The sequence below is a fragment of the Calidris pugnax genome, unplaced genomic scaffold (assembly GCF_001431845.1).
Source record: "Calidris pugnax isolate Ruff unplaced genomic scaffold, ASM143184v1 scaffold316, whole genome shotgun sequence".
Taxonomy (NCBI): Eukaryota; Metazoa; Chordata; class Aves; order Charadriiformes; family Scolopacidae; genus Calidris; species Calidris pugnax.
The window spans coordinates 1-129,661 of record NW_015091194.1 but is presented as its reverse complement, the minus strand read 5'-3'; the positions used below and the strand labels follow the sequence as shown (position 1 = coordinate 129,661).

Sequence of the window (129,661 nt, the reverse complement as noted above, 5' to 3'; positions counted from 1 at the left end):
ACCACACTGCACGGTAGGAGGGGGGGGGGGGGGGGAAATAAAAAAAAAATCAGTCTCCATCCATATCATACTTTCTCAAAGGAAAAAAAAGATAGAATAAGCACGCCAAACAAAAGAATCTATATTATTATATAGTGGTGCCTATAGCACCACTATTAAAAGGACTGTCTGCTGTTGTTTTCAAGTTGTCACCTTTTATTATTTTATCCAGTTAAAGAAGAGGAAGCACCTTACCTGGATATCACTCAGCTTATTCAGGAAACGGGATGTTATCTGAGGTCCATTCTCCATAGTTGGAATGTGCAAATGCTGACATTGAATAAAGAAGGAGGCAAGGGGGAAGACAGAGAGGTTCACTAAGAATTTTAATAAATATTTATCAAGCTTTCTAGCTCTCCTTACAAGTAGGCAAGTATTGTTGAAATGTTTTCTATAGGAGGGCATGCTGAGCCAGCAAAAAGTAGGATTAGTTGAATTGTTATGCTGTTTTCAAACAAAGGCTAATCTAAGATCTGTCCAAATCTTCGGAAAGATCTGTCCAAAATGGAGAGCATATTGTACAGGCAAGAGTAGAAACATTACATACAGCATTTCATTTCAAAGTATATAATGCAGAAGCACAACAGGTACATTTATAGTACTTATTATCTCTCAGCATCTTGATGTCTCTCATGTTATCTCATGAGATGTTAGCATCTCATCAGATGTTAGCATCTGATAATACCAGTATATTTATTCCATCTTATTAATTCAAGAAATATCACTTTACAGGCGTTTACTGTACTTGTCATATTTAATGGAACAAAGCACATCAAGATAGGCAGCTGCAATAACGAGCCTTCTGAATTAACTTTGTGCTGGCTAAATAGCACCAAGTCAGCTTATCAGACTGTGGAATTCCAACTGTGTAGGAGAAATCTCCCATACAGTGGATTTCTGCTCAGAAATTTGATTCCTTGCAAAAATCCTTCCTGTCCTCACCTTTCCCAGGTGCCTTCAAATTTGGAAAAAATGTTCAATAAAGGAAACGGGGGAGAAGATATTTTTCTGTATTTTTAAAGAGGCTGGGAACTTTTATTTTTTCCTTGTGCTAGGATTTGAAATGTTATGATTTCAGCTATTAAAAAACCACAGAAGATGAGAGGGAAAATTATCTTCTGACAACATACTAGTAACACACTTGAGAAACAACATAGTGACACTGTTAATCTTTCCAGGAGCCTCTGGCAGCACTCCTTTTTTCTATCTAACTTGTTTTTTGCTTCAGCTGCAATTAATTATGATAAAATTCTAAAGAAAGAAAAAAGGGAAGGGGGGAAGATACATTTTCTTACCTTGCCCTTATATAAAATTTTAGAGATGGGACACACAATACAAGCTGTTCCAGCACCAAACATCTCCTTTACTCTGTTCTCTTCCAAGGCAGTTGTCAGGTCACTCATGGTGATGTATCGCTCAGACACTTTAAATTCTCCCTGCACAGGAAGAATCAACCATAAAAATTGTAAAAAGCTTAAAAATGGTCTGTATTCCTGTTTTCCATGTTGAAACATCTCTAAGAACTATTAGCCTAGTGGCAACAAGTCAAGTTTTGGCTGGGATCTTGTGGTCTTTTCAAACCTCCCAGTATCCCAGGAGATAGTCTCTAATCAAAAGAATGACTTTCAAGGAAGCCAGTGGTTCATCAGATACGATGCTGATGGTTAAATGGCACTTTCTTCTGATTTGGTACGAATATCAATGTTGCATTAGGGAATAACACAGCAGAATTTGTCATGGGGTTATGTGACACAGGATCTGACTACTCATGATCTCAAACATGCTACAGTTTGTACAAAAATTACTCAATTATGTCAACAGAGCTTTGCATCCTACTCAGACGATTCCTAAACAAAATACATTCTGCTAATTCCACCTGCAATGGCATAACAGCAACTAGATGTGATATAATTCTTTAATTCCTGATGAAATTTCACACTGTAGCCTGCACACAGCTGTCACCTACAGAAATTAACTGTACTGCAGGTATGAGTAAAGCAATTCACATTGGACAGTCTTAAGAGGAAGTGTTTTACCTTCTACAAGTGTTGAAGAATGCATAGCAACTGATGGAATGCATAGCAACCGATTGAGCGGACATGTTTAAAGAACAAAAATAAACATCAAACTTTGAAAATTTTCTTTCATGGATTTATGTGGACTTTATTGTCACAGAATCGCCTAGGTTGGAAGGGACCTTTAAGATCATCCAGTCCAATCATTAGGAAAAAAAACAAAACAAAACAAAAAAAATCCCAACCAAACACACCCACAATAAACCATATTCCCAAGCACCATGTCAATTCGTTGTTTGAGTATCTCCAGGGATGGTGCCTCAACCACTTCCCTGGGCAGCCCATTCCAATGCCTGATACCACTTTAAGTGAAGAAATTCTTACTAATATCCAACATGAACTTCCCCTGGTGCAACTTAAGGCCATTTCCTCTTGTCCTATCGCCTGTAACTTGTCCAATCAGACCAAACTAAAGCTTAGCCTTTGTTTTATATATAAGCTCTTCAACATGAAACAGAGATAGCAGAAAACATGATTAGCTCTGGACAGGATAGTATTTGGAGAGAGAGGCAGGGAACACCGTGTAAGCAGAGTTTCAGGCAGGTTAGGGAATGGAGGTCAGGAAGAAGTGAACAACCTTTGTGAGAGTAGAAGACACGTAATTATTCAAGAGGACCCAGGTGAGAGTCTGGTATCTCACATACAAGACCTATCAACTGGCAATATCTCTCTGTCTTGTAAAAGAGACTGGACTGAGAATTGTGCATGCACATCTGCACTAGGGGAGTACCAATATGAATAAAGATGCACAAGAGTTCAGTGCAGGTCCACAAATGGCACACATTTGCCACAAAGTGCATGCCCAGCTCCCTTCACTACAAGTTAGATTTAAGTGATATAACTGCAAACTGTATTTCAGGAAGTCTTTCGGCTACAGGTGGTTGGAAGCTGAACGAAGGAGAAAGTACCACACAGGCCTGTGTTACTCCTGTTGCTCCTCCCTAAAGATAAGCCTGGTGAGAACCAGGAGATGGGATACTGGGCTTGATGGACCTTTGGCTGTATAGTACTCTTATCCAAGCCACAATAAAACCTTGGAGTATGGTACAGGGAGAGCGAACAATCTGCGCATTTCAAGCCATAAGGTAGTCCCAAATGTCCAAATGAGTATTTGGATGGATACACTTACAGAACTGGAGTCTGGAAGCAGACAGATGACTTCAAGACTGATTTTAGGCTGCATGCTACTTATTAAAAATAAGGGTGGAACCATGAGAACTAAGTGGAGAAATAGTGTGCTGATAACTGAAGGATAGCTGTGGTCATGCACGGTAATTGTCCGTTTCCTTGCTTTAAGTTGCTGGTACCAGTGGATTTAATGAGAATTTTCATGTTGTATACTACATGGAGCTGCTTTAACAAGCTTGGTATTGTTCTGTGTGACAGGTGTGGGTATTCTGATGATGTTGCTAAGAAACTATGAATTAGCATGCCCATAGTTCCTATTTAGGTTAAGAGATTTGACCAGATCAGCTGAACTTCAAGATACTGAGCACCAGGAATGCTTTCTTTTGTCAATATTATAACATGATAGTTGAAACCATTACTGCCAAGGTCAAAACACTCACCCAGTTGCGTGCCAGATCCAAAATGCTTTGTCTTGTCACTCCTGGAAGGATGATGCCATCTAAGGGTGGGGTTGCTAGTTCATTTTCTGTCAAACACAAAAGAAATAGAAACACTGGTTGAAAAACAAAGAAATGAAAAAAAAAAAGTGTTTACTGATATTCCACCAAATATGAAAATTAAAAAGATTAATCATATCACAAACCCAGTAAGATGCAATATTTATCAGAGTTTTATAAGAACACAAGTTACACAAATTCAATTCCAGTAAGTTGTCTTTGAGTGTTTGAAACCTTTTAAGTACCCTTCAGTGGGTGGGGAAGATTGTAATAGATTAATAAATACAGGGCTAACACCTAGTAGTAAGTTTTATTCCTCAGTGTGTTATGGATTAGCTGTATAACTACTGGGAACCCATGAAAGGCTTAGTCTTCAAACTCAGAATAGAGAGGCACAAGGGAAAGCAATGCCTAATAATCCCAGGGCAGATCATGACTTTTCCTGAAGCGCTTTACTTAATTTAAGAATATAGGGTTCACTATACCTACTTCCTAGCATTAATATGAAACATCTATCAGAAATTTTGAGGCTCATTTACTGAACAAGCAAAGCATCGGAAACCTTTCCAAATGCACCTTGAGGGGACACTTTTGTCTTAGTGTAGACATCTTTTTTTCCCCTAATTTTCTCTTTGCAAAAAAGAGAAACCCTAATAAAATTCCAAAAGCACTAACTATTCAAATGGTTCAATTAGTTTGTTAGCTTGCTTTTCATAAAAAATGAAATGGTAGATAAATGGTAATTCATACTTGGTAAATACCTAAATAACAATACAGAAGCTTGTATGTAGTCTTTGTTCCTCCATCTGACTTTTTCAGCAAATCAGAGCTAATCTTTTTCATTTTAAACCATCACTTTTATTTGAAACCATCACATAGCATACTTGGTGGTTTCTATTATCAGAGAATACTGAGCATTTACTCTTTCAGCCAGCCAGCCTTTTTTAAGGCAGTCTCAGATTTGCACTGAGAAGTGAAGACATCCACAGTCTTTCAGTAACACTCTTAATATCTTTTTCTAACCATTTTCTCTTCCCAGTGAGAATTCATTATATTTCTTGATCTTATAAGGATACTACCCTACTCATTAAATCCACAAACCATTAAGGGTTTTGATTCATTTTTACCTAGATCACATAAAAGAACAAGATATGTATCTGCATGTTTTTATTTTGCCCCCTTCTCCCTACCCATAAAAGATCACTCAATCCAGGTCTGTTTGAAGCAGTCTCGAAGGAGAAGCTGTCCTAAAAATGTTTCTACAGGTCCTGTGAAAACTTGGAGCTGGGTAGAAGAGAAAAACACACTGTATCCTTGGACTAAGAGCGCAGGTTGAGCTCAGGTGTTTAATACTCTGTTTTCAACAGTCAGCTAGATAATTCTGTGTACAAACACCACCTGCCAGCCAGTGCATCCACAGGGTCCAGACTGACTACAGCATGGGCTCTCTTCTGCTCTTCAAGAGGGGGTTTGGGAGCTGCTGGGGTGGGACAGGGGAAATGGAGGATAAATAAATGGAATCGTTCACTGAATCTGCTACTCACTGTCCATTCTCTCAGGAAATGTCTGTTACTTTTTAACGCAGCCACCCCTGCATTTATTAATTTGGACTAGAAGTTTTTCCTACCTATGGTTCCATGTTCCTCTTATGAGGATACACACACACGTAAGTAATAGATATAAACTACCATACCAAAATGTATAAAAATGCTGCGCTACAATAGGCTATGTATTCTGCTCTGGTTTGAATAACCAACAGTGCTATTCCCCAACCTATCCCAGACTCCTAAGCACAGGAGTGGTCTCTTCTTATTCCTATAGTTAGTAACAATAGCTTTCCATTTTTAAGAGTCTGTCTATAGCACCACTACAACTTGTGATTCTGGCACAATTATCAAAAGAAGAGGACTTAAAAACTTTCCATGAGCCATATGGCTCACCTGATTCTGAACATTGAAAATCTGATGTTCTGCATCTGTGACCCAGCCATAAACAAGTTCTCTCCTTTCTCTAACAGAAAACTTCAAATAATGTGGACCTTAATACCAAAGACTGTGACTACACACCAAATAATGTTCTCTACTCGGTGAATGTTGCGACAGACCTTGGCCAGGACCTGTTTAAGCTCAGCAACATATATTAATTGATTTGAGCTGGTTTGAAAAGGTGCCAGGCCAAACCAGCCGCCAAACAGCACTGAGCAGACAGGACATGGGAGTCTCAAAATGTTTCAAACAGCCTGCTCTGCAGAATTTTGTCAAGTACACATATGATGCCTACCAGCCTGGGGCCACCCAAGGAACATCTGCTCCCCTGGTATCCGGCAGAGATGATAACGCTATACAACACAGCATGCCAAAAACCCTCATCCTCTCTGTGAATGGATGCCAAACCAGGCTGCCTATGGCATCAGTTTGTCCATCTCCAAAAAAAACCTGACTGTGAGCTCACAGACTCCATTTGGCTTCTGAATATTTTGAAGGGTTAGAAGCCTTCAAACATATAGTAGCAAAAAGGGGGAGAAAGGCATTTGAAGGAAAATTTCAGGGTTTCTCTTCCATTGACTACTGTTACTGTTATAGTAGTAGCACTACCAGTCCAGTGCCCCATCACACCAGTCACAGTCTAGGCATGCTGTAACAATGGAACTCCATCAGAGTGTTTAAAAGGACTTTTAAAATGAGTTCTTGCATATTACACAGCTTCAATCTTTACACATGTGTATTTATGAACACATAGGAGATAAGATTCCAAACGTGGGATGCCTCCAGTAGTAGTCACACAATAATAACGCTGAGAAATTCACCAAAATATATTGTACCAAAATCATAATGGATGCCAAGTGAACTTCAGGGTCAAGGAGAACCCAGGAAACCCCGATTTCACTATTATTAACAGCTGACTTCCTCTAACAGGTTTTTTCTGCACCCTTCTATTTCTTCCTATTTCCTTCAGGCTTTTCTTCTACTCTCCCCTCATGCAATCACTCTGTCTTCTCATCTCTGTCGATTTATTTTCCTCACTTATTTTCCCCTCCTTTTCTTTGTCTGCCATCTCATTCATCTCCTGCTCTCCACTCCATGCTATTGCTATGGCTTTCTACTAAAGCAGAAGGTATGATCCTTATTCTGTAGGTAATCTACTTGTACAAGAAACTTCTGCAGCACAAAGAATCCTCCACCTACAGAAGACTAAGCAAATTTGCCTGATGTTTCACTTGACTGTTCCAGAGAATCTTTTAACATATTTATTTTTTAATTTATGTAAGCTATTTTGAAGTAGGCACTATTAATCCCCATTTTAATATCAGCACAAAAATATTAAGTAATGCCTGCATGCTATTCACAATGCCTTAACATTAAAGCTAGAAGTAGAGGCCAGATGGTTCCAAATCATTCTGAAGACATTTAATTTTTGGAAAGTGCAGACAGATTTCATAGTTAGCAACCTTCAGGTGGGACATATGTTTCAATTTTAAGGTTTTCCATAAAGTCAAGCCTATATTCTAGGCAGAAAACCAGACACTATTAAAGAAAACAAGTTTCAGTGTTAACAGCTTCTTGGGATTGTTATGTGCTCTGAAGATGCAGGTGGAAGGAACTGTAGGGTGACCAAAATTTTCACTTTGCGAACATAAACTGTAAACAGTATTTGATGAATGAAATATCACACTCCTGTATTTATGCAACAGCAGGGATCCAGATTTGGTCCTATTATAAGCCTCGGCCAGAGCCGCAGTGGGCATATGAAAGCAGCATAGAGCATGTCATGTTATTTTACCAGAAATTGAGTGGCTTCCTCCCCTACTCCCTCCTTGATGTTACAAATAAAACATTTTTCCAGGCTCCTCCTGCTGTCATGTTTAGTCACAATGCTGTAACTGAAAATATATAGCAAAGGCTTGCAAGAAAAGCCTACTCTCGTTGGAAGCATAAATGTCCTTTAGTCTGGGCTTTACTGGGCTGGATCTTTGATTTGTTATAAACCAAGGAGAGCAGCCCAGACTACTCCGTGGTGACCTCTGAAAACAAAAAGAGAGGCATTTTCTTTTTGATGTTGATCTGCAATTTCTGCCTCACTATTTTTATGTTAGATCCCTCTCTCAGATGCAGAATTTGCATAACAAAACCAAACCAAAGCCTTGGTGGACAGAACATAATGGCAAACATTTTTTCAGTCACAATGTAAAGCCATAGACAGGTATACGGTGACATACACTGACAGCAAGAGGGATTCTCAACCAAAAATATCATAAATTAAGCATTAATCAACACACCGGGAGACAGCAAAATGCTCCAATGATGCTAATGACCACGTCGTGTGAAATGGCAGGTCTGCCAGTATACAGTTAGCTTGGGTGGCATGAATTACAAGTTGTTTGCTACGGCCACCTCACAATAGCACTATTCACTAGTGCACTGGTAACGCGGTGATTGGCAGATCTTTGGAACAGCACGGTGCTGCAGCTGGATAATTCCAGCATATTCCTGGTTTAAGTACAATGAGAACATTGAATTCTAATTATGTCCTCCCTTCAGTGTCCTTTCCCTGGGCAGAATGAGCCAAAATCTATTTTTGTGTCTCTCCAGTGAAGTTACACAAAGCATGAATTTGGCTATTTAGCGACCCTGACAAATCTACTGCTGGTATAACAACAACAATAAGATTTCTCATATTTATAGTTTCATTCACAAGTCTTCACAGACTCATTCAACACTGGGGGAGCATCATCCCTCTTCTTACAAAAGTGGTAAAGATTTTGCAGAACAAGTAGTGAAACTGGAGCTGGGAGTCAGGTAGTTGGATTCCCATTACCCTACACTATCCAAAGCACACTGCTGTCCCCACAGAATGCCGTCTCTGTACTGCTGCTGAGCACCATCAGAAAAATGTCCATTTTCAAGGGTCCCCATGGCACTAATACAAAATCAGAGTCTGAACCCTGTATCTGCTGCCATGCAAAATTTCAGTAACAATTTTCCTGGAGGGCCTGCACTCATGGAAGTTAGAAGCTGTCCTTCTATTCACTTGCCTAGACATTGGCTCAATCCTTTAAGGACTCAGAGTCACGTAGTCTTCCCAACCAGTTCTCAGGCGCAGCTATCACTTCTCAAGCACTGAATACTTGCATGCCTAATGGGTGTTTTTGAGATGCCTAAATAGTTGGCTGCTCATTAACTAGATAGTTTTCTAATCAGAATTTACATTGCTCAGAGGTGACTGCGTGTACAGAGGTAAAAATGGCTTCAAGAATGATGGTGTATCTTAAAAGCATCATTTGACCATTAGTGATGTGAAATGGTGACTGACATGTTTCTCTCCACCTCCATGGACAGAACTTCAAATTCTTCAAAGAAAGAGCCAAGTTCTTCATCAGTTGCATACTGAAATTCTTTTGGCTATGCTTCAGGAACATTTGACTTGCCAGAAAGTGATAATGGGAACCACTCAATCCCAAAGCCACAGAGTCTGAGGAGTTACACAGCCCTAAGGTGTCTTTAGCATTGTTTCTGACCCAACACCTCCTTCAAGATCAAGCACGCTGCTAGAGTTGACATCAAGCCTGCAATGTGACCTTGTGCCTGGCAAGACTCTATCCTTCTGAACACTTGGACTGGTCCAACAGCTTAGTATGTTATCAGTAGGCAGTACTCACAGCTGCTCCAGAATCTCCTCTTTCTCAATGGTATAACTAACAGTCACCTATCAGTTTTCAGAAGAGAACAGACATTTGCTTTGTGAAATCATCTTCATTAAAAAGTTTATGATCTGCACTCGAATAATAATTTTGTGGATTATTATCCCAATTGTCTACTCTGTTAAAGTTTTCACGTTGTGTGTTATCATACCTCCATCTTCATTTATCCAGTAGAGAAACAGATTCATTGTTCCAACTTCAGTTATTTGGTGATCTTCTCCATAGAGCCACAAAACCTGCTGGCAACCTAACTCCATGGCTTCTTGCTGGGCATAAATAGAGGAACCATAATTCCTTCCAGAAGAAAAAAAAAAAAAAAAAAAAAAATAATTTTGTGGATTATTATCCCAATTGTCTACTCTGTTAAAGTTTTCACGTTGTGTGTTATCATACCTCCATCTTCATTTATCCAGTAGAGAAACAGATTCATTGTTCCAACTTCAGTTATTTGGTGATCTTCTCCATAGAGCCACAAAACCTGCTGGCAACCTAACTCCATGGCTTCTTGCTGGGCATAAATAGAGGAACCATAATTCCTTCCAGAAGAAAAAAAAAAAAAAAAAAAAAAAGAATGAGCAAAAAGTTAGGAGTACCTGGTTGGGTATTTTCTCATTTCTATGCAAAGTTATGTGCACACCTACTAGTACTTTACTAGATCATTTGTATCTACAACCAAAGAAATTTAAAGGGCTGAGCAGCATCAACAGTTCCTACATATCAGCCAAACTGTCTTAAAAATACCTCTTGATATATTTTCTGGACATCCTAATCATTGCAATTAGACACCTTAGGAAAGCATTTCTATTTATTTAGCAGTTGGCATCCTGGATAGAAAGCAACAATTCCCATCCAGTTCATGTTTTTTAAAAAAAGCAAAACAAAACCATCTACCTCATCTATGTCAGATGAACAGATGGGTCATATATGTCAGATGAGCCTCTTCAAACATAAAAATCACCAGAGGCGAGTTATTTCTTTTCTAGTAAAAGACGTTCACAGAATTAGTAGCTTCAGGAGCTGCAGATGGGTCTTGATGAATTTCATATCCTTGAGGAGCAACTGCTTTCCTAAAATGCCGCCTACAGCCTGTACCTGACTGATTAATGTGTATTTACTCTGTAGCTGCTCTGAGGGGGGAAAAAAAACCCAGCCCTTTCACTTCTGGTGTTCCAACAACCATCAAGACCCTGAGTCAGCAGCTCCACAGTTCTGTCAGTAGTGACTCCAGACTATTCCTTTTTTCATAGCTGATGTGTGAAGGATGCAGAGGAAACAATAAATATATTTTAAAACTAACCAAAACCCCACAAAGTGTAAAGGTCTCAGAACATCAGACCAGATGAGGAAAGCTGTTTTCTAGTTTCTTGTTTGATTATTCTAGTACCTCAGCTGAGCAGCACTTGGCAACTACTAACTTCCTGCTTAGAAGAGAAACTCCCAGGTAGAGACAATAAGCTTCACTTAAATCAAAGACCAAGGACGCATAATCGAGTCACTTATTTAGCCACATCCAAGTTGCTTGCTCCAGTCAAGTCCTAAGCAGCTTCACTCTACAAGTCAAGTACTTTGACATAAACAATTATATTACTTAACTGTTCTGCTAGACTATGGTGAAGTCAATGCAGATAATGGTCTCATGCTTTCCCTTACACACCCCCATTCCCCTAACTAGCTGCAGATGGCTTGTCAGGACGGTTTGTGAAGGAAGGGGGTCAGCAGTCAGTGCTGTTCACTGCCACGTTGGCAGCAAGCTGCTGTACTGAACACTGCACCAGAGAACCGATATCTTCAGTGTCAACTTCTGCAAGGGGAACAGCCAAAGTATTACATGGACACCTTCCAGGTCCAGTCCCTCAGCTTGAGATGCTGAAAAATTGCCTCTGCAAGTAGTCCACTTGGCTGTAATATCCAAACAACAATATGCAACTGAATTGTATAAATAATACTTGCAAAGTACAATTTTGAAATCTTTGCTATAGTACATTGTTTGTATAACTGCTACATTTAATACCTCTACTTCTGCTGGATTAGATACTTCCCTAAAAACCAAATCTCCTTTGAGAGCTACATAGAAGACGCAGAATTATGTTTTCTTACCCTCCCAGTTTGCAGTCTCCTGTTCCTCCTTTCCAGGCTCTTACATATTTTGGATCTGCCCATAAGGATATTGGATTAAAGCTTCCACTTGCAAAGTAAGGGCCCACAGGGCTCATTATGACATACAGCAGGGCTTTAGTTGGCTTCTTCACTCCAAGGGAGGGCTGAAAAAAGGGATTGGGTAGAGTTGAGTAGTGGCTCTGTGAATGGCTGCATGACAAGCTAAAATGATTTGCCCACTGGAAATGGTTCACACAACAGCAGAGGAAATAACCTGGAATGTATCATTTGGGCTTTTACCCTCATCTCTGAGAGATGACTTCTCACTTCAAGTCATCACTATCAAGTATCAATACTTGAAGGTGGACGTGGAAAGTCTGACACTGGTCAAAGTCTGAAACCTGCAGTAGGAAACTCAGCTTAACTATATGATTCTTTGCAAAACTCAGGACTGACCACAGAATGACTGAAGTTGGAATGCACCTCTGGAGATCACCTTGTCCAACCCTCGGGCTACATACAGCTGGTTGCCTGTGATTCTTGGGATCTTCTATGCAACTGAATGTGTTACTATTTTCGCTCCGCTCAGAGAAACCAAAGTCATAAAAAGAACAAGATCATCCTTGGTTTCTAAGATTAGGTCTACATTGAAAATTAGTTATTGGATTTAAATCTTTAGGACCAAAAGTCTAAGCAAAACACTGTGCACAATGCACTTGAAGCTAATTTGGGAGGTGGGAGGGAAAATAATAGAGTAATAATAGAACTACTGAAAAGCTCAAATAAGCCTTCATCAGGTGCTAAGAGGGTTCTTTTGATTTCTGTTTACATTACTCCTTCAGCAAAACTTCTAATAAGATTAACTAACCGATATCTTGATATTTTTCCTGATTCTTACACTACCATTCAAAAGATCGTGCTGACTAGGTTTCTTAATTGCACTGATTCATAAAAGATTAGCAAGAGATGCAACCTGGAAACAATATATGACATTGTGTAAAGGCCAGGTATGTCGGCTAATCTGGAACAAAGCTCAACACCAAAAGAATTCCAAAAACAAAAATGGGGGGATTTTTTCATATATATATATAAATACTTCACAATCACTGAGTAGAGATCCTTCCACCTGAAAATCTGCAACTAGTTTACAAGCATTAAATTAACGGAGTCACATGTGAAAGGTATAATGCTCATGTATAATAACTACTTACAGATGTGACTAAGTTGCCTAGTTGGGAACTATACGTTCTTTAGCTTCCTTTTCCTATGTTCTACCATTAGAGGTTTAAAGCTTCCATTAAAATAAACTCCCTGTTTCTAATTCCCTTTATAAATACTATAGGCTAGACTTACATCCACATGAAACTCACAGAGTACACACCGATACCTCGTTGCTAAGGAGCCTTTTGTAAGGTCAGGTTTATCCATGTTTAAGAATAAACTGACATAAGAACTTGTTCTTAGTTCTGTTAAAAGTCTGTCTCAGAAAAGCCATCTTAATTTACTGGGTAGAATCTTCCAAAATCTCCTTACTAACTTCAGGATAGAGATAAAAGATGAAATCACAAAATCTACGCAGAAGATTTATTTTCCCTCACATTTTCTCCGGACTATTAGCATTTTAAAGGCATGCATTCAAATTTCACGAACAACTATGGTTTTAGTACAAAACCGAAGGTAATTTAAATTTTGCCATTACTGCTCAGAACAGTTTAAGTTTACTTTCTGTGATCTTAATCAATGTGTCCACTAGGTGGTGGTGTGGTCAACCTAAATTTGTGAACTAGAGCCACAGGTGACTTACTCAGAAGTAAAGACATAAAAACACATTGCCCCTGCACTGTAATACTGTTGTCTAGTGACTGCTGTGTATTTCCCTTTATGGTCGGAGGCTTTTGCCTCGTGTTTAAATACACAAAAGTTCAGAGAGGGGGGAAAAAAAAAATGCTTCACACCTCAGTTCCAATTAGGGTAGGACGGATATACAGGCTGGCAGCGGTTGAGTATGGGACCCATTCCTTTTCCACTTCCACGAGCTTCCGGATGCACTCTAACAGCTCATTCTGGTCAAAACGCTGGGAAGGAAAAGCAAAGAGAGAAAAGAAAATGGAGAAGTGTAGCCTGGACACTCTTTGGTCTTTATAGATCCATATGTTAAGGGGAACACTTCATCAGGATGTGTAACAGTGATGGTCTGTAGAGCTTCATAGGACTGCATCAGCTTCCTTCAGTTAATTTCTTACAGAACTTAGGATCCCATGGTCCTTGCCCGGTGCCTTTTAATACAGTACCCTGAATGCCCTCCTGCTGCTACAAAATATCCTCCTGAGATAGTAAAAAAGGAGCCAGTGACCCTTCTTGCCTCCAAAGCACATGGCAAGAACTCCCTGTGCAGCCAACACCTTCACTTTGGCAAGCTATGGCACCACCTCTTCTGCAGAAGGGTGCTTTGGGTTATAACTCCAAGGGGTCCACCAAGCCTCCCAGCTTTATTAAGTTGCAAAGTTCTTACAGTAATAAAGCTAATAAGCATGGGAGGAAATTCACAGGCCAATACACTACTGCTAAAAGCAGCCTGAAGTTGCTAGCATGACCAAAAATGAAGGCACCCCGAGGCTGAAGGACTTAACTGGAGTGGAACGAAGAAAAGGGAGAACGTTAGCACCAGAACAATTTCACCAGCTGTCTGTGTGCAAATACCTGCAGGTCAGCACCCATCCCTCAGAAGTAGACTGTGTACATCTGAGGCGGTAGGGAGACAACAAAGAAAGCAAAACACTGTTGTGATTTAAAAGAAAAATGAATTTCAAAGAGTTCACTTAAAGTTTTAACGGAACTGTTCGAGAGTTAGAGCGTTTGACAAATGTTACACTACTGTAGAATTTCAGAGATTTGCACTCTGAAAATGAAAATATGCTCGGACTTAAAGAGAATAAAATGCCTTGGCTACATACTGGCAGAGCTGCTCGTATTGCTGACCGTGCCATCCTGTCCATGTTGAGAGTTGGCCGGAACAGGCGGATTTTGCCATCCACTCCTCGGTAAGCCTTCATGCCTTCAAACAACTACCAAGCCAAAAAGAAGGGAAAAGGAATTAAATAACAATTGAGATATGTTATCACATGATGATCTATGCAAAAGCAGGACACACCCTTTGGAAATAAACGAATTTCACTTTCCTGCTCGCAGCACTCAAAGTATAAATGCTAACTAGTTAATCCTTGCAACACACTCCTGTGAGGTACTATTATGAAATTTATATCACAACGACAACCTGCCTGTGCGTCAGATATATTTTTCTTTCAAGGAACTTAATTATAACCATTTTTGTTCATAATTTGGTTACAACAATTAAAATTTGTAGCATGTGTTCGATTTAACTATTTCCTCCCATCCTGACTGATACCTAAGACTGAGCCAAAACAGTATTCTCCCTTAAAGAAAAGATCTACAGGAAGTAATTATATAAGTTAAGAATTTTTAGAGCTCTGTCCCAAATGCATTTTGGTAGGAAACATAGCATAAGGTAATCAGAGGAACTCTGTTGCAGTTCTTGCTGTAGCAAAATCTTTGTCACTTATTTTCCCCTATGCTGTAGAAGGGGGTTTAACTAGCATGAGAGACAGAGGCATCAGCCTTATACTGGAGGAAGAATGCATGAAAATGTTTTGTCTATAGTTTACAGGAAACTTAAATTAATCATAATTATCCCATCAAACCACAAAATGCGGATGACTGGTGTTGACAATCAATTTACCAGAAACCTTTATCCCACCAGTACCCTCCCAGCAGAATGCTCTACAGCACCTCCTAACCACAGCAGAAAACATAGGCCCACAAAATATCTACTGCTATTTTCAGGTACAGATTGATAATTTCCATTTAGAGGCAGAAAACACATATATTATATCAGGTCACAATAATATATACATATATAGAGGTATTATTTAGATTAAGTATTAAAGGATCATTTATGCTTATAGGAAAGGGTTCAGATTTTTAGAATTTATTTTCTAAAGCATTTCTTTATACATTGAATTTCAGTGTAAGTTCTATGAATTTAACTGCATCACTACTGTCAGTCTCCTCATACTTCTCCTCCTGACTATTCCACAAAAAATGGCTGTAAACACATTCTGTGTGGCTGGAAGTCTACAAATGCAGGTGTTTTATTTGGACAAAAGAATCCTGTATTTGTATATAAGTAATTTAATAGAATACTCACAGTTTCATTATTAAATTCTGTAAGATTTTCCCAGTGAAATGCAATGTTTAGAAAGCTTTTGTGCAGCCCCATGACAGAGCTACGTCCTTCCACATGACAAATTTTAATTGGGTTGTAACTGGGTTGTGGGAATCCCTGCAATTTTCCTTAGGCTACATGCCAACTATGTAGCAGAACCTAGAACTTTTTGCTTCCACCGTTTATCTTCCTCCTGTGGCAATGCCAACCTTATTAAAAGTTTTGTACTCAGTTTGGAAAAAGAAACTGCTCCTAGGATAGACATTGTAGCTACAAGAAAAACATTCTGTCTTTAATCAAGGATGGCATAGCTGGTGATAGGGTTGATACTTTGGTAGAATTTTTATTGGGCCAGTGACTAACACCATAATTCTGTATTGCTAGTTTCTTACCACAGAACGGTTGTTTCCCCCCACCCTTCTCCCAAACACATTCACAGAACTTTTAATGAGAGGGAAGAGGAAGGAATGTTACTACTAAGATTTGACCAATGGTTTGAGAAATGTAAGAACCACATAATTGCTGAAACACAAAGCCTTCTCAAGCTGTTAAATCTTTTTCTTCAAAAAGAAATGCCTTTAACCTACCAGAGCTCAGTAAAACCTTTCACCCATTAAAAAGGGAGACAGTGATGTGTTCCAGAAATGCTCAACTTGAATAAAAGCAACTGCTGTGGTTGCTTGATGGTTGCTTGCTACTGTGGTGTGCAAACAATATTAACTAACATCTTTACATCACAGGAGCTGGATCTGGAGTTCAGCAGATCCAGATTATCACACTGCATCATGGAGGGCAAGGAAAAAGGGGAGGGAATGCCAAATTCATCATTTTTGTTATACCCACTGTGTATTCATTGAGCCACAGCATTGGCACCAGATTCTCCTCTGTCTGTCCTCTTGGCTAGAGGAAACGTGATGCAATAAGGTAAAAGAATAACAAATGGGAAAAAAAAATAAGAGCATATTCATGTTAGCAATGATTTCAGACTGGGCCAGAGGCCGAGCATTAAAGCAATATGCTACTAAGAGTGAAATACAGATTTGGGACTCCAGCGTGGTTTCTTACTTCGTGGGCAGATCAAGAGCTGCAGCCTTAGTCACAGGGGCCTGTTGTAATTTGCACAGGACCTTTGGAGGCTTGGTGACTAGATGGGGAAAAATCAGTGACAACAAAAAATGGTGAAGGCAGGGGCTCAGGGACAACAAGCAGGGAAAAGCTTGATTATTCCCTTACACCAGTGGTTAAAAAAAAAAAAGAAAAGAAAAGAAAAGAAAAGTAAAAGAAGCTCAAGCAATTCCACTATCTTCAGTGGAGACACTCGCACCCACCCAGAAGTGGGAGGAGAAGCAAGCTTCCATTTCAGCATAGGTGCCCTACTGAGGCCCTCACACAGATGTGAGTATAGCCAAAGCTGCTCTGGAGACACAAAAAGCGGCTTTAGACAGTAAGCAGCTAAGCACGGAAACTGTTAACCACGCTGGTTTCCGACTTAACATTTCACTTTCCGAAGTTCCTTGCTGTATATTCTCTGCTTCTCAATAGACTTGTATATTCTGAATGCGTCAGATCTATGTCGGAGACCACTTAAAGCATCTTTCACAAAGTGCTTGTTCAGTCCCCAAATTAAAGCTATTCATGGAATCTCACACGGTCTTATCCAGTGCTTCATTAAGCTACATCAGAGACAGTAATTGGACTGATCCACTGTCAGCGAACTAGAATTCTTTCTCAAATGAACTTGTCACCACACAAGAATGGGCTCACCTTCAGTAGGCTAGAAAGTGAACTGGAATCCACAGGCCAGAGTCGCTTCGGAGTTATACTAACATAAACATAACCCTGTTGTCTGGAAGGACATCAGTTAACAAAACAAAGCTCAATACTAATACACTTAAGATGGCAGTAGTCCTTGTATTACAAAGCTATGGCTTCAAGTGCTAATGAAATAAAAATAGCAGTTTCCAAATCTATTCAGTACTCACTTCTATAGCATAGTGCAGAGACGAGGAGGCTGGATGCAATGAAAGGTTCCCAAGAGGCTTAATATAAGGTTTCTCCCATCCTGAAGCCAAGGACCATTCAATTGTCAGCATATTATCAGTGAACACAGTTCCAAATACCAAACCATTGGGGTCTGGTTTTTCCTTGAAAGTTGTAGCTGGGGTGATAATCAAGTCTGAAGCCTGAAGGAACATAAAAACAAAAATTAAGTGTATAAAAACAATTAAGTCAGACCGATTCAAAAATTACTCTGCATCAGTGAATATGGACAAATGAAATATTTTATTTGTGGGGACATTTAATGGCAGAACAGTTACAGGTGGCTAACCTCTAAGAAGCTGGCAAAGTATCCATACTGTGTATGCATACATATATGCAGTGCTGTTTATACCAGAAGTAATTAGCTTATTTCGAAACCCTGTTAAGTGGAGGAAGCAACACAAGGGGTAAAACCAGAAAATTAGCAGATGAAAATTCCTTGGACATTTAGATTAACACATCTGTACAAGTTCCAGAAACACCAAATTGCTGTACCTCAGAACATAAGCTGATCATCAGAAATTAATCCCCCTCACAACTAAGTAGATACGTTACGCCGATTTTCCTTTAATGCATAAAACCAATGTGAGAGATCAGAGCCAGCAGTCAGCAGATTACTTGGGTCACACTAGCTTATTTAATCACGTTCATATTTTCCTAGAAAGATCCCATTAGCAAAGAAGGCTAAACGTTTCCCTGCATCATTAACTCCAGAGACTTTCCCTAACAAGTCATGACTAGCTGCAGGAATGCAGCATCGTTTTTTGTACTGGTTTTAGCTGGGAGAGAGTTAATTTTCCTTATAGTAGCTTGTATGGTGTGAATCATCCTAAAGAACAGCAAGAAGGAAAGCAGGATCTCTGGCACGTCACTCCCCTTTTATACACAGATAGGGGCTAAACAACTAGAGAGGGCTATGAAGTGTGCAGCCTTCTCCATACTCTTTCTATGTCATCTGAGGATTTAACGTGTGCTGGTCAGACAGGCAAGGAAGGATTCAACAAAGAATTGTATTTGAAGCTCCATTGTCCTTCCTAACGTGACTCAGAAAGCATGGACCCTTATTACAGACCCCCAAGGGAAATCTTACTGCTCAGTGCTGGGCACATACAGGATAGACTGGGACACTAGTAGCGTAGTTCAGGTAGTTCAGATTATTGCTCAAATGATTTGCACGTGCACTAAAAAGGCGGTTCTGCAAAAGATATCACCGATTTGATTTTTCAAGATCAAGCACACATTTTGCAAAATGAGAAAGAATCAGTCCAAAGCTTTTGAAAAAGAACACACCCCCATCTTTGTAAACAACCTAATTTTCCACATGTCTTTAATCAACAATGGCTTAGTTTTTGTTGATTAGTTGGTTTTGGTTTAGGGGTTTTTTTGATTTACTTTTTTCCTTGCTTAATGACTTAGATGTGAAATTAACTTAGAGCTGGAGCACACGCACAGCTAAAAGCTTGTTTCAAACTATCTCCAATTATAGGGCTTGTCTAGATATTGCAGTGCATTAGTCTGGTTGAACTAATAGATAATCTGATGAAACAACAATTTCTCTTCTGAAGTCTTTAGAGCACCCTTTATCCTGCTGACAGTAGATGTGCCAATGAGAAAAGCACTACTTAGTGATGTCCTGAAAATAGAAATGAATTTTACCTGACAATCTCTTATCATGCACTTTGGAAAAAAAGATATCACAGAAAAGCCTGGATCAAAACAAAAGCCACAAAGGAGTGTTTGCAATTAGTCACAATGCAAGACTCGGCTCAGGAAAACACTTATGCAGGAGCAGGATGTCAATGGGGCATACGCAGGGATGTAGAACACACTTAAACTCTTCCTTTATCTCTGGACAGAATCACAGCTTTCAAAGAACTCCCACTGCCAGCGGGCAGCCGCTGGGTCAGCCAGTCAAGGCTTCTTTCTCATCTCAGCTCATTTTCATTAAGGTCATCATCATCTCCACAATAAACTGGCCTGGGGACCAGCATTATCTCATGGAGGCTCATCCCCTAGAACTCCCATCAATGTGCTGAGTTTTGCTTTTATGCCTCAATGTCCCACTTCCTCAGTTGTGGTAGCACAACTAGTTGAAAGGTAGCACTACAAAACAGCCTGCTAAGCTTATTTGGGCGAACAAACAGCATTTACTTTACAGATGGGGAAAGACTTTGATGTGGCTCATCTCACAGACCCACAAGCATATGTAGGTGGAGCAGCAAGCTGCAGCCGCAAGTGAAGAAACATGCTCACTTTGGAGCATTTGGGCTTTCTTTGACCCAGTTTTGCCACCAAAGATATTTCTCCAGCTTTGGAGACCTTGGTGGCTTGAGAGAGCCTCGGACGGAGTCTCTCTCATGTGAGCCATAATTCAATAAAATTATGCTGATCAAATACAAGCACACTGTTACACTCTAATGGTTAATGCAAAGAAGGTCCCAGATCCTGAGTCCTTCCTATGCTGGCTCATTAGAAATAAGAGGTGGGCCAAGTGCTCGCTCCTGCGAGTTCAACAGAGCGGGCACCACTGTGTGATAGCGGTCACGCAGCAGTGCCCGTGGCTCAGAACAGTAGCCCACACTGCTTAGCCCTCAGCCCCCACGACTGGGGACTTTCTGCAGTCACACACAGAAATCCCCGGACTGGATTTTGGGTTGAGTCACTTGAAGGCAGAAAGACTAGAGAAGTAGGTAGCTATGATGCTTATCCGGGAATGTAGCAAATAACTTCTGGATCACAGAGCTTGCTGGAGCTGCACACTCTGAGCAAGGAGCCCGCCTGCTGTTTCTCACTTATTTCAGCATTTATTCAGGCGTTTCGCAAACACCTGACTCAACAATATCAGGTACAACTTGACCCATAACAACTTCCTTCAAACAACAGTAGGAATACCCTGCAAAAGACCACAAATATAAGCTAAACACCACAGACCAGTACGGCAACAATGAGGAAACTGGCAAGAAGACAATTTTCCTGATCCTTATAATCCCGTTAGGCTTACGGGAGATGCATTTAAGATTTATGGTTTTTGACCATTATATTATTAAGATCCTTTCTTAAGGCTCTTCCCCCTTATTCATTCTGCTGTATTTTTTCTCCCTCTTTTACCAAGCAGTGAGTAACAGCATGCAAAATCACCTGAATCTTTCAGAATCCTAATGCTTTTTATGTCAAGACACCACCAAGAGCTGCAATACATTCCATCTTTTTTTCCCATGGAGGGGTATGAGGGTGGGGGAGCTGGAGAACCCTCCCTTGGAGTACTCTCTCCCACAGTGTGGTCTGAGGCATGAAGTACTGCCTGCACCCTCAACCTCTTCTGGGTCCCTGAGTGGCAAGACCCCCTACATAACATCTTGCTTGGCCCACAGACCCTTTTGTCTCAACTTGCCCCAGCATTTTGTGGTGCTGCTCAAGCAGCGCTAGCAGGTGGGAAACCAAACACTCAGAAGAACCCGCACAGAGAGCGGAGCAAGGCCAGGTGACTAATACCAGGGGAACTGATTAAGTATCAATGCCTATTTCTTTAATATCATTTATTAAAAAAACGTTATCACAGTGTTACCATGGTATCACCTATGACCTTTATAAACAGCGATTTATTTCTTTCCTTTGTCAACAGCCCTGAAAGCAGCACTAAGGATGCATTAACACCCATCCAGATCTCTGCTGTTTGTACTGCCAATACAAAGGGCAATTTTCAAGCAGGTTTGTTTTGCTTGCTTGGTTTACACATGTGCTCTCAAGCACCTTCTAATGCTGCTGCCTAATAAAACCATTACACTGGAAGGAGAACCGGTAAACGCAGGGACAAAAATGATAAGGGAGATAAAGAAAGAAACAGATGTGGCACACAGTCTATTGAGTGCAGCTATTTGGCCCGTTGCCTAAAGTAAAATGACAAAGACGTAGTTCCAGCCCTGCAAACTTTGCACGTCAGCAGTACAGTACATACAAGATATAAATGCCTAGGTGCCAGCCCAGGGCACTCCAGTATAAGTAAAAGGAAGATCGCCCAGATTGCCCTGCCTATGGTAGGCAAAAGGGGACGGTGGGGAAGCCAGTTGGATACTGTTGATTTTCAGGGCTTATATAGCAATGCTACACCTACAAACAGCCGCTGTCTTGACCAGACACACCTTTTTGAACAGCCCCTCATCTGAAAAGTGCCTGCTGCTTCCGACGTAACTACTTCCAGAGGGAAGCTTTATCCAGCCCAAGCAAAGAAGATATATTGTGACCTCCTGAAACTAAAATTCATCATTTGATCAAAACAGATCTTGTCAATTACAAGCTAGGTCAAATCAAAAATGACATGCTGGTCAGTGTCAATTTTAGCCAAAGCTGAGACATTCTGGTGCCTCTAGCTAAAATGTCAGTTGAATGCTTATTCTACCCAGCCTTTGCAATAGCCTCAAGTGGATTTGGAGCTGACAGAAGCCTTTGGCCAGAACTGTTACTCTCATTACTACAATCCTACCTTTCTTACCCTAGAGAGCTGTCTTGGGTAGGTGCAGATGGCAAGTAAATATTCTACTCTTTCCATCAAATTTTGCCAACAGCTTCCCAAATGATCCCTGGCTGCAGTTATTTTCACTGTGCCGAAACTGCTAGACTACAAGCAGCTGTAACAGGTGTAATTCATTTGACATACCCAAACTTTTCTAAACACTGCACTGGGCCAAGCATTTCTATCATGAGTAAAACCAGAACTGGCAGCCTCAGCTGTAAAATAACTTACGAGTTACCGAACTGTAACAGCAAGTTTCAGCAGAGATCCTCAAGACGTGAACATCAACTCAGTGAGACTGACTGTAACTTATTCAGATCAAACAAGCAACCGCCCTGACTTGTAGTCAAGGTGATTCATTCAAGATCACAAAGCAACTGCAATTATTATTTTTTATTACTTATGCAGAGTTTGTAAGCATATCCTAGGAAAGATCAGGGCCTTCTGATGCAATAGCGGACACGGAAGCGTAGGCGAATTTGAGTATCTTGGTTTTGCCCTTGCACTTGTGAACACTGAAATGTGGTTGCAGTAGCAGAGCAAATTTTGAGAAGGATAGAGATTACAACGAGCGTAAGGAATTACTATAAAGGGGAAATGTAACAAAGCGTAGCCTGGGGGAGTTGAAGAGAAAGAGGCCTGGAGTAGACAGAATGGTTTTGGGGAGGGCTCCAGGAATGGGGAAGATGTTTTCATGCAGTTCAGTCCTTACGGCTGTTGTACCTTCTTCATTGCTTTTAGCCTTTCCCCACCCACACATCTTTATCCCAGGAAGTCATTATTTCTGCTGGAGCAGCTACTTTCGCCCCACAGTGTCTTCTGCCTGGCCTCCTGAACCTGAGGTTCCTCCTATATGACAGACTGAGAAGAGGTCTGTGCTGCCAAAGAGAAGCAGTGGTGGGCAACTAGGCTGAGGATGCTAATGAGGCTGAAGAAAGTGTATTGTTCACCTCTGAAGTGTCTTGTCATAAACAAGTTGGGGTTTTTTTGCCCTGCAGCCACTGAGCCAGCTACCACCTTTCTCCTGCAACTCATTCAGCTCTATAACTATCCAGATGTTGAGCTGCAGGTGGCAGAGGATTGCTCATCTCTTCTTGCTGACCTGAGCAGTGATCCCAGCTGGCTGGAGAAGCTCATCCATTAGATATCCCAGCCCAGCACCCTCATAAAACAGGGTTCAACCTACTTACTATATGTTGCACATAATTGGTCCTGTAGAGCAGCTACTATGAGCAGCCCACAGGGGAACTGCAACCCGATGCAGGAAGAGCCTTCATCACACAGGCGTGCTTTCTGTCGGCAGACATCATGAATCATGCTTAACAGCTAATACTGCACACAGAACAAAAGGCTTGTGCCAAACTATTGCCAAACTCCCTGAGGAATCAGGGATGACATACCAACTCCTCCATCAGATACACCACAGCAGATAGCAGCAGTGCTAGGCGATGCAACTAGGAAGCAGGAAAATGCTATGGAGGCCATGGGTGGTGTTAGGGCAACTAGTACCTTCCTCCTCCATTGGGATGAAATAAGCAATCACTTATTCTGCCTATTCCTAAACCCTTTCTTAGAAATAGAAATATTGAGTCCTGCTCCAGTAGATGAAACCAACTGCAACCTCTTCTAGCTGGTATTTTGTCTAGTTTGTCTGACTTACTACCTCTTAGCTCTATCCACTAATCACTAGCTGACAAAACAGCAGCAGCTACTTGAGTTTAAAAAGAAATTCATGTCCTACAGGCCTCGGGTAAACCAAGGTCTGTGGTTTTTTCTTTCTTTTCCCATCCTACCTTCTTTGGAAAAGACTGCTGGTTTTCCAGGGCAGACAATACCGCTTTCTGTACAGGGCTAAGCCCTGTATAGCTCTGATCACAATAATAAAGTCTGAAGTAGAAGCAATGTGAACAATAATAATTCTGTGAACTCAAAGCAGAATAAGATTGAGTTAAATACATTCTTAGAAATCTGTCACTAGCTTGTAAGTATAAAAAGTAATATTAATGTAAGCTACCTTATAATCCCTTTACCATCATTACTATTTTAAATTTACAGCAGAGCCTGAGGCTTGAGAATGGAAAGTGTGCCAAGACATAATAAGATTTGAGCAGGAAGAAAGCCATCTTCCTACTACAAAAAAATAAAGAGAAACAAAATATAACAAAATATCTTTTGCAACCCCAGGGAAAATACCCAGAAATCTTTCAACATAAAGCTTCCCTGAGACTTCATCTGACAATATGTAATTGGACTGGGGCCTGGAATCATTGCATCAGGTTGACTGTACGCTGGGTAACAAACCACAGAACAAATGACAAAGCAAAAGGGAGTCCAAGGCTCTGAATCAGTTGTGAGTCAATCACAGAAGTTACAGAAAACATGGCTGGAAGGACTTTGTCTAGCCCTTCCTCTGCAAGGCATCTTCCTAGACTATTCATAACAGATATTTATTAAATATTTGTCTAACCAAAGAATGAGCTTCTGCTACGCTCTGCAAGCAAAGGGAAGAAAAGCAGAAGGGCATAGCATTACTGTTGGCTTCTTCAATCTTTTCCTTGACCTGATGGATGCTCCAGCTCTCATTCAGGAATGTTTGATTTGAAGCAGTAGGCAGGGAAGTAAACCTGCTCTCACAAGAGAACAGAGAAGGGGTTGGAATTGACATAAACTTCTTGCCTTGGAGAATGAAAATAGCACCTAGGGCAGCAGCATAGCTCAAAATGTAGTCTGAAGCTCCTAAGATGTCCCAGAAGGGAAATAAAGATCTTGGAAAGCCACAGTTCAGCTAGATTGTAGAGAAACCATTGCAGGAACAAGTCTTGGCCTACTTTTTGTAGGTGTCAACAAAACACTCAAGCACATGGATAATGCATAGTATCATTGATTTCAACACCAGCAATTAAATTTTAAGATTTTTTTTCCATATGTTGCTGAAATATTGCCCTATACCAACTCCCACTGATTTGACCCAAAGCCCATTTAAGTTAATCAAGACCCTTTCCTCAATCTTTGTAGGAATTTGGATCATAAGAGAGGCAAAACTACCTGAATCTCACCCCTTTGTACTGCTTCAGGAAAATTAAATGGACTAGTAATGTTTTGGGGTTGGTTTTTTTCATCCCTTACTTATTAGTCCATTCTCCATTGACACGTTTCAGAAGATACATATTTTTACAGTTAAGAAAGATGAAGATGGGGTTCCTACAGATCTTAAGGAAACTTTCTACCTGATATTAAGGAAATCTTAAGGAAAGCATCTATATGATTTTAATGGGCTCTATCTCCTCTACTCTAGCAAATGGCATTGTCAGATCTACAGAAAACAGCTATCTTGTATCTCATCTATTGAAGAATTATATAAAGCATTTCAAATATGACTACCTAATTAAAATATAAACCACCAAGATGCTGGGAAGACTATTAAACATAGGAACAGAAACTGGACACATTATTACATTTTAGCCATATAAACTGTTTCTGTTTGCTAACAGCTATTCCAGTTGATTAAGTGGGATGATCAGAAAAGTGCGAAGAGGCAGGAAGCACGAGCAAGCTTTAAGGCAGTCATTGCACTGGACTGAAAAACACATTGCTGTAGCTCACTGTTCATGCTGGTCAGGTTAGCTATATAAAAATCCTCTTTGGCCATGCAACTGCACTTCATGTCTGCAATGTAGACGTACCTGAGCTTTTAATTAGAAAGAAGCAATTCCATAGATTGAAAAGGGAAATCACAGACTGCAGTTCAGTAATAGCCCAATTCCTTACACAGAAAGTCCTCTCATAGACTCACACTCAAACATTTCCATAAATACAAAACTAGGAGCATTTTTCACTAACAGAACACATTGATTAATTACACTACTAATATTATTCACTACTAGTATATACTGCTTCTTCTCAAAAGATCTGGCAGCTTGTTAATGCAATTCCTGATGCTGAGCTGCTCCTTGCCTCACAACCACTGTATTTCTTTATTGTAGCATAAACACAATGTTCCATTTTTAGAAAGAGTTTGCCTGGGAGAAGGTTTGAGCTTAACACAAGCTGAGGGCTCACACTGGCCTGCGACACAGAACTGGAATAGAGAGATCTGCGACATTTCACCAATACCACATTTCTGTACAACAGCACTGTGTTTCAGATGTTCAAATAATGCTCTATAAAAACAAAACTTATCAATTCGGTCCACAAAGATTTAAGACACTATTGTGTCCTGGTTCAGGAAAAACTGTAACTTCTATTCTACACAAAAAAAAAAAAACAAACAAAGAATGAGATATTTACATCTAAGCTTTTCTTAAAATGTAGCCATATTGAAGGAAGAAATGAATTGCAAACTAAATTTCAGACAAACAAGCTGGAAATATTTTGCCTAAGTAGCCTGGCCAGTCACAAACCTGTTATGTGGAATAGCCGAGAATAGAATCATAATCTCACTCGTCCAAATCCAGAGCAGTTGCAATTAAATCTTCTTACCCTGATTTTAATAAGCTTGCAGACATGCAGGGAACTGGATTCATGGAATGAAGGCATTCGGAATTTACCACTTCATATAGAATTTCAGAAACTTTTGGGAATATAAAAAGCTTTTATGCTACAGTTTCTTACATAGAAGTTGCAGGAACAGTTCAAACATTCAGTTAACCTCATTTGCCCTTTCCTCTTATCCCATCTCCCTCTCACACCGGTAGACAGAAGGCAAACTTACAAATTGCCATGAATTTCAGCGTTTGATCTGCCACTGAAACTGCCACATTTTGCCAATTCATTTCATTCAGTACTTTTCTAGAAAAGGGAACTAAGTATGGGATTAAGATAAAACTCTTCCAGCTCTCAAGACTGTTAGTTCATGAGAGTTAGGGTAGAAAGATAATTTCAATAGCAAACAGAAAGGCTAAATTGTAGCCTTCCTAAATTGTAGCCTTCCTAAATTGTAGCTCCTATTCATGTGTGTTCAGCATAAAAACCATTTAATATCAAATCCGTGGACCTGATATCACAATGACATTAAAATTGAAGAATTCCTGGAAATAGGTATGGACACCGTGGACTTTGTAAGTTTTGGAGTCAGATACTTTTCCTTGGGAATGATTGTATGGTACTAAAGCCCTGCATTTTAAAAGCAATTCTTCATCTTGGGAAAAATAAATCCAGAAAAAGATACAAGTCAATGGAAGTTCCATAATTGTGGTACAATTTCAGTGCTATTACAGACACCAACTATATCTTAAGCTCCTAGTTAAAAAGCAGATAAGGTATTGCTTTCTTTATGCTATAAAACAGCTCTGCCAAACTGTCCCCCGGCTGTTTTTTCTATCATCTTCTTTTTATCTTGGCTAAAAGGTCCTGTTATTTGCTGAAGATAATTAGCTTTATTTGCAAATCCTACAGCTTCAGATAACAGGACCATCAGTTTCTCTACTACAGCTAAAAAAACTTATTTGCTAAAAGCCTGCCAACTATTTGAAGGATATTACCCATCTGAAGAGAAACACTGAACTACGTGCCACTAATCTAAAATTAACAGAGCTGCCACAGATCTCAAGTGCCACATTATGGATGGGCTCCCGATGGCATGAGAAGCCTAACTGCAGACTGATGGGAAACCATCCCTTAATGTACCATGGAAGAATCATGGTGAATTTTTTTCACAGTACTGTCATAGAATCATAGAATCGTCTAGGTTGGAAGAGACCCTTGGGATCATCGAGTCCAACCATCTACCCTACTCTACAAAGTTCTCCCCTACACCATATCCCCCAACACCACATCTAAACGACTCTTAAACACATCCAGGGATGGTGGTGACTCAACCCCCTCCCTGGGCAGCCTATTCCAATGTCTGACCACTCTTTCTGAGAAAAATTCTTTCCCAATATTCAGTCTAAACCTACCCTGTTGGAGCTTGAAGCCATTCCCTCTAGTTCTGTCATTAATTACCTGTGAGAAGAGACCAGCACCAACTTCTCCACAGTGTCCTTTCAAGTAGTTGTAGAGAGTGATGAGGTCTCCCCTCAGCCTCCTCTTCCTCAAACTAAACAGTCCCAGCTCCTTCAACTGCCCCTCATATGATTTGCTTTCCAGGCCCTTCACCAGCTTCGTTGCCCTCCTCTGCACTCGCTCCAGCACCTCGATATCTCTCTTGGATTGAGGTGCCCAAAACTGGACACAATACTCGAGGTGTGGCCTCACCAGTGCTGAGTACAGGGGCACAACCACCTCCCTACTTCTGCTGGTCATGGTATTTCTAATACAAGCCAGGATGCCGTTGGCTTTCTTGCCCCCCTGGGCACACGCTGGCTCATATTCAGCCACTTGTCAATGAGAACCCCCAGGTCTCTTTCCTCCAGGCAGCTCCAGCCACACTTCCCCCAGCCTGTAGCGCTGCAGGGGGTTATTGTGGCCCAAGCGCAGGACCTGGCACTTGGCCTTGTTGAAACTCATACCATTGATGTTGGCCCAATGATCCAATCTATCTAAGTCTCTCTGGAGAGCTTCCCCATCCTCCTGGGAATCAACACTCCTGCTTAACTTGGTGTCATCTGCGAACTTGCTGATGATACACCCTATGTCCTTATCGAGATCATCAATAAAGACGTTAAACAGAAATGGTCCTAACACTGAGCCCTGAGGCACACCACTTGTCACCGGCCACCAGCTGGATTTGAATCCATTGAGCACCACTCTTTCGTTGCTCAGTAGCATTTCTTGGCTACTACACTCCTGAATCAGTGATGCTACTCCTGCTACTCTGTGATAACAAGCTTGATTGAGAACCATGGATGTGCCAAGCAGAGCTATGAGCAATACTAAGCTGCATTAGTTTACCCTCCACCACCTGCGCTTGCAACTTGCGTGGTCTCCTTCAGGAAAGCCACTTTCTCCTGGCAACAACCAACCACTGAGACATTCATTAACACATACTGGGCTTTGTTTCTTCTCTCTCTCACCAAAACAGGACGCTCAACTGTAAGTGCACTGGGTGTCGACCATTACTGTGACCTAGACCCATACTAACTGGAATGAAAGCAGCAGATATGGCAGTCAGTCTTGCCCAGCTATTATTAGTAATATTCAAAAGAGTCTGTGCAATGCCTGCGTGGATGCAGAATACCACAGAAACCACTCAGCGCTCAATCTTCTCTGTGCTGTAGCTCTTTTCCCTCTTGGCAGATGACGATAAGGGAATGAATTTGATTGTAAATCACCTGAATTAATTCTGCAGTATATACATACCCTGCTAGGAGGCGTAATCAAGTAATATGAAGGCACTGAGATCTAATAATATTATTACTCGCCAATCTTTGTTGATTCAACACATGACAAAACCCACATAATTTTATTGCCCTTGATAAAAAAGTAGAGTGAATAGATTCAGCTGAAATCAAGATAAAAATCAGAATGACCTTTTCTAAAGCAACGCCCACCTATGTCCACAAATGCTAAGCACTGTTATCACAGCCACAGAATTGGCCTCTAGCTTGGCCTCTTGATCTAACAGGGGATACAGCTATGTACTTCCATGGAAATTATACAGAAATGACCTACCAAGTGGCAACTGACGAAGTTTTAGCTTAGGACATCAGAAAAATACATTTTCTTAAAGACAGCAGTGCTGCCAAGTACTCGACAAAGCCACAGCTGACCTGATCTGGTGCTGATGAGAGTCCTGTTTTCAGTGGGAGGATGGACTAAGATAGCCTGTGGTTCTAAAACACAAAATATCCGGGGATGCCTTATTGTGTGATGTTATACATACACACACATAGATACCCAACTGATCATCTTTCTTTTACTGCTTCAAGACAGTTTATATAAAAGCAGCTTTCCTCTATACACACTTTGGGGAGCTACTGCTCATTACAGCATCAAATATTGGTAAATTTCTGTAATAAATTTTTCTTCATACAACTTAACATAAACATAATGTCCTGATCAATCAAAATTTAAAGTGGGGTCTAATGCAGAATTTAAAAAGGAAATGCAGGGCATTCTCCTAATAACTCCCCCCCAGCCCCACCTCCACCCCCCACCTCAAAACCACACAAGAATCAACAGCTGCAACACGACAGAAGCCTCACTGAGCGCCCATATGCTTTGGGAGGTAAATAAATCATTGATGTCAGTAGAAAATGACAAATTGAGAACAAGCTGGAGAGGAATAGATGTGAAAAACATATAAACCATGTAAACTGCTTTATATTTGTTAGCTTTGTACATAATGTGGTAACTACAATGCATACATGTCCATGTTCCAAAAAGATTTCACCCTTCCCTTGATCCATATGCTTTGAGCATCTCAGAAGCTTTACCTACTGCTCATATAAAATGAAAACACAAGAGAAGTTGTGTTTCCTAAAGTCTTCAAGGAAATTTCTCTGTGTAACTCTAACAATGTGCCAATGTGATACAGACAATTAGTTCAGATTTTACAAATATATTTAAAAAAAAAAAAATCAGACTATTCTGTATTTTATACATATTTAATCTTTGCATTGGAGGGGAAGAAAGAAAATTTGGTGAACAAACAATTTTCATTTTTAAAAAAACAGGGTTGGAGAATTGTTTATTCTTTATCTCTTTCATAAACTTTTCCACATATATAATGTTTTTCTAAAATAAACCTTAAAACTGTCTAATATCTCAAAATGAATTAGTCCCTCTCCCAGTTCCCAGAGCAAAGAATCCAATATCCCACTATATCTGGCACAAATTATAGATGCACTTGAGTTTCATTAGTATAAACATGATAATGAATCACAGTAATGTGGTTTCTTCATTAATGTAAACACAAAAATGCAATAATTTATCAGGTTTTCCTTTGACAGGCTGTTTTGAAAACAGGCATATCTTTCTCCACAGAAAAAAGGAATTTTTCCAACTCTAGTGTACACTATAAAACAAGAAACGTTGCATACTGCAATAACATTTAACCTGCATCTTAACCGCATAGATTGCTCCTGTAATACTAACTTATTTATAATTTTAATGTTTCCAGGGTAAGACCTGTTCTTTATTTTTAATGTTATTGCATCATTTGTCAAGAATGTGAAAACAAGGCAGAGAATCAGAATCAGCAGAGTATGTCTTGCATAGAGCCAACCAAGTTCACAGTCATTTCATGCAAAGACTACATGTTTTAAAACATGCAACTAAAGGTCCTATTGTAAGGAACAACTGTATTTCTGTGAAGAGACCTCCAAGAACAAGATCAACGTCTCTAAAACTTTCACTGGCAATCTCTCGATTTGAACCACAAATGCCTGCACTGGAAATAAATATTAAATTTCTTCATACTTCGTCTAGAGGGAAGATACACTACAGCTTTAGATTATGTGGAAAAACTGTCGGAGATTTTGGTTGTTTATTTGTAGGTTCTACCTATAGCATGGAAATTATGTTCTAATTTGTACAATACCTAGCACAATGTCAGCTAGGTCACAGCTTGGGCTCTAAAATGTTATAGCAATGCAAAAAAGAAAATACTAAAACATACACCATTACTGAAAATTCACTATATTCAGCATCTCACAAAGCTAGACGTGAGCTAGCTTCAAACTGGAAGCCATGCAAGCATATTAGCATAGCACTGCATTCAGTCTAATGAGTCCAAGGTCTCGCTGGGGATTATTAGTTTGAACACCGCACTGCACTAACCTGCCTCTATCCCGTCCAGCCTGCCATGGGCTCACATCCCACTGGCTCAGAGCCTGGGAAGAGTGGGTCTGTCTGCAGAAGACTGCGAGGGAACACTCAGTTATTTAGAGTGACACAAGGAGCCACTCAGATACAGAAGCTCCACTTAAGCATTTTTCATTCCACTACCACAAGTCTTCATATTAGCAAGTCAATCCAGATCCAACCCACTTGTAAACTCCAGTTACTTTATTCTGCTTTGGCGTAGCAGACTAGCCAGTATGCCCTAGAAGGCCTGCATCATTTTGGTACACTAAATAGGCCCTTAAAAATTGAAACAAAAGAAGTGAACTTTGCGCCATGAAGATGCTCGACTAATTCTACACTGCTTCAGATCATTAAAACACAGAGAAACATAATAGGAGTAGGTAATACCTTCTTAAAGTGTTCCATGTATCAGTCTCTCAAAGAGAAAACATATAGCATGACAAAAGATTACCTAAAAACTAAAATCATCTTTCTTGATATGGATTGATAACATGAGGAAAAGTAAAGGCAATTACAGGTGCCTTTAGTTTCCTGAGACCAAGTATTATAAATTCAAAGTCAGAGCTAATACATACATTAAAAGAAGCTAAATTAGATACGTATGGAAATAGACCACTACATTATCCAAACAACATTTGTTCTGTCTTGTGACAGTACAATAAGCAACATGAATGCATTAAAGAAATTACCAGATTTTTAATCATAAACAGTAAGTCCCTTAGACATAAGTGTGCTATTTGCTGGTTTACAGAATGCAAAAAAAAAAAAAAAAAAGTGTAAGAGCAAAACCAGAAATGCGCATTCCTTGATTCAACATCCCAAAATGCATTCAGTGGTACAGAGGATGACTGCACTTTCCATTACTGGTTTCATACTCCCCTCCTAGAGGTCCAATGCTGACAATAGGCAAAAAACTGTAAGTATAACTTCTTAAGTTATGGTCACAAACCACAGCCAATTATTTAAATAAGTATGTGCATACAACCTGGGGAGGGAGGAAGATTTCACTCTAGTGGAAGGAGCTGAGGAGATAAATCCTAGAGATTTGACAGTTTCTGCAATACAGGAAATTCTAGCATAATCACTGTTTCCTTCGACGTTTTTTATCAGTTCCAAGATCACTGGTCCTGTGTCAACTCTAAATGCCATACATTAAGTATCTTGCAAATCATAGGCCTGTCAGGAGGAGATTTTTAACTGCAGAAGTGAGTCAAATTAAGGTAATTCAGTAGCAGTTAAAACTAACAAAGTGCCAATTCTGATCTATTGACTTCAGAGAAGCCTATGAGAATGAAAACAGTGAGCAGATAGCAGAGGTGCTCACTGTAGGTAGCCTTCATTCCTTCCCTCCCAGTGTGAATAAGGAGTCTCCAAGTCTCCACCTTTCCAAGTCAGGTAGAAATTGCAGTAAAATTTGCAGGAGCTCACCGCACCTAAAAAGCACAGCACTGCGTTCTAAAAAGAAATGTCTTCAGAGGGCTAATCTGGCGTTCAAATGTTGGGCAGCATCCACTTTAACAATATGTTTTGTGTAAGCATAAAACAAAACCATACCCTGTTTTCTACATTCCCACAATCTTGGATTACTTAGGCTACTGGCACAAAATTGCAGTTTTCTTCAGCTCAGTCAGCCTCATGGGTCAGCTTGATTCCTTTGAAATATTATTAGCTATAGTTTCTGAAATTGTAACTGTAACTGTCTTCCACAGAAGTGTTTGTGAACTTCCCTAGAATGAATCCAGGTTCTTTTATTTGTCATTGTCTTGTGTTGTGTTTTCCTTCATTTATAAAGTTTCTCTTTTTAATTCAGCAATGAAGTTAAAGAGACTGCAAATAATTATTATAATACATGACACTGCAGTCAGTACCTGTGCTCCCATCATAACTTTCATACACACGCCTAGCAGAGTACAATATTTTCTAAAAAACTGTACCCCTTTCTGGTGACTGCAGCTAATCTTCAGAAACAGAGCCATAAGGCAGGAACAGAATTACAAATTAGGCTTCAGTCTGAGCCAGCTGTTTTTTCTAGTATTATTCCCTTTATGACCATCTGTCCCACCTGCTAATATATTTTTCCCCTCACACAGACTCTCCACTACAATGGTTTGCCATTCTGGCTGACAAAAGTATTGATGGAAAGGAAACTGGATTGAATCCAACTTTGTGCTGCTCCACGTTGGAGCTTTGGTAAAGCACCTGCTTGACTGCTGGTATAATTAAATATGGCTTAAATCTGCTTTAGTTTATGCCCAGTTCACCTACGACCCAAACACTATCAGAATTTGTTGCCACTCTATCTTTCTTCTGGGCTATGTCAATGAGTGGAAAGAAATAGCACAGTGTGGTTACACAAGAGTCTCCTCTCTGTAAAGCAATTTTTATTTTTAAATACACTAGCACACTCTACTGAATTAATCTACTCGGATCTATCCTGCCTATTTATTAAAGGTGAAATCACGAAACAACTCTGTATTGGATAATTGTGAGTTCTTGGGGTTTCAAAACTGGTTGGCCTAGTTTTGCCAACGTTTTCCAAATCAGACCTTCTGGCTGAAAAGTCATCCTAAATCTTCTTTCTTGGGCAGAACTGCCAGAGAGACACAATGCAAAAAAAGAGGAAGAGAAGAACTGGGAAGGGCCGAGAATGAGGAAGAAGAAATTAAATGGCATGTTGCTACATGTAGTCATGGAGTCTCAAAAATTCTTTGCTGTTTGCAACAAGAACAGCATCAGAATAACACTTAACACATTTTCTGCAGCATTTATTTTCCATATCTGGATACAGCCTGGCAACTAAAAGTGAAATAACTACTTAGGCATGATTCAGAAGACTGCCCAGCAGGGACACTGCCCAAAAAAATCAGGAAGAACATGACAGTTACAAAGTGTACCATTATAATTTCATCTCATGTACTGCTGACAATAGTCAGCAATAACAGGAAGGGAACTGCTGAAAAAGCACTAAGTAAGGTCACTTTTTCTCTGGGTACTATTTTTAAACACCTGCAAAATATAGATGAGACTTTGTAAAGATTATAAAGCAGGGAAAGAGAGAGGGAGAAAGAATTATAGACGTGTGACATTAGGAATAAAGGCAAAAGAAGTCTAAAGGAGGCAGAAAAAAAGGAATTGAAAGAAACACATGGTGATGGGCTTTACATTTCCAACAAAAAATTAAAAGTTGACATCTGTGCCCATACAGTGTTTAAAATGAGCTCTGAGTTACTAGCACTGCTTTCAGGAAGGAGGCAAAGAGTGATATCTTCACTGAGCTCAGTTCTAAGCATAAGATTAAAGAAAAAGAAGAAAAAAAAGAAACCAAAACAAAAAATCAGAGATTCAAATTCATGTCAGTTCCTGGCAGCTGCTCAGCATTGCTTATTATCATAGCCCTGTTTGCTTGTTGAGTGCTGATAATGTGCCAGAGCTGTGGTGTGCTTTGGAGTCCTTCTGAGATCCTTAGCTCTGCAACTTTGAGACCAGATGGAAAAACCTACTTTTGAACACCATTCATAATGCCGAAGTTTAACAAAAAAATAGAGCATTACACAGACTTTGTTTGGGAAAAAAACCTTAATGGGGGGAATCAATCTTTACTTCTATTGCTTTTGAAGTTGGTAAGAGTTAAAAATAAAATCACCTATACCATTTTAATTTTTGCTTAATGACTACTAGCCTTTTAGCTAGTACCTGAAATTCTATTGAAGTTTTTCTTGTAACATTGTTAATTTCTATATTGAAAATATTTTCAGCAAATGCAACTTACATAATTATTTACATAATTATGATGTTCAAGCATGTCAGTAGCTATGAATGCCTGCACAACAATCACTGCCATGCTACAGATGCTGTCTGGCACTATCTACTGAAATGCTTCAGACACTCATCTTCTAACAAACATACCTTGAAAGATTCGGTCACATGCTTTGCTGTTTCTCCCAAACATCCTCCAGCTGTGCACTCCTCCTGACAGCCCTAGATGAAATAAAAATGGAGGAAATCAAATTCAATGCACACCGCAGAAAAGTTGATAGACGTTGAGTTAATTCTTTTTAGGGACAGATTGTATTGAATAACCACTCAGACTTTGTCATCAGTAAATATATTAGAAAGAACATTTTGGTAGTTTCCCAGCATAATTTTGCATCTTCTAGGTTTTTAGTTTTACTTCAGTTGAATTATTTTGTGCAACTGTATTTCAGGGCCTTATAGGAAAGACAATGGCTTAGATTATTGCTCTAAAGTGAGGAAGGGTATGGACAACACAACAAGTCTTTCATTCAAAGCTGAATAAATTGTGTTTTTACATAATTCCATCACATCCCACTTTCTCTAATAAAGCATCCACCTAACAGATCTGCTTTGGCCTTTTCTCAGAGAATCTTGACTCAGCAGGATGGAAGGAAACAGGAAATAATAGTTTTTGTTAAATTCTTCATTAAACGAAGGCAGTGATAAGGAATGCCCATCTATATAAATACATAATCCGAGTATTTTGAATTACCTACTATGTTGAACTTTGCCACTGAACATACTAGAAAAAAACTGAAAGAAAAGGAGTTATAGTTCTAGGCACCCTTCTGTTCAGCAACAGAAGGATAACTCAGATGCAAGCCGTCCACCTAAAAGCAAGAACCTCAGTTTCCACAGCACCAGGCTACCATCTTTGTGGACCTTCCTGCACCAGCTAGACCTTCCCAGTGGCCAGTAAATACATATTACACCCAACAGAATGGAGAGAAGGAGACAAAGCCCTGACAGCACTTCTTGTTTCCCAGAAGTGTTTAAGGAAGAGCTTGAAAGTCAAAGTGAGGGCAGAGGTTTGGGAGAGGGAGGAAGGTCCCAGGAGGAAGACTGCCTGGGGGATGGGCCATGAAGGGATGGCTAGGAGGATGCCTTAAGGGAAGCACAACTGGCAAGATGGAGGGGATGGCAGAAGACATGGTTAGATGATGACCAGCGATGGGTTGGCATGGGGAAAGAGTCAGGCTGGTCAGAGAGGCTATCTAAGGGGGTAAAGGAATGGCAGAAACACTAAGGGATGTTGTTGCTAGGGCTGACAGGCAAGGGGCTTTGCACCCTACAAAGGAAAAGCCCTAGCAGGAGCCTGCACTGGCTCCTCACCACTTGGCCCCTCCTGCCACCCCTCAGCCTTGCTCCATCTCGGATGGGAAGTCCCAGCCCAGGTGGGAAAGCCCCAGGTCAAAAGTGTAATCCCCTGAAGGAAAGAGGTGCACAGGAGACCCGTCACGGTCAGCCTGCGAGACCCCTGCCCCGAGCTCTTCAGGAGGGAGCAGCCCTCACCCTAAGACTAAATATGGCAGTGCCAGGGAGACACCAGCCACCAAAGCCCTGCAGCAGCCACCAAACTGTGGGGCCAGGAAAGGGGCCACATGGCTCACGGGCTGTGAAGCATGACATGCACAAGGCCAATAGCATGACTTTTTTCCCTTTTTGCAGATCTTAGGGATGTGTTAGACTGGAAAATAAAAAGATACAAGCAGTGTCTTCAGCGGGCATTTAACAGACAGGGGGCTTGCTACCAACACAAGAAAAAGCAAACTCCCAGCCACAGCAGATCTCACTTCCTCTTCCCTCCCCCCAGCGCCCCAAGGAGGCCATAACATCCCTCCTGCCTCTTCTCACAGTCAGCTTTAACCCTTCTGTTCCTCTATTGTATTAACCCTTTACAGTAAGACATGCAATCACAGCTACAGGCTCCTTCCTGTCAAACAAAGGAGGAGCTGCTGAGAGAAATCAGAAATCCCTTTACAGTGTACCAATCCGTTTTACCTTAAAACCTTATTAAAAATGTGTTTTACTTCCCTTAATCTTAGTTTGTTGGTTTTTTTCTCCAGAAATAAAAATCTTTTTGAAAGAGTCTGTTCAATGGCATTCAGTGCCAGACCCTACAGAACTAAAGCATCACCTAAACTGAGGGAGATTCTGAACTAAGCGCTGTATAACAGGTCCTTGCTTTCCATGTGATTCTTCAAATGCTTCCAACTTCAGTGGTAAAATCCCTGAAGGCCTCCAGTTTAAAATAAAATAGTTACGTGTTCTGCAGATGAATTAAACCGACTGATTTTAGTTTGCACTGCAGTGAATTTGGGTGGAGAGCATGCTGGTTACCAGCTAACAGGATGGTAACTGCCAGCTGTGGAGCAAGAATCTCTCAAGAAGCTTCAGCTCCGCTGCTGGCTTTTGTCTAATATCTAGTAGGCAAAGTTGGATTTTCTAATAATAATTACTGTTGACAGCAAATACTGACAAATACTCAACCCTTATGCTTCAATTTCTTCCCATCTCTGCTTTATGAAGTTGCCCTAAAGCAAGCGTTGGCATCAACACAGAGGGGTCTGAAGCTGGATACAGTTTAATAATCTCTTTCATGATCTTTAAAAAGATACAGAACTTGTATGTGAATTCCTGTGGACCACCTACAGGAACAGCCCTGAGGAGCTTCATCATGTTGCCGTTCAGTTCAAGGTTTCCCCCAAACTCAATGAAGTCAACAGCCCATTTTTGAGGCATCTGCTGTGGAGCCAATCCTGTTCTCCATGAAGTCATGTTTTACAGATTTAACTCACATTTAAAGCAAGTAGCTAACTGCCTTTGTTAACCACACCGAGATTAAAGTGAGTTAATCCCTCCGCCCCAGAAAGACATACCACAATTACTTTCTAATTGATGGAGTCATATTTTAATGGCTCCACAGCTTTTAAATCTGAAACATGTTGTTAAATGCAATAGGGGAAATTACTCCCTGTTTTAATGCCAACATTGCCCAAGGGAGTTATGCCGAGCAGAAATTTGCCCTCTGTGTTTAATAGCGTAGTAGATTCAAAACTGCACTGAAATACTGATGTTATCCTAAAGACACATTTGAGCCACTGGGTCAATGTCTCCTCAAAAGTTGCTCAAGTCTGTATCAAGTTGCTACACAATTACATAAGCACAATAGTATTTCCTATCTTGTAGCATAGAGCTAACAATATTTTCTTTATGGTATACACAACTGCTTTTTCTAAATTGGAAGCAGGACAGTACGTCAGTTTTCCTTCAAAAATAATGAAATTTCACATTGATTTTGTCATTACTGTAAAGCCTGTACAAGAAAAAAACCGGAAGGCATTACACTAGATTAAATTTTCTTTCAAAACGGGTTTTATATGTCATTGTATCACTGAGAAACACTACTAAAATAAAGACCTGGTGATGAGTAATTCTGTCTTCATTTTTATAGAAGATCTCAATGCTATACCAATCATTGCAAATCCATTAGCATTTGCAAACATAATCACAATATACTCAGTTGGATAATAGTGTTCCCTCACTTACTACCAATTTAACTCTTACATAAAGAAGAGGTAAGCCTTTAGGGGGTTTCTTCATCTTCTTCTCCAAACATATGAAGAACCACCGTGTAACACCAGCACTTTCGGAAATTTTGTATTTGACAGCTGTCACCTGTACTTTGGCTAGAGCTTTCCCAAGCCTGAACATTCAACTCCTGCATTTGGTCCTCAGAATGCATTAGACATATATTTTCAACATCTTTTAGCATCAGGATGCTCTAATCAATTCCTCTTGGCTTTCCCTGATGTCTCTGGCACACCTTCTCTAACTGCTGTTCTGTTATGGGCATGAGACCTTGTAGCCAAAGAATTGACCTGTAAGAGCACCCAATCAACTTCACTATTACCATTTTGCCATGCTTCTAGTTATGCTCATCTTTTAGGGTATCCCCCTGCATCTCACAGCTTCTTCAAAACTGTGAATGTATGTGTTTTACACCGTCAGACCAGTTGCCCTTCATCTGAAAGGACCTTCTGCTGCCCTTCTCCTCCCCAGACTAGATGGGTCCAAATTCCCTAGACTACATGAATCTGTCTTTCTGTACCCCCACATTTGGTGCCTTTTGACCCAGTGGCAGCACCAATGTCTTAGTTCTTGTCTGGGGTTCTCTCTTCTATAAACTGTGATTCTACCAGATCCTTTGTCAAACTGCTGCTCTTAGGTTTTAGCTACCCCATTATCCCATAGGCTCACCCTCAGTTATGAAATAGGAGCTGAAGATTATCAGAAGCTTCTGATAATCTTCAGCACTCTAAGCGTAAGCTGCAAGCAGCACTTCTTTAGTCTATGGCATGTGACAGTATTTAATAAAAAAAAATGGCACCTTTTCTCAAAAAAAAAAAAATAATTTGAATACGTTGCTGTTACATCTATATGCCATGTACTTTGTCACCCTTTTTTCAAATAAATCTATTTCTTTAATCAGTTCTGTGCTCACTTAACTCTTCTCTCCACTGGGGAACAGAAAGCTTTCCCTAGTGGAAGGTAGTAGGGTAAGAAATAAATTGCTAATAATTTCTGCAGGGTTCCCACTTTCAGCTAGGAAATCAAAACTCAAGATCCACAGTTTCACAAATTCCTTAGTCATCTTTTTGGTTTCAATGGTGCATGCTTATCCAAGTCAGCCCACGGACAGCTCTGATGTCTTCACTTTGAGTGAGAATTTCATCAACAGCACCAGTGCCTTGGTTAGAGTACTAACAGCGTCAGGGAACATCAGAAAACCCAGTTTCGTGCCCACAAAAGAATTGTAGACAGTGCTTTGTTGGCAGGCATTGGCTATTCACGGAGGATAAGAACCTGAAGAAGCAAACAAGGCACAGGTACACAGCTACGGCTGCATGTATTTGCTTCTACTCAGGCCGTCTTCTGGTATGCAAAGAAATGTCAACCCAAGACTATCTTTGTGGCAGTCATCAGGCCCCAAGAAAGATGGAGTGGGAGTTCCCCCTCAGTCAAAAGTCATATGAAAAACAGTTTTCAAACAAGAGATTCCTTTCTGAGACATTTCTCTGAGCTAAAACAGTGTCTTCCTGCTTTTTTCCTGTGCTTGCTTCTGGGTACTAAGTATCTAAGAAATATTTCATTCTCTAATTTACACTGGAAGGATAATGAAATTAGAATACTTACTAAATTCCAGGAATCTAGCAGATCAATAAATTCAATACATGACTTATACTACGGTACTGCCTACAGGTGAGCCAAATCAGGTGCGTGATGACATGTACTTAGGCTTACAAAGCCATACAAATCAAAGTTGTCTTTCTATTCCAAGTATAAAATATAGTCCAACATGCACAAATGTCACATCTTCTGTGTATTGCTACAGTCATATAAAAGACTTCCATGACTTCAAAACAGTTTTCATCTGCCCCTAGGAAATGTTAATATAATTTGGCAGCCACATCACATAAAAGATGAATTTGCAGAAAAAAAAACAGTAACGATGTTCATAGCTTTAAAAAAAAAAAAATCCACTCTCTGTCAGACTGAGAGAGAAATTCTGAATATTGCTGTAGGGCCATGTCATATAGTACTATTTTTAATATCAACTAAAAAGATATCTACTTAACAACATTTATTAAAGACTTCCAGATCTCGGGAAGCTCATTTATGGAATGTTATAGCAAGGCATGCTTACCTCAGCTGTCATGGGATATAAAAATATCTTAATACTGTCTTTATGTTATATGTATGTGAATATGAACATAGACATATGTATGTGTTACCATGCAAGTGTCACCAAGGGTGGTTAAACCAACACCAATGTTGATTAAACAGTGAGGCAGTGTAATAACAGTATACAGTAAATAACAGGCAACTAGCAGAGAAGAAAATGAAAGTTTCCACATTATTTAATGATAATTTTGCTTCAGAGTGAAAGCATGGGGGCTTAGAACATAGCTGAGTTTCTTTATCTAAGAAAGCTGCATTGCATAAAGTAAAGTTGAATTTAAATAGATTATCATTAAATTAGTCCAAAAGACTGTGCAGGCACTTGTCTTCTACCTTGAGCAGTTTATTTAGTTTAATTTAAAGCAATTTAAGTAGTTTGAGTAAAACTGAAATATGCTCCTCTTAAAACAAGTATCACTGTTTTTATTATGTTTAAATAAAAGACAATTCAGGTCATATAAACATAACATTGGTTAGAAAAACCTTAAAGCAGAGAACATAAAGAAATGTAAATAGTCAGCTAGTTCATCAAGATTCATATTTGGTAATATTTATAGTTATATCACAACTGTGAAAACAGACCAAGTTCATTTTTAGAAGATTAGATAAATGCAAGACAATGTTGCCAGAGTAAATTCATTGCAGTCAGCGCTCAGGTGAGAAACCTCTCTAGGAAATAATGCCAATTTCTTGACTCAGTGCTTAAATTAATATTTGAATGAGTTCAGTAATGTCTAACCTGTTGTACAAGAAAACTTGGATAAGTTCACCTGAAAAGTAGCAAGGCTAGGCAAGGTGAAGGATAACTACTTGTGAAATTCAAAAAGAACATGTGCTTGGCAAACTGGATTATCAAGAAGGCTAAAGGGACGTGTTCACCAGAAACAGAAAATAGATTAATTTATTGTAACTAACTCTAAAGAGAGCCTGACCAGGGATCTATTCAGGTTAAAATTCTTTTGCCAGAATAACACAATTCTTTTTCTATTATTTCAGAAAATTTACAACATGAGCTGTGAATTGCACTCATGCAAAATGGATTCCAAAGTATGATCCTTCCCATTCAAAAATATTGATAACCTACCACCAGCCCCATCCAGTACAGGACACACAGCAGCTGTCCATCTCTGCATGGTGCCCCTTCATTCAACAGTTAGTTTTGTCTTCATACGTTTCCTGCACAACCAGAAATAGGCAAGTACTCTAAAGAAACTTCGTGAATGACCTCTAAATGAAACGTGCTTTAACCTTGATTTCTAAGCCCGCTGCTTGTACTGTTCTTGTTTGTTTTCCTTCCTATGACCCTCTTGTTGCTCTTGTCACTCCCCAGTGCCATTTCCTCTGCCTTTATCCTCTTGCTCAGTTCACCAACTCTTCCCCTCTGATTGAGGAAAACAGCCTCGTACTATTAGGGGAATAGGCAGATGACCTAATGGAGCTCTTCCATCTCTAACTCCTATGAACAGTGCCTCTGAGTGCCTCTTTTGTTGGTTTGTTTGTCTGCTCTAGCATTAATTAGGTTTTTAACAAGTGCATTGTGTGCTAGAATGGCATAAATAAAAGCATGTTAAAGCAACCAGCTGGATCTAGTTGTCCTATAAATTCATCTGCCTGTTTTCTAACTGGATAGAGTCTTATGGCCATGTGTTACAGTTATTACTCAAACAAAATAAATGAAAATGCTAAAAGTCACCGTGGTTTTACTGTGTTTAGGCCCAGTTCTCATTGATCTTTTACATCAAACTGGCAATAAGAAAGGGTATAAATGCTATTAGATACTTTCCCTTCCACTGTAAAAGGGCTTTGCTGTTAACCGTGAGGAAGCTTGCGTTTTATCTAACATTTCTTTTTACTCAAGTATTCTATAATGACAGGCACTAAATTAGCATTTTAAGATTTTATAGTGAACTTAAGCAGAGCTACAGAATGCATTTTTAACTGCACTGTTATACAAACAAGGATAAGCCGCAGTAAAAATTATGCTGCTTATTTTCCTCAGGGATTCAGTTAGACTACCTATATTTTTTATCCTGAGATAGCTGTACAAGAAAAGTACAGATCTGATTTAAAGATGCATAAAATATAGCTTACAATTTATTTGTGAAATTCCCTGATGGTGGAAACTACACACACATCCTGCAGCTGATGACCAAGGCAAGTGGCTTGATGCAATTACCAAACGATAATGTGAATAACATGAATGCATACACAGCAGAAACAAATGAAATCATTGTCTGAAGAGTTACTGAGGGTTTAGAACTGGAAGCAGACAATTTAGTGTGGGAGACCAAAGCTTCTGCAGTTCACAAATAAATCATCATAGACTCCTAGGGAAAGAAAAAAAAAAAACAACAAAAAACCAAAAAACCACCAGCAAACCACAGCAGATGCAGCGATGGATTCCAAAATGAGAACTGACACGCTTGGAGAAAAGAGCTAGCAGACGAAAACCTGTACTTAAGGATATACTCATCTTTATAAGCTCCCTCATAACTACAGCGGAACCAGAAGAAACATGGGGTCAGGCCTGAATCACTGGCCTGTAGAAGGGGTCATTTCTAGCTATTCTCAGAGTGCTTAGACCGTGTCCCATTTAAGTCCATTTTGCACTGGAATAAAGGTTTACATAAGGCGCTGAGCAATGATGAATCACATGCTGAAAACAAAAGCTCTGAGGGACAAAAAAAAAGCTTTTGGAGGAGGCAGAAGTTACTTTTTTCACCACAAGTCCTGTACACAGTTCAACTAGACATAATAAAACAGTAACTTACACAGCTGGCTCCCGAATAACACTAAGTACAATAAAACATTATGCAACTGTGCATGTGGTTGCTGGTCTGTAAAGGGCAGACGTATTCCAGCTTGATATCCCACCTAGTCCTGATAACTTTGCATGGCCTATTTAATTCATCACCGAGTATCAAATGCCATTGGTGCCAGAGCATAAGAAGCACGGCTTTCTGTATTGCACAGGGCTGTTAGCGCAGTTATTGCCTGTTCCTTGCTCCCCAAGAGGTTTGTTTAGCTCTTAAGTGTCCAACAGATGAAGCTGATAAGGCACAGCAGCAGCGAGCAAACCTGGGGAGCTGAATGGGAGCATTCCTTATACACCTGCCTCTCTGCTACGTCGGTTTTTCCAAACGGCCGAGCACAACCCCTGGTTTGCTCTTGCTGGCAGAACCTGTACAGGTGGATTGATATTTGTTCTGACTGGATGTTGGGCCACAATGTTGTGGGAGGACCCAGACTCGAGCTTTCAAAGCTTGCAGTGGACTGAGTAGGGCTCCTGAAATGGGCGATGCAAGCCAGAGCAGAAAAAATGAAACAGAAAGACAGCAGGCTTTGGCTACAGGAGTTGCAAATCCTGTGCCTTCTCTTGAATCCTGATGGTGGGCTAGTTTCTATGATGTTTGCGGTTATTTTACTGCTTGCTCCCGATAAAGAACTGAGACCTTCATTATTTAAAAACTTTAAATGAATCTTCTCACTGTAATACCTGGAAGCCTTAAAAATTAACACTGGCTCTGCAGTCACAACGCCTAAGTGAAGGAAGGTAGAATCATAGAATCATCTGGGTCAGAAGGGACCTCCAAAGGCCATCTAGTCCGACCCCCCGCAGTCAGCAGGGACACCCCCAACTAGACCAGGTTGCCCAGGGCCTCATCGAGCCTCACCTTGAATATCTCCAGGGATGGGGCCTCAACCACCTCCCTGGGCAACCTGTTCCAGTGCTCCACAACCCTCATAGTAAAGAACTTATTCCTAATGTCTAATCTAAATCTGCTTTTCTCCAGTTTAAAGCCATTACCCCTTGTTCTGTCATTGACAGCCTTTGTAAACAGGTTCTCCCCAGCCTTCCTGTAGCCCCCTTCAGGTACTGGAAGGCAGCTATGAGGTGTCCCCGGAGCCTCCTCTTCTTCAGGCTGAACAACCCCAGCTCCCTCAGCCTGTCCTCGTAGCAGAGGGGCTCCAACCCCCCCCCCGATCTTTGTGGCCCTCCTCTGGACCCCCTCCAACAGGTCCATATCCTTCTTATATTGAGGGCTCATATTGAGAAATATCTGTCTCTTCTACAGGCAGGAAATTCAGGCATAGATTGTCCCACCAGCATACCTCACACTGTCTGGCAGTTATCATAGAATCATAGAATGGTTAGAGTTGGAAGGGACCATAAAGATCATCAAGTTCCAACCCCCCTGCCAGTTGCTTCAGAGAATTCAGTGGGAGGTAGACCGCCTGAACAGGGTGTGCTCAGCTCCCCAGGAACCAAACCTACAGCTCCTCTGCCTTATAGAGACATACCCACCAGATCCATTACAGTTCTTCTCAAGGAGGAAGAACAAGTGTAAACGACTGATGTGGTTTTGGCCGTGCTCTCTGTGCATGGCTGTGCCCTATGTGAGCTCCTTGCACAACAGCACGCAGGTGCTGGCTGCAGAAGACCTGCTCCAGTGGGGTTTTAAACCTGGCATAATTGGTTTGAAGTAATGGGAGATCTCTCCTTGGCTTTTAGCAAAGCCTGGGTTATATCCTTGTGACGTGCCCTTCGCTGTGTGTTCAAACACTGCCTTAATTTAATTTAACTGGACACAATTCAAAGTAGAAAGGAAGCTGAAGCTTTCCTCTTGATGTACAGGGCACCAGGAACAGAGCTACCCAGCAGGGAAAACCCTTGGAACCTGTTTGAAGACAGCACCTAAAATGATGTTTGTGTTCTTGTTTAAATTAACAACAGGCTACAGAGATGGAACATATTTGCATTATGGACGTCCAGCTCAGAATACGCTAGGGACTTCTCTTGCTTTTCGGTCTTTATGAGTTTCAGTGGCTGCAACAAAAGGTAGTAAGCATAATCCACTATACCAAGCAAATATAAATAATCCCAGGGAAGCTTACTAACAGGCCAAGAAATGCAGATCACAACTACAGTGTCACTGTACAGTGTCACACATTACTCCCTTGAATGTGGAAAAACATCAAGATAACAACCACAAGAAGGTGCTTTTCTTGATGATGTCTGCACTAGTTTAAAAAAATATTTTAAACTAGTGACAAAGCCCAGATACTCCACCTAGTTATTTTATATTCAACTGTGTAATAACTCTAAGACAGGGAAAAAATCATTCATTGTAACACTCCGAAATTTTGGATGTACATTAAAGTTACCCTATGTGTCCTTTCTAAATACTTTGTGAGCAAGCACTTCATCTGAAACCCCCTATCAGTTGTTGACAGTGCCCAGAGCAAACTGGATTCTGCCTTGGGAAACTAAGAGCAAAATAACACTCAACACATTAAAAGTGACCTTGAAAAAGTATGGTCACAGATGAGGTATTTGTAGAGGTGTCAGCATTAAGCACACAAAGCAAACAGAAGCCCTTTGCCAAAATTATAGCATGGTAAAAGGTCATCACGAATCAAGAGCGACACAGTCTCTATTAGAAAAATGATAACTTTGAAATACTAAGAAAAGGCACTAGTAATCAAGATAATAAACAGGCCTATGACGAGTAACGTAGGCTTGTCCTCTTACAGTTCAACATCTGTATAAGTGATCAGCCAGCCTTGCACAGCTCAACAGACCTAAATTGACAAACGACTTACTTGTAGCACATCTGTGAACTGAGGGTTTTGCCCAGCTTCAATGCGCATGAATATCAATGCTTTTGACTAGAATGTCATTTCTGAATTTATGAAGCTAATCTTAAGCACCTTAAAACAGTTTAGAATTAGATCGGATTTGTCCACTGTTGAAATCCAGTTCACTTGGAAATGGCAGGACAGAACATTAATTTCATATGGATGTCGCAATAAATATTTTGCTCACTTGACATGATGAAAACTTTGCTGGTTACAGCAAAACCATTTAAAAGAAGATCCAAAAGGAAACAATTGTAAATGCAGCGTATTCATCTCAAAGGAGAACCAGGGAGGAATGCTGAACTTCTGTCTCCAGGTGTCAAGAGAACTAAGCTGTAAACACCAAAAATCACCACTGGAAAGGTGTTGAAAGGCAAAGGATAATATTAGAAAATGAAGTGATTCTAGTGGTACAAACTCTTGGCAATAGACTACAGAACTTGTCTTTGTATTCTATAAAGCACTGTGTAAAATTGAGGACGAAGCCTGGGCCATGGACTGGGCCACAGCAGAGGATCAGACTTAGAAAAAAAGCACATCAGTTTTTCTTCTATGTCCCTCTAACACGGAACTGAACCAACTACAGCCCAACAACCCAATGGACTTCCTTTACGGTTGCAGAAACAAAATACTTCCCAGCATGGGAAACTTCATTTCATTTGCCTCCCAAACTGCCCTTCTGTTTCTAAAGACAGTTAATCCAGTTTAAGGCAGAGTCTGTTCCCATGCACATATAAATAGGTTACGGCATATCTAACCACCACGCTTGCTTCAAAACCAGATGATAATACTCACGATGGATAAATGCCTCAAATACATGAGCACGTGAATACAATATGATAGATTTTATGTTTTGTTCTGCGTGCATTCATGTATATATGTAGCCATACAGCTGTGGCAAAAAAATGTGGCTGTGTAGCCAATGTATGCAATAATACCCTATGCTACAACTACCACTTCAGGTCATGTAAGGAATAATCTTGGCTCACACTACAGTAGTACACAATTATTAATTTTTTATGGCTTTCACCCTCTATACTTCAGGCATTACTTTCTAGCAATTAGGAGTTTTTTCAAGTCTGTAAGTAGGCACTGCCACAGTATAGGGCAGGAGTCAGAAGGACTTAGAGTTTTGAGTCCTAACACTAGCACTGACTGTGACCTTGCTAATTTTATGATCTTAATAAATCTTGATGTTCTGTTCTCAAAAATTATTAGGGTACATCTGAAAGTTTTAAAACTATGGATCCTATTAAAAAAATAACTTATGTTTGTATTCATCCAGGATCAAAAACTCCATCTCTCCATCTTAGTTTCCTCAAACTTTAAAGTCAGAGAAATAATAATTTCCTTGATCCCATCATGCATCTGGTAAGAAACTTAATTAACAACTAGCCTGCTAAATAATTTGAGGATACTGCAATTATTAAAATTTGCTATAAAATTTTCTTCCTCATATTGCTTTGAGTTTGAATTTCTGTTACTTTACTGGATGGTGAGAAACTCCAAGCATCAACATAAATTATATTATTACTGCTCATTTTTAGTGGGCATTATTTGATTTTTAATGAACTGCATGATGATATGCAGTTATAAAATAGCTTGTGAATTAATAATTTTGTTGTAAAAATAGAATTTGCAATTTTGTATGGTATATTTATATATTATATTTAAGATACAGCAATTTGAAGTTCACATTCCAGCAAACCAAAAATGTCTCCTTTTTTTTCAGTGGTTCATATAGTTTTGCCAGTGTTTTATTTTCCACATATTAAGGGAAAAATTACACAATTTAGAAAATCTAGCATCAAATATTACAGAAGTGAAAGCTACTAGAGAGAACCTTTTCAAAAGTTGTAAGAAATTTAACAGTGCACTGAACTTTACTTGCAGCTAGTTGCACTGAAAATAAATAACAAGAAGACCTTCTGAATTCATTTCAAAACCAACAAGAAGCTGTTATTTTTTTAAACCCCAGCAGTATTATAAAGACCTCAGCCTTAAGAAAAAGATGTTTGAATTCCTGAGATATTCCCTTAACTTTTCCTTGACATTAGTAACTTCCCTAGGAGTTTTGACATACCTCTTCCCCTTCCCATGGCGAGTGCCTACTGATACAATTATTCTTGTTTAAAGAATTACTCTTAAAATACATGGTAAGGAAAAAAAAAAAAGTCTAGCAAAAGCTGGATGTATTATGATTATGAGAAAAAAGTACTAGCTTGGCTCTCTGATGTGGATGGGGAAAGAAAGTACAGTACTTAGAGGGAAGGTGTTGAGAGTGTAGGAAGGAGGTACTGTCCTCTTTCCTGGCTCAGTGGTAGGCTCATGGATGGAGTATTTATAAACCTTTCCATGGATCCTAATGAGGTAATGAAAGCAATAATGCTCCCAGGGAAAAATGCCCTCACCCCTCCCAAAATCCCCAACAAACAAACTCCAAAGGGTCCAAATAAAGTAGTGTTCTTGTGAAAAGACTTGCACCAACATTACTGTTCAACTTTTGCGTTAAGCACTTGGAGTCCCTCGAGACAACAGAGAAAAACAAAATATTACTACTGTACTGACATGTTTAAGAAATTTGCTTCTGCAAAGAAATTTGCCTATACTGGTGACTTTATACTGTGCAAAGACCATCTTTGCAGAGAGTATTGTTGTACTGTTAAAAGCCCAGCTAGCAGACCTACGTACTGATCCACGCTAGTGTGTCAAAGACTGACTTTATACTGTGCAAAGACCATCTTTGCAGAGAGTATTGTTGTACTGTTAAAAGCCCAGCTAGCAGACCTACGTACTGATCCACGCTAGTGTGGATCAAAAAGACTGGATTAAAAAAAATGAAAATCTTAATTCATAAGCTTTTTTCCAGGACCATAGGAAAATCGAGGGTGGAAGGGGCCTCAGGACATCTCTAGTCCAACCTGCTGCTCCAAGTGGGGTATGCTCTGAGCTCAGACCAAGTTTCTCAAGGCTTTAATCCAGTTGAGAGGTCCCATGGATGGAGACTGCACAGCCTCCCTTGGTAACCTGTTCCACTGCCTGACTGTCCTTGTGGGGGGATTTTTTTCCTTCTATCCAGTCCGAACCTTTTTAATTTCAATTTATGCCATTGTCTCTTGTCCTCTTACCATAGGTCATTGTTGAGACTGGTCCTATCTCCTCGATTTTCCTCTCAATTTTGTAAGGCTGCTATTACATCACCCAAAAGCTGCCTCTTCTCCAGACTGAACAAGCCCAGTTCCCACAGCCTCTCAGTGTCAAAGTTTGAAAAAAGTTAATTCTCAGTATGGGTAATGCAAATTCAAGCATTTATTAGAGAAGACATGACCCCTCATACAACAGTCTAAATAAAATTAAACACGCGGACATGACTTGTATGGCAATGATCTCTCTGAAAGCTGGTGGAGATTAATACAATCAGAACCTTGTGGAATTAAACCCTATTTGTGTCCCAGGAAAACCAATATATTTTCTGTGCTTACTAAAAGTGTTTTTATCAAATACTGTGTGAAATGCTCTAATAGGCAAACTGAATTAGCAGCAGCTGTGTACCTACTGAGAAGTCATATGCTACACTTCATTAATGCACCAGGTATACTCTAAAATAAAACTTGGAACAAACTGCAGACCTCAAGGGAAGAAAGTAAATGAGTAACTCTTTTGGAAGGGTATTATGACATTAGTTTGGAAAAAAAAGTAATAAACTATGGGCCAAGATGCAAAAAAGACAGATGGGTAAAAATTCTTGATCATTTTAATGATAGTTTCAATTATTTAGTTCATGTTAACTCTTTTAGATCATTTGATATGCACACCATTAGTGTGGTAACATTAGGCCTTTCTATAAGCATAACACTGGATTTTCATCTGCAATAGCATATGGTGATATTTGCTAAATTGCCCTTCTACAACAGGTGCTGGATTTTATGAGGTAATATTACCTGTCCCTTTAATGTCTAAAGCCATAAAGTAATTAAATTGTTTCCAAGGTAAATGGGACCACCTAGTCACTTCATCCTATGTAAGAACTGCAGGTATCAAGTTGCAAGTTTGTGACTACGAATAACAAATTAGAGTCACTACTACTGTGATTTAGATGTAAATATCATCAGCATTCAGATATTCAAGATGAAGGTTGTGCATTTAATGTCTACATCATAGCCTTTGTGGCAATTAGATAGCCTCAATTTATTATCAAAAGCCACAATCAGTATTGAGAGGCTTGAGCTCATAGAAGTTGAGCTTATCTAACACTGTGGAGTACATGTCACTGTAGTGACATGAAGATGCCAGTCCTCATGCCTGTGGTCTAAGAGGGCTAATTATGCAAATTTTCCAAACAGAATTTACCTCTTAAGTCCTTTATTCTAACAATGAAGGTCCTGGCTTCATACCTGCCAATAATCTGCAGTTTGCTATATGTTCAGCTATGATTATTCATGTAAGAAAATGGCACAACAATAAGGAAGTAATGAAAGTAATGTCCACTCTGATCCTTTAGCGTGCTCACACCAAAGAAACGGTTTTAAAATGGCTGAACAAATTCAGAGTATCTGAGCGCTTACACAATTAATGAGCTGATTTACCTCCTTTCCTAACATGCCTTCCCAGGGACAAACTCGTCACTAGTGAATTCCATTTGAATAATTTTCATCTACCAAATTAAACCAAGGATACGGGCTATGGACTGATTTAGCAAGACATCAGCTGTGTTAAAGCTACCTAATGATTTTGCAACCTCCTTGTTTACCTATGACTTTGCAGCAGATTTCAATACTCAGTTTCCATGGGGAAAATGAGGATATCCACTGGATCACACAATGCTAGGAGTGCTCAGCTGTCACTAACAATCAGTGCAATAGGTGGACAAGGCAGAACTGCAAAAACCAGAGGCATAATTCATTTCTTATACATAACATTCCTTTAAGCAGGCCAGAAAGAGAAGGTTGAGGTTGGGCTGGAGGTGGTTCAAGGAGAAATGGAGGGTTATGACTAAAAGCATGAAATTATGAAGGGGGAGATGAAAGGATAAGAAGCTGTAAAAATGCTGTTGCTTACTGACACCTTTATGAATTTATTGGGTTTTGCATAAGCGAAATGATAATCAAATGGTCATTTTCTGCATCTTTGATACATGCTCTGCAAATACACAGTGACAGCTATAACCCTGAAGAGCTTCCAGTCTGAACAGATGAGGCAAATAAAGGGTAAAGGGCTCAGACAGAGCTGACTTGCCCAAGGCTACACCACTTGCAAGTGACAAGAGTGTTAGCTATTGCTTCATGCTGTCTTTTCTATAATAAAAATACACAGCAAAATCAGGTTTTGTGCAGGTGAGAAGAACCCAAGGAGATGTCAACACTGCTTTGAGCAAACAGGGAGGCAGGTCTATGGCTTGCCTGCCACTTGTTTTTGGCATGGGCACGCCAGAGTATTACTGCCAGGTGCTGGATAATACCCCAGAGACTTGGATCATGCCCTCTTTCCTAGACACACAACAGGTACATCAAAAGTGATATAAAACACGACAGTCTGTCTCACTCCTTGACATGCCTGCATTCTGCCCCTAAGCGTTCTGGCTTGGGGCAGCTGCTTGGGTATTTTCCCTGAGCGGTTTCAGATCCGTTTTCTGCCATGGCTGGTCTGCCACTCTCCAGTCACAGAAAGCACAAATGGGTCTAATCAGAGCCTCCTGAGGCTCCTCCAGAGCACTCATCCACTCCAGCCCCGCCATCATCACTAGCACCTGCACCACTGCTCTCTCCTGGGCAGGTCTAGCAATGCTGATGAGAGTAACACTTGTCACCAGAAGCAGAGAGGAGCTGCCAGTCACATACCTGTTGTGCCTATATTCCATCTGTTATAGTTACCCAACGAGAGCAAATAACTCAGTCTTGTTTTTCCTCAGCTGTTAACTTTGGCATCAGGCTGTGGCTGTGAAGTTTACAGGCAGCCCAGCACAGACCTTCTTCAAAACCCAAGAATTACCCTTAGTGCAGCTGTTCCACAGGGTATAAAGTTGCTGTGATGTTCCCTCAATCTAACTGAAAAGCACCCGTGCTATCTCCACGCCCTTTGTCTTGACAAGGAAGACTTCTTTTTAATCCCCAGATCAGCCTCACTAAGCAGAGGAACATAAACGTGACATTTATAAAAGGATAGTTCCCACAGATGATCATCTCTCACGTTAGGGTTCACCACCACCAGCTCCTCTTTCATTAGTTAAAGTTACTCCTGAAATTACTCAAAACCTCTAAATACACGTCACTGGGTTTTACCCATAGTCTATTTTAGTACAATGGCAGACATAAGACCTATAATAAATGCATAAGCATAAAAAGGCATGATGCCTGCCAGGATACCATATCCTTCGCAGTTTTCTTTTCCTTTTTAATCATTAAGAGTCTCATGTTACAAATAAAACAGTAAGAAATCCCACAGCCCCCCACCCCCCAAAGGAAATTATACACCTTCCCTTCCCCCTCTTCTCCCTCCCGACACATGCTGCCTGCAATGAAAGAACACGGAAAGAGGTAGAATCACACACATCCTGCTTCTGAATCTCAAACAGCAAATCTCCTAGGGACAGAAATCCCCTTCGCAAAGCATAAATTCAAAATAAAATAAAATAGAGCGTTAAAATCTGTAAATACAAATCCCTGAACTACCGCTGTCCTCATTTGCCGAAGGAAAAACTCCCTCTGCGACGCCGCATCCCCCGAAGGATGGACGAGGGGATTTCTGGGCAGGAAAGCCGCCCCGCTTACCTTCATCATGCTGGCAAACGCCGGGTATTTCCCCGGCGGCGGAGCGGGCTCCCCCCCGACGGGCCGCCGCTGGTGGCGGGCAGCGCTGCTGCTGCCGGAGCCCTCTCCTCCGGCTCCCCGGTTCCCCGGCGGCGGCGGGGCGCTGGGCGGACTCCCGGCCGGCCGATCCGCTGCCGTTTGCCGCCGTGGCCGTTGCCGCCGCTCGCGGGCTCCGATTGCATCAGCGGCGGGAGGGCGGCGCGCAGGCCGGTCCGCCGCCTGGAGAGAGCCGGCGAGGGGCTGCGGGTCGCCCCGCCCGGCTCCTCCCGGCGGCCACGCACACCTCCCCCGCCGCTCCCGCCCCGCCCCGGGGGAGCACCGGCAGCCCCGCGACCGGCGGGGGACCTGACATACCCACCACCCCCGCACCTATCCGGGGGGGCAGGTTGGCTTGCGGGGGGTCAGCCGTGGCCCGTGGTTTGCCCCACCAGGCTGAGACGATTAAATGCTCTCGCTGTCGGTTATAGCGAGGGTAACGCGTTCTTAGCCCCCTCCCTAAACAAGTATTAAGAAACTCATCATTTTCAGCTTCTGAGTCATTTCCTCCTCCTCCTTGCGTCCAAGTTGCCTGACACACCAAACACCTCGCCCGTTTATCCCTTCCATCACTAGGCAAGCCTTGGGCTCCCTCGTTTCAAGGCAGGTTAGCCCCCAGCCCTCCCTCTTCCATCGCTACCTGCACAATCCGCCCTGAAGTCCTCCAGCACCCACAGGGGCCCATACAACCCCTTGGAGATGGACCTAGCAGGGGTTGCATTGCCAGGTGTTTCACCATGGTCCTTCCCCACCACTAACTAGCGCCTAGTCGCCACTGAAGTCTACGTGGCTACACCCTCACAGCTCACGGCTGGCCACCCGACAGCCACCCGGTGGTGTGTGCTACCGCGCCACTGATTCCTGTGCCTAGGCACCCCCGCAGGCAGCACCTGCAGAGAAGAGAATGTCTTGTCATCAGACACCGGTCTATTCTGTTATTTCTACCAGTCAAACCCTGCAGCAATAGTGCTACAAACCCACGATTTTTAAGAAAAAAAGTCCCAGTGTTACCGCAGCGTAATGTTCCCAATGTGCTTACTTTCATCTTTACTGATTTTACCGTTAATTCTCTTCTTCCTTTACTACTGCTTTGGTAAATGCTTTCCCCCTCTGATCTGCTTGAGAGTGGTTGTAAAATGCTGTTTCATCTCAAAGCTGCTGTCAAAAGTGTCAGGTTCTGCTTTGCGTGATGTATGTGAATTATTCTCTCCTATGCAGCGCCAGAGACCGGTTACATAAACAGAAGTAGATCTCTGTTCCTGCCACTCTTCAGTCAGGTAAGAAAGTGCCATGTAATGGAATTACAAAAATTTGGACTCCAAAGAAAGACGGGTAAACAACGCTACCCAAAATGAAAGTTCATGTGAACAGTGATGTTTTAGTGACTATTTAGAAGAGAAGAAAGATGGAGCAAAAACCACGAGGCAGAGAAGGCAGGAAAGAAGCATCGGACAGATACAAACCATCATCATTGAACCACTTCTCAGCACTCAGGAGAGCAATTCTACGATGAATTATCTTCAGATTACAACCACAGCATAGGGACAACCATCAAGCCAAAGGTCCATTTAATTCAATATCCGGTCTCTGACAGCCAACAACAAAGATACCTACAGAAGAGTTACAAGAACAGAATAAGCACCTAAGGGCACTCTCCTCATACGCTCTTTTAGCCTCAAGGGGTTTGCATCACAGCAGTTTCCTGAAAGATGGATTCTTTAGGCTTAACAGTTCTTCATGGACTTTTGTTCTGTTAATTGTTCCTTGAACCCATGCAAAATTTGGCATCTATAAGATGTGCAAACGAGTTCCACAATTTACCCCTGCTCTGTGGAAAAATACTTGCCACTTGAAAATTCCACATCATGCTCCCATTTTCTGATATCATGACACTGTAAACACAAAGATCAAAATATTCATCCCCTCTATGTCATTTGTGATTTTACAGACTACTCTTACATCCTCTGTCAGTCATCTCCTTTTCCCAGATGAAGAGTCCTAACCTTTTTAGTCTTAATATAAAACCAGTTCCATACCCTTGATCATCCTTGATATGGGATGGGGACATGAACTCCACACAACTCTCAAAATGCAGGTCAATATATTTACCTTTAATTCACTTTTCCCCCTCTGTTTCTTTTCCTAACAATGCCTGGTGTTCGGTTTCGTAGTTTGACTGTGCCTGACTACTAAACTGAACTGATATTTTTACGAACTATTTAATTCCACCAAGATTTCTTTCCTGAAAGGTGACAGGTCATTCATAACCCATCACTGTTTACATAAATTTAGTGATTTTTTTTTTTTTGCCATATGCATAATTTAATACTTGCAGGTATTACTATATGCTATTTTGGCAACCATGTACTCAATTCCCTAAGGTCCTTCTGCAACCCTTTGCAGATAGCTCTGGTTTGGCTGAATTAACACCATCACAGGGAAGGGTTTATCTCATCAGCAAACTTTGTCCTTTCTCTATTTGCCTCCATTTCCCTACCATTTTCTCAATTGCAGAGACTCTCTCTTTCTTCTGTTTCTTATCTTTTAACCAATTAGTGAGACCAACCAATAAAGCACCTTCCTTATGGGAGCTTATCTTTTAAGAGCCTTTAGTAAAGGACCTTGTCAAGTCTTTTGGAAATCCAAGTAGATCCTATCAACAGGACCTCTACTATCTGCATGTTCATTGACTCCTTCGAAGAAGTTTCTAGATAGGCAGGGCAGGATTTCCTTTCAGAAGAGTCCTTCTGAATCTGCCCCTCAACTTGATATTTATTCATGTATCTTTTTTGCATTCCTTATTGCAGGTTCTACAGTTTCTGCAGGCTTAATTCAGTGTCCTGAATCCGTCTAGAACAACAGCTGTTTGAGTGCAGCTTTGCTGCTTCCAGACCCCAGTTTGCCTGTCTGGACAGTATTGTGCTGGGAGCCCTTTTTCTTTCTAAGTTCTCTGCATCATGCTCCACCATACAGATATATTTCAAGTTATCCTCAAACTACTGCCAACTATTGAGGTACAGAGCAGATTCCATGGCCTGGGCATAACTAAGAAATAGGAAAAGGAAAGGCAAGGGGAAGGAGAAATGTTATCTGAACTACAGAGGATTTGTGCAAAGCCAAAGCACCTAGTTATTTATGATATATGTTAAAAAGAGATCTTTTTATTGATAGTCAAGCTGGCCCTGAATTTGCAAATAAAAATCAGAAAAAGGAGATCAAAACTCAGAGAAGCTACAGAACTTACCTCGAAATGTGCATCTGGCTGCAACACCCCAAAAACTGAGACTGACATTAATAAATGTGTCATACAGACATATATTTACAGTCTTGGCTTGCATTGCCTCAATCTAGTTACACTTCCTTATGTGACACACCAGAAGTAAAAATGCAAGGGACATTGACTTTACCTGTAGGGATTCAATCAGTTGTATTGATCTATCAATAGTAACATAAATTTTCTACATTCTGAATATTTTGTTTCATAAACCAGGCCATTATTCATTTCTACACTGGATTTTCCATTAATGCAAAGCATTCTGTGAACGCTTGACAGCACTGTTAAACTTTAGAAGTTTTAATGAGTAAGTTTTTCACAGATATGAGAGAATTAGGTAATTTATATGCTTTGAGTCCAAAGTGTTTGCACAAGTTCTAGAGATTCACAAGGTGAATAGGAGATGTGATAGCTGGGGCCTTAGGGGCAGATTATGTTTGTAGAGCGAGCCCCAAAACCTGTGATTAGTGTGTTCCATTCGTTTTGCTGGTCTGCACAGAAGCCGCGCAGAAGAGCGCAGCATTCCTTCTGCTTCCCCATGGCTCATGAGTGGAATTTTTGCGGAAGACCAAAGCGGTTTCAATCGTGCATGTTATCCAAACCAGGACTGAACAAACTCACAATTTAGCCACAGAAGTATGAGGAACTACTGTTGGGAAAATGAAAAGGTTCTATGATATGAAGCCAAATGGGAAATTTTGAAAGAGGCAGCTTGAAGAATTCCATAATTCGACAAGGAATGAAGGGCAGAAGCCCATAGTTTGGTACACTTTCAAAGGTTTATAAACCTCTTATAACCCTGATCTGTTTAAAGAATATAGGGTGAAGGTGGGTTTTCCATTTAAGAGAAAGCTGGGATTCTGAGATATTATTTCCTTCTGAAATGGAATGAAAACTTCCTGGAGTAAAATGTGGGGAAAGCAATTTTTATTCAATCATATTTGGACAAAATTTGTGTTTCAGTTTGATTTTGATCTTTTAAAATTTTCAAAGCTTTTTGTAATATAAGCCCGTTTGAAATGCATTCCAAAGCTATTAAAAAAAAAACCAACCAGCTTCTTTTTCAAAAATTTCAGAATGGTATGTTTTGATCTGTCTGAAATACTTTGCTTCTACTTAGCTTTTGTACTAAAACTCAGTCATGCTTAGTTTCTTGGTACAAATATTTAAAATAAGGAAACATCAACTTTCGTCTAAAATATTCTTCAGGGAAAACCTGTGACTGATTTCAGTCCCGAAACTAGAACTCTTCAGAACAAATAGGAGGGTAACTGCAGGAAACAATTTCCATATAGCTGCCTTTCAGAAATGAGAATACAGTTGTGGGAAGTTTTTAAAGTCTTGAAGTAAGGGAGGGAAAGAGAAATCTTTGGATGAGAATCAGGTTGGCATAATAGAAATTTCCTAACAGGAAAAAAAAAAAAAGAAGTATTATATAAATATTATATGTATATATGAGTTCATATATGTACAAAATATTAGGGTAAGATCCTTTGTTAAATTATTTTTATTTCAGAGAAGGACAGGTCATTTAGAGTCTTGTCATTTTGGCCTACAACAGGATGACAGGAGAAGCTGAAACAATAAGCCTTACACAGAGAAAGTGCTGGTTGCAATTACTACTCTCCATTTTGGAAAAGGAGAAGCAACAGTTCTGATTCTTCGTAGAAACAGAAAGATAAAGGCACAGCGGCCTCTCTCCTAGCCACAGGCACACGTCACCTCACAGCAGGGCTCAAGTGAGACGCGAGGTTTCGGTGAGCGTCATTTCCAGAGAAGCAAGACCTTTCTGTGGCAGCACCTCCTCCTGGTGCTCGTTTCCACCCTCATTTTCAACCTCCTGGGACAGGCCAACTCCGCTGTGTGCGGGCTCTGCTGGACACTGGATTCATAGAGTGATCGGGGTTTAAAAAACCCAGATAAAAAGCACAGGATGAGGAAGTAATTGTTGTAAGGGGCTGGGGGGGGAAGCGTCTAAGCTGGCATCCTCACAAAGAAATACGACTGCATAATTGCAGTCTCTGAAAGAAAGAGTGAAAAATGAGAGTCGTGAGAGAAGACGAAGGGGAAAGCAGCCACAGAACACCTGTCAACCACGAAAGCACTAAGAAAATGGCTGAAAGGGAAAGGCCTCCATGTGTGAGGGTAATTGGAACTAAATAAACACAAGGTCTCCTGCCCTTTCGTTCCCACCCACTCGGGGAAACAACATTTTACGCATTCTTCCCAAATAAGCACTTTGTGAATGTGTCACTTATTTTTTGCCCTGAGAGGCAAGAAAAACATTGTGCTCTGGGAATTAACCAAGAACAGGGTTTGTTTCCAACATTTTTCTCACCTTCTGTTTCCTAGCTCCTCCTCTCCTCCTCACAGCCTCCTCAGGGACCTCGGGATGGGGCCCTCCCCCTCCACAGGCCCCTTTCCAGAAGGTTCCAGGCCACCGGCCACCCCCTCGCCTCAGCGCCGCCCACCCTGCAGCCCTGCCAGAATCAGGTCAGCTTCCTTCGGGTCACAGCAACTAAAGTGCTGGTCACGCTCAGAAGGGCATTTAAAAAGAGTTTGGGTGGGCCAGAGGAGGGAATGGGGACGCAGGGAGGTGCGGCTGGAGACTGAGGCAGCTGTGGAGCCCCCCTCAGCGGGCTCCATCTGAGGCTTTAGAGCCTGGGTCCTGTGAATCCTGATCTCTTATCACAGAATCACACGGGGTTGGAAGGGACCTCTGGAGATCATGGAGTCCAAACCCCCTGCCAAAGCAGGTCCACACAGAGCAGGTTGCACAGGAACGTGTCCAGGTGGGTTTTTGAGTGTGCCCAGAGAAGGAGACTCCCCTGCCCCCCTGGGCAGCCTCTGCCAGGGCTCTGCCACCCTCACAGGAAAGAAGTTCCTCCTCATGTTTAGGTGGAACTTTTATATTCAAATTTGTGCCCATTTCCTCTTGTCCTGTCCCTGGGCACCACTGAAAAAAGACCAGCCCCATCTTCTTGCCACCTACCCTTTAAGTAATTATAAGCATCGATCAGATCCCCCCTCAGCCTTCTCTTCTCCAGACTAAAAAGACCCAAGTCCCTCAGTCTCTCCTCGTAACAGAGATGCTCCAGGCCCCTCATCATCTTTGTAGCCCTCTGCTGTCCCCTCTCCAGCAGTTCCCTGTCCTTATGGAACTGGACCCAGTGCTCCAGATGGGGCCTCCCCAGGGCAGAGCAGAGGGGCAGGATGACCTCTCTCCACCTGCTGGTCGCACTTCTTGATGCCCCCCAGGATGCCATTGGCCTTCTTGGCCACAAGGGCACATTGTCAGTTTATGGTCATCCTATTGTCCACCAGGACTCCCAGGTCTTTCTCCTCAGAGCTGCTCTCCAGCAGGTCACCCCCAACCTGTCCTGGTGCAGGGGGTTATTTCTCCCCAGGTGCAGCACCCTAAACTTACCTTTATTGAAGTTCATCAGGTTCCTCTCTGCCCAGCTCTCCAGCCTGTCCAGGTCTCTCTGGATGGCAGCACAGCCCTCCAGGGTGTCAACGACCCCTCCCAGTTTTGTATCATCAGCAAACTTGCTGAGGGTACACTCCATCCCCTTGTCCAGGTCACTGATGAATATATTGAAGTGGATCAGAATCAGCCCACTCCCCCTTTTAAGGGAAGTGCCATGATTCCTTGCCAGCCCATTTTCCCCATCCAAAGTAACTCCCAAGATTTCATAACCACTAAGTCACTTCTTTCTCCCCTAGTCAGGCATGCTTAAAAACTGGCAGAAAAGTAAAAGAGGGGAAACACTTGAGGTTTTGTGCTGTTATGGTTTTTTCTGGCGGGGTAAGGAAATTGAGGATAATGCTCCACATAAGTTCATAGAAACATAAAATTGTTTAGGTTGGAAAAGGCCTTTAAGATCATCAAGTCCAACCGGTCACGTAGCACTGCAAGTCCACCATTTAACCATGTCCCTCAGCACCACATCTACACGTCTTTTAAACACCTCCAGGGATGGTGACTCAACCACCTCCCTGGGCAGCCTGTTCCAATGCTTGACAACCCTTTTTTTGAAGACATTTTTTCCTAGTATCCAATCTAAACCTTCCCTGGCACAACTTGAGGCTGTTTCCTCTTGTCCTATCGCCTGTGGGAGAAGAGACCAACCCCCCACCTCGCTTCAACCTCCTAGAGAGCGACAAGGTTTCTCCCCTCAGCCTCCTTTTCTCCAGACTGAACAACTCCAGTTCCCTCAGCTACTCCTCATAAGACTTGTGCTTTAGACCCTTCCCCAGCTTTGCTGCCTTTCTCTTGACATGCAAAGTTAGAGGGTTAATGATAAAAGCCACTTAGCAGGGACACCTGGAAGACTCGCTACTGAACTGCTTGGTTTCAATACTAAATCAATATTTAAAGACTGATCTAATGTGATTTTTTTTTTCCTGTGGTGTTAAACATTTGGGACCAAAAATGCCTTTTATTTAGATCATAGAAACCAACATGAAATCTTGCTTTCTCTGTTGTTACTGGAAGAGCTTTGGAGAGCCTGGAGAAAAGGTGGCAGTGAGGCAGTTGGGCAGTGGTAAGGGGAAAGTCTGCTTTTCCCCACCTCCAAATCACAACCGGACTGTTTCAAATCCTGCCAGCCCAGAGAGGGGCTGACGCAAGGCGTTTCAGCACGAACGGCTCTCTATAGAATCATAGAATCATATGGGGTTGGAAGGGACCTCTGGAGATTATCAAGTCCAACCCCCCCACCGGAGTGGGTCTACCTAGAACACAGGATCTACCTAGCACAGGATCTTCTCCAGACGGTTTTTGAATGTCTCCAGAGAAGGAGACTCCACCACCTCCCTGGGCAGCCTCTTCCAGTGCTCTACCACTCTCACAGTAAAGAAGTTCCTCCTCATGTTTAGGTGGAACTTCTTATACTCAAGTTTGTGCCCATTTCCTCTTGTCCTGTCCCTGGGCACCACTGAAAAAAGACCAGCCCCGTCCTCCTGACACCCACCTTTTAAGTATGTATAAGCATTGATCAGATCCCCCCTCAGCCTTTGCTTCTCTAGACTAAAAAGCCCCCAGTTCCTCAGCCTCTCTTCATAAGAGAGATGCTCCAGGCCCTTAATCATCTCTGTAGCCCTCTGCTGTCCCCCCTCCAGCAGTTCCCTGTCCTTCTGGAACTGAGGGGCCCAGAACTGGACACAGTATTCCAGATGGGGCCTCACCAGGGCACCTCTATAAAGAGTTCAAGATCCGCTTGGTGTTTTAAAGCCGTGTGGCGGTGCCCCAGTCTAAACTAAATCAAGCTTAAAAAGACTCCAGAAATACACACAACAAGCCGGCCAGAAATTTTCAAGATGTTTTTCGGGTCCCACTTCCCGGCTATCAGACCCCAAACTGTCGGCATGGCTGATTTGAAAAAAAAAAAAGACAATAAAAGGCATCTTTTGGCCTCGACCGCATGAGGTATCACCCCTCGGTCTCCAGGATGTCCCAGCCGGTGGATCCCCCGGGACCTTCCCGGTGGTCACCGAACCTTCCTCTTCCTCGCGGCTCCCCCTGGTGGCTGCAGGCAGCTCTGCAGAAGGGCCGGTGCGAACCCGAACTGAGGTTCAGAGCCAGGCACTGGAAAAAAAAACAACAAAAAAAAGGAAAATAAAGAGGTTGCGGGTCACCTACCGTTTTGCCCGTGGTCAGCCACGCTGTCACTGCGGTGGTGCAGGAAGCCAGCTCTGGGTCGGAAACATCTTAGGTCCTGGATCTCAAAGAGATCTACATCCCTCTACCTAACAGAGGGTTAAACACTGCTGCCCTTTCAGCGGAGAAACTCCTGTAGGTGGTAAGTCACAGGCGCCAGGACTAGAGGAAATGGCCTCAAGTTACGCCAGGGGAGGTTCAGGCTGGATATTAGGAAAAAATGTTTCGCCAAAAGGGTTATCAGACACTGGAATGGGCTGCCCAGGGAGGGGGTTGAGGCACCATCCCTGGAGGTGTTCAAAAGACGAGTTGATGTGGAGCTGGGAGATATGGTTTAGTGATGGTGATGCTTTTTGTTTGTTGTGTGGGTGTTTATTTTTGTCAAAATTAGGTTAATGGTTGGACAAGATGATCTTTAAGGTCCCTTCCAACCTAGAAGATTCTGTGATTCTGTAAAACCAGCTAGGAATCCAATCCCTTTAAGAGCTTTTATATGCAATTTGAAGTATCTTAGATACTTCAAAGCTACATATTTTTATAGGGGATCCATTACATTCCCCAGCAAAGCGGTACTGCTGCTTCAATGAAAAATGGTTATCTGCTAGAAAGTATACAGGAACACGAATACTTTTCAGCAAGTATACCTCCAGACATCTGCTACTTCAGCATGTAAACTAGACACATTAATGAGTGCTAAAAAACACATAAATGCATTTCTATAAATAGATCTTGAGCCATATCCCAAATTATCAGTCATAACACTTAGTTTGAGATAATGAATTCCAAATCAAATTACTCCACATCAATCCTGTCATTTTTTCTGTAAATTGTTACATATTTGAGGAGGAAGCTTCTGCATATAATAATTGCGTTGAAATTAGACTTGGCGAGGGATTGCAGCAGCTGCAGAATCTCTAAGCATGGACTAAGCATGGGATCCAAGTCTTCTGAAAGATGCTTTGATTTGCCAAGACCGATACTAGTGGAACATGCTAGTGGAATAAAGGTTAGAACAAGTGGGCCACAGAGGCCAAATTCTGCTGGGTAAGTTAGTCTGGTGGTGGCTCACTGGTGCTATCACGGGTGGTAACGGCAATCTGAAGGGTAGAAGCAAGCCAGGACGTGGCAGGCAGAGAAACAGACATGAGTCGGAGGTTTGGCAGCGACCTCTGACGAGGCAGCAGGGAGACACACATTCTACACTTGGCTTAGGGATGTGAGCTCTGCTTTCCAGCCTCATAATCAAGCAAACCAGAAAGGCAACAACTAGATGAGTACGTACCTTCTGGTGAGGAAAGAACTTTAAAGTAATCTAATGAAACCTCGCCTTTGACGTCCAATAACTTCCTTTCCAATGTTTTGGACACAGACTGTAAGCGACAGCAGTGCCATGTTGTGAGCAATAACAAAGTCAAAGCATTCCTGGTAAATAAATTGCAACCATTCACTGAAAGTACCTGGCCAGGAGCTATATACAGATTAACATCACAAAGGCATGGCAGAGCAAGGCAGGGTAAAGCAAGGCAGGGCAGAGCAGGGCAGAGGAAGGCAGGGAAGGGGAAGGCAGGGCAAGGACAGGCAAGGCAGGACAAGGTAAGGCAATGGCAAGGCAAGGCTGGGCAAGGGAAGGCAGGGCAGGGCAAAGCAAGGCAGGGCAGGTCAAGACAAGGCAAGGCAAGGCAGGGCAAGGACAGGCAAGGCAGGGCAAGGCTGGGCAGAGAAAGGAAAGGCAGTGGAAGTCAAGGACAAGGCGAAGAAAGGCAGGGCAGGGCAAGGCAAGGCAGGGCAATACAAGGCAAGGCAAGGCAAGACAGTGTAAAGAAAGGCAAGGCAGGGCAGGGCAAGGCAAGGCAAGGAGAAGGCAAGGCACTACCCTGCCTTGCCTTGACTTGCCCTTCCCTGCCCTGACTAGTCTTTCCCTGCCCTGCCATCCCTGACTCTGCCCAGCCTTGCCTTGAATTTCCCTGCCTTGCCCTGCCCTTCTTTGTGAGGCAGGACAGGGCAAAAGGCATTGCAGGGAAGGGCAGTGCCTCTCAGAGTTATCACAAGATATAGCTGTGGGGTTTTTTTTCTTTCCCCTTTAAATTAGGAAGCGCCAAATGTTTTGAATTCTTAGGACAGAAACAACTTTGGTAGAAGTTGAGAGGCTGGAACTTTTGAATAAAGTTTTTAGGGCATCAGCTAGCACGTGGCACCAACGCATGACACCTCAACAACCGAATAAAATCCCTGCTTCACTGTCCTGCTTGGAGCCCGACAGAGCACTAAACCTGCATATCAGGCCAGTCTCCGGGCTATAGAGAACTCGTGCTCACATCCTTGTGCCAAACTGAAAGCACAGGGACTAGGAATTGCCCTAAGTTCTAGACATGTGCCCTTTTTCTCCTGAATTTCCACACTTATTTCCTCAGATAGGAAAGGAGGTGGTTTAACAAAGACACTACTTCCTGCGTAACTGATTTCCATATTTCGTTGTGATGCATTTGAAACTGGAACCTGCATAACTAGGGGGACATTTATGTTAAAAGGTTTATTGTAAGAAAATGAGGAAACCTTTACATTTAAGATTCATTGAAGACACCAATGCTATGGAAGTCACAACAGTGTGAGAGCCAAGCAGTAACAGCATGCACTTCCTAACCTTTGGAAAGGAAAACTTGCCAAAACACTTTCTTAAGATGTGCATGTAAAGAGTCACACAATGACAAGTTATAGAAAAAGGTACCCATTTATTCAAGGTATGACAAGGATATTTACAGTATTCTTTTGCTCAGAATAAGATCCATCCTTACGATTTTTAAAGCAGCAATTATAAATTACATTTAAAAGGGGAAACGTTCCAAGCATGTTTCTGTTAAGAGATATTTTTACAATAGAAACACCTTAAGGCTAAGTCATATTGACCTTTGCTGCCACCCACATTTATCTTGGCAAAACTGCCTCAAAGACAACATTACCTTGATGGATAAAGACTATGCTAAATCCAACATACAATTTTGTTCCCTCAGATGCTTTTCACAACAGTTCACATGTGACAAACTGACTTTCAATTTAAAACAATGAATTAAATAGAAGCAAGATGAACTGCCTACACCCCAGTGTTTCAGAGGGCCAAAAGATCATAGACAAGCAATACGTTTGTTACCTCTGAAAGATCTCATGGGCTCTCTTGTTGGTGAAGGTACTCGACCTTACCAAGCAACGTGCTTCTAGTCGGAGCTCCGGAGCCACCGGCGCAGTCCGCCTTTCCCATCACGTTACTTCTCAAAAGCCAAGGACAAAAATCTTCAGGTAGGTGACTTCTAATGTACATCATGAGCACCGCCTGCCTTAGCCAGTACTTGATTCCCACAGCAGGGACTAGTGTTCTAACCAAAGCAAACAAGATTGGGCTGCTAAACCGCTGTAGTGCTATTGTCTAAAGTCATTTTAACACACAACAGATCTACCCGAACAGTTAAAATTGGTTTATCTCTTGAGGTAGAAGCCACAAATCATATTTACTCCCATCTGTAAACTATAACACACATGCCATCAGGCAAATATAGCCATTTTTTTTGTTTGTTTGTAAAATAAACAGATGCTCTTCATTGCAAATATAACGGCATTTTTTACTGAATTATTTTGTGTCGGTTTGAGAAGGAAGCAAATTAAACATTGGGAATAGTAGATTGCGGCTATTTATACAGTTGTAATGAAAATAAAACATGTCTTATACAAACAAACTTCATAGCAATTTCCAAATGGGCTGGTATATGAGGATTCTTCTTAAAAGTTATTTTGGAAAATACCAATTTTAACTGCGTAATAAAGAAAAAAACACCAAAAAAACATCCATTAGACATTTAAGACAACATAGCTACTTGAAATACTACCATTGCATTTTGGTAATTTTTTTTTTAGGGTTACAGTTAAGGGAAAAGAAAGTTAAACGCAATAGAAACCCCCAAAACCTGCACAAGTACAATTTCCTTAATGATCATGTTTTGTTAGGTGAGGACACTATGTAAAACTAAATCTATTGAAAGTGCACAATGTTTAACATTCCAATAGAAGGAGAAATGGGACCCTTGCATTAGTAGGGGACATTCATTCCAGGTTAGCTAAGAATCTCTGTAACAAAGGTGTTGCTGTAACTGACAGAAGTTTTAAGTTATTTGAAGACAACCCAAGCAACAAGATACAAAATTTATGGAGATTGGCACTTGATCTTTAGTTAGCCCCGTTAGCTCCGTGTTCTCCCCAGAGACTCACATACACACAACTTTAATTTTTCATTTTATTACTGTAAAAAATAAAAGTCAATTTGTAGTTCCAGAGTAAACAAAGAAACCTTAGCTTCAAACTATTTAAAAACAAAGGTTCAAATTTTGATAAGATACATTTCACAGGGTTCATGTCAGCACCTTAACCAAATGCAATTTTTTTTTTTTTGTGAACTAAGCATATTTCACAAAGTTTTCATGTTAGCGACAAGGGGCTACATTCTCATCTGGATGCACAGGTAACATCACTCGAGGAGAACAAACTGGAAGGAGTGCAAGTCATTTTCCAGAGTTCCCTGTTGAGCTCTACATGTTCAGAACCCAAATTTAAGACTGAAGTTATTAAAGATTGACCTTTTGCATATTCCAAAATGGAAGGCAAATACAATCAACTTACATTTGGCTTTGAAACATTAAGATAACAATGTTTTATTTCAGCCACATATTTACAAAAATGTTTACAACAGAACCGTGTAGGGTTTCCTTTTTCTTTGTCATAATACACCTAAAGATGAATAGTCATCTTAACCTTCATGCAAAGATGCATCTCTTGTTACACAAGAAGCTTTCTGTTTGGTTGGTTTGGTTTTTTTCCCCCCTCTGAGGATAGCAACCAGATGGTTGGGTAAGTTTGGGTCACCCTTAAAAACGTAGGCCTGTTTGCTCTACTGCACCTTCAAAATAAGGAGGTAAATTACAGGCACCGTTAATTCCACAAGGGTTCATTGCCTTTAGCGTGTTTTCCAAAAACAACAAAAAGTAGTCTTGAACAGCTGTAACATGGGTTATTCCATGACTTTCACCTCTTCAGTTTACTTCCTGAACTCTGGAGTTACTTTCCTAGAAGCATACTTGCTGAGCTTCTTGTCTAATGTATATTGTTGACTATACATTTTAAATTAAACTGTTATGTAAAGAATGTAACAAGCTTTTCCTTTGTACACAACTTAATCTTTGTGCTGAGTATTCTTCAAAAGGATTTTATAAATAATACAGTAAGTTTAGAATCAGTCTTCTGCTCTCTTGTCATTATACCATGTTGTTGCTTTCTCCAACTTTATCTACAAGCTGTAAAAAAAGGGAGACAAAAAGGTTTTAAACTGCATGACATTTATACACAGTGAAGTTACTCTCAAATATTATTTGCTACTTGCACAGTTAGTATGCAACTGAAAATGAGAGAAAAATAGTACTCACCAAGGTCTCATGATTTAAGTTTGTGAAAATTAAAAAATCTTACATTGCAATTGTGTTTCTGCATGACATGTTTTTCTCATATAGACATTAACAGTGCAACATGAAGATGCAACAGAATGAAAAAGGAAATAGAAGAATGCAGATAACACTGCTAGCTTAATGATTAAAACAAAACGATACAGTATCAGCCACACATGCATTAGTAGACCAAGTAAGATATTTCAACTGACCATTACTGTGGATTCTCTTCTGAGCCTACGTAGGCTTTGAATAAAACATTAACAATTATCTTTTTAAAACAAGATTTAACCCCATTATGATCAAATTAAATATGACTAAGATCGATCAATTGAAAAATTAAACATTCAATTGATCATGAATTATGAGCCGGAAATTGACCTAACTGTAAGATTGGAACAGATGATCTTGAACGCTATTTTTTTTTAAAAAACAGCCTGTATACATCTAAATTATACCCCCTATTTATTTTTTAGTAGTAGCTATTAAAACTGTTACTTTCAAAACTAGGGTTGATAACGGTTGTGTTAAAATACATACAGAAATTAGCACAGTAAAAGTAGTTGACTGAAACACCCTAGATTACCATCTTTCTGGCACCTGTTAATGTCTTCAAATCTCTGGCTACTTGGTCAAGAAAATGGAAAACTGCATTTAAAAAAATACAAATCTCAGTAAATAGCAAGACGTAGCCTGGTGCAGTGGACCTTAATAAATATACCTGATGAATGACACTGTGTTACAAGAGTTTCGGGACTCACCATACAAGCTTCAACTTAACATTGAACTAAAACCATTTGCTTTTACAGGCCACTTTTCATAAACATATCCCAGTACTACATAAAGAACAGCGTCCTCCTCATCATACGGACAGGAGAAGAGGCACTGAACAGTGGCACGATTCATCTATCCGGTCACCTAGGGCCAGGAGTGAAGCAGGAGTTCCAAGTCATAATCCAGGGCTCTTTCCACCTGACAACACGTAAGTGGAAGCAACTTCTGCAAAGGTGTCCTTTTGTTCCTTTTACATCTAGAAGTCTCTCACTGGGATTGAAGGTGATCTGTATGGTGCAAGAACTATACAGGAATACACTCAAAGTCACTGCTCTAAACTTACACTTGCTTTATTTTTGATGCATTGCTACTATGGCTATAACAATGGAATAAAAAACACTACAAGCTTCAAATTTTGCATGAAGTACCAAACACTTACCGAGCTTATACCAGGTAAATTCAAGAGATATCCAAGAACTGGAACTCTTCTAATAAAGCCAACCACCACAGGAAAGAACCCCCTTTAGGTAAGAATATCAGAAGACTGTATTAGTTTTTATAATTAAACTATTCTCTATCTGCTATAAAATGAAGAAATAGTAGGTATTTTTTTAAATCAAGTTTACATAAAATCTTGTAGCTTGTTAGCATCACATTAATTTTACCAAATACATCAACATACACTCAGCAGAGACGAGTGAAAACCAAGAAAGGAACACCTAATTTTTAAATGGAGTTAATTGTCTTCATAGCTGGCAACCTTCAGTCAGCTCTTCAAAAAATAACTAAAGAAAAAATACCCAGCTTAGTCAACAGAACTGATGTTCCCAACGAATTTCTCAAAATTACCATACATATTTTGAGATGATTTCTTATTACATTATAGGAAATACAGTCTTGCAATACTCAGCGTAAGAACAACTGAAGTTAATTCTGAGTAATCCCCTTTGAAACTGTATGTGGTAGTCTACGTTAACTAAAGAAAATTAAGCATAACATAGTTATGTATTCACTTGTTTCACAAATCTGTGTAAAGTCTGAGATTTGAATCATGACCCAGGGGATGTTGCCTGGCATAGCTGCCATGGTGTAGCCCCCTGCACTGTCCACTTCATCTCTGCAGCAGGAAAAGGAATTTTCCATGGCAGTATCTCTGCTGTTTGCAATCACCTGCTGCAATTCAGCTGGTGGTAGCAATCTGAGTTATCTCTTGTTGAGCTACACGTCCCCTGTGTAGAATAAGGATTGATGTGTAATGAAATCTCAGCCACAGTAAAACAGTGAAGTTTCACAAGTCATCATCATCTTCACTACACTGGTAAAAACTATTTGCTGGATAATAACAATGCCAGCACGTTTTTCCTACAGATTTTTTTTTCTTCTTCTTCTTTTTTCCCTCCCAAAGACTAGACCATTTCAGTGGTCCAGTAAATTGTGACGGAGGACACACAAACCACTTCTAACAGATTAAAAGAGCTGGTGTAGTCAAGAATAAGGAACAGTCAGTATAGCAGGATAATATTGGTAGCCATAGCTATGGATGCCTTTAATGTAAACAAGGTTCCAAAAGCAGATTAGAGTACAACAGGAGATACTATCCCATAATAGCCTTCTCCAACTGCATGTAACCTGGGCATGTGAAACCATGGCAGAAGATAAGCGTCTGATGGGAAACATATTAAAGACAAGAAAGGAAAGACATTCTAGATTTAAAACAGAGTAGAATAATAATTGTCTCTCTCTATTTAGTCAGATGCATCTTTAAATGATAATAATCTTTGGAATCCTGGCTCTTTTTTAATTGTTCTGGGTCACCAGTACCTAACTGCTGCTTTGTGGACAACAAGCACTCTGCAACCACTACTACAGGGCATACAAAAGGTGACTGTGTAAAAGTAGCTGAAACATGCAAGGCAACAGCCTACAAGTAAAGGTTCTAGAGGGATCTGAACACCTACTAGAACAGGTTTAGTGGTCGAAAAATCAAAAGACTGAAAAGAGTACAACACAGTGGTTTCTACTTGTATTATCTTAGTCCGAGTTGAAGCAAAGTTACTAGAACTGCTAAATTGCTTTTGATAAATATAAAGGTTGTCCATATAAAAGTCCCAATAATCCACATGACTAGAATCATTAGGAAACACAGAAATGCCCGTCCTCACAACATAATGCCCTAAGAAATCCAAAGGTGCATGATCTGGTGTTCCTTGGGCCTGGAGAAAATGATCTAATTCAGTGGCCACTGATAGCCAGGGAAGTTTTCTGTTCTGCAGCCAAACAGCTGGATCCTGAGGAATCATATGAAATGGTGCTTAAGGAAAGGCTCCGTTTTTAACTTCAGAAAGGAACAAGTTGCCAAAAACATGATAATGGTTGAAGTAGTAACTAGCTTTGTTTGCAGTAGTAACTAGCTAGCAGTGGAACAAGAGATTTATACTCTAAGAACTATTAAGCACCAGAAAAGATGGTCTAGAGATGCTTTAAATTAAAACAGATCAGATAAACATTCAAACCTGGAATTATCTAGCCCTTGTTGATACTCTTCTGGCTAAGGGATAGTCCTAGTGACCTGTGGGTAACTACTGACCTCCTATAATCCCATCAACATTATTTTATCCTGCTAGCCCCAATAGATAATCCATAACCATACCTGCTCTGACATAGTTATTTATAATTCTTTCAAGAACTTTTAAGAGGAGGGGTGTTTGCTTGAAAACCCACTCTACTCGCTTTGTGCTGGCTGATTAAACTCAAATGCTACATGCATGAAGTGACAATGTATTCGGTGATATACTGTGATTTTCCAAACAGTTGGAGTGATAGAGTTCTGAGTAATACAGAGCAGAACAATAAGTATCATATATTAAAAGCTAATTCAAGATTTTTTTTTCAAAAATATTTAAAAATTTTACCTAAACTAAATATAAGATTAACATACAATTTTACTGAGTGGGGGAAAAAAAAGGGCCATGAGAACAGCAGTTTGATTTTGACTAACAGGAACTGTATTATTTAGCTAGCAGTTGGACATTTCAAAAACATTTCAGAGGTCTGTTATTAGATTAATAAGCATTAATAGAACAGTCTTCATCTGAACAAAAGACCAAGAACAACTAAAAGCCTTCCTTCTTACTTATTAGCATATTTTGTACTTTGTTCTACACTGAAATACGGAAATTCAACCATGGAAATAAAGATAAAATATAGATATACAGGTTGTAATAAGTCAATTTTTTCCACCATTAAATTGCATTTATGGAGAAGTCAAATGATACATTGTGAAAGCTATGTTTTTTCAACAGCAATCTTGATACATGTTATGAGTTTTCATGTTTCCTTAACTCAGTCGGTTCAGTATATGCCTCAAACATAAGTAGTTCTCCAAGATTCAAATCTGCTAATCAACTTTCCATCCCTTGCAAATGTAACTCAACAACTTTATATATAAACTAGCAAAAGCAAACATTTAACTTGTTCCTTTCTGATGACGCCGCTTTGCCAGCTGTAACGCAGGAACACTAAACAAATACACTTATTCCCAGATACATCAATACAGAAAGGTATGTTGAAACAAGTCTTACCTGAATAGTAGGAAGAACCCATAAATTTCAAGGATCATTCCTATTAAAGGCCAACCAATAAGAACTATGAGCACACCACCCAGGAAAAAACCTGTTGCTTTCATTTTGTGTTTTTGAAAGAAGAATCTAAATGTTCTTTCTAAACCAATAACAAAAGACAGGCCAGCCACGAATAAAACCTAGAGAAGACAAAAAAAAAAACACAAATAAAAAAAACAGTGAATTATATTCTTGAGTTTAGGATGTAAACACATATATTCTACAAAATTAGACTGCATTTCTTGCATAACTTCTTTTAATACCAAAAGATGGATGGTGAGAAGTAATTTACTAGTGATTTTCTTCTGTAAAGTCCGTTTTAAAGCATTTGTAGTTAGCATTCAAAACTCTTCTCGCACCTGCTTAAACAGTAAAGAGTTTACCTTTGTAGTCTCTGGCAAACACCATCACATCAAAAGACCTAACGACAGTTGTATCTGTCCCGTAACATAAGTACGATCATTACCCACAAGCAGCACGAAAGCTTAGTACCAATGACAGCAAAAGTTCCTACAAACTGAACAGACATGTTACAGAAGCACCTCCGTTCTGTACCATGGATATCTTCAACAGCTCGTACTGATCTACTGATCAGTGCAAAGTCAAAAAAGGAGGACAGGTGAAGAGCATTATCAGTTCTCACTCATTTGTTTTTATTCTGATTTTTTTTTCTTGGTTTTGTGTTTTTTGGGTTTTTTTAAATGTGTATAGTCTTTCTACTGTTTACTAGTTCCAGTACAGACTCAACATTATCACACTAGTCCCAACTAGTTACAACTATTTTTAGTGTCCTTTAGCAACAGGACTTGTAACTATTTCAGCTTCTAAGCATACATCTGGGCAACATTTTTGCTGAAAATGGAATAGTATCTCAGATTTTACTTAAAATTATAGATCACATTCAAGTTTTGTATGTTATGTAATAAACCACTTCCTTAGCATATTTTTCCCTTTCTGATACCACTTTTTTTTTTTAAACTTCCTATAGGATACAGTACCTTCTCTTGCATTATCTTTGGTTACCACATAGCCTGTCATTGTCTCTTCCTACCTATGTTTTCATCATTTTCCCTAAACAGGATCTCGTATTTCCACCTTACATTAGGAAAAGAAAAAATAAGCATTATTTTATTTTTTACTCCTCTGCTATACACTTCGTTGACGGTTCAGAACAAAGCTTCAGCTACCACACTCAAATTCAAATACATGTTTTTAAATTTTCCTTCTGTGAATCTCAGTATTTGATCCTGCTGCCACAGAATGAAACTGATCAGTTTTGACCACAGGCTTCAAGGCATCAGGAAAAGAGGATGCAAACCTCAAGCAGGCTGTGCTCTTGGCTGGCAAAGCTGAGAAAAGCAGAAGCACAGAGATTATCACATTCAGAAAACACCTTGTCATTTTATATTTGCTTTAGATTGGGAATTTTGTGTACCAGAACTAGGATTTATTTTCTATCCTGCTTTAAGTGAAAATGTTGATTTGGTAAAAACTGAAGATATTAGATGTCTCTACTGTGCAGGTTGATTGGCTCTTCTAAACACTCTTCTAATCAGTAATTCATCCTTCTTTTTTTCCTCATAAAGCACAGTAGTGCTACATTTGCTAGCATGTACAAAACACCTCTCTATTCTTATCCAAATAGATATTAAAATCTGACAGTTATCTTACAAGGTCACCAAAAAGAAAGCATTAGTAATCACAGCCAATCTAAAAATCTTAGTTTCAGCCGCATAACAACTGTGGAACAAGCTGCTTCTTGCCTGACCAACATACCGCAGACCTGACCCGGAGGTACGATCTTTAGATTGATGTGGGCTGCTTTCAACTTTAATCAGGAAAAATTATTCACTTGTATCACTGAACATAACTCTTCCTTTATGCCAAATTGCCACAGTACTTTTTGTGATTCAGTTTCAAATTGATAACATTGTTCTATATCTAGAATTAAGTATATGATATATTAAAAATAAACTAAGCGGTGCATAATTTAAGACTAAAGAGCAGGCACTTACATTTCCAATAGCCAAAAGAGCTTTGTCAAAGAAGAGTATCATTCCAAAGAAAAGGAAAAACACTCCAAAGCCTGTTAGTCCCATTCCAATCTCTGAAAAAGAAACAAATTTAGGCATGTAACAAAACATGGTACAGTGAAAAACTTGTGCATAAAAATTGTAAAAAAGCTAGAATGTGCAATCTATAGACATTTTAAACTTATAGACAAATTCAGCCTATTTTATGACCACCTAAAAACTTTCTGTGTGTACAAATATAGTAAGTCTTGTAAACACCAGTTACTTTAATAACAGAGAGATCTTTGGAAGCCGCTTAGCAACAAATTACATATTTGGATCTATATACTGAAATTGAATGCAACAGAAAGGCATGCATGCATATATACATACAGCAAAGACAACCCTTTCGATTTACTGCTAGCATGGAGAAAAGGATTGTTGTGTGAACAGATAATGAAACTTTGTTTTCCATTTGCAACTCTTATCCATTATCCTTACTGCAGTAACACAAGTACCCTGGTCCTTCCCATCCTCCTGAGACCTCACATTCCTCCTCCCCATAATCTTGGATAGCAGTCCCACTTCCCCTAACGTCTGGACTGAACACAGCTCACATCAGTGCTGTACGCTCCAAGTTACACATGTGCTATTAAACACTACTTTGGGTCTCCAGTCAGTTGCCAGTGTTCACAAAACCAGTATCTGCCGGTCTCTAAAGGTTGCTCAAGAAATACTAGGAAGGCAAGAGAAGGATGGAAGCCTGAGAAACTGGGCTAGAAATGCCATGCTGTGATTACAGCTACCATTTGAAAACAGCTTCTGAGGTATCTTGCAGACCATACTTAGAAATAGATCCTACTTTTAAAATTAAACCTCGAAGGCCTTCCTTTGACTCTTACACAGACTGCGACAGGAGAGAAATAACAGGAACAGCAGCAACATGGCTGCAAAAAATCTGTGTGTTCATCCATGCTGCATCCAACTCACCCTTCTGTTATTGCTAACCCTGTGCCCAGAGAATTTAGAAACCTATAGGATACATAAAAACAGCTATCAAAACTAGCCGCAATACTGTAGACAGGCTGGCTGCTCAGTTTGTGTCCTTGTCTGGATACATATATTTTGAAGATAGATATACAGGATATACATATATTTATATATATATTTTCCAGTAGTTTTGTATAGTCTCGCCTGAAACCCCACCCACACTATTAACAGCCTTCACTGCTACTGTTAACCACATCTACACGATCATTTACTGTTAGCTTGAAGAGCTCAGGAGTAAAGGAGCATCACTCTGCCTATTCCAGAACTTCCATTTAGTTATTGCAAAAACATTTCAAAACAGCTCAGAGTGAAGAGATTTGCTACCGCAACATTCGACTTCCCTAACTTCTGCAAAGGCTCATCTTTCAGCGAGGTTGCAGACCACATGGTGGTAAATCTGCAGTTCTACAGTATCATCTGCCACATTAAGCTTTTGCTGTGAACATTTTAACCACCCAGAATTAAAACTACTAAGTAACCCGCTACAACTGATTTATTGCAGACATTCTCGGTACTTGATTACCATGAAAAATGGAATTGAAAGCTGCACTTTCAATGAATCTGCTGACTGAAGGCAATATAACAATTGCAATCTGCCCTTTTCTCTAGTACTCTTTACTTTGGAAAAGCAGAAACAATCTGTATTCTGGAAGGAAAACACTTGGAGGCAGGACTCCAAAGGAATTACCAGCTGCCAATAAGATAAATATGCAATCATGGGAAGCCAGTATTCATTCCTCCCACAGACACAGTACAAAGTAGGGATCTTGCAAGAAGGCAGAGGCCAACTCCCAACAGCTGCCACAATTACTACTCTGACACTTCTCCTGTAATCACTTCAAACATGTTTGTAATCACCTACTCCTACAACAGATTCACTTAAGAAGTCAGCCACATCCTCTGGTTAGTGGAGGGAAAAGAAAACAGAAAAGGAACACTATTCTCATCATCCCCAAATTGCTGCTGAAAGAAGATGAGTAGTCCAAGACTATTGTTCTCTGCTGCCAATATTTCAGCAGAGGATACTACTGACTTGATTCATATCAGAATTCTGAAATATATTTCACTAGCATTCTTTGAGGAAAATAAAAAAAACCACTGACATTTTGTACATAACCTTTGCAACAATGAACTAGGAATTTTTATAGAGGGTGTGAACTATCTTTACACACTTCCTCCTGTGCCAGAAGAGCCTTCCCGTGGTACTCAAATACAACATTTCAATGCCTAGAAATGCAGAAACACATACTAGCCATATTAAAAAGACCCAGAGTAAATGTAAAAATTATTATTATTTACTAAGAGGAAGAAGCAATGCTTTCTCGACATTTCTGCAGAAATCCCATAAGCTGTGCAAGAGTACTGCAGCACTGAATCAAATGGGCTTAGTAAATATTAACACTCAAAATTAAGATACACTGCTTGTGACAGTTTAGGGAAGGCAATGCACATCCTCTATCTTGTATGTGCAAAATAGGAATGGAATTGTGGTCTATAGGCTCTCAGAAGACAAAAATTAATGCAGTTTACAGGTTATGAAAAATTTCAATTTTTAACAATTTTAGTATTGAAAACTTATTTCAGGAAAAACTAAGTGCATTCTTTGGCAATTACTGGTGATTTACACCACCATTCAAGGAATCTTTTAAAAAATGTTCTAGATTATAGCTGCAAATTTAACTGTCCAAACATCAACTAACACAGTGGTTCTCTCCAGGTATTTATCACACTGTTCTACCAGAGACTCTATGGAAAACTCCGTATTTTCCAACCAGCAGTGAGTTTAAAAATATCTGATGAAATACCTTCAGAATGTCAAAAAAAAAAAAAACCAAACAGTGAAAAAACTAAAAGCCTCTGAACTCCACAGTATTTTACTTACTACTCTTGGCTCTGATGGTTAAAACCAAGAGTCAGCACTGGAGTTAACTGAAGGTCCCAACTGAGGAACAGATTTTTCTTTTTCCCCAGTGAATACTCTGGAGAGGAGGACAGGAGAACAAGCGAAAACAAAGCTCATGAGCATTTAATCAGAGACCTAAAAATTAACCCCAAGGGTTAGCACCCATCCCAGTAACAAAGCGCAGCACCTGAATTTCTCAAGAAGCCATTGACCTTGAACGATGCTAACCTGCTTTTCTGCCAGTCTTCACCCTTGGCCTTGATGGGCTCTCCAATACCTCCATTTCCAGTATCCTGCTCTCCAGTTAAACTTAGTTCTTTAAACTTTCTTTTCTGTATTTTTCAAGCTTAGCCTCCTTCGTAACTGACACGACAGTGCCTATCAAGCAGGCTCATTTCCTTTCATGGCAACCTTACCAGAAAGGTGTATGTGAACCTTATATGTGAACCGTTAATTTAAATCAAAGACCTAACATTCTCCTTTACTTTGCAGTTTAAACTCTTACAACCCCCTTTAATTTGACTTCTTTGTATTTTCCCTTTCAACATCTCTATTTCCAAGCATCCAGAAAGAAATTCTTTACAGTGAGGGTGGTGAGACACTGGAACAGGTTGCCCAGAGAAGCTGTAGCTGCCCCATCCCTGGAGGGGTTCAAGGCCAGGCTGGATGGGCCTTGAGCAACCTGGTCTGGTGGGAGGTGTCCCTGCCCATGGCAGGGGGGGTGGAACTCGATGATCTTTAAGATACCTTATCGCTCTCTACAACTACCCGAAAGGAGGGTGTAGAGAGGTGGGGGTCGGTCTCTTCTCCCAAGTCACAGGTGACAGAACAAGAGGAAATGGCCTCAAGTTACGCCAGGGGAGGTTCAGCTTAGATATTAGGAAAAATTTCTTCATAGAAAGGGTTATCAAGCCTTGGAATGGGCTGCCCAGGGAAGTGGTTGAGGCACCATCCCTGGAGATTTTCAAAAGATGAGTTGACATGGTGCTCGGGAATATGGTTTAGTGTTGTTTGGGGGTTTTTTTTGCCTTTTTTTTCCCTCTTTGTCAGAGTTAGGTTGATGGTTGGACTAGATGATCTTAACGGTCCCTTCCAACCTAGGTGGTTCTGTCCCTTCCAACTCCATCTACTCTATGATTTCTCTTCAGTGAGAACAAAACTACAGTTGCATACGAGTACTTTTTTGCCCCACTCCACAGTGAGTGCCTGGTCCTCACCTTAAAAGCGTCACCTGCAAACCTTCCCTGTGATAACAGTGAGTTAAGAAAAAGGCAGTAAAGCCACTGACACATCACTGAGCGATCCCAAGCCACCCGTGTCCACACGGAGGCACACGCAAGACTTTAGTAGCCAACTGCTGCTCTCGTCCACCGTTCAGCTCCCATTCATTCCCGCCACCCCCCGCCAACACCAAAGGCCTCACAGCCCCACACAAACGGCGGCGGTGCCGGTGGCAGTGCCCTCCGAGGAGTGGGGGGAAAAGGGGGAGCCCCCCCTTGCCGAGCACCCGGCCCTCTGTAAGCCCAGCATCCCGCCCCGCTCTCCCTTTCCCCCGGGCAGCTCACGGTACCGCCGCCAGACCCCAGGCCGGGCCGGGCCAGGCCAAGCCAGGTTGAAGAGCCCCAGCCCAGCTCCGCCTGCGCCCGGTTTCCAGCCGGGGCCCGCCGCGGGGTGGGACACGCCGGCCTCGTCTCGCCCCCACAAGCCGGACCCCCGAGAGCCGCCCTCTTCTCGGAGCGCCCAGGGTGAGGAAGGAGACGAGCTCTCCACAGCGGCCCGGCCCCCTGAGCCCCGACCGCACCAAGGGAGCGCGAACAAAGGGGCGAGGGTCCGGGAGCGCCGGGCCAGGCCCGCCCCGCGCCATTCGCCTGCTACCGGAGCCTCCCGTCCCCCTCCCTCCTCGCCCCGCCGCCCCCAGCCTCCCACCGCGGAGCTGCCGGCGGCCCTTACTCTGGCTGTCCGAGAGGGAGATCATGGTGGCGGCGGGCGCGGGGGGACTGAGGGGGAGAAGCGGCGGCGGCGACAGCCACGTCTTCCGGAAACACGCAGCCCCCTTCGCCTCGCCGCCGGCTGAGAGGGAGCCACCCCATTGGAGGGCGCGGCGCCAATCAGCAGCCGCCTTGTTCGCGCCCCTTCCCGGCTCGCTGTTTCCATGACAGCGGGCGGGGCCGAGGTGGGGGGAGGAGGTGGAGGAGGAGGCCGCCGCGGATAGGGGGAGGAAGGGGGGCCGCGCGTGCGCGTGCTCACCCTCGCGCTCCCTTCTCGCTTGGCGATTGGCTGAGGGAAGCCGGCGGTGGGAGGGGGGAAAGGCGGAAGGGGAGGGGCCCGAGAGCCGGGCGTCCGGGTGGGAGCGGGTGAGTAGCGGCGGGGCCGGCGCGCGGGGGAGGGGAGGCGGCGCGTGCCGAGGGCGGTAATCCTGAGGCGGGAGGGAGGCGGCCATGAGGGGCGGCGGGGGGGGCAGGGGTATGTCCTCCTGCTCCTCTTCCTCCTCCGGCTGCCCCTGTTCCGTCCCGCCCCGCCCCGCCAGGACGCAGGTGGCGGCCCTGCCCGGCGGCTGGTGTTCGGCTTTCCAGGTGACGGGGTGCTGAAATACATCTCACTGCTGTCAGTTTAGCTCCCCTCCCCCCCAATGAGTTGTTGGGGTATTTTTTAAGGTGGGTCCTCAGGGATTTATTGTTGGGTGAGGGATTTTTTTTTTTTTTTTTAACAGGGTTAAACTGTGTCAGACGGGTTTGTGCAGTTGTTGGTGGTTCCGTTCCCTAGCTTTAAGGGTTTTTCCTTTGATAACACTCTGTCAGCATCTCTCACTTCTTATGTGACGAGTGGTGCTCCTCAGGGGCCGGTACTAGGACCAGTGCTGTTCAGCATCTTTGTTGGCGGCAAAGTTTGCGGATGACACCAAGGAAGTGGTGTCATCCAAGATGACACCCCAGGAAGGACGTGGACCTGTTGGAACGGGTCCAGCAGAGGGCCACGAAGATGATCAGAGGGATGGAGCACCTCTGCTGTGAGGACAGGCTGAGAGAGCTGGGGTTGTTCAGCCTGGAGAAGAGAAGGCTCTGGGGAGACCTCACAGCAGCCTTCCAGTATCTGAAGGGAGCTACAGGAGAGCTGGGGAGGGACTCTGTGAGGAAGTGCAGTGACAGGACAAGGGGTAACAGTTTTAAACTGGAAGAGGGGAGATTTAGATTAGTTACTAGGAAGAAATTCTTTCCTGTGAAGGTGGTGAGACACTGGAACAGGTTGCCCAGGGAAGTTGTGGCTGCCCCATCCCTGGAGGGGTTCAAGACCAGGTTGGAGGGAGCTTTGAGCAACCTGGTCTGGTGGAGGTGTCCCTGCCCAGGGCAGGGGGGTTGGAACTCGATGATCTTTGAGGTCCCTTCCAACTCTAACCATTCTTGGAGTCAGGACTGAAGAGCTTTAGCTCAGAGGCTGGATAGAAGGCAGGGTAAGAAAGCTTGTCCTGCTGGGGTGCTGATTTAAGTCTCTGCAGGGTGGCATGTGGCACTTACAGGCTGGCCATGCCTAGAACAGACAGGTATCAGCTTTAGAGGCCCCTTTTCCCTGCTAGTGGGCTATTTAGAAAAGGCTGTAATGTGATGGATTCACAGGAATTCAGCTGTTTTTGCAGTGAGGTAACACTGACCTAACAGGCAGGATGCTTCTGCTTGCCTTTTGTCTGCTGTGGCTTATGAGATAGGAGTTCATCATTGTTCAGTTTCTTAGGAGCTTCATTTTTGAGGAATCAAATGGTAATCGGGCGTCTTTTTTGGCAGTGGTGGTATAGAATCAATTATACGCTGTGCTGAGCTACTTCTTTTAGAAATGGGAGCTAAATTAAAGGGTTGTGGAGTTTCAGCAGCGTATAGGGAAACTTTCATGGGCAATTGTCATTCTCTACCCACTCCTTACATAAAAAAATGGCTTATGTTTCCTGAATTGTCAGCCTCATGATATTTGTGAGGATTGTATTTACGGGGGGAGTAGAAGTAGCATATTGATACTGTGTCTGCCATAGCTACTGATTTTTCTGGATGCCCCTCGTTGCTATGTACTTTAGGGAGACTAATATTTCCAAATATGTTTGTGCAAGTGACAGGTGGCATAAAGGCAGAACTGAGTAACTCAAATTGTGTGGGTAACGTGGATGCTACTGAACTATCTTATGCAATAATCAACTCCTTTCTGAAGTGTGGGCCTTTAGCTTATTTTTTAATTACATCCTCTTCTGGAAAAAAAACAGTGTTTTATTTACACATTCTTTTTTATATGTATTTCTCCCCCATTTACAGGAATGCAGTGAAATATTTGTTTTGTTAAGATCAGCATAGAGTGAGAGTCTGCTGAATTTGTTCCCTTTCACCTTCCCTCAGATTTGAGTCCCATGTATATAATAAATAGTTCAGAATTCAACAAAGGTGAGAGAATGTCAGGTTTCTTGAGTTTTGTATTGTTAGCATGTACTACAAGAAAGAATATTGTTCAAAAAGTTAGCCAGTAAATAGAATTCTAAGTTCATCTCACTGATGACCTAGCCAAAAATGGTTCCTCTTCTCTGAATCAAACTACCTACTTCCTCCTAGAAGATCCTCTAGGTTTTTGGTGGCTACTTTTCTAAGGGGCACAATATAATTCTGTAAAATAGTCAGAGATGAAAAAAAAGATAGGTTAAAGGTAGGTGAATGACTGGACCATTATTATAATGGACCATGAGTCTTGTAGAAAATTATGAGTTGGTCAAAATTCACTTGCTTTCGTTTAGAAGACCGGTGAATCCCTATAGCCTTAGGAATTGGTTGTGAGTTAGTATCTGCCCCTTTTGCACAAGGGAAAAAGTGTGTTGTCATCTAGTTGGGCATATTTATACAGGCAGGTTAAATGAACTAGTACTTGTTATATTAACACCTTCTATATTAGTGAGTTATCTCTTGCAGTAAATTTTTTCTAAGTTCAGAAGGACTTCTAATGACTTTTTTTTTTTAATTTATTTTATCATTAGGGATGGAACTTGGTTAAATAAGATCTCAGAAGGATAACATTCTCTAATCTCCAAAGATGGCAGCTGTTGCAGGTAATCCAAAATTATTATTCAATATATTAATTTTGCTATCTTTTAGCTAACAGGCACAATCACCTGATGTTATTGATTCATATTTATATGAATTTAATATATGCAGAAAAGAGTTTGTGGGATCTATGTTATTATACTTCAGCTTGTGGGGTCTTATGTTATACTTCAGATTTGAAGAAAAAGTTCAAACTGGATAACTTTTTATTTCTTAGACTAAAAACTAAAAAGCGTGTTTGTCAAGGAAATCACTTGGTTTTCAATATTTTGAAAATATGATTCATATTTTAAAATAGTTTCAACTCTTTCATGCTGAGTAACAATGAGCATTTAGGAAGACAAATGTCCCCGTTTTCTGCCATTTGTAGTGGGATGTCTTTTTTCATATCAAAATTTTGCTTCCATAGCAGATTATCATATCTGCTATGCTTGGACCAAAATCTCTCATTTTGTGGGGTGAGGCTGAGGAAGATGGTTCTTCTTATGCTTTTCTGAGATGGCTCTGAAATAGCGATACAGGCCTGGCATGCTGTGGCGGTACATGTTAGTTATTCTTTTAAACCCTGGGGATTGGATTCTACAACATAATCTGTAATTCACAGAGATGCATATTAGGATGTAGAGAGGCAAATTCCTGCCCAAGATTCACTTATTTAACCCAAGCTTTGAGGGAGTATTTGCTTCAGATTTTTCAGGTCAGTAGAATAGCTTGTATTACCTAAAGCTTTTGTCCTCTGTGTTCAAACCTTGACGTTCAGCAGATCCTCTGGTCCTGCATAGGGTCTGTTAGACTGTCTATTTCTCTAGGTGATTTTTGGTTTGTGATTAATTTTGACTGTTGTCAGTCAACAAATTAAATAAAACATCATTTAAAACTGGGATTAGCATGTTACTGTAGTCTCTATTCTGCATTCACCATGCTTTTCTCTTCAGTGCTAGAGGAGGTACTGGTTTCCATTGAAAATGAGCTGCAAGCAGTGGAGATGCAGATTCAGGAGCTTGTGGATAAACAGCAGGAACTCCTTGAAAAGAAGATGAGGGTAAAGAACCTGATAAAGCAGTCCTCAGGAGACTCGGAGGCAGGTGGAAGTAAAGACGCTGAAACATCAGCTGAGACATGGAACAAAAAAGGTTTGCAAAGTTAAAATCAAATATTCTAACATAAAAGTAAAATAATTCGGTAGGGGAAAAATGTGTTCATACAGAGTTTTGTTTGGATAATGATACTGTCCTATTTAATTTTGTACTTAACTCTCTGGGAATTCTTAAATACTGATTTGAGTTGTTCTGGGCAGAATTATCACAAGAATGGCCTGTTATAACTACTTTTATTCTTTTCTTGTTGCAAAGTCACAACTTGATTTGATTTGCTATAAGAATCCCAGGGTAAACCTCGGTATATTGCAATACTTATATTCCATGTTTATTTATGTTCTAAAAATATTACTCTGACTCTTTTCAGGATTTGATAATAGCAGTCTTGCACTCTCAAAATTACTTCTTGCTGTCTTTGTGTTTCTGTAGGACATGATTGTGTCTACCTCACAGTCTTACTAAATTAACTGTTATGTAGCCTCGCTATCTTACCAAATTAATGCAAATCAGATGGACACTGACTACCAAGAGTAACGTAGATTACCTAAATATGGTAGAGCTAATCCAAGTGGCAACTGGCCCATGGTGGTGTGAGGGCTGCTGTTAAACATTAACTGAAGTCCTGGGTGGTTGGTGGGTCTTGACTGTGTGATGCCTAGCCAAGTTCAATTCAGATCTTTTTATTATAGTTTTTCCCCCTTCTCTTTTATTTCACTTGCAATTTGGAAATGCATTGTTAATTTCTGCCTGTATTTATTGTATGTATTCTTTTTTGGGGGGCTTTCTTAAAAATGAAATTAATTTTGTAGTCTAATCCATATTTGTCTGTGTTTGAGAAAAGTGTTATGAATAAGTAAAAATACTGATACTTTATAATTGCAAATTGATGCTATTGAAGAAATCAGTTTGTTTGGGGTGGCCTTGTGCCTAATTCTCTCCTCCTATGCTTTGAAAACTAATATCTTTGCAATCAGATGCTGTGCATCTTGAATAAGAGCAATAGCTGTATTTGGCCCCAGTGTAAAGCTCACTGAAGTCAGTGGCAGGTTTTTCTTGGTTTCAGAGAGCGTTGGATCTTGGCTATGCTCTCTGCAGCAATTAGGAAGCAATGTCACCTCAAATCCCAGAGTTAATTCTTGCCCTGCATGTGGTGTAACCTGGAGTTCCACAGTTTTTCTGCATTTTAATTTTAATAATATGAAATTGGTTAATATGCTTCCTGATGCATGTGAAATTTCAGTTTTTACAGTATGATCTCTAAATGATGCAGTCTCTAACTCTTTATTGAAGAAAAGAAAAAACTACTATAAGCATGTTGGGGTGATTATTTTGGGCAAGATTAAACCCCCTCCCCCCTATGTTTTTTTTTTTTTTGGTTTGGTTTGGTTTTTTGTTTGTTTTGGTTTTTTGTTTTGTTTTTTTTGTTGTTGTTGTTGTTGTTGGGTTTTTTTGTTAATGCTTATTATCTCTGGAATATATGGAAAAAATGATAGCCTTCGTTATCCTGTTTGTAATTAATGCATTTGTCCAAGGGAAGCATTTGGCCAATTTAGTAGTGAGACTGCTGTAGGGCTCAGTGTCTGGTTTTATTTATTTTCAAGGTGGGTTTCTCATTTCCATTTGATTTTGGACTAATCAGTTAACTTGATCATTAGCACTTTGAAGTTCTTAATCTGCTTCTTCATCTTCATCCCCAGTGAAAGCCTCTAGTCTGGAGGTGGGTTGTGTTTACATTTCATAGGGTTTTCAGAGGTCCACCTTAGAAATTGGTTTATACAGACTTGAGTTGTGTGTAGCTTTTTGTGTCATTTTTGAATCTTTGAACACTTTCCCAGATCTCAAACAGTATTGCTTCCACATTTAGTTATTGTATGTGTGTATAAATTGCCCTCCCTTCTTATATTTGAACAAACCTGGTTATGAAACATGTTTGGGTTTTTTTTTTTTTCCTTTAACAGATTTTCCATGGTATGAGAAGATAAAAAGTGCACTTCAGAGCAAGTTTAAGCTCCAGAAGTTTAGGTCCTTGCAACTTGAAACAGTAAATGCTGCAATGGCTGGAAAGGACATATTTCTTGTCATGCCTACAGGTGGTGGAAAGAGCCTTTGCTATCAGTTACCAGCAGTTTGTTCTGACGGTATGTAAGGGAAGAAAAGGTCCACAAACAATTGGATTTATTTTCTCCCTTTTATAGTTATTTGGAGAATGAACATTATATTGGTGTCTAATATCACAATATGGGGGGAAAAAAGAGCAAAGATATGAAAGATTTACTAGAAATACTTGCTTTGCTCTCTTACTTAATTTTCTCTGAAGGACCAATAGCAACTTCAAAATAAATGTGCCCTTTAGATGTGATTTAGATTTAATTTATCTAGGTTCCTCTCAATACGTTATATTATTAAACACTGAAAGAACTTTTAAAAAGCTGTTCACTATTTTTTCCTTTCTCTTCCTTTTAATTCAATATACAGACCGTAAATTATTAAAGTATGGATATATGTTGTTTGTCTGTTCCACTCTAAGGTTTTAGCTTCAGATTATTTAGGAGAGACATTGTGTGTTAATTTTTTTAAACCTAAGTGTCCAGTTCTAGTTTCTAAGTTGTTTTTTTTTATTATTATTTTTTTTAATAACCCATCCAATTGCATGGGAGTTTACTTATTTACAAAGATCATATTTACTGATACCTAGCATTGCTTAGTTGTGTGGTAAATTAGCACCTCACGACACAGATGTAAATCCACTTTGCTTTGTTTTGTATTATTAGTTCTTACACTCCATTTGTTGCAGCTCAGTTATTTGTGGTCTAGATTCAAAGAGAAGGTACGTGTCAGAGGCAGTTGGTCTGAAGTATCCCTGTGTGACCTGGCACTGGCTTATCAGCTATCTAGGAGAGGAATCTGATACTGTGTATGAAGCTTAAGCTCACGTTTGGCAGTTTCTTCAGAACAAGGCTGATGCATTAATGAAAAGTGCTAGAGGAGATATTTCTGACATCTGAACTGTTCAGTTTGCACAATGATTGATTGTTACAGGTTTCACGCTCGTGATATGTCCTTTGATATCACTTATGGAAGATCAGCTCATGGTTTTGGAACAGCTTGGTATTTCTGCAGCTTTATTAAACGCCTCGAGCAGCAAGGTATGTTTAACTGCCAAGTTGTCATGGCTTTTGTGGTGTATGTGCCAGCATATTGCCTCTGCCTGTTATTTACCAGTACTGAATGAGTGGCAGTTCTATCAGCTAACACCATTCTGTCAGCAGTATCTTGCCAGCTTTGTGCTGTGATACGGATAGTACGAATAAGTATCTTGCATTCTTGATTTAATGACAAAAATGCATGCACGCCAACACCTTTCACGAAATAAATAGATTTCATGGGACTATTTAGAGGATGTGAAGTACCTTTGGCTGACGTGTGTCGTAGATTTTTACACAGTTTCTAGATTTAAAAGAATGTTGGAGTAGGTGATTTTTTGTCCCCTGGGAGCATGTTAAGCCGTGCATATAATTATTTATCTTACTTTAGGATGGTAGGCTGTTTGATCCAGAGGCTGAGAAGCAGCTTATTTCCCAGTCTGTCATTAGTCAGTTGCTTTTTACAGTGCAATATCTGTTCCTGACTGGCAGGAGGCCACGGTCATTAACTTGCACGTGGCACTGGATTTGATAAGTTAGTGGCTTGACACAACATGCCAAACTTGGAACCTGCTTTGAGGTAGAGTGCACTGAAAACTCAGTAATAAAGATTACAATTGTGTGTAAAAATTTATTTTGCACTTGTTATACCACAGGCGTGTTTGGTACATGCGTTTATTGTGTTTATTGGGAAAATGCTGATAGCACATGATGAAGTTAAGACAAATACTTAATAGTTTGCTTTATCAAAGTTCTGTGACAGATTTTCCAAGTATTAAAATTAACATTTTATATATAATGATCTGCAAAGACTTAAATTACAGTAATATAACAATATATAATAATATAATACATTAATAATATATACAGTAATATAATTACAGTAGTGTAATATATAGAGACTTACAGTAAATACTGTGTAACAGTTTGTCAGTCTCTGTTAATTACTCCTTTTGAATTGTTAATTACCTCTTAAGAATCTTAGCACTAAGGAACTTCCCGTGTGTTGTCCTGGTGTGTTTACCCCTGATTTCTCCTTTTGTTTTGAACAGGAGCATGTGAAGTGGGTTCATACCGAAATGCTAGACAGAAATTCGCAACTGAAGCTCATTTATGTGACCCCGGAGAAGATTGCAAAAAGCAAAATGTTCATGTCAAAATTAGAGAAAGCTTATCAAGCAGGATGTCTTGCTCGCATTGCTGTAGATGAGGTCCATTGCTGCAGTCAATGGGGCCATGACTTCAGGCCTGGTATGTTCATTTGAAATCCAGTTTGCAGTGTTATTCAGGCATCAGTAAATAATGAGGTAGGCTTGGAATAAAGCCAGGTGCCTTCTTCATGTGTCAAGTAAATATTTAGTGTATGGCAAGTACCTGTGTTAGCTCAAGGGCTTTAAATTTAATTCGCAAATAACTGTATCCTTGTCCAGGATCTAAGTTCATGCAAATGGGGGTGATTTCAAATTTTGCTGTCAGTATTTTGAAAAACTCCTAAATCCCTTTACTTTAATTGGAGCTTAATAAAATGAAAGTTTTCAGCTGCTATCTTTAATACTTACAGTATAGTCATCTTTAATCTACTGCTACATGAAAAAGTGTTATTCTGCATGCTGCTCTCTGGGTGACAGAGGGAGAGCATTTTGTAAAATTCATGAGATGTATTTTAGTCACTTCTAAAGCAAATTGAAACAAATGCCCTTGACTTGCAGGAAAAGAAATTGTGCTTCAGTTTCTTTCCTATCTTGTTAGTTGTAGAACACTGTTGATTGCTGCTTACAGTTTCTTTGCCTTTGAAAAACATCTGATTTGAAGCAATAGTAACTGTAAAGTCAACCTTTGCGGTTTTGTTAGAAAGGGGTGTCTGAGCAAAGAGCCGTGCCAGTTAAACAGGTCATGTGGAAATTGGATATGTATCTCTGGCTGCATTTCTGTTGTAAGGCAGCAAGTGATTGTCAGCACTGAGTCTTTACAATCTTTCTTTTGTACGGTCCGGGCTATATATCCAAATTCCACATTGCCTGTTTATTAGCAAAGCTGTGTTTACTGAAAAGCTGTTAATAAAAACAGACCTGCAAAATAACCTGAAGTATAAGTGATGCCACTTATATTTTTCTAACTTCTTAAAAACTTCTATTTCAATATGTTTTGCCTTCTGAATTCTGGTACTTTTTTAACATTTCATTAGAAGAGAAAGCTTCTATTTTGATAAAGACAACCTTTTTATTACTTCATTTGGATGTATAAATTAGTTCTGTAGTTAATTGATCAGTAATAACATTCACTGCAGTATTACTCCATAGAATGCTATCTAGATGAATATGTTTTTTAACATTGGATTTATGGTATGAGAAATATTTTTCTTTCCAATTTTTTTTTTCCTTAGACTACAAGTCTCTTGGTATCTTGAAAAGACAGTTTCCCAATGCTCCCTTGATTGGATTGACAGCAACTGCCACAAATCATGTTTTAAAGGATGCTCAGAAAATTTTGCATGTTCAGAAGTGCATTACCTTCACTGCGTCTTTCAACCGGCCCAATCTTTACTATGAGGTATGTCTTACTACCTGTTTCTTTGATGCATCACAGTCGTATTATCTTCTGTAAGCTGCAGTTGATGAATTTTAGACTAGATTTTCAATTATACATTATAATAATAAATAGCTTTTCAACTGAATGGTGGTGTTCTGTCATGGTTTCATCTTCCTGAACTTACTGTCGTCTGCAGAGGAACTTGGGCTGCTCTGTCTTTGTGAGCAAGGCTTAGTAGATAGGACTGTGTAGAGGGGAGAGGTAGGTAGGAGGCTTATACTGCTTCCAAACTGTTGGTCATATGATGGCAAAAAATAGTGAATTATTGTGTTATACAGTATTTTCAGTTTGACCACAGCTTCTCTTAGTGTTCTTCATGAAAAAACTTTAGCGCTTTTTTTTTTTTCCTATGGACTTTTGAGATGTAATCTGACTACACAGAGAGAATCAAGTAATTTTTGTTAAATGGCAGAATAGTGTTTATTGTACTGGAAGAAGTAGAATCATAGGATTGTTTGACAGATTGTGTGCCCACTTGAAGAAATTTGATATGTGTTTATTATATTTTTGAGGTTCGACATAAACCTTCAAATAATGAAGATTTCATTGAGGACATAGTTAAGATCATTAATGGAAGATACAAAGGACTTTCAGGTAATTTTTTTTTTCTTTTTTAAAAAAAGTTATTCTCTACAGCATTACAGGGATGTTTTCAAGTGCTCCTGAAACATGTAGAGAAAATCTACTTTCACCATATATTAAGCATCCAGTATTAGAATAAATGACATTTAGTAAGATCCATACCTTGAGTAATTGCTCTTTTGAGTCATTAGTGTTTAAATGTCTTTACGGTTTACTTATATTTTCTGAAGTACGGAAATAGAATGCTGTGATGTATATGGAACAATGGTTACATAGGTAAGAATAATAGCAATTGTTAAGATTATAAAAACAAGGCTCAAAAAGGTTCTCTCTGTGTTCTTAAATCACACACATGCCATTTAGTATCTATGTGTTGGGTTACTTACTGTCTTTAACACTACTTTTTTATATTTCATCATAAGCTTAATTTTTTATTCAATGCTCAACCTGGGGGTGAGGTGAATTGCGCTTTTGTGATGAATGAAGAACTGTAAAAGTTGGACTTTGTGAATCAATAATTTACATACTGCAAATAAAGAGGGGGGACATGTTACAAAGGCAACAGAACCCAGTTTTCTGGAGCAGGGCAGCAGTCCCTCCCTGTCTCTGCTGTGGAACTCTGTGGCTGTGCTGAGCAGCTCCCTAAGTGCAAAGTGTGCTAAGAGGATCACAAATTGCGTGGTTCTGGGTGTAATCCTTGACTTAGGGCAGACTGATTAATGACAAAAAGCAGATTTATCTGAAACCTCAGTTGAGATGTCATAGATGTCATAAGGAACAGCTCCCCTTTACATAACCATTAATAACCATTGTCTTCCTTGAACATTAATATTTCCATGAGTATGTGGAATTTCCATGAGTAAGTGGAATATTTTCTCTTTAGCTTCTGAGTCAAAGCTGATAATTGAAGTTTCGTTCATGGCTACCAATACTACAGACTGAATAGGCACAGAGATCGTTTACTGGTTTTGTTATTTATCTTTAAGTTAAAAAAAAAAGTACTTAAAAACAACTTTGAAAGTTTTATTAAGACATTGCAATAAGGCATCTTTCGCTTTTGTGCAGGAATCGTTTACTGTTTTTCTCAGAAGGATTCTGAACAAGTTACTATGAGTTTGCAGAAACTAGGAATTAAGGCAGGGACTTACCATGCAAACATGGATGCTAAACATAAGACCAAAGTTCATAAAGGGTGGGCAGCAAATCAGATCCAGGTAAAGTAGATACTTTAACAGACTTATGTCTCATTTAAACAAATCGTGGTTTGGTACCTTGATGGTTTCTTAATCTTATTTTAGGTTGTAGTGGCGACTGTTGCTTTTGGCATGGGAATTGATAAACCTGATGTGAGGTTTGTAATTCATCATTCTATGAGCAAATCCATGGAGAACTACTACCAAGAGAGTGGACGTGCAGGTATTGTAGGAAATGGCTTTTGCAAAATAGCCATTTACATCTGTTGAACCAATAATATTATATTTTGATTTCAGCCATTTGTGCAAAGTGTCTTGTCTTTGAGTCAGGTTCTAATGTGTATAATGCCACTCTGCCTCTGTAAAGAGGCTTTAAAGCCAATCATAACAACATTAATGATCTTAGGCCTCTGTAGTACAGTGTAGCAAAGAATAACTGGGTGCCTAGCCAGTACTCAGTGATTTTTTTAATTACTTGATTTTTCTGACATCTGTGGCTTACCAGAGTAATTTCATTACATGATTGGATATATGTTACAGAAAGGATTTATTTTTTCCTTTGCATAGCAGCTGGAATGCGTAACTTGCTCAGATTGTCTCTAGATGATGTTTAATTGCTGTGTTAATTTCAGTGGCCACAGAAATACGAGTAGGATTGGGAGTCTGGAGCGAGGAATTTTAAGGATTGATCAGTGTCTAGCAGTACTAAATAAAAGTGCTGTGGTGTTTTGTTTTGCTTTGGGTGTTTTTGACCTCATGCATTGTTCTTCAAAGACAGATTTGAATCTATGTGGAGGAAATCTTTTTAAAGACCTTGAGGGGAAATTGCTTGAGATTTTAACTGCCTGAATGATAGAAACAGTCATCAAAGTTTGTGGGAGTTTGCATCTACTTATGCTAGAGACAAAGGCTGTATAGGTGCTGAAATAGCTGTTTCACTATGTTTATCAACTTGAGGTGATTAGAGCAAACTTTTGAGTGTTTCTTTTTCATAACTTGATATAAATGAGGTTCTTCTGGGTGGGGAATTAATTAAGCACTGCTACTCATTTGCCTGAACATACTACCTGGCTTACAAAACCTTCCTTTTTCCCCTTGAATGCCCAACCAAGTAAAGTTGTTCCTTTCTGTTGTATGTTAATTTTTTTAAAAAAATTGGGGTTTTAGACCTTTTCTGCTCTCTGGTTCTTGTAAACAGCAGAAGGGTACCCACCAGCACACCGTTGGAAAGGGTGGTCAATGGGAAGGAAGAGATGATCTCAGTTCAGCTATAGAAGACAAAGTTGGTTTTAAATCGAAAATTTTGTTAAACCATACCTAATTCTTTATTTATTACCATTAGTACCTAATAAGGTATTTGAAGCTCACAAAGTCTTTAAATCAAATAAGAATTAGATGTCAAGATGTATATGGCTAGGATTTTCTGCAAGGTGTTTGGGTGAGAAAATGGTGATTTCACTGACTTTTTTTATGGCATTAATGTTGTTTAGAGTCAAAATCTTCATTGTGTAGTATTTTCAGTTTGCCTGATTCTGTAGTTGTAGAAGACTGTTCTAGATCTATTTTATTTCTAATCTGTATCATGCTGTGTTCTATTGGCTAATATGTTTTGCTTGATACTGTTACAGTCATGCACAGTCTATATAGGGGCTGCAGAAGCCCAAGCCGATAAGAGTTGAATTTGTATCAGAAAATACTATGCTTAAAGTAAATCTCTTCTGAAGTTTAAAGTCTAAATTTTTTGTTTATTTTACTGCATTGCAGGTAGAGATGACCAAAAAGCTGACTGCATTTTATATTACGGTTTTGGAGATATATTCAGAATCAGCTCAATGGTAGTGATGGAAAATGTAGGGCAAGAGAAGCTGTATGATATGGTGTCTTACTGCCAGAATATGAACAAGTAAGTTACTGTTGTGGCTTGGCTGCTTATTTTTTAAATAGTTAGGCTAATCTTGTTGGGTTTTTTAGAGGGTGTTTAAAAAATATATATAAAAACATTAAAAAAAATCCCCACAAAAATAACAGTAAAGCAAAAAAAAAGTCCCACCACACTATACAAACACTACCATTGTAACAGTCTGGAGTGTGGAGTTTGTGGTTTGGCTGCTTAGTATGTGTCCTCTCGCATACAACTGAATGTTGGTGTGTTGCTTGCCAGCTTCAGGATGAAGTTCTGGAAGCAGTTATGTTAATATAGTTAGACAGTTGTAATACCTCTCAACAAACAGTGTTTGTATTTCAAATCCCATTCAGAGCAAATGGTGCAGTGCTTTGTTTTTTACTCTAAGGTACCAGAGTTTTATGGCCGTACAGTAATCTGCATGTGTATAATGCTTCATCCACTGCACTGAGCTCTATTGAATACTTCATGGAAAACACTTGTATCTATGTTGTGGACAACTCATGTCTTCAGTACAGCCTTTGTTGGCCACAGTCTAAGAATGAATTTGTATTCTCAAGGTTTTTCATTCTATTGGAATTGCAGATTATACTTTGATTTAACCAAACTATTCCTACAGCAGTGTTCTGTTTTGCTGAAAGCTACTAGTTACTCCTATCAGCATAACTGACAGGGAATACTGTATTGCAGTGTTTCACTGAGTTTCACTGATTTTTTAGAGTTGGAAGGGACCATAGAGATCATCTAGTCCAACTCCCCTGCTGAAGCAGGATTGCCTAGAGCTAGAGCATGTTACTCAGGACGGCATCCAGGCGGGTCTTGAAAATCTCCAAAGAAGGGGACTCCACACCCTCCCTGGGCAGCCTGTTCCAGGGCTCTGTCATCCTCACTGTGGAGTAGTTTTTCCTCAGATTTGAGTGGAACCTCCCATGTTCCAGCTTATGCCCGTTACCCCTTGTCTTCTCACTGGCAACCGCTGAAAAGAGTCTGGCTCCCTCCTCCTTCAAACCACCCTTTAGGTACTTATAGGCATTGATAAGGTCTCCCCTCTGCCTTCTCTTCTCCAGGCTAAAGAGTCCCAGCTCTCTCAGCCTTTCCTCATCAGGGAGATGCTCCAATCCTTGAATCATCTTTGTTGTGCTCCGCTGGACTCTTTCCAGTAGCTCCTTGTCCCTCTTGAACTGGGGAGCCCAGAACTGATGCAGTATTCCAGTTGTGGCCTCACCAGTGCAGAGTAGAGGGGGAGAATGACTTCCCTCGACCTACTAGCCATGCTCTTCCCTCTGCAGCCCAGGATCCCACTGGCCCTCCAGGCCACAAGAGCACACTGCTTGTTCATTGTCATTTTGCTGTCTACCAGGACCCCCAGATCTTTCTCTTCAGAACTTGTCTCCAGCAGATCCACCCCTAACCTGTATTGGTGCCTGACATTCTTCTTCCCCAGGTGCAGGATCCTACACTTTTCCCTGTTGAACCTTATGAGGTTCTTCCTTGCCCAGATCTCCAGCCTGTCCAAGTCTTGCTGGATGGCAGCACAACCCTCCGGGGTGTCAGCCATCCCTCCCAGTTTGGTATCATCAGCAAACTTACTGAGGATACACTCTGTCCCCTCGTCCGGGTCACTGATGAATATGTTGAACAGGACTGGACCAAGTATTGACCCCTGGGGGACACCACTGGTTACAGGTCTCCATTAATCAATACCTTTTGGGTCCTGTCACACAGCCAGTTCTCAATCCACCTCACTGTCCCCTCATCCAGCCCATACTGCCTTAGTTTCCCAATGAGGCTGTTATAGGAGACAGTGTCAAAAGCCTTGCTGAAGTCAAGGTAGATGACATCTGCTGCCCTTCCTTCATCCAACCAACCAGTTATAGCATCATAGAAGGCTATCAGATTGGTCTAACATGATTTACCCTTGGTAAACCCGTGTTGCCCACTTCCAATAACCCCCCCGCTCTTCAACTTGTTTGGAGATGACATCTAGAAGGAGTCTCTCCATTACCTTTCCAGGGATGGAGGTGAGACTAACTGGTCTGTAGTTCCCAGGGTCCTCCTTCTGTTTTCTGCTTTTCTGGTTTGTTTTCTGATTTTTCCTGAGCCAATTCTTCATGCTTGTTTTGAGGTAGGAGCTGATCCAGAGGACCTTCTTTTTGCTGCTTTTGTGATTTATGACACAGGTGTATACATTTACATTCTATAGTTCCCTTGTCGCTCTCTATTCTTTCAGGTGTCGCCGGGTGCTCATAGCCCGTCATTTTGATGAAGTATGGGATTCTGCAAACTGCAACAGAATGTGTGATAACTGCTGTAGAGAGAACTGTAAGTAAATTGGGTTTTTTATAACCAAGGACCGAGAACAAGGCTTAAAGAAATAATCTAGTTTAGGCAAACTGTGCACAACTTCTGTAAAGCGTGCTTATAGTACTGCCCGTTTCCAAGGTTCTTTTGTTATGAACATTAGTTTTTGGTGGCTTAGTTTTGCCAAATTCAGGGTATTTAGTGAGACTTTTCCTGGTTTGGCTTTTTGCCTGACGCCAAACACTTTGATATCTTCCAGGCTCGGTCACTGAAGCTCTGGGGCAAGCAGGAGATTGGCTTACCTGTTTTTAAAAAGATTCTGCTGTGTGTTAGGTTTTGTTTCAGGATTTTTTTTGGGGGTGTGAAAGCTTTATTTTGAGAAGGAGCTTCTTGCTCTCTACATGCCAAACTATTCACACGTAGGCTCTGAGAAGGCACAGTTTGCACATGTCCTTTCACAACTTGCCTGGTAAAAGTCTGAGGGTTTCAGTGTGTGTGCTCGTGAGACCTGCCTGTGTCAGGGCTGTGCCTGACAGTTGTGCAGAACAACTGAGCACGCTAATTAAGGATTTTGCTGTGTGTTAGCCCAAACAGCAGAATGTCTGTCTAGTGCGTGCTCTTCCTTTGGAAGAAAGTTGGGATCATAAGAGGAAAGGCGTGTGGGCAAGACTTAGAGGGAACTTGGGAGATGAGGTGAAACGACCTGCTGGAAAGCTCTGAAAAGAGTGCCGAGAAACAGTTGGTGTCGAGCATCTCTAACTGGATACACAAAACCACCTTCAATTTCTTTGAGGACCAGGTGAATTCTAATACCTGGAAAATATCATCTCCTCATACCTCATATCTGTTGCAAAACATTTGGATAACGTAGTGATCAGCACTTAAAAATCTTATGAACAACTCTGTATTCTAAACTGTTCTCATACCTGGACTTTATTTCCATGTATATTTTTTGTACAGTAAAGTAGACAAAACATTTTTTTTTCTTTTTTCTTTACAGTTAGTTGTATCTATATGATAAAACTTTCACAAAATCATGCAAGTAACAATATGTTATCTTCTATCAGGATTCATTTCTTCTTCAGGATTCATTTCCCTGGTTGGAAATGGGGCGTAGTTGAAATTTATACTGGGATCAGAGGTTGAGTATGGAGCTGGCTTGTACCCAAGACTTAGAGGCATCGTGTTTACTGCTGGTTTACCCCCAGGGCCTTTTGATCATAAGTGAGGTCTGAGGAAACCTAGCCGTAGTACTAGTTTTTCAGTGCTTAATTCTTAGTATTGGAGGAGGCAGTTGGGGTAATCGTATGCCATGATCCAGTCACACGGTAGAAGCATGATCATTATGTGCTATATGGATGTGTTAGTGCTCAGAATAATTATTCATGATGAAGCTAATTTGTATAATGAAATTAATACTTATTTTTCTGTCTCATTTTGTTTGTAAGCTTCTTGAGAGACGAAGTGTCTTGCTTATATTCTTCAGTTCCTCTTTGCTCTTTAATCTTTCCATAATAAGTGTTACGGGTGAGGAAAAGGAATCCAGCTGCAGAGTAACACAGTAGCTACTTTACAAATTTTATGCTTTGTAAATGCTTCTTTGAAATAATTTGTGCAGATGATTGGAAGTTTAATTACATGTAAAAATGTTTGCAGGATTGGAGTTTTAATAATGCACTACAAAGATGAAAGTTTCTGTACAAATATAGCCTAATTTGATGGAGGGGAAGTTATAGCTTTTTTTTTATAAGTTATAGTTTAAAAGCAAACAAACAAAAAAGCATTGCTATTATACGGCACATAAATCTGTATCTATAGATATACACATACACCTATAAATGTATAAAAGTGCATCGATATATATGCATCTAATGTATATACGGATACTACCTAAATAACTATAAATAACTTGCTATTTAAATGTTACTTCACTTTTTATTTGTAGCATGTGAGAAAATGGACATAACAGGATACTGCAGGGATCTAATCAAGATACTTGAGCAAGCTGAAAGCATGAGTGAGAAACTCACCCCACTGAAATTAGTCGATGCGTGGTCTGGGAAAGGTGTATCAAAACTCAGGGTGGCTGAAGTTACTCCACCAAAGCATCCTCGAGAGGAGATGGAGAGAATTATTGCCCATTTACTGCTGCAGCAGTATCTGAAGTATGTAAGATGGGTACTTCTTTTTTTTTTTTTTTTAACATCTAGCAGTCATTTTTCCTTACTCTCGTGTTACTTTTCTTTAGTATTAATGGATAGGATACATTCTGTAGTCTCATTTTTAGTCTTTATTGCAGATGCATTTAACGTATTTCTATTTTTTCTTCTTTTTTTTTTTTTTTTTAACATCTAGCAGTCATTTTTCCTTACTCTCGTGTTACTTTTCTTTAGTATTAATGGATAGGATACATTCTGTAGTCTCATTTTTAGTCTTTATTGCAGATGCATTTAACGTATTTTAAAAAAAAAAACCTCAAAAGATTCTGTATTTCTACTTCAAAATGTTAAAACAGAAGTTGGAGGAACATTTGAAATGCTGCATCTCTTGCAGTTGTAAAAAGCTGGGGTCTTCTGTATTCAGGTTGAACGCAGTAGGCTTCATTTTGGAGAAACCTAATGTTTATACAGAGTCCATTTACATTCCATGGTTAACAAAGCAAATGGGGTTGCCCCAGATGAAGTCTAAGTCAGGACAGGCTGATTAATGTGGAAGGTGGTACTCAGAAATTTTAAAAAAGCATAGTGAAAATAACAACAGTGCTTCTCCTGTAACCTGTCTGTCTGTATGGTGTGTGGTTTGTCTTTTCAGTGGTTTAATCCTTTTATTTTTGTCTTAATTTTTTTTTTGGCATCTATTTGTACAGATGACTTTTTACACTCTAAGAGGGTGAGCAGATGACTATTACGTCTTTTTTCCTCATATTCCTCCATGTATTCCAACAGATTGACATGTCTGTGTATGTAAAGGTTCACAAACTTAACTAAGTGTTGGCCAGACTCGCTCTAAATTCAGTGACTACCCACTTGAATAGATAAAGCAGAATTAAGCTGCCATTTGGAACATCCATCAGAAGGGTCAATGTGTCCCATTTTTCCCCTGCATGGTCTAGCCTGTCTGTCTCCATCCTTCTCTTGTAACACTGATTTAAATTATGCAGGGAAGACTTCAGCTTCACGGCTTTTGCTACAATATCCTACCTGAAGATAGGACCAAAAGCAAGTTTGCTGAAAAATGAGGCACATGTCATCACTATACAAGGGATAAAAAACAAGAAAAGTGTTTACAAGGTATTTATATCTGTACTGACTTCCTATATGAATATCTTTCGATTATAGTTTAAGTTATCTAATAAATATCTGCTCAATAGTAATGCAATCAACAGGATTTAAAATAGATCTCATTATCTTCTCTCTTGTGTGGGAACACTGAAAAAGAAGGAAAGCGATGTTAGAATTTTAACAGAGTTGTTTATAACCTACAGGACAAACCATCTCAATCTTCGAATTCAAAAGGAAGCAGAGAAGATGCTCAGACTGTTTCAAAGACTGTCCAAGATTCAACAGTGAAGAACTCACAGGAACATAAACGGCCTAATTCTGGGTCTAACTTAAAAGCAAAGAAGCTTAAGCTTCAGGCAGGTGGAGATGACCAACCAGTAGTTCTTGACTGAGTTTCACAGATTACGTTTAGGATTCAATCATGTTTGCTTCTCCATGGACAATGCAGTGTGTAAGTTCTGTTTGTGTTTTAGTAATTGTATTTTTTGTCCATTTTTTTAAATTAAAAAAAAAACACAACAAAAAAACCTACAGGGAAACAAGTATCTTGAAAAAATCCATAGTCAAGGGGAAAAATACTTTGTATCAAAATAACTGGTGCATATCTTGCCATACAACAATGACTACAAAATGTAAATAATTACCTTATTGCCTTTTTAACTCTTTTGGGAGTAAATAGTAACACTATTGCAGAATCACGAAGGCTGGAAGGGACTTCCAGAGACCATCTAGTCCAACCTCCTCCTCAAAGCAGGTCCAGTTGGAACAGAGTGCTCGGCGCTGGGTCAAGTTGAGTTTTGACCATCCCCAAGGATGGAGATTCCACAATCCCTCTTAGCATCTGCTCCAGTGTTTGACCACCTTCATGACCAAAAAAAGAAAAAAGGTTATTTCTTGGAGCTAATTGTTATCTCCTGTGTTGCAACTTCTCTGTTGCCTCTTGTCCTACCACTGTGTTCTTCTGAGAAGAGTCTGGCCCCATTGCTGCTAAGATCACAACAATCACTCTGCCTCGCCCTTGGCTTATCCAGTTCTCTGCTTCTCCTCTCTAAGCCCGTGCTTCTCCTCTTTGAGTGTCTAGGCAGCTTGGTAGCCCTCTGCTAGACTCAATCCAGTGTGTCAGTGTGTTTCTCTAACTGAGAAGTGCAAAACTAAACCCAGCACTCTAGCTGTGATCTCACAAGTGCTGAATACCCAGAAAGAGTCGTTTCCCCCAAACTGTTGGTTACATTCTTGTTAATACCCTCTCCTATGCTGTTGTCACTTTTGTGCAGAGGCACGCTGCCAGTTCATGTTCAGCTTGTTATCTGCTGGGAACCTGGGTCCTTTTCTGCAAAGCTGCTTTCTAACCAGTTCAGCCCCAGCCTGTATGGTTGCATGGTGTTACTCCACTTTTTGCTTTTGCCTGTAACTTAAAGGTTCTTGGCAGCCCTTGTGTCCATCCTGTCTAGGTCCCTCTGAATAGCAGCCCTGCTCTCCAGTATATCAACAGCTCTCCCAACCTCGGTGTTGTCTGCAGACTGGCTGGAGCACGCTCCACCCCTGTATCCAGATTGATATTAAAGACCCTAAATTGTGTTGGCCTGAGTATCAATCCGTGAGCGTTGCCACTAGGAAATGGCCACCCATAGGACTCTGTACCACAGGTCCCAGTTCTTTGTACCAGGTGGTCCAGACCACTTTTGACCTATCTTGTACATTTATCTAGCCTATATCTCTCTGATGAGGAAGGTAAGGAACTTATAGGAGCTCATGTCAAAAGCCTTCCTAAAGTCAAGGTATACAACATCCAATGCAACCCCCTTATTCACACAGGCAGTTATCTCAGTCAGTCTGGTTGGTCAGGTATGCTTTGCTTCTGGTAGATCTAGCTGGCTCTTCCCAATCATCTTCATGTGTCTGAAAATGTCTTCTGGGAGTATTTACTCCTTAAGTTTGCTGGGGGCTGAGGTGAAGCTGACTGGCATGTAACTGCTTAGGCCCTCTCTTTTTTGCAGATGGGTGAGATATGGACCTTTTCCCAGTCATCAGGAACCTCCCCCAGTCTCCAAGTCCTTTCAGAAGCGACAGTCTTGCACTGACCTCAGCCAGATTCCTGAATGCCCCTTGGTGCAGCCCATCTGCTCCTGTGGGTTTGTGTATGATCTGAAACTCCACCTTCCCTGATTGCTTTACTCCCACAGACAGCAAGTAGGCTCGGGAACCTGAGAAGTCTGAGGGGCAAACCTTACCAGCAAAAACGGGGCAAAAAATATGAGTACCTGAGTCTTTTCCATGTCCTGTGTCACTAGCTCCTCTGAGCAGTGGGACCATACTTTCCTTACCCTTCCTTTTGCTGCTGAGGTACTTAGAGAAGCTCTTCTTACTGCCTTTCACATCCTTTGCTAGTTCCACCTCCAGCTGAGCACTGACTTTTCTAACTCCCTCCCTGCGTGCTCAGGCAATGTCTCTTTTCTGGTTGTCTTGTACCTTCTGCCTCCTTTTTGTGCTTGAGCTAGCTGAGGAGTTCTCTGTTCACCTGTGCTGGCCTCCAGCCATGCTTCCTTTGCCTTCTGCGCATAGGAATAGACCCTTTGTGTTTTGAGGAGGTTGTGGTTTGGAAATCAATCAGCTCTCCTTGAGCCCCTTTGCCTTCCAGGGCAGTCTCCCTGGGATCCCTCCCAAGCAGATCCCTGAACAGGCTGAAATCTTCTCTCCTCAGGTCCAAGGTTCTACTATCTCTTCCTCATGTCTGTGTTGAGTTTGAAGGTGTGAGTCGCAGTCACTGAGTCACCTGAAATCTGGGCACCTGGTGAAAAAGAAATCTGTTGACATCTCCAAGTCAATGCCAGCCTCTGTCCCTTACAGGAGGGATTCTCTGGTAACTCTCATTTCCCTTTTCCTCGTTGTGTGAACGTTTGGCTTAGGTTCAGCTGGCATTGATGTGGAGTCGTCATCATCATCGTCATCGTCTCTCAGTACCTACTCTGCGATGGCAGAGTTCCGGGTGGAAAAGGAGCCCTTTTGTGTTGCTGGAAGCAAGAGGTTTTCAGCTCTCCCTCCCGTGAGGGTACTCTCAAGGTGTTCCCTCCTTTGCAGCACAGGGCTCGGGTGCTCCTTAGCTCTGCAGAGCCTCTGTGAAGACCCTGCCGTGTCCTGTTCCTCCTACTGGCTGCTACGCAGGCTGCTCACCTCCTCCTGCAGCTCTTTGACCCAGCAACTTGGCACTGCAACCAGACCACAGCTCTTGCTGGTGAGGCTGCTGTCCCCAACCCCAGGGAGGGATATCAGGAGGCTGGAGGCACCCCCTTCCTCTGGAGCCACCGTGGATCAAAGCCTCAGCTGTGCCAGGGGCAGTTGTTCCAGCCCACGCGGGCATCGCTGTCGCTGCAGTCTTGAGCAGAGATGGGGCCTGTTTCAGCAATACTTACACCTGGGATGTGGCAATCCCAGGCACAAATACAGGTTGGGTGGAGAATGGCTGGAGAGCAGCCCTGAGGAGAAGGACTTGGGGGTCTTGGTGGGTGAGAAGCTCAACATGAGCCGATAGTGCACACTGGCAGCCCAGAGAGCCAACCCCATCCTGGGCTGCATCAAGAGAAGTGTGGCCAGCAGGTCAGGGAGGTGATTCTACCCCTCTGCTCTGTGCTCGTGAGACCCCACCTGGAGCACTGTGTCCAGCTCTGGAGTCCTCAGCACAGGAAGGACATGGACCTGTTGGAACGGGTCCAGCGGAGGGCCACAAAGATGGTCAGAGGGATGGAGCACCTCTGCTGTGAAGACAGGCTGAGAGAGCTGGGGGTGTTCAGCCTGGAGAAGAGAAGGCTCCAGGAGACCTCACAGCAGCCTTCCAGTACCTGAAGGGAGCTACAGGAGAGCTGGGGAGGGACTCTTTGTCAGGGAGTGCAGTGACAGGACAAGGGGGAACGGTTTTAAATTGGAAGAGGGGAAATTTAGATGAGATACCAGAAAGAAATTCTTTGCTGTGAGGGTGGTGAGACCCTGGAACAGGTTGCCCAGAGAAGCTGTGGCTGCCCCATCCCTGGAGGGGTTCAAGGCCAGGCTGGATGGGGCTTGGAGCAACCTGGTCTGGTGGGAGGTGTCCCTGCCCAGGGCAGAGGGGGTGGAACTGGATGATCTTTGAGGTCCCTTCCAACCCAAACTATTCCGTGATTCTACTGCAGCGTGTGAGTGCTTTAGTGTACTTCAGAGAAGAATTTCAACAGGGCATTGTGACAACACGGCACTACTGCTGACGTGCAGAGATTTTTGTGAAATATTGTATGTATTTATTCCTTTAAAATATGGCCGTTGCTCTCACAACGGGTTTTCTGTAGCTTGTAAATAGAAAATTACTACTGTGCTTTTCAGAAGTACCTACATTTCTATTTAAAAACAAGACAGCTTTTCTTGACCTCAGCCGTTCCCTTTTACAAAAGTTATACTCTACAGGGGAAATACAGAAAAAAGGCCACTCAAGAAATATTTTCTCTCCTGTTTTTTTCCTCCTCCTTCCCCGTTGAATTGGTTTATATTCCAACTACAGATCTCTATTCTGGTTAGAAGTGACTCTGGTTGTCCTACGAAATACTCTTCTGCTCTGTAAGCACTAGAACGTGACTGCATAGACTTTAAGCCCTAAACGTGGGGTACGTTAATCTTTGGGAGGTTTCTGATTTCCAGTCTCTTAACTCTGCCACCCCACCCGTTTGCTAAGAGGAAAAAAAAAAACCAAAAAGAGAGAAAGCCAAGTCCAGGAGGGCATCGCCGCCGCTGGCTGTGGCTTAGAGTGTCTCTGCTGTTTCCAAGAGCAGCCTGTCTCTTTCGACTCAGCTGCGGCCCCTTTCACCCGAGGGGTTGTGTCTGGGTAGGAGAGGCCGGCACTCGGTGCGGCACATGTTCTGCCCTCACCTCGGCCCACACAGCTGAGGGCTGAGGGCAGTCAAACACCCCTCTGGGCCAGCGCTGCCCGTGTTTCTCCAGAAGACACGGGTTCAACGCAAACCGGTAACAGTTGAGAGAAGATGATTACAAATTAAGAGTAGAACAGAAGCCAGGAGTTTATAAGCTGTTTTCACAAGTAGTGGGAATTTGATAATTCAGCAATTATGGTCGAATTTTCATTCCGAGTTTTGGAACTAGATTGAAGCTGTTATTTTTTTTCCTTTTTTTTTTTTCCCTCTAGAAAGACATGAACATTTTTTTTAGTTGCCCCGTCCTACCTTCTGCAGTGAGCAATGAAGTGTGTGCCTCGAAGCCCTTTTTCTTTCCAGGCCTAACCTCACCCCTTCACCCAACCCCGTCCTCCTGAACTGCGGCCATTCTACACAAAGGCCTTTCCCCAGTGCTCTCTAGGGACTGAAGAAAATCTCCCCCTACGGGATTCTTTCGCCTCCCGTTTCAGCAGGGAGACCGTTTACCTGTATGGAAAGCAGAAACACGTACCTGTTGACGTCCTTTGATCGGTGTTTCCGGGAACAAGGAGCTGTGCTGCCAGACTGGGAAAGGCCCAACAGTTACTGTGGACGTCGAGCATTTGCTGAGGTACACGTGAGACTGAATGCTAGATTACATTTTTAATTGGTTTCTTTTTTTTAAGATCTTAGCAGCCAACGAACGATCAGTAAAGCGAGTTCAAGCTCATTATGAACTTAAGTTCTGGTAGGTTTCATTTCAGTTTCCCACACACACATTCAGACGTACACCAACTTAAATACAAAACAAACGTGATTAAGAACACGCTCTTCATCTTTACTTTTCTGGTAGAATCTTGTCAGTGACTAAAGCCTAGTATTTCACTCATCATTTAACTGAAAACTTTGCCAAAAGTGGAACTGATTTAACTTGAACTCTTAAAAAATAGTGATTTTTCTGGGAGAATTCCCAGTGTGGACTAACAGCTTTGCACTTAGTGGAGTACAACAGACTGTTCCCAGTTTGACCCTAAACAAACAGCAACTCCCAAGTAGCAATTGTAGAACCAGCCCAAAAGCCAGTTTGAAACAACCCGATGTCCATGGATGGACAGAGAGGGTATTATGGAATAGCTTTAAAATCTTGGGCTTTATCACCTAGATACTAAATTACACCTAGCAACTAAAAAAGAAGGAACTTGATTGAAGCAAGACCGTGTGTACGTGTCACTATTATTAAAGTGCATTTGCAGAACTGAACATACAGGCAGGGAGCCAGTTACAGCTGAAAACAGACAGCTCAGACCCCCAGGGGCAACTTAATAGTAGGCATTTGGTCACTAGTTGCCCCAAGTCAAACTGGAGTTCTGTACCTGCAGAAACTCCTTCCTGGAACCGATGAGATGAGGAGAGGGCAGAAAGCGGCCAAGACACATGGTATCCACAAAGGTGTTAATTAAGTGACTGTCACAGTTGCCGACTAAGAATCCCACCAGGATATAGGACTTCCATGCAAAATTGCATCCAGCGCCATCTCCCACATCGTCTGTTGCACAGGCTCTTGCAGGGAAGGACCGGCAGGTGCCACCCAGCAGTGCTGGTGTGTCAGCCTTTCGTTGCAGTGCCCTGCACCCTGATGCTGGGGGAGATGAGGCGGGATGCACCAGTGCAGCTCCACCACAGCTCAAGTGATGAGCAGTGAAAAAAGCTGCTCTCAACTGACATCTCATCCTGGCCTTCCTCTGTCAAAGGCTCTGTGTAGCTGAGTAGCAAATACATTTATTTCAGTAATAAGCATAGGAAAACAGTAACATAAATATAAGCATCCATCTTGCCATGTATTTGCAGACCATGTTCCAGGCAGAGCTCTGAGGGCCCTGTGCCCTCAAGATGTTTCCGGTTAATCTGTGCCGGTGTGACAGAGATGGTACCAGTAGCTGGAACAGAAGCCTTGGAAGCTGGGGCAGGTACTGGGAGGTGTGAGCAGCGGAGGGGAGCTGGGAGGGGAACGCCGTGCCTGGCTGCCTTCTAAAGGTCCATGTGGGCCTTAGGAAGCAGTGGGTTTCCCACCCTAGCCAATACTCACACCCCCAAACCCAGAGGTAGCTTCAGGCTGGTAAGGCAGCACCATCACTGCACTTCTGAGGAGAAGGATCTGGGGGTCCTGGTTGACAGCAAACTCTCCATGAGCCAGCAATGTGCCCGTGTGGCCAAGAGGCCAGTGGGATCCTGGGCTGCGTAGGGAAGAGTGTGGCCAGGAGGTGGAGGGAGGTCATTCTCCCCCTCTGCTCTGCACTGGGGAGGCCACAACTGGAATCCTGCCTCCAGTTCTGGGCTCCCCAGTTCAAGAGGGACAGGGAACTGCTGGAGAGAGTCCAGCGTAGGGCAACAGAGATGATGGAGGGATTGGAGCATCTCCCTCATGAGGAAAGGCTGAGAGAGCTGGGGCTCTTTAGCCTGGAGAAGAGAAGGCTGAGGGGAGACTTTATCTGTGTTTGCAAGTTCCTAAAGGGTGGGTTGAAGGAGGATGGAGCCGGACTCTTCTCAGTGGTTCCCAGTGACAGGACGAGGGGCAACGGGCACAAGCTGGACCATGGGAAGTTCCACTCCAATGTGAGGAAGAACTTCTTTGGGGTGAGGGTGGCAAAGCCCTGGCAGAGGCTGCCCAGGGAGGGTGTGGAGTCCCCTTCTCTGGAGATCTTCAAGCCCCACCTGGATGCTCCTGAGTGATGTTCTCTGCGGAACCCTGCTTTGGCAGGGAGTTGGACTGGATGGTCTCTAGAGAGTCCCTTCCAACCCCAACAACTCTGCGATTCCATGATCACATCAAGAGGGGCTTCCTGGTTGAGATGAGGAACATGCAGGACAGTAAGCCATTGGGAAACCAGGCTCAGGTAATCACGGCAGGTGAATTACACATAGTCTGGGGACAAAGGGAGCTGTGGGGCAGGCACTGGCTTTAACATTTTTAAGTTTACTTTTAGAACTGAGGGCTACCTCGCATTCAAACGAATGCGGAGTTACCTTAACAGCACAGTGAAGCCCACTTTTTAAGAGTGTCACAGCCCTGTTCTCATACAGTTGTCTAATTTAGCCAAAAATTCTTTGTCAGCGCTAATCCACTTGTTTTTGTTGAAGCATTTCTACACAGATTAATTTAATTTGCAGGTCAGTATTTTGACAAGATCAACACAAGATCTTTAGTAAGGAATTGCACTTATCCCTCATTTCTGGTAATCCTGAGGAAAGAGTTTTGCAAGACATACTACTCGGTGTCAAAACTTTATACAAAAAGGAAACGGGGTTTTGTTCAATCAAAATAATCTTCTATATCAATATCTGGATTCAGGAGATCTTCACCATAGGCTGAAAGATCCATTTGATTTAAAATTAAGTTTTCAAAGGTTTCTTCCAAGTCCGTTTCACCAATCAGCACTGCTCCCATCATTCGGCCATTCTGCATCACTACTTTAACATACTCTTGTCCCTTGGTACATCTCAGCATCAGCTCATGGTCTAAACCCAAGCCCTGAGCGTTGTATTTTCCCAGAACCACCACCTAAGAGAAGGAAAAAGAAAAAGCCCTCGTAAGGTCATTGCAGTGGCTTTTGGTATTCCTGCTGATAACATTCCTAAGCTTCAAAAAACTGATGTTAAAACAGGAAAATCTTTGTCCCTAGAGAACCTCCCCCCTTCATGGGCTTTCAAACCCACATCAGAATTAAAAATACTCACCTTGAAATATACACAAAAAACAATAATGAACCAGTTACCGTGCTCAACTGTACTGAATCTAGGAACAGAACCTTAATGAAATGCAATATATAGAGATGCAAATTAGATGAGTGCCACTCACCAATTAAAATGTGTAATATTGAATCATAGAATGGTTCAGGTTGGAAGGGACCTTAAAGATCACCCAGTTCCAACCCCCCTGCCCTGGGCAGGGACACCTCCCACCAGACCAGGTTGCTCCAAGCCCCATCCAGCCTGGCCTTGAACCCCTCCAGGGATGGGGCAGCCACAGCTTCCCTGTGTAAAGATCTTTGTCCTCTTCAGTTTCAACATTCAAAGTTAGTATGAAGAGAGAAAATCTAAACTAATATTAATTATTTTATAGAAAAAAATATCAATATCAAGCTTCATCAATATCAAGCTTCATCAATATCAAGCTTCATCAATATCAAAGCATCTGCTCAGTGTTGGCAAGTGGATACAGGCAAGCAACACGTGATACTCAGTGGTTGAAGACTATTAAACTGTATTTACCTTGTAATTGAAAAATTTTGTAACATGAGCAAATAGTTCAAAGCTGAAATCCAGATCAATAGGTTCCCCTGAAGTATCTGCTGCCATGCATTTTGCTGCATACCATCCCATCTGCCTGGCTTGAGTCCACAGTCTCATCTAATCAAAAAGAAAAAGAAGAAAAAACAGGACAGATTTAAGAACACAGATACCTGTCACCATGCACTGACCAACGCTCGCTGTCAACGCACCTTCCATTATACTCAGCAAGCCTGAACAGCCTGGCTTTCCGCCACTGAGATAAAGTGATCTGCCATCAACACACCCAGGACGATCTACTCGTTCGCTGGTTTCCGCTTCAATCGAGCTTTATTTTCTCCCCTCAGTGTAACAGTGTGTGATTTACCGTGCAGGACTGACGTACCTGATGCCACACTGGACTGGGCTCCCAGGACGCCGTGCAGATATCCCCCGCCGCATACACCCCTGGCAGGGACGTGCGCATCTGTTTATCGACCTTCAGACCTCCGTCTGCACCTACAGCGAACTAAAGCGTTTGCACAGATCAGCAATAAGAAAAATAACCATTTAAACCAAGTAATTCCACTTTCATCCACGTTTAGCACTCATTTCATTTGTTATGTTTTAACGACAGACTCCTAAAAAAACCCCACAGGGGTGTTTCAGGTGTCGCCGAGCAGCGTTTCGACTGTCTTCATCTCAACCCATGAGTTTTCTCACTTCCAACCCTTCCCCGACCCCACTGGGGGAGTCGTCCACATTTGGATGCCGATTCAAAGTGTGACTTCCCTCAATGAATATGAACATCTTTATAACTCAGTTTTCCTAGATGAAAATTATTGGAAATAACTGTTTACTTCCTAGGAGAAAATGTTAAGATTCGTAAGATAAAAATATGGTGCAGAATTAACACAAAAACTATTCTAAATTTTTGCCACATCATTCATTTCTACAGATGTTCTTCTCCGCATAGCCTTAATCTTAACAGTATCTATTGTATCAGTACATATCACGAGTAGCAATATAATAAGCTAAGAGTGCTAATAATTTTTATCATGTTAGGCACTTCCAGTATCAACAATTCTGAAATGCTTTCAAAAACATTCAAAATGCTTTCAAAAACATTTCATCCAAAACCTTTATCAACCAACGTTTCACATCAGAAGCATAAACCAGCTGAAAGAGCTTATTTCACCTCACTTAAGAAAAACAGCATAAACTTCAAAAGAGATCAGTGCACTTACATTGTTGCCATCAAGAAATGGTTCGACATTTGGCACAACCCCAGTGGCGCTGACGATGAAATCGCATCCATAAATTTTTCCGTTAGTTAATTCCACGTATACAGGCCAGAGCACTGAAAAAGAAGAAAATTTTGCCCTGAGAATGTAACCAACAGAAGTTATTTTCTTAATGATGTCTTCTTATAAGTCATGAAATTAACAAAACAAAAAAGCCAACCCTATCTTTTGAAATATCTAACTTATTAGGTAGGGAAAAAATAAAAATAAAATACATTTTAAAACTCCCCAAACCAGACATTACCTCTAACATTTCTTACCTTCACCCAGGACTAGAAAAATGAGATTTTGGAGCTTAGCTCCAAGTCCTACTCTTAACTTTCTCTGGAATTTTCCTAAATCAAAGCCCTCATTTGTAGGGGAAAAATACTGTGTCCTGCCACTGCTTCAGAGCCATGGGATGATCTCTGATGTACAGAATTGCCAAATATTCTTCTACATATAAATTTACAAATGCACAGGAACTGCCTCAAAAGCAAGAAGAATGTCAGACATTTGACTTCCTAGAATCTTATGCTGAGAGTAACTGGCTACTAAAATAGTATTTTAAATATTACTTTTCATTTAGTGGAATTTATAGATAGAATCATTGACAAAACAATGATACTTTCTATTTTCTTTGAAGGATTACATCAGCTTTGACACTAAATGGGTTTTTTTTGCTTCTCTTTTAACTCCACTACTAATATATGGTTTTATTGGACACAAGGAGGGAATATTTTGCACTCGGGATGCAGGTGACACTGTGGGAAAACGGTCTGACCCGTAACATTTTACAATTCAACTGTAGTCTATTAATCAAATTCTCAACTACTATAAATTGCTAGAGCTCCATTTACTTTATAGAAATAAAGGATTTTTTTTTTCAAATCTGTATTTGCTCTAAAACAGCAAACAAGATCAAACAAGCTCCAGCACTGTTTCATCTTCAATGCGTTATTTCTGGTCAGCACTGGCACCTACCCTCATCTGCTTCTACATTTTTCTCATCCTTAGGAAAAGTCAAAGAAGTCCGTTGCAGTTGTATAAATTCTTGCTGTAAGTGTATTTTCTTTACTTCACATAGTATTTCAATATGTACTTTATGAGAAAACTAAAGAAAGATTGACAAAATTGTAAACATGATGATAAGCAATAACAGTATTTTTAATAGCAAGTAACCTTCACCTTAATTGACTTGTTACTAAACCGGGAAAAAAACCAACCAAACCCCAAACCAAACAAACATCCCATCCTAAAGTATGACACATCAGCTGAGTTCTCATGCTTTGTCCCTTTTTTGGCACAGATCTAATCACAGCAAATGGCAATTTACCTGCTTTTTCAGCAAATCTCTGGTGTTCCATGAAACTTCATGACAATTTATATTTTTCTGGCATGCCAGAAAACATACTCAAGTTCCCCTGAGTTTACAGGAAGAGAATTCAGAACTTATCAGAACAGAAAAAAAAATTAAACCCATCTTTTCTGTCTTTAAGGATTTAAAATCCTTCATTTTTCTATGACAAATTAAATTCTGATAATGGTAAGTTTACGTTTGAAATGCTATAAAAAGAAAATATATCCTGTTCGGTCAACACGTATTTCAACCACTTACTCTTACTCTGAGCTCGGGACAGAAGTTGGAAAGTTACCTGTTTCTCTGAACTATTTTGTGGATTCAGGCCCAGAACTGCTTTATTCTCCACAACACAAATACATTTCCACAGCCTTCAACAGCAAAAATGCCACCAATTAATCTCCTGAATATTCTAAATATCCTTTAGTTGGCCCTGTAAAGCCATTTCTGGTAGAATCTATGACTGATCTCCTCTGAAAGGCTTTTTTTTCTTTTTCTTAAATGTATGTAACAGATGCAAACATCTAAGAGTTAAGAAATTAATAAATAAACTTGATGAAAAATATGAAGTGTGAGGATTTGTCCACTACTGATTTCACATTTCATGACCTGCTGTGACAAAAGACTGATGTTCCCTGTACCTCTGTACAAATCCTACTGTCCTGTTTTTTACAGTAGAAAACATATATATGGCAGCTAAAATCAGTGCAGTAGAGGTACTGCTGCTTCTGGTTAAAGCTGGGATCGACACCAGTCCTACAAAAAGATGCAAACCAACATTTATACTTAAATCTGAAGAGCAAATTGCTAAAACCACACCAGTGGACCACCTTCTTCAAGCAGAAAATTACTTTGTTATTATTAACGTATTGCCCTGTTCAATTCTGACAGGAGAATCGATTCAAACACATTTTATTTTTATTTTTCTAAGAATCCTGCATGTGACATTTCACTTTCTGTCATCCTTACCCACTGAAAGCAACAGTTAAAACAAATGTAAGCACGATGACGACCGTACCTCTTTAGTCCCTTTAAGGTGTAAGCCCTCGTGCCAGTCGGGGCCCAAGGCACTGCCCAGTTTGTCAGAGGCTGCTGCAGGTCCCTCTGTTTCCTCGCTCCCTGAAGGAGAGAGTTGCAGAATTATCAGATTCAGCCTGTACGCTTCACTGCCTGCAGAATTCTTCTGAAGGATTCCCAATTAAGAGAAATACGATCAGTTTGCCAGAAGGGAAGACAAAAATGCATAACGTTCCAAAACCCATTAATTTGCTGACAAATCACACTCCAAGCCAATATTTTTCACACCTTTCAACTCGAGGCCTTTCATTATTTCACTCACCTCCGAAACAACCGCGCCACTCTTAGGTGCCTGCCTGGACCCGGAACAGCCCGACTCCAACAGCACCAGGGTTCTGGAGACCCACTGTAGACTTAATTGCTTAATATCACTGCTAATACTTAAATGTAATTAAATATTTGAAGTCCACCTGCTAGCAGGTGTGCACTGTCCCCTCCGCTGCATGGAAGCACTAAAATACTGTGATAAATCTGAAGAACATCGGGTGCCGTTTTGTGATGTTTAGGCCAACTCTTTTATAATTTATTCTTCCATCCTGAAGTCTAGAACCACGCTCTTCTTTTTGTTATTATTTTAGTCATATATGTGTGTGTGTAATATTTGTTCATGCAGTTCTAGTTGACTCTTGTTATTAAGCCTGCAGTTTCACTGCATCCGTAATGATGTTCCGTGAGGTGTCACCTGGTCCTCCCGTAGCTTGTTACGGGAGTGCACCTTCCTACTTGATGCTGACATAGTTTAGAAAACCACTGAGAATGACAGAACAGGCTCTTCAGCAGATGGAATACAGGGAATGAAATGTAAAATTGGCACAGACATAAAAAGGCATTTTTTACAGATTTTAGGTAAGCGTATTACGTGCTGTTCTGTGTCCCATTACTTGTCCCATACACGGATGGGTTTTCATACAGCTTTTTTACTTTTTTTTTTTTTAAAGAAGGAAATGCCATTGATGATAACAGTAAACCTTATTTATGGCCTGTTAAATTAACTGATCTTTAATATGAAATGCTGCTGCTGCAGTGTTAGAAGACTAAACCACCTTACCTTCCATGGTATACTTGGTTCTTTTACATGCAATCGGAGTCTCTCGTTGTTCAGCGGTCAGCTTTGGGATGAGAAACTCAGCTGCTCCCGCGTCAAAAAAAGTGTTCCCGATGGCTTTGTCTTTGATGGCCCAGATTACTTCGCAGCCTTGAATTTCATACCTGTGGACATTTAAACAACGGAATAAAGTGACCAAAAAAGGATCTGACTCTTAGCAACACAACCAGAAGCATGCCAGGTTTCATTCCAGAAGCTAGAAATGAGGCACCCAAGACTTTTAGACCTATCAAATCCACTGCTGCTTCTAAATATTTACATAAGGAACACATTAAAAAAAAAAAACCCAAACTCTTCAAGTTGACAGGTCATATTTTCTCACCAGCACAACCTCAGGTGAACTGTCCCCACTGCATGAGGGGAGATAGATCAAATTTATAATAATAATAATACTTAGTATTTCCTGCTCCCCACAATGAAAAAACCATGCATTTTTTGCCGGATTGCCCACTACTAAGAGCAGGCATTTGCATCTTGTTTGTATGAACTGGAACATGAACCAGTAGAGACATGCAAAGGAAAAGTTAATGCAAGTGAAAAAGTGATTCCCTGCAACACAATCCAAGACCATCTAGTTGTGTAGAGCAGATGTTGCTGTCATCTAGCAGACTGCAGGACCACAGGGTTCAATCTCCTACCTGTGACAAAGGCTGTGCCAGACACTTCAAAAGCTCCATCAACTTAAACTAGCAAGATAAGCTGCCTCTCTATCCCTCTTACATCTTTTGTCTCCAGAAGTCTCACCAGTTTTGTAGCTTAAGTATTGCCTTTGAGATCTTTGTTGGTACCAAATCAGAAAAACCACTGTATATACTTAACGTCTGTCTCAAAGCTTGGTCTGAAGCTTCCTGAGTTTTATATGACAGTAAACACTACAATACTGTGGGGAAAAAAATATTGTAATCAATTTTGCTACTAAATGCTTTAAGAGTTACAATTTTATAAGTCAACCTTCCCCCAAACTCATTACAAATGAGGGTAATTTAGCACACTAGATTTATCATGAAACTGTTAAAGATTTTATTTGCATATTTATCTTTAAAACGTAGTCATTTACTTACACTAATTCAAGTGCAATGCCACCGTTTCCTACCACTACTATTCTCTCAGCTTGGGCCAATTTCTTCTGAAAAGCCTGCATTAAGAAAGAAAAAGTCAATTACACCATGTTTCTTCACACTGATTAATTACATCCTTTTCTATATTTTCTTGCTCTCTTAGTCTTCTTATTTTGATTTTCTCAGACAACTGATGCGCATTTACTTATGCTAAGATCTGCTACAGAAGCTAATGAAAGTTCTCTCACATCAAGGGATGAAGTTAATGATTCAGCCTTACAAGTCTCAATTTGAGACAGGAAAAGTTAAATAACTATATTTAAGTCAGTTTGACAGAGCCCTTCATAGAATCAAGGAGACTTTTCTGTCCTTGGGACTGTTGGCTTTGTGATACCTATTAATCCAGTTTTATCATGATTTGCGTAACTGTCACAGTAGTTTGCCTAACATTAAAAAGACAAAGATACAGAATTTTAGGAATTTGAAAATTCCTGATCAAAAATCAGGAATTAAAAAAAAATAATTTGTAGCGCATCAAAGAACCAGTTCTCCGAATCCATCCTTGTGGTGAGAGAAATAAAAAAATATATAGCCCAGTCAGTGTTTTTTAGATCAAGATACAACCACTTCAACTATTTTCTTTCGAACAAATCAAGAATCACAACTATCAGAACAACTATTGCAATTACACGAAAATCTGTTCATCCAAGCTTCCAGTTTAGCTGACTAATTGTATCAGAGAACCTAAACTGTAAAACGCCGTGAAAACCGCAGTTCTTTAATCCCTTCAGAGAAGGATACTGAAGTTTTATCAGAGGTGACTGGTGAATGCAATCAGTCACCATTAAAAAAAAACACCAAAAAACAAACCCCAAGCCCAGAAACAAGTAGTTTCAGTCAAAGTTCAACATCAGTTTTGACAAATGATAGCCCAGTCTACGGTTTCCCACAGTGGCAAATGGTGGATGCACAGGGAAGACCATCAGAAGACAACAAGCATATGACAACACTACCCTGGAACACCGTCACAGGCTCCAGACATTGCTTGTGCCGCTCGGGTGGCATCTTTCTCTTCAGTTTAGATAACATCAATTTATCAAGGGCTGTCTTTTTTGTGTGTTTTTTCTTCCCTCAATTTCTTCTGAAAAGCCTGCATTAAGAAAGAAAAAGTCAATTACACCATGTTTCTTCACACTGATTAATTACATCCTTTTCTATATTTTCTTGCTCTCTTAGTCTTCTTATTTTGATTTTCTCAGACAACTGATGCGCATTTACTTATGCTAAGATCTGCTACAGAAGCTAATGAAAGTTCTCTCACATCAAGGGATGAAGTTAATGATTCAGCCTTACAAGTCTCAATTTGAGACAGGAAAAGTTAAATAACTATATTTAAGTCAGTTTGACAGAGCCCTTCATAGAATCAAGGAGACTTTTCTGTCCTTGGGACTGTTGGCTTTGTGATACCTATTAATCCAGTTTTATCATGATTTGCGTAACTGTCACAGTAGTTTGCCTAACATTAAAAAGACAAAGATACAGAATTTTAGGAATTTGAAAATTCCTGATCAAAAATCAGGAATTAAAAAAAAATAATTTGTAGCGCATCAAAGAACCAGTTCTCCGAATCCATCCTTGTGGTGAGAGAAATAAAAAAATATATAGCCCAGTCAGTGTTTTTTAGATCAAGATACAACCACTTCAACTATTTTCTTTCGAACAAATCAAGAATCACAACTATCAGAACAACTATTGCAATTACACGAAAATCTGTTCATCCAAGCTTCCAGTTTAGCTGACTAATTGTATCAGAGAACCTAAACTGTAAAACGCCGTGAAAACCGCAGTTCTTTAATCCCTTCAGAGAAGGATACTGAAGTTTTATCAGAGGTGACTGGTGAATGCAATCAGTCACCATTAAAAAAAAACACCAAAAAACAAACCCCAAGCCCAGAAACAAGTAGTTTCAGTCAAAGTTCAACATCAGTTTTGACAAATGATAGCCCAGTCTACGGTTTCCCACAGTGGCAAATGGTGGATGCACAGGGAAGACCATCAGAAGACAACAAGCATATGACAACACTACCCTGGAACACCGTCACAGGCTCCAGACATTGCTTGTGCCGCTCGGGTGGCATCTTTCTCTTCAGTTTAGATAACATCAATTTATCAAGGGCTGTCTTTTTTGTGTGTTTTTTCTTCCCTTTTCTCCTCTTTCCTTTTTTTTTTTTTTTAATTTTTTCTTTTTTAAAACTCAGGTAAAGTTTTAATACTCAAACCAAACAACAACAATTTCACAGTTTCACTTCAGTTTCCTTGAAAAGGTTAACTCCTTTTTTATTTTCAACATCAAATTTCAGTTGATGAATTACAGTTCTTATGTTACGGAGAAGCAGTGTTTACTTTCACCTTGCCTCCTCTAATTCTAAACAGTAATGAAACCTCACTTTCTACTTCCAAGCTGAAGTTTTAGTCTATTATTTCCTCATGTCACAATTTTTCCTCTTCTTTGCCTTTAAAGGTAACTCTTCTGTACCATAAGGAGAGGCTACAGTAGAACTAGGAAAAAAGTGTCCTTCCAAAGTTTTTCAGTGTAAGTAGCCACCCTTCATACCCTGTACCAGATACACCTTCTCAGGGAAGTTTCTACTGGTACCTACTTCTTGTTTATATTTTCAGATTGGCTTCTGCCTGGAGGGTAAAAAGAATACCATTTATTCTAGATTATCATGTTAGAAACAATGCCTATGAGCTACCTATAAACTTAATAAATTTACTGACTAGTTAATTTATTTAACGGTACTTTAAGGCTATTTCTCTGCTACTGAAAGTGTTCCTATTTAAGGAGATAGAACAACAAACATCATCTTACGTTTCTCCACTTCACTCCACAACCATTTTTAGTGTTTTGCGTCAGAAGCAGGAATATATTATACACTGATAAGTCCAAAACACGTTTACCTGTGCACTGTCAGTGTCCCGGATTCCTAACACATATGGGTTTCCTTCAAAAATTAATTTTGGTTTTGCTCCAGCACACAGGCAAAGCTTTTCATACATATATTCCTTCCCATCTTCGGTGAAAATTTTCTGTAAAAATTTAGAGAAAAGAAAAAACAACTAAAGACATCTAAGAGAACATCAGGTATTTTTTTCCCTTAATGTCATCATATTTTGCAGGTATTAAAAGCTGTAGCTGGCTTCTTGAAGAGCAAGCCTTCATACTCACCTTGATTGTGTGTGATTTAGTTGCGTTACACTCACAACTGACTTACAAGCCTAAATATATGACATTGTCTGATGAATAAAATGGCAAGCGTACACAGTGCACTCAAAGGAAGATTAAATACAAAGATTACCACTTGGTGGCACTCCGTACTCACCACCTGTGCTAGAAAAAAACGATTTTCTATGTGACATGTCCCCCCAACCCCAGTAACAGGTGCAGACCTGTGCAGTACTATACAGCAGAAATTAAGAATCTCACTCAAAACATTTCAACAACAGCAGACCCGTATTCACTTAACGACACACAGGCTGGAATATAACTTGGAAAGATCACAAATTCTGTTTTTTGTTAAAGAAAAAGGGCAGTCATTGAAGAAGGTACATCATTCTGCAGCAAGCAATACTTAAAATATAACATTTTATGATCCTACTTGTTATTTTCTAAATTATAAGCTAAAAAGTGTACAGCGAGTTTGCACAAAGAGACTTTTTAATGGTTTTTGGAAAACCGAAGCAAAAGATCCTTCAAATCCATATCCATGAAATATTCTTGTTCACAGAGACATACCAGAACTAAAACATTGCAATAACGATACAAGAATATAATTCAATTCAGAATATTAGCAAATTACAATCTAACCAGAATCATATCTCTGTGACCTAAAACAAGCAAGAGCAATTTGTGATTTAAATTTCTGATAAATGCTGAAGTGAAAAATAACGTGTCGAGTTGACACAGACACTAAAAAGGACCTGTGTGTGCTGTACACTCCTCATACTTGCAACGTATTTCCTGCTAAAAAGAAAGAAGAAAAGGTGGAAATGTTGGTTCTTTCAAGAATTATTGAGTTTTTTATCATAAAGTTGTTAATGTTTTGGTCTCTGTAGCAACAAGCAGTAATTCAGGAATCAAAGGGATCTCCAGTGAAGGGTTACAGGAATTTTGACACCTATATTTATGTATAGTACTGGTTTCATTGACTGGTTTCCCTGCTATTCTAATCAGGTATTCAGTGATGTATCTCTAAGGTTTCAAAGATTTACATCTAAAAGATATGGTTTCTTAATTAAGAAGTGATTTTTGATCAACAATTATGTCCCCTGCATATAATTCTACTTGAACAACACTGTGATAAGTGAAATTCAAGTTAGGAAGTATTTTTTTGAAACTTTGGTAACTTAGCACTTTAATAGCCAGAATGTTCTTCAGCAGAATTTCATGCCCAAAATACTAATTTGTTTCTTAGATTATTTATTTAAAATAGTTTGAAAAACCACAGAAAAGTGAAAGAGAAAAACATTAGCTTACGTGTTCATCACTTTTCAATTGTTTTACTCCAGACTGTATAACTTTAATATTGGGATATCGTTTCTCTAATAGAGAACTTGGCTGCTCTTCTACATCAAATTCCTCAAGTGTTTTGGAGACCTGTAGGAAGACAACAAGTATTAAAAAATATGAATAACTTATTCATCTCTTTTTCTAAAGCTTCTAAAGAAGTCACAACACAAAACCCATATTGTCTCAAAACATGTTACTGCTAAAAGTTCCTTTTTATGTACAGAATCTTTTCATGGTGTATTCCTGGTAAAGAATCAAGGTAGTACAGAGAATTTTAATTCTAAAGCTAGAAATTAAGCAAAAATGGAGATTCAGGATGGCCGCTCTAACTGCTACAATGCTTTATTCCATAAATAGCTGATATTGTTAGAGTTGTTAATGCTGCTTTTTAACTTACCTGATGCAGCGTTAATACCCTGGTTTTCTGTTTGTTTTAATGTGGATAAAATAACTCAATGAGGTTCTCCCATGCAACACCTTCTGCTCCTTGGCATTTGAGGAAAAAAATTTTTATAAAAATAGCTTAAAGAATTATAGAAACACTTTTGTCTGGAATAAATATTAAAAAAAAAATCTGGTGATATTTTTGCCAAAAACCTAATGATTCAAAATCCTCTTGCTGCAGGTAGTTGGCGCTTATGTTAGGAAAAGTGCTTACTGTTGTTCAGGTTGTAAAGCAGGACGTGTAAGACCAGTGCTTATGCAAAACAGATTCAAGATCACCTTGAAGTATTAACTCAGCATGGCATCAATAGTCACTATCTGATATTTCAGAGGCTGCTGGGGCAAAAAAAACCCTACACGACCACCGCCAGCAACCAACCAAATGAAAAAAGAAAGGCAAACCAGAACTGGGAAAACATTCAAGTAAGTTGTGTTGAATATTCAAAGAGTCTGGAACACAGCTAGGAACCAGAAGCCATACCACGCTTGTGATTTGGAAAGAAATGAAGATGCTCAAGTCAAAAACCTAGATGTTGCTGCCTTCAAGCAGTGTTTAGCTATTCCCTTACTCTTCAGATACTAAAACTTCCGCTGATGCGAATTACAGACTTCACAAGGCGTGCAATGTGCGCATGTCTTTCCTGGATGCCCATGACCCTACTGTCAGCACCCTCAGGCTCAGATGGTATTCTTTAGTTGGGTGTTACTCTACCAGTCTCACACAGAACTCTCAGTGTTCTAAGCATCCTATTAGCCCTAGACAAAAAATGCAGTGTGAAGAAAAAAAGAGATGCTGATAGCCAATTACAGCCACAAAACACCAAGAAATGCTGTTCAAACCTCTCTATGCTTTATTTCCCCCTGTAGTGATTTGAATTAGGCATTCATACACCAGGAAGAATTATTGTTAAAACCGAGCTGTCAGATAAACTGCAGAGTGGTCTTTCTTTGCTTGTCATGAGATACACCTCACCTGTTAGATACCATGGTTCAGAAAGAGAGCCATGCATACAGATCTCAGGTGGAAGCCCAGCTCTAGGTGTCTTAACTGTCCCTGAGAGGTAAATCTAACTTCTTACTGGCTGGCAGCTTTGCATCCCAAGTTCTGCACAATCCTGCCTCCAGCTCTTTCCATGTCCTACCGTAGCGTTTAAAGTTCCCCCAGAGTGGGAAAAAGAGCAGTGCTTTCCAAGATCTGAGCACCTCTGCAAAACTAGCTTAATGAACCTCTAGCCAGAAACCACAACTCATGCGTGGACTTGATTTTTTTTTTCTCAAACCATCAGGAAAGAGGTCACTGAATTAACAGCAGCTGTTGATGTAGATAAAGCTGAAGGCAATTGCACAGTTGGCTATCCCTTCTATATAATTCTATATATCCCTTCTATATAATTCTATATATCCCTTCTATATCCCTTCTTGTAATTCTGTATTTGAATTCTGTAATTTAGAACCAGAATTAGGTTCTAAATTATCTGTACATGTACAAACTTGTATAAAGGTCTCACCCTAATAAAAATTAAGTTTCTCTTACCTGTTTGAAATTCGTTACAGCTTTTATAACTGGAGAAGCTGTCATTAAAAAAATGTCTTCTGATGGGAATTCCACAGCCAGCTTGTAAAGAAACAGAAATCATGGTGAGTGAATACAGTCATTAATAGACTTTGACTTTAAGACAATAAAATTATTGGTGAATAAGGTGAAAAGGATCTGGGGGTCCTGGTGGACAGCAAAATGACAATGAACAAGCAGTGTGCTCTTGTAGCCAGGAGAGCCAATGGGATCCTGGGCTGCAGAGGGAAGAGTGTGGCCAGCAGGTCAAGGGAGGTCATTCTCCCCCTCTGCTCTGCACTGGGGAGGCCACAACTGGAATCCTGCATCCAGTTCTGGGCTCCCCAGTTCAAGAGGGACAAGGAGCTACTGGAAAGAGTCCAGCGTAGGGCTACAAGGATGATTCAAGGACTGGAGCATCTCCCTGATGAGGAAAGGCTGAGAGAGCTGGGACTCTTTAGTCTGGAGAAGAGAAGGCTGAGGGGAGACCTTATTAATGCCTATAAGTCTCTAAAGGGTGGCTTGAAGGAGGAGGGAACCAGACTCTTTTCAGTAGTTGCCAGTGAGAGGACGAGGGGCAATGGGCACAAGTTGGAACATAAAGGGTTCCACTTGAATATGAGGAAAAACTTTTTCACGGTGAGGGTGACGGAGCCCTGGAACAGGCTGCCCAGGGAGGGTGTGGAGTCCCCTTCTTTGGAGATCTTCAAGACCCACCTGGATGCAGTCCTGAGTGGCATGATCTGACAAGCTCTGGGTGGTCCTGCTTTAGCAGGGGAATTGGACTAGATGCTCTGTATGGTCCCTTCCAACTCTAAAAAAATCAGTGAAATTCAGTGAAATTTTAAGACATTTTGTCAGATATTTCAAGATGTACTCAAAAAGTAACTAACGCTATCAGAATTTTTTTTGAGACAGACCTCATACAACAGTTGTTCTCAGATGCTGTCTAAGAGGTCTAACTACAAGACATGATATAACACATACCCAAAATGCAATATGATGGACAAGCGGTTTATTGCCATCATGTTCCATGGAATTGTACTTCATGAAAATAGGACTGAGAAAAATTGTGTTCAATCTTCCTCTTTTAATTAAAGCGTGCACCCAGCTATGGATGTGCAACACAAAAATCCTTCTAGAACACCAAGTGCCACTTCTAATGGACTCGGTGTATTAAAACATATTCTAGAAGACCGCTAATACCCACTGCTAACTGTGCTTCCTGCAGCACTAAGAGATGAGGAAAAGTAACAAGTCACTGCCATCACATAACGATCTGATTTGGGTTTTCCAGGAAAAAAAATAATGGTGAGAGAAAGGAAAAAGTATAAGAAAAGAGGTGTGAATTACAGCAGTAAGAGGCACATTCTGAGCTTTGGAACAAAACAAAGCCCAAACTCTGTGGCACTAACACAGCAGAAAGCATCCTCAACAAAACAATAAATTTTAGTCCCTTTTATAGCAATCTTAAAGACTGCAGACATCCAATATGATGCATTGGAAATAAATGCAAATCCTGCAAAACAGGATCATAGCAATTAGATGCAATTCTAAATTACCTCCATGAAAACATAAAGTCTCTGGGAATATTAAATATTGACCCAAATTTTACTCTTGCAAGCAAACAGGGACACACAAGAGCTTTAATTATGTGAAGTTTAATCAACTTTTAAAGGTTTACTTGTATTAACATAGCATTTAAGTGTCTGTAGTACCAGAGCCCACGTACTACATTAACCATGAATAAAAGGAAAAGACCCTCAAACTAATGAATGGTAGAGACAAACCAATTCCATAAATATAGAGAACAGTATCAATATTTTTTGTAATTTAGTCTGCATGTGGTTTATACAATGTCAGAAATGAAAAGATACCACCAGAGAACAGATGCACCTGAAACAGTCTTTACACTGCTTTGTAGTTTTAACAGTTAAAGTATTCTTCACTGAATTAATATAATACCTAAGGCAGACTTTATGTAGTTTATAAATGGTTAAACTGTAGAGAATTTTCTTTTAGAGAAGAAACGTAGCTATTTTAGCAACCTCCCCAAATGGTTTCAAGGACTTAGTAAGATAAGAAAGGATGTCTGTGGCCCTGAGAACATGGTGCCCTAACACAGGGATGCAATAAATATGGACATTGTCTGACAAACAGGTTGTAGCAGAGAGATCATCAGTTTTAATAAGCAATTAAGCAGGTAGAATGTTTTGCCAACATGAAAAGTGAGCCAAAGGACAGGTGAAGAAGATGAAGACTGAGGAAGAAACGACCCTCACTCAAAATGAGGACCACCAGAGGGCATGACTACACATGCCCAAAAGCTTATTATAATATGTAAACAAATTCTCAGAAATGTAATGAATATGCTAGTGTTTTCTTGGAATTACACTGAATATGTACACCTGTTGTGTATAAATTTAATTTGACAACAGAATTCAGTGTGCACAATAGGAGGAGCCATCTCTGGCGTTGCAATAAAGAATGCCTGCTTTCTAAACTTTACATTGAGTCTTAGAAAGTTTTATCTGCCGGTTTGCAGTAACAAATATCTACATAATTTTATTCCACGCTATAGATACAAAATTACCTCCAGTTACTGTTACTTTAAAAAAACCAGACACGCTGAAACCACGAAGAAGCAAAATTAGAACTTGAGCTATGGAAAGCTGAAGAGACGGCAGAGGCGTGCAGCCCTAAACGTGGGCCCACCCCATAAAAACAGAGCAATGTTTTTACAAAAAGGAGCAGATCGCAGCAGCCTTCACCTTAGTCACGGTACAATCCTTGCTGGCTACGAGGGATTCGGGTTTCTGACCTCCTGACCAGCAGAATGCCAGCTCTCTCATGTTACAGAGCTTTCATCCTCTTTTTATGAAGCCGTCGTAAACCCTTATCAGGTTAATCGCAGGAACAGTTCTGACCTCTTGAGGAATATTTCTACACACATAAAATATTATAGATAATATTTCTTCCCCGGGGGCTGTGTTGGGGGTTTATCTGTGTGGGGCTTGGTTTGGTTTGTGGGGTTTTTTTGTGGGTTTGGGTTTGTTTGGTTTTTTTTCTGTGGGACAAAAATATACGTAAAACATTAGGAGGGAGGAGGGGCTAGGACAGAGTAAGTAATTACGATATAAATGCGAATATTTACGCAATCCCTATATAAATCTAATGAACTGCTTCTAGAGAAATTTGTACGTTGGCCCTAAAAGCATTTATGCCTCGAAATATAATATTTATTTACACCTGAGCGGCCCCTACAGCCCTGCAGGTCGGTGTGTTCCCCTCACCCGCCCCTCACGGCTGGCGGGCCCGCAGGCCTCACCGCCCGCGCACCGCCCCCTCCCCCCAAGGGACGGCACCGGTACCGCCACGGGGCGGCAGAGCCCCCGCCGGCAGCCCAAAGGCCGAGCTCCGGCCTTAACGATCCCCCGAGAGAAGGGGGGGCCGAGACTGCCGTCGGGGGCCAACACGGCGCCCCCTCCCCGAAGCCCTCCTGAGGGAGGAGGGAGCAGAGCGGCGGCCCTTACCTTCTCCGCGCAGGTGACCCCTGCGATCCCTCCGCCCACCACCACGAACCGGCTCCACGCAAGGCCGGGGGCGGCCGCCATTTTCCCTCTCGCTCCGCAGCCACTGCCGGGTCGGGGCCGGCGCCGCTGCTCCGCCTTACGGTGCCCGGTAGCGCCCAAACCTCCTCCGCTGGCGGCCGGGCGCGCCCCCTCCCCGCGGCGCCAGGGCAGGGCCCGGCGGGGGGGTAGGGGTTGAGTCACCCCTCCCTGACCCGCCCCAAAACAGGTTTTACCCCTAAAAATAATTAATTAATTAATTAATTCATATCAATTTGGCGTTCAGTTTCTTTTCTTGCTGGTGCCCGAACGCTGTGGGAGGGGCGAAAGGGGACAGGTTTTGATGGTCTTTGTCAAGGGACCAAAGAGCCCAGATAGCAAATGATTAAGATAAAAATTAAGGAAAAACAAACAAACAACAACAACAAAAAAAACCAAACCCAAATTATATATTCATGCCTTTCTTCATTCCTGACCAGGAAAAAAAACACACATGGAAATGTGAGAGACTGTGTTTTCCCCAGGCCTGCCCCCTCTCCGCCCCCATCTGTTGATGGACACAATGCTAAAAGTTTAACTTAGGCCATAGTGTGAAGATGAACGTCGTGCTGATGTTCCTGAGATGCTGCTCTCCCTACCTGTAACCGCTCCCCCTGAGGTGTCGCCCTCAGGAGGCACCTGGTGCTTTCCAGCCAGTGGTGGGGATTCCTCTTCAGTCTTCTCCTTGGTCATGGGGGCAAATGACTTAGTGTCCTCTTTCTTTGTTTTTGAGACTTGGATAAGAAGTGTGGTACTTCCCATCCCACGGGGGACCCAGTGGAAGATGGGGAGGGACTCTTCACCAGGAAGCCTAGTGATAGGATGAAGGGCAATGGTTTTTAACTGGAAGAGGGTAGATTTGGATCAGATACTAGGAAGAAGTTCTTCCCTGTGAGGGTGGTGAGGCACTGGAACAGGTTGCCCAGAGAAATTGTGGCTGCCCCATCCCTGGAGATGTTCAAGACCAGGCTGGATGGGGCTTTGAGCAACCTGGTCTGGTGGAAGGTGTCCCTGCCCATGGCATGCCGGTTGGAACTCCATGATCTTTGAGGTCCCTTCCAACCCAAACCATTCTATGATTCTGTGATTCTACTGTAACATGAGAAGTGTGTCGAAGTAAAGAAATAAATGGACATGATAAACACCCAGCAATGCGTGTAGTCTGAGATGAGCTGCTTAAAATGAGTTGAAGCTTTTGCAGTCTGGTTTACCTTAGAGTTTTCAGTATATTAGTAAGTGCACTTTTCATTCCAACACTGACCTTCAATGCTTTTTTAACTCTCGGAGGAAGGGATAAGCTATAAAAAGATAAAACTACTCATTGTGTGCACCACAGAAAATGACACTATTTTATGGCCAGTGCCTGTTCAAACATTCCTGTAGCTATCAGGACATCAATCACAGTCTTCAAAACGGTCCCCTCCTAATGGCAGTTAGGTATAAATGCTTTCATTTTGTCTTTTTTTTAAAGAAGTAATTTTTTTTTTCCCCCTTGCATTAAAGGTAATTTCACAGTCCAGACAATTGCTGGCCGTCTTGGTCATAAACTAAATTCTGTTCTCTGAACACATCCCATTCCACTGTAAATTACCTGAGTAAATGACCTGACCTAAATGGTGCAAGAAATTGGGTAGACTTGCATCGTCAAGTACAAGAATACCTTCCAAGGGTTCTAGTCCTTAGTATACAATAAATGATGGGAGAAATTCTCATTTTTCTTACAGCGCTTGCTTGTGCAAACCAACAAAAGTTGTTACTGCCTCCATTCACGAAAAATGTAACAAGCAATTTCAGATACAGTGGGGCGAATTAAGAGTTTGAAAACACATGCTCACAATTAGAGCACACCTTTTTGGTTCTTAAGTGGCAGCAAGGGGATGAGAAGTGGAGATCTGTGAAAAATTTTCAAGATTAATGGCATGTAGTTTGTGTAGGGGATATAATCAGTAACCCATTGCAAATTCATTCCTGACACTTCTTACCAAGCTTAGTGCATATGCATGGGAAAGGAGTAGCAGAGGACGTGACACCACAGGAGTAAATGACAGTCATTAAGTACATTTTATTCTTTATTAAATGTGCTCTCTAAAAGTTTTCTGGGGAACCCTGAAAATCACTGTGTACCCATCATGGTGCCCATGTGACTCCTCTCAGTGCATGGTCACATAACCTTCAATGCATGGCTTTGCTTATCTGACATTCACAGAATGAATCACAGAATCACATGGGGTTGGAAGGGACCTCTGGGGATCATCGAGTCCAACCCCCTGCCAGAGCAGGTCCACCCAGAGCGGGTTGCACAGGAACGCGCCCAGGTGGGGTTTGAATGTCTCCAGAGAAAGAAGCTCCACCACATCCCTGGGCAGCCTCTTCCAGGGCTCTGCTACCCTCGAAGGAAAGAAGTTCCTCTTCATGTTTAGGTGGAACTTCTTATATTCAAGTTTGTGCCCATTTCCTCTTGTCCTCTCCCTGGGTGCCACTGAAAAAAGACCAACTCTGTCCTGTTGACACCCTCCCTTTAAGTAATTATAAGCAGATGAATAATGAATTAATGTACATAATATGACAATCTTTATAGAGATATGTACTATAAGGAATTCTTTTTCTTTCCCTGCCTTCTATTCTTCAAGTAGGTGGAAAAACTATTCAGGAAGTGAGAGCAGAGTGAGGCAAGAGATGCCCAGTCCACTGACTGAGTGATAAAGATGAACTGAAAATTATATACTATTGATTGGCCTCTGGAAAGGGATTGGAAAAGCGCTAATGTCTTCAAAGAGCTCAAAACATTTTACAGGCTGAGCGACATTAAAGATCCTAAGATTTTTTGTCAGTTGGTTAGTACTTGGTTCACATAAAGGCAGAAGATGTGATATTATTATTATTGTGGTTAATTGGAACGATTTTTAAAACAACAGACTTGCTTCTGGCAAAACACCTGAATGTTTTGGCACCAGGAGGTGCTGGTTCAGTATGATTCCAGTAAGACTCAAGACTCTGTAAAGTATTGCCTAAAATGACAGTTATTGGAGCTAACTGTAACAAAAAGAAGACAGGACAGATAATTTCACGTCCCTCCAGATACTGGGAGCCCCGAGTTATGCAGCATTGGACAGGTCTCCAGAGAGGGCACACCATACAGATCCCATTCATGGAAAGGTTACCCAACGCTGTGGTCTTTTGAGCTCTTACAAGGTTTTTTTTTAACAAGAAAACATTTGTATTCATTATTTCGACTGTCAGACACATGAGAACCCGCTGCTGCACCGTCAGATGAAGGCAAGGCCACACAGGGGGTGTAGTCGCTGGTACTGAGTGGGAGCTGATGACAGGCTCCTTGATTGCAATTAGCCGGCTAAATTAATCCCGTGGCCAAGGGATACGTGCATCCCACCCCAGCCCGAAGGCAGGTCAGGCTGGATGTGCAGCAGTCTACAGCACAGCAAAGGCTTGGGCCAACCCAGGTCAGCTGTGTCGTGGATCACTAACTCCTCGATGTACAATGATCTTCTGGACAGGATGACTAACTTCCACCCCTTGATCCACATACAATTGACCTTTCCTACGGGCACTGTAAATTGCAGATTATACCAGTAATTTTTTTTTTGGCTACAAGAAAGATTATTTTACAAAAAAAACCCCAACCCAATTACTAAAATTAATAATTTAAGAGTAATAAAACAAATATTCATTGTAAGAATAAGTGTGGGATAGCAGTCACCTTGGAGCTAGGACCATCAGAGGTGTCTTGCCATCAGGTTCCTCTCCTAGTCCCACGTATCCTAAGACAAGGTGGTGCACATTTCAGCAAACAGTCCAGTTATGGGATGTAGTAGACAAACAGGAGCTTTAGCGCTGCTGGAGGGCAGAGATGCCCAGCACTTCATATTCACTGGTACACAGCATGCAGAGATCCAAAGCAACACTGTGAGGCTCCACATAGCAGTTCTGTGTGACATAAAACAAAGACTTTTTTACATGCAGCATAACGGCAGTCTGGAGAATAAGTCTTATGAGGGAGCTGGGGTTGTTCATTCTGGAGAAAAGAAGGCTGAGGGGAGACCTTCTCACTCTCTACAACTCCCTGAAAGGAGGGTGTAGCCAAGGGGGGAGTCGGTCTCTTCTCCCAAGGAACAGGTGACAGGACAAGAGGAAATGGCTTGAAGTTGATTCAGGGGAGGTTCAGGTTGGATATCAGGAAAAATTTTTACACTGAAAGGGTTATTGCACATTGGAATAGGCTGCCCAGGGAAGTGGTTGAGGCACCATCCCTGAAGGTATTTAAAAGACAGGTTGACATAGTGCTTAGTGACATGGTTTAGTGATGGTTTTTATCAGAGTTGGGTTGATGGTTTGACTAGATGATCTTAAAGGTCCCTTCCAATCTAGACAATTCTATGATTGCATTAAATTCTTTACTGTGAGGATGGTGAGGCACTGGAACAGGTTACCCAGTGATGGAGCATCCACAACTTCCACATTCTCAAAGTGTTCAAGGCCAGGCTGGATGGGGCTTTGAGCAACCTGATCTAGTGGGGGGGTTGGAACTCGGTGATCTCTAAGGCCCTTTCCAACCTGAACCATTCTATGATTTAACAGCCCTATATGGCCAGTGAGAAAGTCTGATGGAGACTGGCAGCTAACAGTAGACTATGGTGGCCTAAATGAAGTCACACCACCACTGAGTGCTGCTGTGCCAGACATGCTAGAACTACAATATGAACTGGACTCAAAGGCAGCCAAGTGGTATGCCACAATTGACATTGCTAATGCATTTTTCTTTACCCCTTTAGGAGCAGAGTGCAGGTCACAGTTTGCTTTCACCTGGAGGGGTGTCCAGTACACCTGGAATCACCTGCCCCATGGGTGGAAACACAGTCCCACCATTTGCCGTGGACTGATCCAGACTGCACTGGAGAAAGGTGGAGCTCCAGAACACCTGCACTACATTGATGACATCATTGTGTGGGGTAATACAGCAAAAGAAGTTTTCAAGAAAGGTAAGAAAGTAATCAAGATTCTTCTGAAAGCAGGTTTTGCTGTAAAAAGAGGTAAGGTCAAGGGACCTGCACGAGACATCCAATTCTTGGGAATTAAATGGCAAGATGGCCGTCACCAGATCCCAATGGATGTGATTAATGAAATAACAGCTATGTCTCCCCCTGTTAACAAAAAGGAAACACAAGCCTTTTTAGGTGTTGTGGCCTTCTGGAGAATGCATATTCCAGGTTATAGTCAGACTGTGAAACCTCTCTATGAAGTGACTCAAAAGAAAAACGAGTTTGCGTGGGGTCCTGAGCAACGACAAGCCTTTGAGCAAATCAAACAAGAGATTGTGTGTGCAGTAGCACTTGGACCAGTCCGAAGAGGACAGGACATTAAAAATGTGCTGTACACTGCTGCTGGAGACAATGGCCCTACCTGAAGCCTCTGGCAGAAAGGACCTGGGGAGACTCAAGGTCGACCCCTGGGATTCTGGAGTCGAG

General features: G+C 41.0%; 4 protein-coding genes across 9 annotated transcripts in view; 1 reads left to right on the top strand and 3 right to left on the bottom strand.

The window, feature by feature from the left end:
• Nucleotides 1-54,200, bottom strand: part of BCAT1 (branched chain amino-acid transaminase 1, cytosolic) — a 66,013-nt gene extending 11,813 nt beyond the window's left edge. The window contains exons 1-10 of the mRNA XM_014959552.1: nucleotides 53,959-54,200; nucleotides 35,921-35,992; nucleotides 17,760-17,960; nucleotides 14,489-14,599; nucleotides 13,490-13,609; nucleotides 11,535-11,698; nucleotides 9,831-9,973; nucleotides 3,683-3,768; nucleotides 1,335-1,475; nucleotides 235-309 (exon numbers count right to left, since the gene is read on the bottom strand). Of these exons, the coding sequence (XP_014815038.1) occupies nucleotides 235-309; nucleotides 1,335-1,475; nucleotides 3,683-3,768; nucleotides 9,831-9,973; nucleotides 11,535-11,698; nucleotides 13,490-13,609; nucleotides 14,489-14,599; nucleotides 17,760-17,960; nucleotides 35,921-35,992; nucleotides 53,959-53,967 (1,122 nt within the window). The 5' untranslated portion in view covers nucleotides 53,968-54,200. The remainder of the gene's footprint in view (nucleotides 1-234; nucleotides 310-1,334; nucleotides 1,476-3,682; nucleotides 3,769-9,830; nucleotides 9,974-11,534; nucleotides 11,699-13,489; nucleotides 13,610-14,488; nucleotides 14,600-17,759; nucleotides 17,961-35,920; nucleotides 35,993-53,958) is intronic.
• An 11,478-nt stretch (nucleotides 54,201-65,678) lies between these two features.
• On the bottom strand, nucleotides 65,679-79,888 carry GOLT1B (golgi transport 1B). Of its 2 annotated transcripts, XM_014959580.1 has the most exons (6): nucleotides 79,759-79,888; nucleotides 74,859-74,950; nucleotides 72,805-72,983; nucleotides 69,663-69,744; nucleotides 68,662-68,695; nucleotides 65,679-68,302 (listed from the first exon to the last, which is right to left on the bottom strand). In XM_014959580.1, the coding sequence occupies exons 1-5, from the start codon at nucleotides 79,781-79,783 to the stop codon at nucleotides 68,687-68,689; spliced, it is 387 nt and encodes a 128-aa protein (XP_014815066.1). In that variant the 5' UTR covers nucleotides 79,784-79,888; the 3' UTR covers nucleotides 65,679-68,302; nucleotides 68,662-68,686. The 2 variants fall into 2 exon arrangements, with proteins under 2 accessions (XP_014815066.1, XP_014815065.1); XM_014959579.1 differs by lacking the exon at nucleotides 68,662-68,695 and having other exon boundaries at nucleotides 79,759-79,884.
• A 235-nt stretch (nucleotides 79,889-80,123) lies between these two features.
• Nucleotides 80,124-108,109, top strand: RECQL (RecQ helicase-like). 5 transcript variants are annotated; one of them, XR_001413914.1, is made up of 17 exons: nucleotides 80,256-80,462; nucleotides 82,808-82,879; nucleotides 83,810-84,007; nucleotides 85,930-86,109; nucleotides 87,011-87,117; nucleotides 88,167-88,365; nucleotides 89,498-89,664; nucleotides 90,216-90,297; nucleotides 91,351-91,499; nucleotides 91,584-91,701; nucleotides 93,243-93,381; nucleotides 95,612-95,703; nucleotides 97,628-97,847; nucleotides 98,843-98,972; nucleotides 99,167-99,414; nucleotides 104,128-104,486; nucleotides 107,976-108,109. XR_001413914.1 is itself a non-coding variant. In XM_014959548.1 (15 exons), the coding sequence occupies exons 2-15, from the start codon at nucleotides 82,864-82,866 to the stop codon at nucleotides 99,353-99,355; spliced, it is 1,986 nt and encodes a 661-aa protein (XP_014815034.1). In that variant the 5' UTR covers nucleotides 80,124-80,162; nucleotides 82,808-82,863; the 3' UTR covers nucleotides 99,356-99,494. The 5 variants fall into 5 exon arrangements, 3 of the variants coding, with proteins under 3 accessions (XP_014815034.1, XP_014815033.1, XP_014815035.1); XR_001413913.1 differs by lacking the exon at nucleotides 107,976-108,109 and having other exon boundaries at nucleotides 104,128-104,679; XM_014959548.1 differs by lacking the exons at nucleotides 80,256-80,462; nucleotides 104,128-104,486; nucleotides 107,976-108,109 and adding an exon at nucleotides 80,124-80,162 and having other exon boundaries at nucleotides 99,167-99,494.
• Nucleotides 106,536-124,229, bottom strand: PYROXD1 (pyridine nucleotide-disulphide oxidoreductase domain 1). The gene is made up of 12 exons (XM_014959550.1): nucleotides 124,104-124,229; nucleotides 120,553-120,633; nucleotides 118,542-118,661; nucleotides 116,966-117,094; nucleotides 114,008-114,081; nucleotides 112,890-113,050; nucleotides 111,783-111,883; nucleotides 110,389-110,518; nucleotides 109,369-109,481; nucleotides 108,528-108,650; nucleotides 108,125-108,262; nucleotides 106,536-107,414 (listed from the first exon to the last, which is right to left on the bottom strand). Exons 1-12 carry the CDS (start codon nucleotides 124,182-124,184, stop codon nucleotides 107,166-107,168), a joined length of 1,500 nt encoding a protein of 499 aa, XP_014815036.1. The 5' UTR covers nucleotides 124,185-124,229; the 3' UTR covers nucleotides 106,536-107,165.
• Between the last annotated feature and the right edge of the window lie 5,432 nt (nucleotides 124,230-129,661).

Excerpts from the sequence above, each read along its gene's own strand:
- GOLT1B (XM_014959579.1), bottom strand. The coding sequence starts at position 79,783 with ATGATCTCCCTCTCGGACAGCCAGA. Across the intron at positions 74,951-79,758 it reads CTCCCTCTCGGACAGCCAGA|AGATTGGAATGGGACTAACA; the intron begins GTAAGGGCCGCC and ends TTTCTTTTTCAG. Across the intron at positions 72,984-74,858 it reads CTCTTTTGGCTATTGGAAAT|GTTTTATTCGTGGCTGGCCT; the intron begins GTAAGTGCCTGC and ends TGTCTTCTCTAG.
- RECQL (XM_014959548.1), top strand. Across the intron at positions 90,298-91,350 it reads AAGATACAAAGGACTTTCAG|GAATCGTTTACTGTTTTTCT; the intron begins GTAATTTTTTTT and ends GCTTTTGTGCAG. Across the intron at positions 95,704-97,627 it reads TAACTGCTGTAGAGAGAACT|CATGTGAGAAAATGGACATA; the intron begins GTAAGTAAATTG and ends TTTTATTTGTAG.
- PYROXD1 (XM_014959550.1), bottom strand. The coding sequence starts at position 124,184 with ATGGCGGCCGCCCCCGGCCTTGCGTGGAGCCGGTTCGTGGTGGTGGGC. Across the intron at positions 110,519-111,782 it reads ACCTTAAAGGGACTAAAGAG|TTTTCTCATAAAGTACATAT; the intron begins GTACGGTCGTCA and ends ATCTTTCTTTAG. Across the intron at positions 107,415-108,124 it reads CAAAATTTTTCAATTACAAG|GTGGTGGTTCTGGGAAAATA; the intron begins GTAAATACAGTT and ends TCCTTCTCTTAG.